Source organism: Mugil cephalus, chromosome 19 (genome assembly GCF_022458985.1).
Source record: "Mugil cephalus isolate CIBA_MC_2020 chromosome 19, CIBA_Mcephalus_1.1, whole genome shotgun sequence".
NCBI classification, from domain to species: Eukaryota; Metazoa; Chordata; class Actinopteri; order Mugiliformes; family Mugilidae; genus Mugil; species Mugil cephalus.
In genome coordinates, this window is record NC_061788.1 from 14,910,147 (window position 1) to 15,054,325 (window position 144,179).

The 144,179-nt window shown below is 42.6% G+C and overlaps 5 protein-coding genes and 1 long non-coding RNA gene across 17 annotated transcripts; 4 read left to right on the forward strand and 2 right to left on the reverse strand.

Annotated features, from left to right (window-relative positions):
• The first annotated feature begins 10,156 nt into the window (after positions 1-10,156).
• On the forward strand, positions 10,157-83,291 carry ank1b (ankyrin 1, erythrocytic b). 10 transcript variants are annotated; one of them, XM_047569334.1, is made up of 45 exons: positions 10,157-10,253; positions 10,339-11,150; positions 39,655-39,756; positions 43,907-44,005; positions 44,601-44,699; positions 44,917-45,015; positions 46,158-46,343; positions 46,991-47,089; positions 47,267-47,365; positions 47,462-47,560; positions 48,060-48,257; positions 48,700-48,798; positions 49,199-49,297; positions 49,492-49,590; positions 50,165-50,362; positions 50,594-50,695; positions 50,879-50,977; positions 51,204-51,401; positions 51,513-51,611; positions 53,404-53,502; positions 53,589-53,687; positions 55,140-55,232; positions 55,423-55,495; positions 55,673-55,693; positions 56,976-57,099; positions 58,031-58,094; positions 58,339-58,451; positions 58,752-58,976; positions 59,377-59,531; positions 59,757-59,968; positions 61,847-62,051; positions 62,127-62,223; positions 62,329-62,557; positions 63,556-63,684; positions 66,120-66,239; positions 66,769-66,853; positions 67,832-67,906; positions 68,353-68,484; positions 69,850-70,008; positions 70,612-70,683; positions 76,364-77,048; positions 77,139-77,412; positions 77,756-77,827; positions 78,234-78,328; positions 78,539-83,291. In XM_047569334.1, exons 2-44 carry the CDS (start codon positions 11,025-11,027, stop codon positions 78,300-78,302), a joined length of 5,880 nt encoding a protein of 1,959 aa, XP_047425290.1. In that variant the 5' UTR covers positions 10,157-10,253; positions 10,339-11,024; the 3' UTR covers positions 78,303-78,328; positions 78,539-83,291. The 10 variants fall into 10 exon arrangements, with proteins under 10 accessions (XP_047425290.1, XP_047425296.1, XP_047425291.1 ...); XM_047569340.1 differs by having other exon boundaries at positions 77,139-77,277; XM_047569335.1 differs by having other exon boundaries at positions 50,597-50,695.
• A 680-nt stretch (positions 83,292-83,971) lies between these two features.
• LOC124997069 (eukaryotic translation initiation factor 4E-binding protein 2-like) lies at positions 83,972-86,291 on the forward strand. The gene is made up of 3 exons (XM_047570609.1): positions 83,972-84,288; positions 85,650-85,841; positions 85,946-86,291. Exons 1-3 carry the CDS (start codon positions 84,153-84,155, stop codon positions 85,975-85,977), a joined length of 360 nt encoding a protein of 119 aa, XP_047426565.1. The 5' UTR covers positions 83,972-84,152; the 3' UTR covers positions 85,978-86,291.
• A 72-nt stretch (positions 86,292-86,363) lies between these two features.
• On the forward strand, positions 86,364-112,503 carry LOC124997067 (low-density lipoprotein receptor-related protein 2-like). Of its 3 annotated transcripts, none has more exons than XM_047570604.1 (45): positions 86,364-86,466; positions 91,780-91,902; positions 92,078-92,326; positions 92,549-92,662; positions 92,903-93,022; positions 93,169-93,294; positions 93,787-93,990; positions 94,081-94,249; positions 94,390-94,558; positions 94,659-94,881; positions 95,055-95,174; positions 95,307-95,525; positions 95,667-95,972; positions 96,513-96,731; positions 96,990-97,139; positions 97,260-97,505; positions 97,633-97,863; positions 98,226-98,474; positions 98,574-98,801; positions 98,985-99,233; positions 99,427-99,636; positions 99,721-99,987; positions 100,076-100,291; positions 100,464-100,646; positions 100,770-100,892; positions 101,138-101,305; positions 101,377-101,592; positions 101,677-101,906; positions 102,005-102,134; positions 102,367-102,560; positions 102,772-102,958; positions 103,263-103,475; positions 103,659-103,842; positions 103,927-104,128; positions 104,300-104,464; positions 104,583-104,810; positions 104,927-105,154; positions 105,333-105,467; positions 105,679-105,880; positions 105,963-106,088; positions 108,837-108,944; positions 110,261-110,497; positions 110,808-111,126; positions 111,855-111,951; positions 112,257-112,503. In XM_047570604.1, the coding sequence occupies exons 1-45, from the start codon at positions 86,364-86,366 to the stop codon at positions 112,299-112,301; spliced, it is 8,430 nt and encodes a 2,809-aa protein (XP_047426560.1). In that variant the 3' UTR covers positions 112,302-112,503. The 3 variants fall into 3 exon arrangements, with proteins under 3 accessions (XP_047426560.1, XP_047426561.1, XP_047426562.1); XM_047570605.1 differs by having other exon boundaries at positions 96,993-97,139; XM_047570606.1 differs by lacking the exon at positions 86,364-86,466 and adding an exon at positions 90,907-91,028.
• ndr1 (nodal-related 1) lies at positions 87,012-89,079 on the reverse strand. The gene is made up of 3 exons (XM_047570607.1): positions 88,728-89,079; positions 87,764-88,521; positions 87,012-87,649 (listed from the first exon to the last, which is right to left on the reverse strand). The coding sequence occupies exons 1-3, from the start codon at positions 89,044-89,046 to the stop codon at positions 87,497-87,499; spliced, it is 1,230 nt and encodes a 409-aa protein (XP_047426563.1). The 5' UTR covers positions 89,047-89,079; the 3' UTR covers positions 87,012-87,496.
• Positions 112,504-119,695: 7,192 nt separating the features above from the next.
• On the forward strand, positions 119,696-125,748 carry LOC124996260. Its single transcript, XR_007110822.1, has 4 exons — positions 119,696-119,934; positions 121,180-121,493; positions 123,870-123,938; positions 124,198-125,748. It is a non-coding gene; the product is annotated as an uncharacterized LOC124996260 (long non-coding RNA).
• Positions 125,749-128,479: 2,731 nt separating this feature from the next.
• On the reverse strand, positions 128,480-130,250 carry cldn23.1 (claudin 23.1). Its single transcript, XM_047570663.1, has one exon. The coding sequence runs from the start codon at positions 130,034-130,036 to the stop codon at positions 129,197-129,199; it is 840 nt and encodes a 279-aa protein (XP_047426619.1). The 5' UTR covers positions 130,037-130,250; the 3' UTR covers positions 128,480-129,196.
• Positions 130,251-144,179: the final 13,929 nt, after the last annotated feature.

Consider the following 144,179-nt stretch of genomic DNA (forward strand, 5'->3'; position numbering starts at 1 on the left):
AGATGGCACCAGGATGCAACGGGCGCCCTGTTGCCATGTGGGTGTGACTGGTCTAACAATGTTCAGGTGGTGGTACGTGTGAAAGTAATATCTGCAGAAATGCCAGGACTCAAGTTTCCCAGAAGAACATTAAGTCATTATGAGATCGTCAACATCAGTCACTACACAGGTTAGTGGTTTTGGCTGATCTTTGTGTATTATAAGCTCCGTTTTATACTTGATTTAAGTATAAAATGAGCAATGACGCATCGTCAGGACAGGGAAACCAAGCATTTATTAGAAGGCCTGTGAAAAAAATAAAAAAAGGTTGCCCTCAGATGGCTACTGTTTGGCATATTTTACAATGACAACCATAAACCCCTTGAAATTAGAAAGGATCTATAGTGCTTTGAAAAAAAAGAATCCACAACCCTGTAACCAGTTTCACTAGTTTGGGCTCACAACCTTTTCGTGGGAACCATCTGGAACTGAGAAATTTCCTAGATGGTTAGAAAAGTACATATGTGTGATATCTTGGGCTCTTCAGTAGCATTTTAAATGGCAGACTTATTGCATCAATCCTTGGTGTACGGTAACCCACGGTAAAGATTCTTTTAGTGGGAGCTGAAAAACCTGAGTCACTCCCAAGTTGTTTATTGGGAATTATATTAAAGAAAAAGTGTCTGCTAAATGCATTTAAAGTTTTTAAAGTGGTCCTGCTCCAAGCTGAATGGCTCTCCCACAGTCTATATAATGGATGCTGAATGTGAATTACTGTACGTATTATTTATTTATCTCCTTGCATCCAATTTTAGAGGCCAATAATAGAGTATATTCTGTGTGGAAACCTGTACGCAGATAAAGAGGAACTGGAAAGTTACTCAGCACAGATGGTCACACTTGGATGGACATTTTGTCCACAATTAAGCCACATACGTCTTCCTGCCGCTCCCGGAGACATTAGATGCACTTGTAACATACTCCCCCTGCACCTCCCATCGGCCCTCTGTCTTTTTCTGCCTCCATCAGTGAGCTCAGCCAACGCCCAGTTGCTGCAGTGCAGCTCACTCCCACTATTTCCATAAACTCTGCCCCCTCCCACTTCACATTTCTCTCCCCCTCTCCCTCTCCCTTTCCCTCTCTCTCTCCATCTTTGCCTCTGTCTCTCTGCAGTGAGACATCGAGGAGGCAAAGGGACAGAGACGGGAGTTTTCTGTTTTTTTTGCCACACACCAGCTCAAAACTGCACTGCCCCATGAACATAAAAGAAGAAAAGACATGTTCAACATGTTGGACTAGTCTATGACATACTGCTTTTTATAAAAAAAAAAAAAAGAGACACTACCACATGTAAAGAAGCCCATTGCTCTTTTCTCCATTTGCAAACTTAATGACCGTAAACGGACTCGTCCAGATCATCAGCTCACCTTGATGAGTGTCTAATTTGTCAAAAGTTGAGACTTTAATAACCTAAATGAGCCCAGAAGAAGTGGTAGAAGGCTGCGTTATAAAACAGCATTCTCTAGGTCTGTGCTGGGCCTTGGGGAGTAATTGAAAAGTGAGCAGACTGGTGGCTTTGATTGCATCTTCTGAGGAAGACGAGGCCATCAGCAAGACTGACGACGTTACTTGGATTAATGGTAGAGGGGGGACATATATTCCTTCAAAGGATGGGGGGCCTTAATCCTGGTCTCATAGAGGAGATGCACCCGACAGTTTCTTGCATGTGACTGAGAAGAGAGCAGAGGGTGGTGGTCTATGTAAGTGAAACATCAGAGCACTACTCTAACCCTGATGTTTGATTCAACAGTTTCATAAAGTTCAAAAGTAAAAATGTGTTCAATGAAAGGATGATCTATTTTTAATAGTTCATTCTGACTCAAGAGTCCCACTTGAATGAGGTACAAGGTTTAACTTTTACCACATTCGATTGATGGTGAACGTCAGACTCTGATATTGTGCCTCCAAAACAGCTGTGACTATTTGGGATCTTGTGAATTTGGAGGAAAAGTCAACTTGTGCTGTTTGGATTTTTTATTTTTTTAGTTGTTCCTAAACCGCTTTTGTGTGTGTGTGCCTGCTGGGGGTGGCTGCTGCCATCAAGGAGTGTCATTGCTGTGGGGTGGTGGTGTCTGGTGGGTGGTACACGTCTAAATAACATCCACACGCATTCCTTCTGAATGTGTCTGTATCCTAACATATAACATAGTTCTTCAACAGGGGGTCCGCCACCCCTAGGGGGTCTGAAGAGGTACTGCAGGGGGGCCGCAAAATAATGGGTTGATTAAGCATTTTTTATATATCCCACAATTTTAAATTTCTTTAAATACACATTAACATGAATCCAACATATTTTACAAATTAACGTTACCATTCAGTCAGCACTTCACTCATTTAGCTCGCTCCCATCAGCTAACTGCTGAATAAAAAGTGAATATTTGAACCTGTGTATTATTTGAATAGCTAGATATTGAATGCTAAATGCTAAAACTTAATCTCTCCATCAGTTTGGGGGTCGTGGGCCTGGAAAACGTTGAAGACCCCTGATATACAGTATAAGTATAGTGAATATACATAGGCAGTTAGGGACCTCATTATTTGTGGCTTAGTGCGTATAGCAATCACGTCATGTGACATCCCATTGAAGAATGACTTTGCCCTGCCGTATCCATCATGTCCCATGATATCACACTCCATCAAGCCCTGTCCTCTCCCACCACATAATCCCGTGTCGCATCACGCTGCAGCATGATATAAAATGAAGATCACAGCTGCGATAAAGAAAGCCACCCACCCTGTCACGCCACTGGCAGCCACAGGAAGAGAATCGGACCTCTACATCTCACCTGTGCTTCCTAATCTATGGAACAAGCTATTTGCCATTGCAGTTTGCAGAACCACTGCAAAGCAAACACATTTACTGTAATGTAACTCACAAAAAAAAAAATGCAATCGATGAGTATTGATCGGAGCAGCACGAGTCTTGTCCTCAAGTGCTCTTGAGCAGCTCTATTGGGCCCTGCCAGGTAATCCAAGCCTCAGAGGTCAGCTAAATTCCCGGCATCTTGAGCGGGGCGTGGTTGCAGCACCAGAGTGAGAACAGACAAAGACGCGTGGCAGCGGATTCCACTTTAAAGAGTTAATCAACACCTTTCAATGCATCTCCTTGCTCCCCAAACTAACAGAAGGAACCTAGGTGCTGCCGGAAAGGAGAAACTCAATAAAGCTGATAAATATGCAAGCTGCACAATCATCAGCTGCTTACTGAAAAGGCTTTGACGATGAAAAAGGAGACTGTATTATAACCAGTGCAGAATTGCCATGTGTGCAGGTCTCAGCGTTTCAGACGGAAAGAGGGAAAGTTTGCATTATTCTTCTCCTGGACAGGAAGCCGGTTTGCAGCATAGTGGTGTCTTGGCTTCCACAAAGGGTGACTCTGAGATAATTTCTGGGTGTCTGCCAGATGCCTTTCACCCGCTCGAGCACTTCGATTCTCACAGAGTGGGTCCAAGTCATGCCCAAATCTGATGATCAATGGGCCCTAATGGAAGGGAGGTCATGAACGGCGTGAAATTTAAAAACAACACCCCGATCCTGTTGTATTTTCTGAGGCCACTTAACTTAAATGAACTGAACCGACCGAATTTCAGTGATCCGTTCCATTGTGCGGGACTCCAAAAAAGGGAACATTTTGAAGGGTGAGTGCTTTGTTGCTGAGAGTCAGGAAAACTGCCAACCAGCGCTGCAACTGTTTAATATGTAACGTGTCATGTCGCATTTGTTTAATCCTTACACCAAACGGGAGAAATAATTTATATCAGCCATCTTGGTGACAACCAAGAAATATTTCTACAAGCTTGTAGAATGAAAATATGTCCTTCCCATTGTCGTGAACACAAAATCTCCGGAAGGCCTTGGGGAAATTTCTTTAAAACTGGCACAATGGTAGTCAAAGGTTGCTACTGGCTCTGGAGTAAAGAACTCATATATTAAAGAAAACCAAACTATTGATAACACTAAAAATTAAGAGATGACATGTTCTATCCAAAGTGTCGAAATTCAGCCACTGCTACTAGGAAAATTCTGTCATCTAGAAGCTTCTGAGGCTAACGACAGTTTAGCAAGTTGTAGCTCACCTGGTTGTGCAGGCTACCCACCAATAAAGCCTGCACCCTGTGCCCTTTGCTTTGTATCACCCATGTCTTTCCACAGTATTTATTCTCTTTATTCGGTAGAATAGGGCATGTAATTAAAAAAAAAAGTCTTCTGGTTCCTATATGGTCCTGTTCTTTATGATTAAGCATGAATCGAATATAAAACCCACCATCCCATTGTCCTGTGGTGCAGTAGCTGAACTGCTGAGAAAGCTAAAACATCTTTTTTGTTGCACTGTTTAGCTGCATCGGTGCCCTTATAAAATATAGTAACATGCTATTTATAGCTTGCTGAGCTTCACTTATTAAGAGTCAGCAATGCAGGTCTATAAATGGTTATACTAAGGTCTATTGCCGTGCTTATTGGCTGCTAAACAAGTTACAGAAAGATCACAATATACCATACAATAAGACTTTCACGTTATATATAGATTATCATCATAATTTGGTGACCTTTGGTAATATCTGGTAAATTCTTTAGCTGCTCTTTCCTATAAATTGTCTTTTTCCTCTCCGGTGCACCGTAGATCCTATGCTGGAGCTTTGCTGACACCTACAGTTTAGAGGGTGTAAGTGAGTTACAGAAATCTAATTACCTGCAGTAGTCGATCACTTTAACAATAATGCAACTAGCAATTTGGAAAAATAAAGCAGAAAAACACATGGACACACGGAAAGTTAGAATTTGAAGTACTAGATGTCTCTGTAACGTCTTACAGTTTACTAAGTCTGCATTGATGTTACAGTTGAAAGTGTAGTTGGAACTCTTTTCATCATGCAGCACATTTCTTCCACATCATTTCCAAATAATAAACCCCACCATTAAAATGTTATGATATAACATAATTAAACCCCTCTAGTGACAGCGCAATGAATTTCATCTGCTGAAACACATAATTGATGGTGTCTATTCCGGGAACAAGATGTGTGCAATAATTACATCAAGGTGAAACCAAAGACACGTCCTTTGTTACAGCACATGCTGCCTTTTCTTATTCCAGAGATGGCCATAGACCTTGCATTAGACGCAGCAGCAGCACTGGCTGAGTCCCAGAATGTTTTTTTTTTTTTTTTTTTTTGCTGAGGGAAGTGCAAGTCATCGTCAAGGGCAAAAAGACCAGAGGATACACAGTATGGTATGGAGTTAGGCCAGATGGCATGTGACACAACTGGAAAGACACTGCGAAAACAGTAGGGCATTTCACGGACATTAAACAAACACAGCCACACCATTTATTACAAACCAAATGATAACAGATTGTAACTGCATCACCAATAAATAAGATGAATTAATATGATAATTCCATGTTAATTATAAGCACCGCTTAACAAAAAAATACATTTAGGAAATGAACCAAAATCCACCTAAAAACTTGTAAACTGTACATTTCGTAACCATAGTTAAACCATAAGCCATGAACTCTTTTAAATATACATGCATATATTCCTTATTTCTAATATCATACCATCAACACAAGCTTAAACACAAAATCAGTGGATTGTAATGTAAGATGCATTGTGTAGGTCATATGTTGGCCTGAACACCACTTCTGAACCCAGTACCCTCATGGAGGGTATTTTAAAGCATGTGGTAGCAGTAACAATCAGTTGCCACCTGGTGGTGTAGTAACACAGTGAATGTGAGATGGCTGGATGTGTTGTATCTTGAGGCTTTCAAAACAGCATTGATGTGCTTGTCAATCGCAACACGGTAGACTCATCAATCACCATCCACAACAAACCATTTAGTCTACTCAGGAATGTTGAGCGTGGCATTCTGGCAATCAATGTTAAACTTTCACACTATAGTAATTGATAAACGTCTCTGCTGCAACTGAAAATTATCCATTGTTCACACCTGTGGGTGCAGGACTCGGTTAGTTCAGGATTCTTGTTTATTCTTTGCTGATGATGTGTTAATTTGTTTAATCGGAGTCGTCTACAGCGAGCAGAATGTTCCCTGAACACTGAAACATTGAAATGGATGTGTGCCCTTATTTTGCTCATGAAATATGAAACACGCCGTCCAAAGATATTAGGATGGCTTACGCAGAAAACGGCTTTAACAGCTAAAAATATCCCTTTGACAGCTCTTCCCGTTCATGTGTTTGTTTCATGTGTGTCTGCATTTTGTATGAAGCTTCCACTGAAATGATTTTAAGGCTGGTTGAAAGTTCAGCTTAGGTCCCATGTCTTCATAAACCCATTTAAAAAAGACCGTTTTGAGAAGTTCACTGTGACCTGGATGTCTTTGTCAGCTTTAAACATGCATACCCACAGATGACAGTCTCACCAGGTAACACAGACTATTTGCAGCTTCATAGTTTTCTATATTTAGCACACCACAGTTTAGACCGAAGAGCTAATGGACTGCACACTGGTAGCTAGTGTCATCATTTTCAGTGTCTTCTGCTCCTGGTTTCTATTGTTTATAATCTATGGGAAGGTTTTATTGCGAGCAGATTCCTAGTGTTATATCTTAACAAATACAACACAAGCTTTGAATAGTAAAAAATCTAGTACACACTCATTAAAATAGAGCATTTTATTTATTTTTCTTTCTTTCTTCACCTAGATTCAACAGAACTGAACAGACTTATTTATATTTTTAGTTTACTATTCATACTATTCATTATGGGCAAGGATCCGCCTTTTAATATTTACTGGAGGCAACAGCGCAGCCACTGGGTGAACCCGAGGTAATGTCCTTACAATATCACCTCTGTAAATTTACTGGCAGATTATGGTAAGCCTTGCAAACTTTAAATTAGCGTCAGCGTTAACCAAAGGCAAAATCTCTACTACCTAAGCCAGCCCCGGCCTATAAACGATTAGCCTAATGTTAGCCAAAACGTTCATACCAAGAAACAGCATTTATCTCAAAATAAGCAACAACGACAGCACGCAGGCTAATTAGACTCATACTGACGTCTATCAATCGTTTTTGTTGTCGTCGTTGATGAGTTGTACATATCAAGCTTAAACAAACCTAGTTCTTTTGTCTAATTTTAGCCAGGTAAGTAAAAACACATTAATATTAGGTAAGTTAGCAAACATTAGGTTGTTAGCTAGCAATTAGCTTGCACTGCTAGTTGGCTAACTAATAGACTACTGCTATTACTATTACTACTACTACTACTAATAATAATAATAATATAACAATAAGCACTGCATCATTGCGAAGAGGAGTGAATTATCAACCAATAGTAGAGAAGAGGATTTATCTCTCAATTAACAGCAACATTGTTAGCAGCGCACGCTAGCTAATTAAATATTCGCTCCTGCTAGCAACGCTAACTAGCGAAAGCTAACACGAGTTGTTTTATATTTTGGTCTCGTTTCGTCGGTAACTTATGATTACCATAAAACAAGGTTGTTCATGAAACGTTGGTAATAGTTAAGTGACAGTCAAACTGCCCCAAAAATGTTTACTGCTAACTGCTCCTCATAGTCTTGTTATGAAGCAGACGCTAAAACTTTTTTTTAATGCTAATGTTAATGTTAACAATAAAATACCATGAGCAATAATGCTTCAGTATACACTGCCTGGCCAAAGAAAAGTTGCACACACTAGTTTTGATGGGCTTATGCCAATGTCACAAGATTGATTTCCATCCAGAGTTGCATTAATCTTTCACCAAGATCTTTTATTGATGATGGGAGAGTCTGACCACTGCACAAAGTCTTCTCCAGCACATCCCAAAGATTCTTAATGGGGTTCAGGCCTGGACTCTGGGGTGACAAATCCCTGTGTGAAAATCATGTCTCACGCTCCCTGAACCCACTCTTTCACATTTTGAACCCCATGAATTCTGACATTGTCATCTTGGAATATGCCCGTGCCGTCACGGAAGAAAAAAAAAAACATTGATGGAATAATCTGGTGATTCAGTATATTCATGTCGTCAGCTGACCTCATTCTTTGGCCACATAATGTTGTTGAACCTAAACCTGAGCAATTGCAGCAACCCCAGATCGTAGCACTGCCCTACAGGCTCGTACAGGAGACACGGGGCATGATGGGTGCACCACTTCATCTGCCTTTCCAACCACGTTTCTTCCTTGAAGAAAGGGGCAAGAAGACCAGACGATACACAGTATGCTGTGCCAGATGGCATGTGACACAACTGGAAAGGCACCGCGAAAATAGTAGGTCATTTCAGGGACATTAAACAAACACAGCCACAACATTTTATTACAGTAATATACAGCATGTGTAATAGAAATCGAAACAGTAATAAAATATAGTGATGAAGTCCAGAGTAAAATAAGAAGATCTGTGGCAAAAAATGCATTTCATTAGGAAGTGAAGCCAAATCAACCAAACAACTTGTACATTTCATAACCATAATTATTTTAAATGCTCAACAAAAACCATGAACTCTTTTAAATGTTTCTAAAAATCAGTGCCTATTGCCCCCACAGGCAGGAGGCACTAGACATGGTGAGTGCATCACTTCATCTGGTTCTCCACTATCCTTCAAGTTTTTAATAATACATTGGACAATTCTTAACCCAATTTTAGGCATTTTTGCTTCATTCTCCTGAGATGTTTTCTCTGCTTGATGCATGATAATGATTTGACCCTTTTCATACAGACATAACATTTTTTCCTTGACCACGGGATTTGTTTTTCTTCATGGTTGTTTAAGAAATTGAGAAATTACTCATTGTATCAGTTGAAGTTAAATAACTTGTTGCCAGCTGAAAGATAATCGCCCATGCAGTAATTATTAAATAGGAGGCTCGTATCCATTTGCTTAGTTAAACTCAGGTGGTGACTTTTTATTTGGCCAGACAGTGTAATTCAAACCTGAAGGTGGCACAACATAAATTCTCATCGAAATAATCGCCTGTAATATAAAACACATTGCTAGTTACCATGTGATTTTTATTGCAGACAGTGTAATCAAACCTAGGTGCACATCTCTGTAAGGTAATAACTGACCATATTCATCACGCTGAATATGAAAGCCCAGGCTACATGAGCTCACCCTGCAAGAGGTGAATTAATGAAGCAACGACCCTTCACTTGACTAATGGCCCCACTGAAGTTTAGTCACTTTGGTGTCAAGATGACTGCCGATCTAAAATATTTGCGCCTGCCAAAGACCATTTGATACATCACCGAATAAACAGCTCTGAGAGCATAAATCCTGTCCCAAGCAACCATTTTCCTATTAATTCTTTACAATGTACTTATAATTCAGGAGGATTATTATTATGTGAACTTTGGAAGTATTAGTTCCATACTTGTAAAGCTGTGTGATATATTTTGTTCATGACATCTAGCTTAACAGATCCATTAACATGAGGCACGAGGGAATGCAAAGCTCTCACTCTGACAAAAGCCCAGTGAAAAATCCAGTTGCGTAGAGGTACGCAAGCACAGTTTGGGCTTACATTAGCGAGGAAGAAATGTCAAGAACTTTAACATATATGCATCCCCAGTCTTGTCACGTGGTCTCTCTGTTGAAAGCTGTGCCACACTTTACTCTGCAGAGAGACGAAGTTGCAGAGGTGGAGGAGGGAATAAATCGGAGAGAGAGTTTGGTGTCACTAAATCCTCCCTCTGGTAATGAACAGCAGACAACAAAAGCAAGTACATGATATGACTGGAATGAAAATGAATGAACATGCGCAGTAAGATGTAAATGTTAAGTAGACGACAAACTGATTGTGCAGTACTTTCAGAATCATACCATACTTCACCTGACTGCTACATTTCAAGTTACTCACACTGAAATATTTCCTGCTAAACTTTAATATATTAAATAATTGAGTAAGACTTCATTCAGTTAATAGTTTAGTTTGTCAAGGCTTTTGTGATTTCACAGCAAAGTAAGTGAAAGTTATGGCTTTTCACATAAAAACATAGAGATGTTAAAGCTGTTGTTTACTCATCCGCTCCTGAACCGCTGCCAGACTTCCGAGCGTATCCTCCTGATATGATGGAAAATTAAAAGCGGTGGAATGAAAGGGGAGGGGGAGAGGACATGCAGGTTTTATGAAGCGTTCGTGTTGTTGATGTTTCTGCCTCCGACTCTAAAACATGTGATCAGCGGGTCGGCGTGGATGTTAATACATGACCCCAGGCTTCCACTCAAACGTCGGCTTACGGTAGCCACCTGTAAAAAAACGAATCTGATCCCGTGTGTCAGAAATCCATTTTTGTTTTACATGCCTCCGTTTCTCTCACTTCCAGGAGGGAGGCGCCCTGGAAAAGCCGCGGTCGCAGAGAGGGGAGGCGACGGGAGGAGAAACGATCGGGGAGCGCTCTGCAGCTTTGGCGCCCTCGCCTTTTGCGCCTCAATTATGCGAGACGCAGCAACCGCGACCGTGAGAGAGGAGAAGCGTTCGGCGGACGAGAACCGGGGCACGGAGGCAGGGCAGCCGGGAGAGGAGGACGTCTGACAGATAGGAGGGACCTCTGCAGCAGGATCCCCACTGTGCTGAACACAGAACTGCGTGACTGGTCTGTGCGAGCAGAGGGAGAGGGAGGAGAGGAGGGAGCAAGGTAGGAAATAAAGAAGGGGGAGGGGAGGCAGTGCGGTGCAGTGCTGGCTTGACTGGATGAGTAGCAGCCGTGGCACAGGCAGCAGCAGCAGCATCAGCACCACTAGCTGTAGCATCTCTCTCCGTGGCTGCTGGAGGCTGTCGTCTCGCGGCTGCCGGGGCATCGGCATCCTCCGCACACAGGCGTGAGGACACAGACGCGCGCGCCGCCCGCCTTCCACACACATGTCGTGGCGGCCACCAGAGAGGAGGTAGTGAGTGACGGTGCTCGGGGGACAGGGGGGGGGGGGCACGGGAGGAGAAAACAGGGACGACCGGTAGGAGGACTGGAGCAGCAGCAGCAGCGGCAGCAGCAGCAGCAGTGACAGCGGCACCATGGCGCAAGCCGCTAAGCAGCTCCGCAAGACTAAGGACCTCGCTGAGGCCGCCGCCCAGGAGCAGCGGGAGAAGGAGGAGGAGAAGATCAAAAAGAGAAATCGATCCAGGGACCGCAAGCGCAGGGTAAGGCTGTCTGTCTCAAGAGACAGGGGAGGTGACTCTTACATCCATCTTTGCCCCTACCTCTCTCTCTCTCTCTCTCTCTCTCTCACTGCGCCCATCGTGCATGATCGGTTACGATGCAATTACACATGTATAATAACACTGTTGGTCTCACGGCCTCAGCTGGTGCGTGTGCCAGCGTGTGGAGGCTAATCAGTCGAGCACAGATGCTCCGGCGCAGGTTGCGTCTGCTCCGCGAGCTCCGGGCGAAGGAAAAGGAGTCTCAGGACAACTGTTAATGTCATCGGAGGTGTGACGAGTGCGTGCTGTTGGTTAAATAACAGGAGATTTTTTTTTTTTTTTTTTTTTATCCATGTCACGCGTTTTGGGGGGGGGGGATTCTGCCTTGTGTGGGTGCAGCTTATTCATATTAATGAAATGCAAGTTCAATGTACTGCACGTACATGTATCCTCCCGCACGTAATCACATCACCATTAACGTGCGTTTCCTGCTCTACTCTCTCCTGAGAACCTGCGCTCTCAGATTTGGTGTCTCCCCCCATATTACATTTTTTTTTTTTTTTTTTTTTTTCCATCGGGTAAGGTATAAAATGGAGGGGGGAAAATGGAGGTACACGCTAATAATAGATGCAGCTTTTAACGCATCTGTGTGTGCCTTCGCTGCACGCGTGCGATCCAAAGGAGCAATCTGTTGCAACGATTCGCCAGCGATATTTTCGGTTTAGAAAACGTAGCTCTCAAAAACTAGGCACGGGGGTCCGTGGGCACGGGGAGCTCTCGTTCACCTCTTCACTTCTCCCCTGCGCTCTCCCTCTCTTTTCCTGCCATTAGGTGCAGGTTTTATTGGGGTTGTGACGCCTCGTGCTCATGCTTGGCAGCGCTGAAATGATTTATGAAAAGAGGCGTTCTGTGGTTAAAGGTTTTCATTGAACATAATGATTTTTCCTCCCCTTTTTATTTATTTTTTTTTAATTCACGTTACACTGTGCTCAGAGGCTTAGCGTTCAACAGAATGCCAGCCCTCTGTCGTTTGCAACGTCTCTCCAACGTTGCAGTCAAGCGACCGTGTGTGTACAGGTCTTTATATATTCGCTCTGTGAGATGAATGTGTTTATGTGTTTATGAGAGAATGTGCATTTGTCAGAAGAACAGAAAGACAAAGGACGGCGCAGTAGGTGCAAATGGAATATGTAGGGAAAAATGGGGTCTAATCTCATTATTCTCTTAATCTCTTAACAGCTCGTGTTTGCCTTGAACACAATATTTTGGAGTTTCCTAGACCAAACTGAACCAGCGATTCTGTTTAACTCGTTCAGCTTTTCCATAACGTGTTGTCACATATTGAGAACTTAAACAAAAACTACCTTGTTTGCTCAGTAGAACAACGTTTAAAGCAACAGCCCCTTAAACAGAAACAGTGGAATCGTAGAATCTGACTTGAAGATTACGTCATGTGGATACTAATTATGCAAAGATTACACAATCTGTTATTGAATTACATTTGACACTGTAACATGAAGTGATCGCGTCAGGCTGTGTAACCGTGTTGACTGTGGCTTTGATTTTAGCAACTTAAATAACTCAAACAGGATTCTGAAAATCGTTGCCACAGGTGTGAACCCTGGATACGCTCGGCTCAGAACTGACAGATGACATTTATATGTGTCTCAGCCAGACAGTGAACGCTTTGCAACACCAAAACTAAGACATTCAAGCACATCTCCTCTTGTGCTTCATGAGAAGATGAAGTCTCTGCATATGTTAAGACATAATGTGCAAGTCATATTATTTCAATGGTCTGAGTCGGAGGGTCTGATAGTATATAGGTCAGACATTGAACAGCTACATCCCATATTGGTCCAAACATAGGATGAGCCTCATTATAAAACTGTTCAGTTGTCGTCTCTTCCTCCGTAGTAAAACACATGAGCCTCCAGAACTCCTCCAGGTTAAACTGGGCTAATGAACGCTCTCAAAGACGTGCTATAAATGGAAAATAGCTGATATCTAGTGTTCATAACTGTGCAGTCCTCGAGTATAAGACAACCTCCAGTTATTATTAATGCATAGTTTCAGTATCTTATATGCGGGTCAGTGCAGTCAAACATTGGTTTACATGCGGGATATATTCTTACAAAACAAATGCGACATCCCTCATGTTGGGTTTTTTTCATTTATGTTTACAGGAGGAACATTTGCACAATTGAAACTCACATGTCACAACCAGATACTCCACCCACAATAGTTCCTAATAAAAATCTGAACCAGTCATTTAGAACGAGCGGTGAAGCATCTTCAAGAAAACTCAGCAAGTCCTATTCCCTTCATTTTAACTTTGTTTTACTGGGCAGCGTACGACGTCGTAGGCTGCTGGATTTTACAAGCCCGTAGCCCGTTTCACGCTGCGATAAGGAAAAGTTTGCAGCAGAAACCCATCTCTGCTTCACTGCCTCTGATTGGCCTCTCTCCCCCACCTTCACCTCAATCATCTTCCGTGCCACTTCACCCTCCGTCTCTCTCTGAATCTGTCTTTCTTCCTCCGGTAGATTGTTGCTATGCGCCTGGAATGAGCGAGGGAGCCAGTCAAAGAGAAAGAGAGGGGAAGAGGAGGCACAGGCAGGTCTTAATGATCCGGGGATTGTTAATTGGCCGCGCTAGATGTAAATCAAACTCGGCATGATGGGATCTCTCTTCCCTGCTCCTCCCGTCGCACAAAGGTTATCCAGCAGTGTGCCAGCTCAGAGGCTGTCGCAGCTCTGGACAGGCTGGACGGTGATGTAGTTAGGAATTCCGCTGAGAAAGTAGTTCTGCTGGCTTAGAGTAGGTTTGGAATAGACCTCCATAGTCATCTACTTCACCTCTGTCTTCTACTTCTTAATGTGTGAATCTCAAAAACTGAAAATCTACGTAAGAACGTGCCAGAATGTGTTCATGAATACATGTGGGATTAGTAAAATGTGTAAAATGCTGTGTAAGCCCATTTAAAATTTGACAATAACCACTGAAATGCAATGTGTATCTCTTTGACCTCTACCGAACATTTCGAGTGTACATCCAAAGCCATGTTAGTATTTTAAATCCAAAACTACTTTTATTACTTTCTTCTTCTCTTTCATTTCAGCACGTTGTGGTATATCTTGGCCCGTTGCTGCCACGTGTAGATCAGTGGAACACCACCGGTATGACGTTGTATTTGTGTACAGTACTAGTCAAAAACTCCACAAAGGTCTTTAAATGAGTGACAGCTGGTGTGACCTGTCACCAGCAACACTTCTCGGTAGTGACTGTCCAAACAGGCTAAAAACGAGGAGCTGCTTCCTGTGCACGTCATGCAACTGCTCTTTGCTCATGATGATCAGTGAGTCTGCGGACGCCTTAGCGCTGACTCACTGTGCGGTGCAGCCCGCAGACCGTGCACAAGAAAAGAACATTTTCATCATTTTCTGTTGTTCATTTGCAAACGCAGATGAGTAGTCAACCTGTGGACCCTAGTAGGGTGGTGATGCAAGCATGCAGCGGTGGCAAATACACTGTGAAGTTATGAACTTCATCATGGAAAGGATTGTGTTTGTAACGACTTTTGTTTTATCTGGGAACTTCCATTTAAATATGCCCAAATAATACTGAGGCAGAACCCAGGTACAATCTGCTGGGAACAACTCCTCAAAGTATGACTATGAATAATAGTTTGAATATAACATTTACTTGAACTATTTTAGCTGGAGTGCATTACATACCACTTATTCCGTCTTCCAGCCATAGGGCTACAACAACAGCCGAATAACAGAAGCCCATGAAAGAGCATTCGTGTAGGTCATTTTCACGGTAACCAATGAGATAAACTGATCTGGGAGGTGAAAACCTTTTACGTCTCAGCATGAGGCTCCTTGGACCAGTGCATTTCCCAGTTTCCTCCAGGCTTGCACTTAATACAATGGATCCAGAGATTTTGTTAATGGACGGCGTGTCCTCTTTGTCGTGCGTTCTCGTGTCACAGGAGCTGCTTGTGTGCGTGCGCGTGCAGTTTGTGCGTATGTGTGTGTAGTACCAGGCCTTCGGGGTATCTCATTCCACTTTTATGTAACCTTATGGATACTCAACACTAATTAGCCAAAACTCTCTTCTGCCTCTCTCCTCCCTTTCTCTGCCACTTTTGTCATCATACAAAACAACACATGGGATCATGACACCAGAAGCCCTTTTTAGGCATGTTTGTAACTTTGGTAATTAAAATTTGTATCACTTCCATAAATACTTAAGTCACTGTTTTTAGCTTATTAATTGGTCGTTTAGGTAATTCATGCCGTTGCAGGGCACAGTGGAAAGACACACACTGTATCACACGTTTCTGCCTGAGCCATTACTCCTCTGACCACTGCGAACTGCTTTTGTGAATTGATTCACTTCAGGTCAGGCAGTTTAAAGCTGCAGGGAGTCGAGACGATAACACACGAAAGCATAAAGTACGCGTGTCGCTGTGCAGAGAGAAGTGTTGTTGAGTTTGCATGCGAGGTCTCCATGATGTGAGCACGGTCTATTCACTATTGACTTGTGATAAATGCTAAAGTCTGCTCACATTTCCCCCTCTTCAACAATCATGCCGGCTAACGTTGGCACCATTGACTGGATAAATATGGCCAATCTTCCTTACACTGGCCAAACTGACTGTCTGAAAGTGGACCCATTCAGAGCTGCAATATCGATGACCTGGATAAAAAGGAAATGTTGGACTATAAACTGTACTTTTTTATTTACTTTTTTTACAACTCTTATGTTGCCACCGGACCACTTGAGGAGCAGTTGGCATGAAAACTGGTTGTCGCCTTTATGTCACATCCTGTTTCTATTCCATCAGATAACTAGCTAAAATGAAATTTATCCAACACTTGAACATTAATAAACATTTTATTAACTACCAAAAATGACAGAAGCCATCCTTGAAACAAAAAAAAACTGATGTGTATTTTAGTATTGTAGTTCATCCCGAGTCACACCCACTAACATGGAGGAGGTGCAGCTGTACTACAGCCAGACACCAGGGGGAGGTCTACTTGCTTTGGCTTCACTTGTTAGGAGCAATTCCACGTCCATCTTTATATTATTTACGGTTGGCACTATAGTTGAGAGTAGCGAGTAGCTGATGGCTAGCTGGGGCTTCGTGTGGTTGGTCAAATTATTTGAATTTATGGCCCACGTATCTATGACGCCATCAAATCAGTCGTAATCACGACTGATATACACTTGTACGTGCGTAGATGGTTACATCTGATCTATGGTGAAAGCCCAGCTCAAGTCCTGAAGGCTTTTAGAGACATGCATGTTTTTTTAAGCGGGGGGTTGTAAAGGAACCGCAATATGTAGCATATGAGCTGTTGCCTTTTCATCCCCTTGGAGAAAAGGGAGGGCAGGATGAGCCAAGGTCGAGCAGAAAAAAGCAGCACTCTGCTCAGCCCGAAGCAGCCACAGGCTATATTTACCTGGCAGCCTAGGATTACACTGCATCTGAGACCGGAGCTACCCATCTATCTACACACAACTACGCCGTGCTAACCGAGCACCTGCTCAGATACTGTATCTGATGTTGCCCCGGATCTGTACCTGCTCAAAAAAACATGGATGATTCCAGAATAGAAGCATGATGGCCGATATTTATCAGACCTCTCTGAGGACTTATCTAGGACTCGACACTGCCACATATTTTGATCTACGGATCAAGGCGAGCATTGTCAGACACCTTTGATAAATATCTAGAAAGCCTTTTAGCTACATTACTTAATCTGAGTATGTTAATCTGGCTGCAATTCTGCAACCTTTCAAGGCTCTAGTGTATGTATAGAAATATAGAAGAATACATTTAAACTACGGCTCAGATGTTTAAAATCCTATTTGCGCTGAAAGACAGATTCCTTTTTTGTCCTTAATTGTGTACTTAGATTAGTTTTGATATTGATTTCCAATGCTAAGAGCTGTGTTGATGGTCCGTACGATCGGTCTGCTGTCTGGATTTGTGCGAGTTCCTCAAGCCTCACAACTCATCTGCCAGCCTGTACCTGTTAATCAGAGCATCCATCACCATTATTAGCGAGGCCAAGCGGTGTGAAGTGCCGGCATGCAGAGGGAGGGGTAACAGCTGTAAATCTTTTAGCAAACTTTACTTTGACCCTGAGGTCACACGACAGGCGGCCTGAAGTGACGGATGTTGCTGTGGTGAATGCAGCATGACACTGCATGTAGTGGGATGATGAAGAGATGAGGAGATGGATGAAGACACGTCTAGGTTGGTGATGAGACATCTGACTTCCATGGATCGACAGCAAAGGACAAAATGTTGGGATTAGAATAGCTGGAATAGCTTGTTGCTTTATTTACACTCTTAAACTACTGGGCTTGGCCCCACTGTAGATTTATGTATATACTGATTTTAATTCCAACTCACCGCACATCTAATAAGACCAAACTAAAACATTACATTTTCTTCCCCCTCGAGCAGTTTCAATTTAAGTAGTGATGCATTCGGCTCCTCACAGATCATTAGCAAAATCATGTGAGCGCTATTAATTCCTAAGAATCATCACAGGAAAAGTGAAAGTGATGCAGACTGGCACAATGCCACACACACACTCACGCACACTTATATCTGAAACTGGGCATTATGTAATGGAATTAGTGCTCCTCAAGGTCTGCCCGGATAACGTGGCCTACAGGAGCCCACTAATGCACCGAAGCAGCCGCTCTCAGGCACAGTCTGACTCCTTTGTGGGCCCCACACTCATTTTGCCGAAGATGTTCTGGCTAATGGACAGAAAGCTTAATCAAAAATCAAGGATTGCCTTGAAATTGATCTCTGTGTTTAATAAAGATTGTGTATATTAATAGGATAAGCAATATGAAAGTACACATACAACATCTTACAATTTTACATAAATGGCCTGCAATGTGCAATACCTCATACCTCACAACATTATATTGTTCTGAAACCACTTTGCAGCAACTTAGTAGGTCTTTACTCATAGAATATGGGGTTACAATATGTAACCAATGAGAGTCTGCATGTTGGCAATGGGAGTAGGTTGCGGTTTGCAAACTGATATTAAATTGAAGAAGCAGAAGGTGGATGACTAAGTACATGTTTCATTTCACTTTCTGGCTAAAGTGACTTTGAGAGTATATTATTTTCATAATAACCCTACATGAATACACAAATCCCTATGGTTGCGTTCATGGTTTTGCCTCCTGGTCTGTTTCTTTGGATCACAGAGGACTTTTCTGATCCACCCATCATATGGAGCCAGAATAGATGGTGTCTTTTCCAGAGGTGTCCACTAATGAGCTTTGGAGAGCTGATATTTGGACCCAGATATTCCCAGAACACATTTCTGCTCGATGAACGTTGGTAACATCATGCAATGATGCTAATTTTCTACACGCTGCTAGATGTTACTAGCTTCCATGCTGGCTGGATTCTTTTAGACTAGCTGAGATGGACTTGAATAACTGCCAAGCAGGTGAAGGCTAAGACCCTCAATAGCAGCCAGGTAATGAGTAGCTATTGTTGTTTTTACATTGTAGACCCATATTCCATGAGTACAAGAGCAGTAAGTTTCTCTAAAATGTTATAAAATGTTGTATTAGAGATGTTTTGTGACCCAATGCTGCTACAAGTCTTCACTTTTCCACTGGACTTTAGGTCATGGTTTGACCTTTTCATGTCAGTTGAAGTAAACATTAGGTACCTGTCAGTGCTTCCTATCTCATTGAATCTTTTAACCTAGATTATTAGTCTATTATAAAAACCCAAGTCCTATTCAAGTCAGTTTGGGACACCAGCCATGTGGCTTTAAATGACATGGGATGGAAAATTATAATATGAATAAGCAATGCTAAACCTTTATGGACTGCCCTTACTTTTTTTCCTATCCACTGTAGCATGTATTAGTGGGGGTGGTTTGATTGTGTGTGGTCAGGAGTGGTGTCATGTGTCACTGGGATTGCTGTCTGACGGCCGATGGAACGGCTCCCCCATCTTCAGGCTCATCACTCAATAACCAATCATTGCAGGATGACAGCGCTCACGTACGCACAAACGCACACATCCGGATAGAATCTAAATGTTTGGGTTGTAACGGTACGATTCTTGTAAACAGTATTGGTTTCTTAGCTAACAAGTGAAAAGGCTAAAATATAACATCAGTGGTTTCCAGAAGTTCCAGCTGCCATTTATTCACTGCTATCACTTCAGTCTGGTCTAACAGAGCTTGCATCAGCACTCACAGACGGCAGCAAGGCCGGGAGCGTGACAGTTATGGGAGGCAGCTAGAAGATACTCAACCAGAGTATTATCTCCTCCGCCGACTCCAAATCCTTGTCACCCCTCTGCTACTTTTTCGATTCTACCATAATTCTTTGTGTCATGTGTTTATCGCTGTAAATATGTCATTTAGCCCATTGCATGTATGTACGTATGAGAAGTAGAATGTTTTCCAGTCGTCTGCTCTGTTCTCCTTTGCTGTCTACTGTACAGAGGCAATGAGTTGGAAACTCCACACTGCACTTGTATAAATACTTCATTGCTAATTCAATTTTAAACTCTAGATGGAAGGAAGGAAAGTGTTGCAAGTGTTTGTTCATCCACTGTGTCCTCATTGCCTTTCTCCGTTGGTTATCTTTCTGCCTCTCCACGTATTCTCAGTCCTGGTGGTGTTATCTTTCTCTCCATCCTTCCATCTTAGCCTGCTCTCCTTCACATCTCTCCCGTGCTTTGTCTCCTTCCTCCATCTTTTTTTCTTCACCTTCATTTCACTGCGCTTGCTACCGGTTTTCACTGGTCAAAACAAACGCTTATTGTGTTTGTTTGTTTCTTGTTCTCGTTGCAGGCTTAAGAAGTGTAGAAGTCGCTGGTAGCTGCTAAAGCTGCTAAACGTGCACCTTTTTCATAAGTAGTGATTGAAAGTCGATAAGTGCATCCTACTGCAATGTTGCCTATTGTTATTGTGTTTAAGTAATGAGCTGCAGGAGCCAGTGTTCATCCTAAAGTCCTATACACTCATTAATTCTGGGTTACACTGAAAGATAGAGTCAGCCTATTAGCTATTTGTTTGCTTAGTTTTCTCAGTATTTAACAAATTACACTGATGAAGGCCATTAGGCTGCTGAAAAGAAGCCCCTTAAATTGGGGTTTGTTCATCAATCTGTTTCTCCAAAGTCACGCTGCTACATAAGCAGCAAATTGAAAAACCCGACGTTAAAGTGTCAATCTCAAAGGTCTGTCATGCTCTTTGGCGACCCCTATGGCTGTAAGCGGGAACTGCAGCTGTGTTTTCAAACCTCTCTCGTCCAAGATTAAAGCGGCGTCACCGGTGTGACATCATTGGTTAGTTCCTCTTGTCTAGTGTGTCTGGCAGAAAGATCACTGGTCACTAAATTTGCGACGCTTTTGTGATTTTGTGCTAAAAAAAAATGCTAATCTACATCATTTTCACCTTAAAGAGGAATACTGCAAAATAAAATCCAGGAAGTAAAAATGCAATTGCGTTTAACCTAATCCTCACTCCTAAAGAATATAGCTAAAAACACAGAAGTTTCTAAAGTTTCCAAAAATTAGTGCTATGCATCATTGAGCAGTCGAGCCATGCCCCGGACTTAAGTAGTTTAGAAATTTACATATGCAAATGAAAAATGTCAGGGTCTGTTTTCAAACATGAGCAGCAACAGAGCATGACAGGGCTGAAATCCTCTCATTTCAATGTTACAGTTAATTTACTGCGTGGTGTGCACGTTGGAGGATTGGTTTGCTAGAAAATCCCACCACACCAAATGCATCCCACCGCATGTCGTCCTCCATAAATCCATCCAACCCTTTATCCTCTTTTAACACCATGATGGTGTTGTCCACAGGCTATTGATCCAATATTGACACTTGTTATTTGACAAACTGAGAGTGTGGGACATAATTAGGCAAAGATTGATTTAAACACATTTCCACATTAGGCAGCACTCTAAATAAAATCTACTCTCTTAAGCTTCCTGTCCACGTTCCCCTGTGTTTCAGAGACCTATCAGCATTGCGGCATTCAAGAGCATTATAATGCGTGGTGTCTGTAAGGGCAACTCCAGCAAAAAAAAAAAACATGTGGAACAAGTCATCCATAGGACAGTCAGCCATTAGCCGGCCTAAACACAGCGTCTGAGGCCGCGTACGCTAAATAAGTGTTAACGCCGCCCTGTGCCAGAACAGCCTGTGAGTCATAAGATGTGATTTTTCCAGCGTTTAGACGATGATCGAGCTAGCAGGAACACAGGAACAGATGGAAATGTAATATTGCTTGCAGTCGAGAATGTTTTCATCATTTCAGCCCTTCGACCCTGTTTACAAAATAAAAAACCGGAGAAGGGCTCGACTGTAAAACGGCAGAAGGGACGACAGAGTTTCACCCCTTCCCTGAAGAGTCCTACGTATCTCGGCATCCTCTCGTCTGTTTTGTTTACTTCCTATTATCTTATATTATAAATGTCACAAGAGGACGGAGCAGAGTCTCTGATCAGCTGCGTGTGATGCTGGTTAGCAGAAACGCTCATTCAGACCGGCCGTGGAACAGCAGCGTTGCGACGCCCTGAGGAAGGTTGAGTATCTGACCGAACCGATGAGCGCCACACTCTGCGATACCGCAATGCCGGACCCCAGCTATCGATTTATTGCACGTGTGTCTTAAATTCTTACACTCTCTCCTCTTCCTTCGCTTCTTACACCATTGCTCTCACGTCCATGACTCACCCGAACCCCTGCAAGCTGAAATATTTGTGTATCGTGGCGAGACTCTAACGAAGCGGCGAGTCTGACTCAGCTGTTTTAAGGCCGCATGACTGACAGGGTGACGGGGTGTTTGTGTGCTGGCTCTGCACCAGTGGTCCCGCAGGGGGAAGGCCAAGGTGGGAGGAGCAACACGCCGCCTCTCAAATATGCACACAGAATGCATTAAAGCATCCCATAATCCCACAGTTTAACTGGCAGAGCCTCCTTCTCTGTCATTACTATTCAGAGAACCAAGTCTGAAGTGATTGATTCATTGAGTAGTAGTATCATTTGCATCGCCCGGTGGAAATAGAGAAAACTCTATACTTTAAGAGCTGGAACCTCTGAGGTGCTATTTTTAATTTTGGAAATAATGAAGACATTAGGGATCACAATGACCCATTAATAAAGATTTTGTGAGTTTGTTAAAATGGTTAATACATTTATTGACCTCAAGGCCACGTGTTTGTGTGATATGAAAGAAGTTTGTTTGTCTTTTCAAGGTGGAACAGTCCGTCAGAATGAATCACGACTAATATCCGGGCATTTTATTCAAACACAGCTTCGTACTAGGAAATCTTCCTTTTCTGTGCCGGCCTGACATTTATTGTTTACGTATAGGCATTTTTTCGCCGAGACACTCCACATCAACAGCATCAACAAGCGCCGAAGGATGCGGCTGAGATTGATGGTGCTCAGAATGAAGCGCAGCTTTCTGCCAATGCAGCTTGTCAGCTTGTCTAGCCCATATTTTTAGCCCTCCTCGGTGGATACGGTTTTATTATAGCCCGGGCTCACTCACTTCTCGCTGCGACATCATACGACACATCCGCGCTTCTACCCACTTAGCACAGTTGTTCAGCAGCTCGCGAGCTCGGACGGCGTTTGATAATCCGTTTTAGTGAATTTGTTTAACCTCAGACTGAGCTTTGTTAACTTGTGAGCATCGCTGTGATCGCCTCGGTGTCTGCTTTGGCCCAGAGCAGGATTCATTTAGTATTCCAGTTACTCTAATTATCTCACCCCGCGACTCTCTTCTCTGATATCGTCTATAGAAAATAGTTTTTTGGCTGGCTTCTCGGGACAAGGCACGTGGCTCGGCTCTAAATTAACAGGCCGCGCTTTAACCCCTGCCGCCGGACGATGTGATTCAGGCCCGACCCGTGGACCTGGGGTTCGCCCCCGCTGATAAATAGCTCCTCACGGGCAAAACAGCCCCAGTGAACCTGCGCAGAATGCTGAATCATGAGGAGATGACTTTATCGATTGGCCTCGGGGAACGGGTCGCAATCCCGCGAAGTCCATCACGCCGGCCGTGGCAGTTAGCGGCTGAGATATTGCCATGTTCATCTCATGGTGGCGCGTCCAGATGAATTGCCCGGTTTGGCGAAATTGATTTTAGGAGCAGCTGATAAGGTTTCCTAATATCATATTCATTGTCTTGTTTTGTCATCTTCGTGATATTTCATTCTGAGCACAGACGTTAAGGTATAAATATACCCCACTTCATTACGGAGAGGCCTGATCAGGTGTCACGGTTGTTACATTAATGACAGTAAGACAGAGATTTACGGCGTAACTGTTAATGTCGTTGCTGTGTCACTGCTATCTTTAGAAACAGCAGTGGTCCTCATCGCCATAGTGTCCCTCCTGTGATCTTTGTCTGTCTTTGTCCTGTGTGACTTTTCCTCCTCCATCTTCCATCAGCCCCCCCCCCAGGCCTCCAGCAGCGTGGTGCTTCCTGGTATGAGTCTGCACCCTCTGGGTGATTAGTGCCGACCTGCTGTCAGTAACACAGACATGCACAGGAGGGACCCTTCACTGCGCTCAGGTTACATACAGCATACGCACGACTACGAACACCTCAGTCTTCATTATCTGTAATCAGAGATGTTTGAGAGCGTTCTTCATCCCGTTTCTTATATATTTGGTTTTCTCTGTCACGTTATGTTTCCTTACGTTCTTTAAAGTAGCTACTGTGTTACCAATTCAGTGTCAGTTGATTTAGAAATATTTCAGTTTTTAAACATTTAGTCTTGGTCATTGCTGTACGAATTAAGTGGCATTTCCACAGCTCTTAATCGTATCGTTAAAGTATCATTATACTTTTAAAATTGAAAAAAAAAGGCCTGATGGTGCTCTAAGAGTTTCATCTCCTGTCATGTCCTGGATGTCCATCACGCCCGGGCTTTCTCTTTGTTGAGCTAGTTATGCTAAACCAGACCAGTCACAAGACCGCAGTGAGAGTGCTTTCAAGAGGAAGCAGAAAAAGTCAAATATTATTGACATAATTGCAATATGACAATATTCTGAATCGCTATCAAATGAAACAAGTTTCAATCCTAATATATTAAACATATATGAAATAAAAAGTCCCGTTAGGTATAAAGCATGTCGATGTTACTGCAACGAGTGCTTGTACTTGTTTTATCTACAAGTGACAGTAAATATCTAGATGATCCATTCATTTTGTTCCTATGGTGCACAGCGTATGGCTTTAATGTTGCTACTGTATCTTTCTGTCTTCTGTGAAATCTGGGAGGACGAACGGCCTCTCCTCCTTGTGTGTGTGCATTCCAGGTTGAGAAAGGAAGTGAAGAGAGGAATTGAAGGCATTTCTATCCCCGCTGGGTGCTGCTTCTGAGAGGTTAGCTTTCAGGCCTGGGTGCGGTTTACACATGAGAAATTGCTGCCTCGCGTTCGTGGTGGGAGAAATGAAAATTTTTTCAAACATAAATTACACTTTGAACATTTTGAATAAACCGTGTGGGTAGTAGCCGGCTTATAAACCGGCTACTTTTTGACAACTGTTCATGTGGAGGCCCGGTGATGTGGTTTGTGTCCTTTGTACGTACAACATATTGTGGGCTCTAAGCTGACACATGCAGGTTTGGAGTCTGCACATCCTGCAGTGAGGAGCATATGTCTGTGACTGCCTGTTACTAGCAACACTGAAGACGACCTAGCATGTTGCAATGTGCACACGCACATGAATTCACGTTTCCACGCTGGTGTGTGCTTTAGCATCGGAGTTAGTTCACATGACTTCACGTACAGATTGTGTGCGTTTACCCCGGGCCTGTCAGTGTGCTTGTGTGAGTTAGTATGTGTCAGCTCCACAGCTCTCTGCAGTCCTGATTCATGACAAGGCTGATTTGGTAGTCAGTCAGTCAACGTCACGACGGGGCCGCAACGGCCTGCCCCCCACCCACCGCGCCGACCTCCCCTACGCCTCCCAGCCCATTTATCTCTCCCTCCCAGGCCACAGACACAGATACTCTGACATCCAACGTCCAACTGTGCCTTCAACTACTGAGTCATACTGCAGTGACCTTATAGTGACTTTACTGTTAATGCACAGGCAGTGTTTTCACTTTCACTTTCAGCTGGTTTTATCTGTCGTACTGATGCGCTGTGTTTTAATGCACCTAATTGCACAAGCTAAAAGGCTTCCGTTTTTTCATGTACCACAATGTGCTCGTATGCAGATATTTAAGAATAGATCAGGTTGTGTGTTAAAGCAATATGGCACCGACAGAGATCATCACACTACTTTACTTTCAGGCCTCAAGAGTTTGAGATAAGAACATTTAAAGATGCGTATTTGAACAACTTTCTTCTGCAAGCATGTTTTTTTGTATTTTGTGTAGCATATTATGTCCATACATATGTGATAAATAATTCCACCTGGTCTACAAACATAAATAATGAACATTGAATCAAAATATAAACACTGAACTCTGTGTTCACTGAGCTTTATGGATGACACACACGAAACATGAAAAATCAGGTGTCTGTGGGATGATCCACAGAGGCCCCACCCATCAACCCACATCAACGAAGGTGGTCGTAATGTTCTGCCTGGTCGGTGTATATGCTGTATAACCGAGAAAAGATACACAATAAGATATTTTATGTTCAGTTTTGGTACGCCTATATGGAAATGTGTCAATGTGATTTTGCCAACGTACGATAATAATAATAAAAAAAAAAAAATGCTCAGACTTGTTGTACCAAAGCCCAAAGGCAACGGCATCGCCCTCAGCGTTGGCCTGAGATCACCTCGGAAGGAGCAGATGACAGATGGATGGGGGAGGACGGAGTGATAAACTGACAGTGCAGAAGCTAGAAGTGTTACAACAGTGTGTCATCTTTGGAGACAGCAGAGCTGAACAGAGAAGCTTCTGTTTCCCGTGAGCGCGACTTTAAATGGACGTGCACCGTACAGTGTGTGTGTGTGTGTGTGTGTGTGTGTGTGTTCGGGAATGTTGGAGTGCCCTCCTGGTAAAATGCTTTGCGCTGTCACCTGCGGATGATTTTATCAGGGAGGGGACTCTGGTTCTATATTTGGTGTAGATGTAGAATCTGTTTTTTCTGTGTGGTCCAGGGTGTAGCCCGTCTATCACCTCACGCCAGCTGGGGCGGGTCCAGGTCCCTGCATATGATTCTCTATTGGTAGACCTCAACTGATGGGCTATTGTTAGATAGAAGGACACATAAACCGACTGACTTTAAAGACTGAATCTTTGCATTTACTGATTGTACGTTAATCTTGACTAATGGATTTTAGACTCGTAGCGGAGAAGTGTAACGATTATGCATATCCTGCTATGGCTCTTCTTACTGGAACAAGAAATCTCTGACCTTGCTGTAGTGTCTCTGAATGCATCGTAGCCAGCCCCAGAGGTGACCGTGGCCTCTGACTTCTTCCCGTCGAGGAAGCACAAGCGAAAAGAAAATCTCTCGCTGGGGATCCATCCATCTCTCTCGTCACACACGGATTGGTTGCCTTAGCACGTGCCGTCTCTCACATCCCTCTTCTATCCGTCTTGAGCCCGACCTCTACGTCCGAGCGCGCCGTCCGCGAGACCCTGAAACCGAAGCTCTCGAAGCTGAGGATTTGTAACAGTGAAACATATTCTGCATCGTCTCACGCATAAATAAATGTATAATGTAGCGTGCACATGCCTGTCCAGGGACCTTTGTGTCTCTAATCTGCATTGTAAACTTCGACATGTGGAGGTTTTGTCGTCCCCTTTAGCTGCAGTCTTAGCCCCTCCTCCACCACCTCCACCTCCACACTCCTTATCATCTTTTTAACTTTTACTCATTCATTCTGTCATAACCCCTTTATGCCCTTTATGAGTTCCTTTATTTAGTTTTACATTATCTGACCCCTCCATCTTCTCATCCGCACCCTCCGTCCTTCCTCCTTTCCTCCTCCTTCCTATCCATCACCCCCCGCTCCTCCCTTTACTGACTGCTCCCTCCCGTCACAGTGATTGTATATTGGCCTTATGGGAGTGCAATCATCGCTCATGTGCAGCTGAGTGCTTTGCATTAGTTATGCGCACATGACTTTCAGACACAGCGGCTCCCAGCTTCTCCGCGTATTTTTTTTTCCCCTCGCCGGCTTCCTTTTGGCTACTTCCCCCCGTTTCTGTTTTGGCAGTTTTTTGTGTCTTAATGCACCATTTATGAGCCGCTGGCTTTGCTCTCCTTCCGTCTTTTCACGGAGGACTTCGGTCCATTAAAAATGCATTTTTTTGCCACGTTGGATCAAAAATTTAAAGAGGTTTTTAAGTGTACTTTTTTATCATCCAAATTTTTTAGTTTCAATCACGTTCAGCGACTTGCAGCAATGTTACACATTTGAAACACCTCGAAGGAAATAGTTTAAGGTGAATTTAAATGCAGACATTTATTTTACATTTAATTAATTAATATGCCTCTGTATTAATCTGTTTATACCTTGACATATTTTATTTAGTTATTTTTTTTTTGTAATTTTGTTGGGGAAAAATAACCCAAATGATATGCTTTTATTTATAAAAGCAATAAAAAGCATTTTATAGGCACTTTGTATGCTTATCCCTACTAGTGGAGAATGCAATGAGAGGACTGGTACCAATTACGTGTGTTTTTATTATCGAGTAACTGTTCTATAATCACATGTTATGTTTTTGTCTGTTTTCTTCAAAGAATGCAGTCAGTAACGTCCTGTCCCGAGTCTCTGATGCTTGTCTGGCAAATGCTCAGAGCTATAAATACTCTGCCTGTGGACGGAGCCAAGCTCGCTATTGCTTCTTTTTCCAGTCTCTGTGCTTTATATTTTATTTTCTAAAATGTCAAACTTTTAAGATGTTCATGCTAGATTTGAGGTTCACAATGAATGAATTACATTACTGGCAATACCAGCAAATCAAATAGAGCTTTTTTCTGATGTTCACAACAAGGATTTTAAAAGTCAGCAAGAGTGCACACTGCATCTTTGTGCCAGTGCACGTTTATGGTCAAGTTCTGGATGATCAGCTCAAATCAACTTCTAAATCGTGTTGTGCTTCTTTTTTTTTTTTCACTCCACAACCTCTTAAAGCTGATTGAGTAATCACAGACGACTCTGCGCTGAGGAAAGTTAATACTGCATCAGACAATCAGCACCAAGCCTCTTAGCTCAAAAATATCTGAAGAAGCATCTGAAAATAAATCCTCCTCTAAAATTGTTCCAGATTACACGCTGTTGTTCGTGTAAATGTGCTGGCCCAGTAACACTGCTGCGCAACAGTGACATAGTGCAGTTTTGTGGTGTTTTCTTTTTTTTAAAAAAAATATGCATTGCTACTCATAAAAAGTTTTTCAGTTAATTTGTGTATTTATTATGTATTAACTAAAATGACGAAGCTGAAACATGGCCAACTGGACTTGTTTGAGGTTCCCTGAAGATGCTTGGGCGTGATTCCCACCTGAAACTCTCATGACTAGGCTCAGTAACGAGCTCTAATTGGCGCATTTAGTTTGGATCCCTTTTTGTTGTTGTTACTCTAAATACTCTAATGACCCATTACCAGAGACTACTGACTTAAGGTGTGAACGAGGCAGGGGTGAAACTTTCTGAACTTTAAATGAATGGCACATTACCTCTCAGGCCACCACCTCTGTGCAGAGAGTGCTTTTATTTACCTTTACATATATTTCATCCACAGAAGCCGTGAGAATCTAAACTCACCACCATCATTAAAAATGAAAAAAGACACGTGGATGATTCAAGAAAACCTCAAACGAATCTGGTTGCCTTTGTTTCAGCTTTTGTACTGCGTGACTTGACATCATAGCTGATGTGAGACTTTTATACTTGTGTCCTCATCAGTCTGGTTCGCTCTGTAAAAACAGTATCCAAATGCTATGAGACACTCAGTGCGTTTACATGTACAGCTTAATCGAGCTATGCTCTTAATTCAACTTTCTGAATGCAGTCCTTGTCCCCGTTTACATGCAATAGCGTGACAGGAGAATGTCGTCCTCCTCCTCCACACTAGGTGGCGATATGTGTCTTTTTAGCGGGTTAATACAGCCCCCTTTCTGACCTATTACGTTACAAAATAAACAACTAATACGGCAGACCGGCATTTCAAACAACAAGATGCATAGTAGCTCAGCTTTTTTAATCTTGTACGTAATGTGGGCACTACTTCTGGTGCAGATAAGATGGTTCTATCCCGCAGATGGTTTTTCTATCTATCTTCTGTGACCAGCTTTCTTGGATGTTTTTGTTCCGCGCTCATGCGCCAGTGCAGCAGTTGTGGAGCACGAACACACGCACACACACACACGTTATCCTGTTAAAGTACGATAAAGGCTTATAAACGCTGGGGAAAATAGATTTCCAGTCACATTATCTGGGTGTCTCAGATGGATAAGGAGAACTCCAATATTATTCGTTTACATGCGCGTAAGTTGTCCAGTTAAAGTCAGATTAAGGCAGTAATTTTTCACATGCATGTAAACGTGCTGACTGTGTCTTTTTTACCAGTTGGGTTAATTTTTATTTTTTACTTTCTACTTCCTGCTTTGCCTTTCAACAGTGTTGTCTATGTCACTACAGCTCGTAGTTACATTTCTTGGGAGGTGCACATCAGGGGCTAGGCTAGGGTCTACATGCAGTCTCGGCTGTCGCCGTAGCTACGGTGTCAAATCGATGCAGAAGCCTAAACCGCCTATCTGTTATAAACTGAAATGATCTTGCATTGGGGATATCGACGCTTTTCATGGCAGACATTTTGATCCTGCAAGAGAAGCATATATCACATGTCTTCCACTTCCAGCTTCCTGTAGCTTCTGTTGTGTCGGCTCCACGGCAGGTTTATGACCTTTTGTTCTGATTGAGACACAGTGAAAGACGCCGGGCGCTCGTCCACCGGCCCCTCAGGTAATCACCGAATTCCTCGATGACACTATGCTGAGTGTGTGCTACTAAAATACCTTTTGACGTATCAGTTGTGCTGGCAGGGAACTTGACTTTGGTTCTGGTGCTGAATCGGGGCACGAGGCCCAGAATGTCAACACAGAGCGCTGACGTTAGCAGCGCACTCTGAGGGACAGCTTTACCCAGCATGCTTTGCCAGTAGCATTTCTGCAGTCCTCATAAATATTGGACGGTTATGAAAAGAGAGAGAGACAGAAAGGGAGAATGAGGGAAGCGTCGCGAAGCTGCGAGAGAGGTGAGAGGGTGCAGAGGGAGAGAAAGAGGGAGCTTTAAAGCACTAATGACAAGGGATGAACGGAGGGGAAGTGTAGACGGGCAAACGAAGAAGTCCTCGTGAATTCAGGAGTTCGGGGCTGCCTTGAACTGTCACTTTATTGTGCCTTGCTGTCTCTTCCTCTGTTCCGTGCTCTAGGCGGAGGCACTCTGAACGGTAATGGAGTAGTAAAGAAACTAGAAATGATGGAGAGGCAGAACCAGGTAGTAGCGCAAGTTTAAAGGCAAAATGTCCTCGTCCTTCACATGTAAAGACACAGAAATATGTACCCAGTGTGTTTGTAACACAGCTACAGTCTGGGGGATCACTCTTAAGAGATAGTAGATTATGAAGGAGTCGACAAAGGAGAGTAGAAGAGAAAATTAATTAATTATATAGCAGAGAAGATGCGGTGACACGTGTTTTTTTTCCTTAAATGGACCTAAAGAGACAAAAATGACAGTTTTTATCAGTTTGTGTTACATTTTTATACGTATCCCTGAACAACATTATGACAGCAGTCGGTTAGTCATGTAAAATGTGTGTGTACATGCACATGTAGAGTAAGTATTGCTCTCCTTTCTTTCTCCCACTGTCTGTATTTATATGTTTTATGAATGTGTACATGCTGCTAGACTGGCCCCAAAATCATCATACCTGTGTGTGTGTGTGTGTGAGATGTGCATTCAGTTAGACATCAGTACATATATTTTTTATATATATAAGCAAAAGCATGCTTTGATTGTAATGGGTTGCAGAAGCAGTGGCCTGACAGAGGCTATAAATATTTCAGAGGCTGTGTTTTAGCACAGAGGAGGAGAAGACAACAGGAAGATCCTGGTTTTGATGTGCCTCGTCGTTTCAGGAGGAGAGGAACGTTTGGTGCAAAAAAATACAGATATTCATCCGGACGGATCATTTAATAATTTATTCGGCCTTTTAACGTTTTTTATTTTTAAGATAAAGGGGCAGCTGAGCTTCCGATGAAGCCTTTTGTGTTAGACTGATCGGCTGAGTTAGGCTGGTGTTAGTTTTACTACCTCACCATGTCCGACCCATCACACCCTGCTCGCTCCCTGTTTACAACACTCCCATCAGGTCGCAGGTTCAGGTCCATCAGGACCAAAACCACTAGACACCAGGCCATCTCTCCCAAAAAAACGAAAAAAAAAAAAAAAAGAACGTTCTGTAAATAGAACATAAAAAGATACACAAAATATAAAATAACTAGATCAGTTTCTCCCTGAATCGGAACAAAATATAGGTGCAAAACATGCCTCTCATTGTTTTTTTTTTTAATAAAAACACCACGGTTGCACTAGCATGTGCGAGCCTTCACTGATGTGGTTGGGTGCCGTCTCATTCCCAGGCACTCCAGCCGTTCAGCCATCCATCAATCCTGGATCAACTCCCACTCTGTAGAGTCTGCGCGGCGTTATTGATTTTTCATTCCGGGGGCTGTGACTTCATCCTTCCAGGCATAGCGCACGCTCTCACATTGATCCCCACTTTACCGGGTGGAAATGTTTAACTGTGTCACCTTTAATGCTGAGCTGTTGCCGCTAATGAAATTTGCACGTTACATATTTTGCACTTTTTTTTTTTTTTCAAATTTCCAAAGGATTTAGTCACTTTTTGTGTAAAATCCTTCAAATTGACGCAAAGGCAGCAGCAGCTTTCAGTTTTCATGGACACACAAAAAGAACCCAGCGAAGGATTTATCTTTGCTTGTATGAGAAGAAACAACAATAATCAACAAATAGGATAATTCATTGAGTTAAGCTGTCAGACTTTCACCTGATCTTCCTTCTTGTGTTCCATCGTCAGCATTTATTGCACTTTTATAAAACCAAAACTAGTATTAAGTCTCTTATAATTGCAGAACTGTATCAGTCCGTGTACGGTCTCACTTCCAGGTTCGTTCCTCAGGTCAGGGTGTGTTGAACGTCGTGCAGCTGCGCTCCAGTTCGCTTTCACCGACTGACCGGCGATCTCCAAACCCAGAAAGAAGGAACCATTTATGGACCGTGACGCCCTCTGTGTCACCTGTGCCGCGTTGCCTGTGGTGTTTTCATCATCATTTTTTTCAGCGTGTGCCTCTGCTAAGCAATGGAGATGTCGCCGTTCATGCTGCCAGGTGTGGAGGTTCCTTCCTCTTTGTCTCAGCGGAGGAGGAAGCCACGGACGCGGTGTCTCGGCGGAACAACACCTGCTCCTGACGTGTGGATGTGTCCTCCTCCTCATGTGTTCTTGCCTTTTGTTGCGCTCAACCCCCCTTGGGACAGGTTTGACAGCGAGGGCTACTTTTTGTAGCCCGAGTACGGCGTCGAGCTCCGTGTGTGTATCCGCCTCGCGACGTGGGACTCTGCATTGTTGCGTGCGGCGTCTGGCCGTGTTTTTGTGTGTGTGTCTACGTTTGCTCAGGAATCCGTCTTCCGTGGTAGAAGTGGGTCTTTGTTTAAACCCAAGAGGTTTCATTACTGTGATCCATCTCCCCTCCCCGTCGGTGCCGGCGCTAACGCGCCGTGGCGTCTTTGCAGCTATTTTTAGTTTTTGGTTTTGCGTGCGCGTTTCAGGGCGATTTGTCTTCATATGTGTTTTCTTTTTATCATTACCCGACCGATGCCTCTCGCTGATGACAAAGAGCCGCCATTTTTACACCCGGCAACAGTGGTCGGTTAATGTTCGCCGGTATTTATCACACTTAACATGCGGCCTCAGCTCGTATGTCATTGGTTTGGATCCTGTATTGTCTAACCTGTGCTACCAGGTCTTTTAGCTGTGGAACACTGATGTGTCTGACACAGCATAAACTGTTTTATGGGGACATTAAGATATATTTACTTCTCTTTGCGTCTTTTATCTTCTTTTCTATCCTGTCGCCACACAATTATTACTTTTACACAGACGCAGTCGGCTTGATGGACGGTTCAGCCGTGCTCGGTGAAATTAAGTTGTCAGATGTTATGGAGTAAATATGCACTCGCTTGCCAGTTCATTAGGTACACATGCCTCTTCAGCCTCAGAAAGGTGGTGATTCAACTGTACGATCGTTACAGTTTGTGGTGCTGTTAAACTGGATTAAATTAAACACAATCGACACACACGCGGTTCGTCGGCACAACAAACCGCAGCCTCCGAAATGAAAACGCAGTTAAACCAAGAGCTCTCTCAGGTATTGGAAACACACGCAGCGTTCAAGACTTAGCGCAGGACCTAATGAACTGGCAAAGCGAGCGCGTGCTGTTTCCGAGCGCACAAATTAATACGACGCGATAATAAGATTCAGTAAAACGAGGATGGAGAGCGTCAGTCTTTATTTCATTTCACAGTAAGTAATAACAGTAGACTTCAACTAAATCTGGGCCTGCTGCCGCTAACGTAGTAGTAACTGGTTTTTCTGAAAGCACCTACTCTGCAAAAGGAGATGAGCTGCGCTGTGAGTAGAAGAAGAACTTGAAGTGACACAAGGAGTCCTTTCAGAATCAGAAGTGACAGGAGCTGTCACTACAATAAGTACACATATCCAACATTCTGCCAATGACTTCTGTCAGAGGTGACCCGCGGAGCAAGGCTTCGAGGAAAAGGACGAGTTTACGGACCGGATTTGCCTTTGTTCCCTCGCTCAGAAACACGATTGGACGGAGTGATCAGCGATGTCCTGCGGTGGATTCTCCTGGAGAGCTGCTCACGCTGCCATAGATCATCGAGTCACTGACACAATGAGGGAAATTCATAAGTAACATGTTACAGTGGAGAATATCTTGCTCTAATTGGCTTTACGTCCGCGTCACTCAGTGCCAAATGTTTTTTTAACTCATCTTTCAAGGAAGGAGGTTGAAGAAAAAGAAACTTTAAAGGCAATTACACTGTACGATAACAATGCAGCCAATATTTGGACATTATTTATTTATTTTTTTGCAGGACTTCAGTTGTCTTCGGTCCAGTGCAACCAGCACACGTGTCCCCATAGTTCCTTTGCTCATCAGGGTTAATATTAATTATGAGCCCGTACCTTTTTCTTTTATTATTTCTACCAGCTCAAAGCGATCTCTTCCTCCGTCACTGTGGAAACATGTGAACAAGCCTCCCACTTCCAGAATAAATTATGAAGTTGCATTTTAATTTTTCATCAACTTCACCATTATGCAAACAGCGTATGGATGCGCGGGATCAAAAGAGGCGGGTGAAATGAATTCGCCCGAGTCAAAATGCTACTTTGCTTAAACGGAAATGTGTCTCGCTAACAGTTCAGTATATTTAAAGCTTTCCACTGAGAGTGTTTGCGTACGGGTATTGAATGAATGAATACACTGAATGCGATGAATTACGATCAGTTCACAGTCATTAACCACTTCCCATATTTGCTATGTGATTCTCAAAAGTATTTCAAATTTGGCCGCGCATTTGTAACAGACCTCCAAGTTAAAACCTTTCCCGTGCGTCTGCGCAACCGTATTTTCAGGGGTTACATGTTACGCTGCTCCATTCAGACTCATGTACATGCTGATTTTTGCTGTTTGTTTGTGTCTGCCATTAACTGTCCGGTCTTGTCTTGGTATTTTCTTGGCTGGTGTGTGTTGTGTTCCAGGCTCATGTGGCTCAGCGCCGACATCACCATCAGGTCAGTATTTTGGCCTCTGCGAGGTTTAGACCTCAGCCTGAGGATTATGGCTCTTTAATAAGAGAGTAAATATGATGCTTACATTGAACGCTGTGCTGCTTATTTCCTCCACTGTTTTGTTTGTGTGTTTGCACATCGGCTGCGGTGGGGTTTCCAAAACGTCCCCTTCCTTCCTTCCTTCCTTCCTTCCTTCCTGTGTCAATATGTCTCCTGATTGTGGAAGATGTGGGCTTTTCCTGCATTTGTGTATGTAGTTTTTGAATATTCGAGGACCCGAATTACTCGCTGCAGTGTCGTAGTTGTGTGTCGTCGGTGTCGTTTGCTTGCTTTTGTGTACCTGCCCCTACTGTGCTCAAGAAAACTGTTGTGTTGTGACCTCGTTGGCAAGTTTCTAATCTGTCTGTCTGTGTTGTAGCCTACACTTGTGGACTCTGCTTTGTTCTTGAATATGACATTGTCCATTTGTTTTACTGCACATTCAAACTGGCTATATTAGCTCCGCCCCATTTTACTCATAATTGTGTCGGGGCTTGTTGAATGTTGCGTTTGAGGCAACTAAAAAAGTAGATATTTTCTGAGCTCCTGCTGCCAATAGTAGTAGTGGTGTGAGTTGACGTCGGCCTTTGTTGCTGGTAGATCTTTGAAGTCGGTTTAGTCACAGATTACAGATGGACCTTGATTTATTTTTATTTTTTTAATGGACGATACTTCATATGAAAGTGTATTACCGCTTTTAGCTGCATTTTTTTTTTTAAACTCGACTAATTTGATAGCTTTACATTAAAAATTAAAGCGTTGTACGTCATCTTCCTGCCTTCTCAAACATTAAAAAGCAGTTTTAAGCTTAGAAAAATTGATGCCGTATGAAAGTGGGCTTGGCTGTTGAAAAGTCATTTGGTAAATCCCGATATTTAAGGTTCAAACTGTTCAGAGCAGCTGCCGCTGTCATCCGGCGGTGGATAAATGAACAGTTGAAGAATTCTTTATTCTATGTTATTAATTCAAACTGTGCGCAGAAGCGGGCACCGGTTGACCAAGGCTGAAAAATGTTGCCTGGATGGGATTTTTAGGTCAAAGAAAACAGGAATAAGGAAAAAGACTATTTTCTATCTAGATTTGTACATGTTCAGCTCCAGTCTGTCTTATGATTTGCTAATACAGCACCAAGTATAGTCTGTTACAGTCCTTAAGGGGCCTATACGCAATCATCAATCATAGGGCATTTTTTGGGACACAATTTGTCCTTTTGAAATTTGTAAACCTCCACAAAAAGCAACAGATGCTGTTGTTTTGAACTTGCTGCCAGTTGTCATGCAACTCAGTTTATTATTACTGTGAAATTCTTAATTACCAGAATCTTCTGAGGCTGTGTACGAGGGTACATTTGCATATAATAAATGAATAAAACGAAGAGAAAAGTTCATTAACTCAGCAATGCACGGCACAAAATCCAAAAGCCAAACTTTTGCGTGTGAAAATAAAGTAGAAAGCGTGAGCCAGAGAAACAAGTAAGCAACAAGAGAAGGAAAATCAGATTTAGCTAGAGGCAGGCTAGAGCCAGAGAGCAGTTGTACACTATTGAGCGGTGTTAAGGCTTTCAGTAATTTAATTATTTGCTATAACTGACAGGATGATTGGAAATAAAGTAGACAAGCAGAGGGAAGAATGAAAGGAAGGACCGAGGCCGTGGACGCGCCAGTGGAGCAAGGAGGAGTGTGGATTCCAGCCGGAGCGCAACACGAACACAAACTGGTGGAAAATGAGTTTCTGGATGGCGGTGCCACATTTTTCATTTTCTTCTAGACGCGGTCAGCTCGGGGCTCATGCTGTGGTTGGCACACATGAAGAAAGAAAAGGAAAACAGAAACGCACCCAAGCTCATTAACGTAGCGGTGGTGATAAATGCACATTGAAATCTGGTTCATGAAGCAGTGGGGAAAGAGGAAGCAGGTGGAGGCCAGAAATTGCGATTAGTAACACAGTTTATGTTATGAAGCTTTTGAAAATATGTATGGTTTTATTATTAAAGTGATAACGTAGAGTCTGAACACCTCGACCAGGGCTGTCAAACATACGGCCCGCGGGCTAAAAACGACCCGCCAGAGGGTTCAGTCTGGCCCGTGGGATGAATTTGCAAAGTGAAAGCGAAAAGAAGACAATAACTGCAGTTTTTAAATAATTTGTCAACCACGGGTCATTATGTTTTAGACATAACACAGAACTAAACTTCAGATATTATCAATACATCACAATTGTTCATAAAAGGATAGTTAATTAGATATGTTTCATAATGTAATTCTTCGCACTAAAACAGAGAGAAACATTTCGGTTGTTGTAATTTATAGGTTATTATTCTGTTATGTTACTGGTCCTGCCCCCTTGAGATCAAATTGGTCTGTACCACTCTACACCAGTGTTTTTTTCCTTGGAGCACCCCCTACTTGTATCTAAGGAAAGCGGGGGCCCCCCGCCACTATTCCAGCTCCATTATTGTGTTTTTATGCACTTTCCCATCCCTTTGTCGTGTTAATTTTTATGGATAAAAAAAGTTCATATTTAACATCACATGGTTCTGTATTGGTTTGAGGTTTGCCAATGCACGGCAACATTTCTTGACCTTAACACGCAGCCCTACTGAATGTGTAATTGAATAGCTTTGTTTGTAGGGTGTCAATGTTTATTGCCTTTTTTAAATTGTTAAGATATTTTAAAGAGCCACTGCTTGGTTGTGAGCGGAGAAACGTTTACGACACAATATCACAACAAACAGGTTGAATTTTGAATTTACCTCGTCAGTAAAATGAACAGTTAGATTGTGTGTATCTGCTGTCGTTAAGTTTAAGTGATGACGATGACTTTCATGAAGTGAAATGCTCACACTTTTTATTTGCCATATGGAGACACGCGGGAAAATTAGGGTGCCAACGTTTGCTGCTTTTTAGTTGTGATTTAAGATCCCGCAGCTGCACGTGTTACTCCAGTTCCACTGCACGCTTTGTTTCAGGTGCTGCCTCAGGTCTGTCGTGCTGCTGAGGTTGGTTTTAATGAAACGATGGAGCAAACACAGCAGCTGTATCGCAGCTCGTTGAACTGAAACGTTCATTGTTTTGATTTCATCGTCTTCAGCAGCTGTGACCGACATTCCTCCAGATTGTTGTCGACTGTCTTAACTGAGCCGACTCAAAGGAAACGCCACTGTGGGCGACAGAAGAAAAGGATTGATAATCTTGATTCTTGCATTTTTTATATCATTCAAAAACAAGAAACTCAAATTCAACATATTACTTATCCCTGAGATGAAATATTCCTAATGTGACAAACATCTGCTAAGAACGATGCACCAACACACAGCAGCGTTAGATATGAAAGATATTATCTGACTGTTTGAAGTCCTGCCTCTCTGTAGTCAGACACAGTGTTGGGATGAAAGAATAACTAGGAGACAGAAAAAGAGGGCATGAGTGGATGCCAGCCATATTTGTATAATATTCACAGTATTTAAATTACTGAATTGATACTAAATTAATTTAGGAAAGACTACAGAAAAGCTATGTGTCTGTGGCTAAGTGAACCATTAACCAACCACCAACCTACCCAACTCCAAATATCCATGTCTTAAAAGTGTTTCCACATGGAGACGAGTGGAGAATAGACGTCAGAATGAAAATAATAGTATAAAGTAATAGTAAATAAAGTAATTTATTTGTTGGATAAAAATCTAAAGCACTGTATGGATCATTAACAACAGAGAACATTTGCTCCTGACTCACCGCTACAAACGCGAGAAGAAGAAAAGAAAATGTCTCATTCATTTGAAAAGGGCAGGCATGTCTTTCAGCATCGCAGTATAATTAAACCACTCGGGAGTAGCCGCTCAAACGGATGCCTAATATTATCAGTGACAGGGTTGGAGAGAGGGTCAGGAGTACAGAACGCCGCGCAGTATTTCCTCTTCGGGGCATTGGAAACATCTCATTGCGCGGGTCAGTTGTATTACACTATTGGCTGATGAATGAATTCGGAGGTGGGCGTCCAAACGCCGACGCGCAACCCAGACGCAAACCACAGGAGCTTTGCTGCCTGAGATCAGACAGGCAGACAGCGGGGCTCGTGGCGTACTATGCTCTGAATGCCTGCCAAACCCTCCGAGTGGGCGACACTCGACTGGAAGGAGTCTGACATTTTAAGCCTCTTACAGAGGGCAGGAGAATCAACGGGTGTACGGTGGTATCATATCACCTGCACTCTGCCTTTTGTCTTGCCTTAAAGAGATGTTATATTATTATAATGGATTAAGAACTGTAACCCGACTGGGGCTTTTAGTGTAACTACATCCTGATATCGAGAAGTTCTGGATAATGATGAAGGAGCAGTTAATATTTAGCAGGTGTCTGTGTATATTTATAGTATGTGTTCATGTTTCCCACCGATTTGTGTGGGAACAAATGTGCTTGTGTTTGTAACCTTGGCAGTCGATTGAATGTGTTTTCTGGCCCAAACACTTATTCATGCATCACATGCGAGTGAGAAATACAGCGTCGCTGATCCGTGTCCTCTCCTCTTGGTCCGTTGCAGGCCGACGCAGCCACCAGCTTTCTGCGCGCGGCCCGATCTGGGAACCTGGACAAGGCTCTGGATCACATCAAGAATGGCATCAACATCAACACATCTAATCAAGTAAGAGGTTTGAGTCAAAGCGCTAGGACGGCTATCCAAAAAATCTGTTGGTGTGTCGGTGGGAGGGGTGGAGAAGAAACAAAAAAAAGAAAAAAGCCACCCACAGATTTCAATTAGCCAAACACCTAATTAAATCACTGCACGTATTAGAATCGGTTACAATGTTTAATTAGAATTCACAGTACTTAACAAAGATAGCAGCAAGTTGGTTTTGATTGTTTAATTGAAAATCAGTTAGACATGGAAATAAATGAACTTGTACATACTAATGACTTATAACCTTCACATGCCTTTAGATAAACCAAGAACTGAGATGGCACTGTAGCAATAATAAAAGTATTACGGAAAAAGTGAAAGGTTACTACTGAACCCCTGCACATAATAGCTGACCCGGGTGAGAGAGCTTTATTGCTTGGGCAGTTAATGTTTCTCTGGAGAAATTTCCAGCAGCACAGGCCTAGATAATGTTTTTTATTTGACAGGGCAGAAATGAATGTCAGACCTCCAAAACTGTTCATTGCTCTACCAGGTTCAGTGTATTGGAAACAGTTTTCCTGTCTGGTTGCGCTGGCGCTGTCTTTTGTCCAATATAAACAATCAATCAGCCAGAACTTTAACACCACTGACAGTGATGTCAATGAAATTGATCATCTCGTTACCATATAATGTTCTTCTGGGAATCCTTTGGTCCTGGCATTCTCGGGAATGTTACTTAGACGCGTGCCACCTACCTAAACGTTGTTGCTGGCCAAGCACACCTAATCTATTGCATTGACACTTCCCCAGCAGGACAATGCAGCCTGCCATGCTGCAAAATCTGCGTAGAAAAAAACTTGAAAAGTAACCCAAGGTGTTGAACCTACCTCCAAACTCTCCAGCTTCCATCCTTATGCAAGGCCTGCCTCTCTTCTCAATCCACATGAGCCAAAACCACGACCAACCACTATCCTGGTGCTAAAAACCACAGGACACCCTCAAGAGACCTTTGTTCATTCTACTATGAGTCAGAACTGTTCTGGAAGCACAAGGGAGACATAGAAAACATTAGACCGGTGGTTTTGCTAATCAGTACACACTAATCGTTATAACATTATGACCACCTTCATAATATTGTGTATCCCACAGATACTTGACGAGTTTGGGATCTAGGGAATTTGGAGGCCAGGTCAACACCTTGTGCTGTTTCTCATGTTTGTTTGAGTTGTTCCTGAGCTTGTGTGTGCCTGTGTCAGGCTGCTTCCTGCTGGGGATGGCAGGTTTTCGACCCAGGTCGTATGACCTGACAATCGACCCGGGATTTTATCGGCTCGGCTTCAGTGTGAACAGGAATTCTGCGTCGACCCGCTAATTTACACGATGACGTTGATGTACCTGCTTGTCACATTCTGATTTTGTCACTGGACGGCCTGTTAGACTGTGTCATTGTAGATGCTCCAGGGCTGTGAGCAGCTCAAAAACAGGGCGAAGTTTTGGTCTACTCCCATAAGAGACCGATCTCTGAAGGGCAGAGATCAAACAAATCAAATCTGTTGTTACTCTATCGTTAATGGAAGCGCATAGGTGAATTAGCCCTACGTCATGTTTGGGAAATCACACTGGGGAATCTCGATGTGAACTGCGCAGCTGTGTTTATATACAGCTTGTACAGCACTTTTTTATCGATCATGGCAGCGCACTGGCAAGGCTGTGAGATTTGCGAGCTGCTTCGCATCCATGGAGAAGAGGAGATTTGGAGCACTTAAATATGTAATGATGATGTTGTCAACGCAATTACGCATGAGAGGGAGGACAAAACAGGCACGCAGCTCTTACAGCGGGAGGTCAGACCCTGGGTCTGAAAATCTTGTGTCAAGCCGGTGTTTTCGATGTGAAAGGAGTATAGGTAACATCCACATGACTGAATGCCATGTTATATACTACAATACAGTAATTATTATTCGAGCAGTTAGCCTCATTGTTTTGCTTAGAACACGACAAGAAAAATGTCTTATACCTTTAGACAATGGTGGTGTCAGACTACAGAAGTTTTGGACTCCCTTAAATGTTACAGATCCCTAACGTTATCTGCTCTTACGCCAAACCACCCAAAGACTCATCAAGGCTGCCCTGATTAATATCAGTGTTCATGTTTGATTTTTTTTTATATTTACAATTTAAAATCTGGACGATTGCATCAGTAGTTTTGCCAATGACAAGTGGAAGAACTTAGTCTACAAGGAAGCAAAGCAGCTGATTGTGTTTTCATGAAACAGTAAACATTTTAGCCATTGAAACCAACATTAGCTAGCGTGTAGTTGTAAAAGTTACTTGACGTGATTAAAAAAAAATGATTAATTCTATTCCATGGACAAAGAACAAACTGTACAGAGTTTGGTCTTCTTGACAAATACTTGAATGCACCACATACTGCAGTTTCACGGTATTCTCAGTAGAAAGCTGTTTTGCAGAATCAGCAAAGGATGTAAAATTTTAAAAAACGAGCAAGAGGAAAATTAAACATTCATGACTCTCAGACCCCTTGATTCTTTCTCCTTGTGTCAAGTAGTGTACATTAATAATTGAGCATATTAGATTATAGTTTGTTCAATCTCCAGCCCTGCTGTCTGCTCCGCTCTCTTGCACCTTGTTGCATCAGGAACGCATCCCAAGTAATCCAAACAACAGAATAACAGACAGGAATGTGCAGGGTTTGGACACAAATATACACTCGTCATCGGTTAGTTATTGTAGTCAGGGCCGCTGTGCAGTGGGTTCATGATTGATGAATGAGTAGACAAGTGATTCATACATAGACACAACACTGCTGTGTGAAGGTAGTCTGAACAACTGATGCAACAGGAAGTGGACATTTGCACCATTTGCTTCGTTTTCTGTGGGAGTGAAGATTAAGATCTCTGCTAATCTCATTTCATACACACGATTGTATTTGCAATAGCCCTTAACGTGGTTTTCTGATATGATTCATCTCCGTCTTCTGTTCTGTTGTTCTCAGGGTTTATTTATTTATTTACGACTGAGTTAATGGCATTTTACGCAGGACTGAGACAGAGGGCAGAGATGGTATTTTTCACTGTGATTTATGTGATTCTGTGGCTGTAACTTGTCGTAGCTAGAGCCATTGACCTGAGGGCTGTTGCTTATTCTCGCACTCTCTCCACTTTTAGGTGATCCCCTGTGTGTTAGTCCATAAAATTCCTATCTTGTATGTGTTAATGACAATCACTGCTAATTTGCATGTTATTATGATTAAAACTGCATTGTGTCTCTGCTACAGTCACGTGTGTCCAAACTACACATTCCCTGCGTGTGGAATCGCCACTGATACGCTGTGTTTCCCACCGCCGCGCGCATGCTCTCAGAGAGCCTCTGCTACCCTTTTGAATTGAGTGACATTGCAGTATGATTGGAAGCCTGAGCACGGTGCTGATCACTGAGCCTCCTGGTGGTCAGACTGGAAACAGCAGGCGGACTGCAGCTGAGACTTTACTTATTCAGTGGGTAGCCAGCCACGGAGACAGACAGACAAATAGACAGAGATAAAAGAGTCGCCTGCCAAGCCCGTCGCCCTTCTCCTCGCTCATCGGTCTCGTCTGATTGTTCATTTTGCTCCGCCTGCTGTCTCTGTGGGGTTATCGGTTATTTTTAGAGCTACAGTAACTACACAAGTGATGTTCTGCACAGTAGGAGAAAATGGGCATGTGTTGCAGTGCTCGCAAGGGCACGACACTGAAGGATGCTGGTTCTCTCCGTCCCTAATGCATCCTAAGTTTATACCAGTCAGCGGACTCACTTAAAACAGCGGGAGCTTGGTAGTTTGGTTATGTTTTGCAGACGTCCGAGACATTGTACTCTGGTTTCTCCAGCCACCGAAGGAATAGCAAATTTGCGCCGCTCTAAAAGGTCATGAAGTCCTCTCATGTCAGGTCCCCGTGGCCAAGACATTATGATAAAGGCCAAGCACAGGACAATGGAAAAGGTTGTCACAGACGACCTCGTGTGCGATAGACAGGAGATACTTAAAACCCCGTGTCTAACAATAGTTCATGATTAGAAATGACTGATGTGTTGATACACTGCGACATTTCAGGGGATGTTTTATGTTTGCTCTGTTCTGACTAATGCAGCTAAATCTCCCCTTTTCCTCCCAAAGAATGGTCTCAACGGGTTACACCTCGCCTCTAAGGAAGGTCACGTCAAAATGGTCTTGGAGCTACTACACGCTGGCATCGAACTTGAAGCCACCACCAAAGTAAGTTGTTCTTGTTTACACTGCTCGCAACTTAACTAGAATGAATGAAGCACTAAAACAGCTGCGCCTTCCAGACACCTGTTGTAGCGTTAGCTCCCTTAGCTCAGGGCTGGTTCCGTCAAACCGTGACTAAAGAGACTACTTGAGCATTCATGAGCTAATCTATCACCTGTAACCGCAAAAAGTTAACAAGATTAGAGAGGGGCCTGGGGGCCGCAGTAAGACATAAAAAATACATTTAATATTGGAAAAGGTTTAGATAACGCTAACTGCAAGGGGAGAACTGACCCAACAGAACTGGATGATCTAAATGTTTAACAGAGGTGTACAGCATGCGTTTTTTCCCCCCGTGTCAGTACTTTCAAACAAAAGGGAGTTTAATGTCATCGTAATGGTTGAAAAACCTGAAAATGTGAATAAAACCGTGCCGCTTTTCTTCTCTTTGAGCTTTTATCCTACATACAATACTCCAGATGCATTTCACCGTTGAGTTCTCAGCGTGGAGATCTAGGCCAGTAGGCCGCAATAACTGTCCTCTCATTTACTTTAATTTCCCTTCTCTCCCCTTCCGCGCGGTTTCTCGCGTGACCTCCAGAAAGGGAACACGGCTCTTCATATCGCGGCGCTGGCGGGGCAGGAGAAGGTGGTGGCTGAGCTCGTCAACTACGGTGCCAACGTTAATGCCCAGTCACATGTGAGTCTCCACGAGCTGCGACCCAAAGAAGGATGTATGAGACAGATGTCACTTCTCTGTGTTGTAAAGAAGAATGTGTTTTGATGACTGTGTGGACTCTGAAACTCTTCCACACTACACATACAGATGTGTTTTCTCACGTCTCGTCTTTGACAGCGGCTGAAGCGTGTATGTTTTCGTCCGTCTAACTGTACATAATGTGTGTGTGCCCTAACAGAAAGGATTCAGTCCTCTCTACATGGCAGCGCAGGAGAACCATTTAGAAGTGGTCAAGTTCCTGCTTGAGAACGGCGCCAATCAGAGTCTCCCGACTGAGGTTTGTGCCTCTTCAAATGACACGCTTCATCGTTCAGTTTTTTAGGATGTTGTCTGGGCTGGAACCTGCGGTGTGTTTACTTGAGCTCGACTGATATGGATTTTTAGGGTCAATACCAATACTGATTTTCTTTTAACGTGGCTGATACATGCCGCTGATTTGTCTGAGCTGATATTTGGAGCCGATACTGCCTTTTCTTCCCCCATTTACTTGATAAAAATGACACAATGATAACAAATGTTACAGGTTTCAATTTAACCATAAACATAAACAATTATTGAACTCAAAGAATATTTAATACTGTATTTAATGCATACAAATAAACAGGTAAACAGAGGAAGAGCACAAGTATTTTCCAGCTGCATGCGCACTGTTAGTTGAGGAAGGGTAATGTATGGGCTGCACAGTCCACAGTGTCTCCAGCAGCACAGGGCCACTTGTGGGTGCCAGGATATGTAGATACCAGTAAAAAGGGGCAAATATCGGCCCGATATCTAACGTTCAGTTCAGGGAACTGTTTCACCAATGAGAGAGAGTTTAGAAAAGCAATAGCAATAAACGATATACATTACATGATGGGAATAGGTACAGTGGGCGTAATACAATCATGCTGTCGAGTAGTTTCATCCGTTATCGATATTTTCATGGCACAGGTACATCAGTTGCAACACAAGGCCCTCTCCAAGCAGTTCCTGTCCTTCGTTTGTGATGTACATTTTGACATTTTTTCTATGTTAAATAAAAGAACATTTCTGATAAATATAACATTAAATGTTTCTTGTACTTAAAAAATATAATATCCATGGTTTCAGATGTATCTTCTCTGTTTACCTTCCCGCTTCTTTATTGCTTTTTTGTTTTTGTTTTTTCCTCCTCGCGACCCCTTTTCTCGCTCACCAACCTCTTAAAAATTAAAGGCCCGAGGGAAAATGTTGTCACTATATTTTGGAAAATCTTCTCCCGCTCTGAATAAAATTTGTGAAAGAGCAAAAGCCTCATGGTTGAAACTGTGTAACCCATTTAAATGTGTTAATGCTACGACTTTTTTGGGGGGTAAAAGGTGAGTGAATGTTGAGAAGTTAATCCTTGAGTCCGCTGTCCTGATCTCCCTAATTTTCTCCCTCGTTCTGCTCTCTCCTCAGGACGGCTTCACTCCCCTGGCTGTGGCCCTCCAGCAGGGCCATGAAAACGTTGTGGCGCTGCTCATCAACTACGGCACCAAAGGCAAAGTCCGACTCCCCGCGCTACACATCGCTGCACGAAACGACGACACTCGCACCGCTGCCGTCCTCCTGCAGAATGACCCCAACGCTGATGTACTCAGCAAGGTATGCATTCACTGAGACTGTGTGTACGACTCTCGTGGTGCATCAGTAGCGTTTTCACTTGAAGGGAAAAGCCCCGAACCCAAACCATAGAGCAAAAGTTCATTCAACATAAGGAGCCAGATAACACAAAAATCAAAAACACCAGAAGTGTGGCAGAGGCAGAGCAGACAGAAGAGGCCATAGGTGAAAACTATCAGCAGACCGGCAGTGAGGATGGTGATCCTCTGGAGGCCTGGCTGAGGTCAGAAGCAAAAAATCCTCCAGGGTCTTTTAGGAAAAGTATTGTGTTTCCCTGGAGCACGGGACCTGCCAGACAAGCCAAACCCTGAAGTAGTGTCCTGCCCTGAAGCAAAACACAAATCACATCATCAGCATAAAAAAAATAAATAAATAAAGCGGCAACAATGATGTGTTTTTATGAATTACACAAATACATCCTATTACTGTCTGTAACCAAACCAAGGTTTGTCATAAGAATAAACCTTTAAACCGAAAAGTCGTATGCAGAACTCTCTAATCTCTTTGTCTTGTTATCTTAATGCACTAAACTGTTTCACGGAATTAGTTTTTCATTAGATGTGTAATAACTAAATGGCAGTGGTCCTTCTTCACTTATGCTCACATGACCGTGTGCCTTTTCTCCACAGACTGGTTTCACACCTCTCCATATTGCAGCTCACTATGAGAACATGAGCGTGGCCCAGCTGCTGCTGAACAGAGGAGCCAACGTAAACTTCACCCCTAAGGTCAGTTTATCACAGATATCGAGCGAATGAAAATAATCAACGGCCACAGTTCGTCTTCCGCAGTTAAACCGGTGCAGCAGTTTCAGTTTTACACTTGTCTCGTTGATAGACTTGAGTGATGATTACAGGTTGTGATGAAAGACCCAGCTGACACATTTATTGTCCCTGCCTCTCTAGAATGGCATCACGCCCCTTCATATAGCCTCCAGGAGGGGCAATGTGATGATGGTCAGACTCCTGCTGGACAGAGGAGCTCAGATTGATGCCAAAACAAAGGTACTGTTCAGATTCATTCAGAGGTGTATTATATATCCCCAAACCATTTTGTTTTGAGTTACCGGTCCATCTCTTTCTTCACACGTCTCTCTATAGGATGAGCTGACTCCTCTCCACTGTGCAGCCAGGAATGGTCACGTCCGTATTATTGAGATCCTGCTGGAACACGGTGCTCCCATCCAGGCTAAAACAAAGGTAGACGGCGAAAAAGAAACACTGTGATCAATGTGGATTTTTGCTGCCGTCGTCAAAGATTCCTGTTACGTACAGATTTTTGGTTGTGTGAGGCTGCAGTTCGTAACTGCTGCGTGAATCAGTCAATCAGTGAAAGATAACAAATGACCAAGAAACCTTAATCCAACTTTGGCAAACTTTCCAAAAATCGACATGGCTCATCTTTCTGTTTGCTGAGCCTCCTGGAGCCTCATCAGCTCTAGATGTGCATATTTATTGCCGCAGGATTATCTGCAAGTAATTTTAGAACATTGTGTTGATTACATCCACTCCGGGCTTTGTTTCATGGACATCAGAAACTAAACCTTATTGAGTATGTGCTGCGTGCAGCGTGTTACGTGAGCCAGGCTTTCTTTTTAACATTGGGAAATCAATCTCTGTCTGTTGTCTCCGTTTTTTCCTCCCCTCCTCATCTGTGCCTGCTTTCTCTTTCCAACTTTTCTTTTTGAAACGCCTCCAGAACGGCCTGTCCCCCATCCACATGGCAGCTCAGGGTGATCACATGGACTGCGTCAGGCAGCTACTGCAGTACAACGCTGAGATCGACGACATCACCCTGGACCACTTAACCCCTCTTCATGTAGCGGCCCACTGTGGTCACCACCGCATGGCTAAAGTTCTGCTGGACAAGGGGGCCAAAGCCAACGCACGCGCCCTGGTGCGTCATTGTTTGGATTTCAAATCTTATTGAACTTATGACGACACTGCACTATGGAATAGTACAACAGTTAAATGAATGAAAGTGGACTATATGCACTGGGACCCATTTGAAGATGTTGTATGTTTTCTTTAGACCGTTTGGTGCTGTTGCTATCCCTGGTTCCACCAAAACTTAAAATAAGTTATTTAAAAATTGATTTTGTCATCTTTTTTGTGTTAGCTTGACCCTGTTAGCCCGTTTATACCAGCTGGTTTTCGACATATCCAGCGCTTAATGGAGATCCTTGTAAAATAAGTCCCCGAGCCACATTTAAAGCAGTTACAATCTTCAGCATGTAACAGGAACTGTCTCATATTTGAGAGAACCAAAAGTTCAACAAGCTTCAGGCCCGTACACGTTTGTAGTGAAGTTGTGAACCGTTTTTCTCTTGTGTCTCTAGAATGGTTTCACACCTCTCCACATCGCGTGCAAGAAGAACCACATGCGATCCATGGACCTGCTGCTCAAGCACTCAGCTTCTTTAGAAGCTGTCACAGAGGTGAGACGATGTGACCGCGAGAGAAAGAGCCTGAGAATCATCAAAAACCCATGTGATGGAAAAGATTTCACGCAGCCTTTTTCCACGTCTGTTACCGCCTCTTATGTGCCCACTGAGGGCGAAGCACTGGCAGAACATGTGTTATGTGCATGGGTTTGAAGTGACAGGGAAAGAGATATATTTAGGTTATTAGAGTGCCTGACATCCATCTTAAAACCGACTTTTACGATACGATAGTTAACAGGGAGTATGAGTCATGTTGTCCTCTGCTGTCTAAACAACTGGCTCCATTACTTATAGCCATCCACTTAATCAGATCTAGCTAATGAACCAGAATCCAACTTGTCTTCTCTGTAATGATTTTGAGTACTCACGACCTTCCCTTTGTGTCTGCATGTAGTCGGGCCTCACTCCTCTTCATGTAGCGGCGTTCATGGGCCATCTGAACATAGTGAAGAACCTTCTTCAAAGAGGGGCTTCACCTAATGCTTCCAATGTGGTGAGGATCAAAACAAGTTCCCTGTTAACGCAACTTCCTTTTGCCGCTAATTTTTTCAACATGCGATCAACACACACGTGTTCTGTTATGATGACCTTGGCCCGTTGTAATCTCAGTTAACAGTTTTGCATGTTCGTAGGTGAGGTTGTGTTATGTACTTTAAGTGACTTGTTTCCTGTGTTTATCTACATCAGAAAGTGGAGACTCCTCTCCATATGGCCTCCAGAGCAGGACACTGTGAAGTTGCTCAGTTCCTGCTGCAGAACGCAGCGCAAGTGGATGCGAAGGCTAAGGTACAACCTGTGTAGTCTTACTGTAGTCATCACCCAAAACAAATGTAGTGTTAGTAGCATTTCATAACACTCAAAACCCACCTCATGTACAGAATTCATTCATATAGCTGATTGATCTGCGGACCACCAACCACGGGGCTCCTGCTCTTTGTCAAGTCCTGTGTTACTGTAGCTCGGTTAGACAAACATCCATCCTCGTAGAAAAATAGAGTCTAAAAGTAGCATGGAAGTGCGATAACGTTAGCAACCGTGCTACCATTGGTGGATACTGGAAGAATTGCTATTCATTTCACCAGATTTCAGATTCTACGTACGGTTATTTCCTCCACTGTACTCGCAGTTTTACTCACAATTACACATTTTAATGCGAACCAAGTCTACAGATTTGTGATACATGAAGTCAGGTCTTGATGAAGGGTAGGAGCCCTGAGGTTGATGGTCAGCCAATCAATCAGAAGGCCAACAAGGGGTCAGGTGGCAGGTTTGTTTGGGTGACTGGTTTGTATTGCATCTTATTTCATATATAAATCTATATAAATCAATAACCTCTGCCCCCCCCGTGCTTTGTACTCAGGACGACCAGACACCTCTACACTGTGCGGCCCGCATGGGCCACAAGGAGCTTGTGAAGCTGCTTCTTGAGCACAAGGCCAACCCAGACTCGGCTACGACGGCAGGTCACACACCCTTACACATCGCCGCACGTGAGGGACACGTCCACACCATTCGGATATTACTGGATGCTGGAGCACAGCAAATCAAGATGACAAAGGTAGAATAGAAGCCATGACAACTATTGCAAATAATTCCAGTCTTGATTGGTCAACACCTACACATTGCAGATATTATGTTTGATAAGTTTACTGTCTTATATGAAGACAACTTTTGTAATGTCCTCATTATTTTAATTTTATCTTATTTCTATTGTTTTCCTTCTCACCCTTATTCTAATACACTGAAAAAAAAAGTGTGGTATACAGTGTATGTTGTTTTGTCTTTTGAGCAGAAAGGTTTCACCCCGCTCCACGTGGCCTCTAAATATGGAAAGGTGGATGTAGCAGAGCTCCTTCTGGAGAGAGGAGCCAACCCCAATGCAGCGGGGAAGGTGAGACAATCTGTGCATGAGAAGTGAAGCGCTCTTACAAGGCTGAGAGGGGCACATCGACCTGAAAGCTTCACAGTTAAAATTATTGATAGATTGCCATGGTATGTGCATCATATATACATGTTTCTGTGTGTGTGTGTGCGTGGTCATATATGTGTCCATGTGTATGTGTGTGGTCAACAGAACGGTCTGACACCCCTTCATGTGGCCGTCCATCACAACAACCTGGATGTTGTTAAACTCCTGGTCAGCAAGGGAGGATCTGCACACAGCACTGCCCGAGTAAGATGCTCACACAGGCAGGCCAACACAACATGCACATCCGCTATCGACAAACATACAAAACAGGTCAAATGAGTGTGATACTCAAACATACAGGAGCTTACAGACCAGTGATTGGACTGAAAAGGGCTCTCTGACATTATAATTCAAGTTTTTATGGGGAGTGTTAAGAGAAGCGATGTCCACTCTCGTTCGTGTCCGTACGTCCTTGTGTCTCTCTGCGCAGAATGGCTACACTCCCCTGCACATAGCGGCCAAGCAGAACCAGATGGAGGTGGCCAGTTGTCTGCTTCAGAACGGGGCATCACCCAATTCTGAGTCCCTGCAAGGCATCACGCCCCTACACCTGGCTTCACAGGAGGGAAGGCCAGACATTGTGGCCCTGCTCATCTCCAAACAGGCCAACGTCAATCTAGGAAACAAGGTAGAATATTAGAAGGGATCCAAACAGAGAGCGAAATGTGATTGATTGAGTGTACTACTGTGTGGACAAATCAATAAAGTTCTAATCTTTGAATCTTTTTCTGTCTTTCAGAACGGACTGACTCCTCTGCATCTTGTGGCTCAGGAGGGTCACGTGGGAATCGCCGACACGTTGGTCAAACACGGGGCCTCCGTTTACACCGCCTCACGGGTGAGTCACGCCACCTCCACCGGTACACACGGTCATCAAATATGCATGACTAGATGTGATAGGTTAAAAGATAGCGTTGACCTCCAGTTTGCTGATGCGTACAGTGTCATATTCTGTAATGCTTTGGACTCTGAAAAATGAGCTGTGGGATTTGGGTGTCACACATACAGTATGGTGCCATGGTCCTTAAGCATTTCTATTATTAACAAACTTTAACTCTTGGTCTGAAGTCCAGCTGAAGTAGTGAATGAAGAAGTGATTAGCGAGTTGTTTAATTTCTTTATTGTACATGTTTATGAATTATTAAGGGTACATATAAATGATTTGTTGTTTTTTATGAATTTAAATATTTTTTAAATTCATAAATTAACATCCCCTTTCTTGTTTAAAGGAGATGTATTATGCTTTTCCTTAATTTCAGTCACATACTGTATATCCTTCCTGAGACCCAAGCTTTAGTTTGGTCTGCATTTTTAATTTCTCCAAGGTATTTGGGATCAGTAGGACCTAAGAAGTATAAAAACTAAGCATCATCTTTCAACAGGAAGTAGTAGTTTAAAAAGAAAAAATTCCTACGTGGACGTGGACACTGGGATTATTTCATTATTTATATTATAATAAAGTCACCACTGTGTGACAAAATATAAAAGTGTTTATTCTAAACCTATGAAGTCCCGTCCTCAAACGAGTACTTCCTAATTAGCGAGGTTGTTAAATTGTTAAATTTGCATGTCATATCAAACTAGAACGTTAATAAGCATAAATAATTGAGTTTTAACCACAGAATTTGATGGGGTTATGTTCCTTATCCACTTTTGTCTTGTGCTTGTCTAAAGAATGAATCCGACGCAATTCCCGCTATCATGTTTTTACCCACTAGTGTATTGACCCTTTGCTACCACTAGATGGCAGACTACAGTGTACACTAATGAGGACAACAAGTTTAAATGAAGCAGAATAAGCCGCAATAAAAACCTAAAAATTAATGTCCCCACATGAGGACACAGGGTCTACTGCATCTGCTACTATAGTGTCAGACATTCATGTAAAATGTGTTTCAAATACAGAGGTAAACACAAGCAAAAGCAACACTCCTCTGAAGACTCCGCCTCCAACGTCCTCTTCTACTTTTGTACCGTTATGCGCCCCAAACAGAGCGCCCATAAAGTCAGACAATGGTCAATGTATGTACAGGTTCTCACAAAAGAGTCTGCTTCAGTAATATTATAGTCATTCAGTGTACTCATAAATATAACCACAGATATGTCATACAATAAGAATTCAGTGAATGCATGTTGCCAAACGGAGACATCCTGCTGTAGTCTCCACTCCACTCTCATATTCCAGATGTGTACAGACCGATTTGCCATTTCCAGTTCATAACAGTCAAATATCAGTATGTTGCTTAGTAGCAATACACTTTCCTTTTAATTCCTCCACAACAAGAGGATGAAATGGGGCTAACAAGCAAATATTTCCAATCAGTAGAGAGTGGTATTAAAAAGCCCGGAACTAATATTTCCAGTTTTCAGGCAGAGTGGCTGCATAATAGACTGCATGAGATAAATATGGATTTTCTTCAGCTGACAGTCATGCAAAGCCACTCTAGTGGAGACCCAATAAAAATAACCAGTTGGCGATAAGCATAAGAAGTCCTTTTTGACGTCTTTGTTGCCTTTTTAGTTGTGCAGTGTCATTTTTCTAAGAATTCACGCCAGATTCATGCTGGCCATTAGGAGGCATCAGTAAAGCTACTGAACAACAGCCAGCTGTGTCTCTCTCCTTGTCTCAGATGGGCTACACACCCCTTCACGTGGCCTGTCACTATGGCAACATCAAGATGGTGAAGTTCCTTCTGCAGCAGCAGGCTCAAGTCAACAGCAAGACGAGGGTAACGTTTTTTGTCTTCACTATTAATTTCCCCGTCTTTTTTGTTTCTGCTTTTGTCTGACTGTTATTCTTCCTTATTTTCTTCAGATGGGCTACACCCCTCTGCACCAGGCTGCTCAGCAGGGCCACACCGATATAGTCACCCTGTTGTTGAAACACGGAGCCCAGCCTAATGAGATAACTTCGGTGAGACACTTTTAGGAATACCTTGTTTCAACCTTCCTTAAAGTGGTCGTCTCCAACTGTTTCAGTCCTGGTTGATTTGGCGACACCTCTAGGGACTGGTGGTAACAGCCAAGTCTGTTTTATGCTGCAGGTCACAAAACGCTGACTGCAGATAAACAGACTGCTTTCATTTAAAAACAAAACCAAGCATTCATTTGCCTTCTTCCATCGGTCCATTAGCTGTGATCTGATTTCCCGCTGCACGTGGCTTGAGTCTTTGCAGGGCACGGTGAAAGTTTACCTCACTGAGAAGTTGGAGGTGCACAGCTTGTCGCTTGCAGCTCTTCATCTAACAGCTCACTGTAGCTGCTCCTTCTTGTTGCACTGACTTAGACTGTTTGGATCTCAGATAAATTACAAAAATTGCCATTGTCTTACACTGTAGATTTTAGCGGGTGCTAACCTACTTCATAAAAGAAGTGAATTCAAGTTTTGCCAGTTAAATACTTTTTTATTTCCAGACATTTATATCCAGATATCCTCTTATGGAACTCACATTACCAGTAACTTAATATAGCATTTCTTCCAGGAAAGTGACTCCCAGTTTGTAGTCAAAAAAATATATCATCAGTGGGTCATAGGCTCGGCCATCTTTTTGTTTGTGATAGATAGTGACTTATCAGTAGGGGTGGGAAAAAATATAGTTCTGGCAATATATCGCAGTGTTTTTTCTTCCAATACAACGTCGTATTTCAGTGTCTTAATATTGAAGAAAAAGTCATGTTTTTGGCCGATTGCAAATGACTTCCACACCTCCACCACCACTTTTTCTGTACAAGTGCAATAAATTGGAAATGGATCAATTGGATCACTGTCGTCTGATGTACATATATACAATGTGTATTTTAAGCTGCATTTAAATTTTCTCAGTGAACTATGTAGAATATTGAAATATATTATAATACCATAATAATCGCAATGATATATCGTATCGTGACTGAGTATCGTGATACGTATTGTATCATGAAGTCCTTGCTATTACCCACCCCTACTTAACAGACATTTATTTTAAACTTCAGACGTCCTGTTTTAATTCATATAGAAGTTATTTGGTATAATCCAATAAAACATTCCATACCAAGTGTTTCATCACATTTTGGGAGAATTTGCGCTTGGTTTTCCGTGTGGATTCATTCGATGTAGATTAAATCAAATCTGGTGGTTGTCAGTGGAAATGGAAATGAAAGTACGACATAACTGTGTGTATTTTCATTTCACTTCAGTTTTCCCACTATCCCACTTTATACCCGCGAAAACCCTCCATTCATTTCTATCTTTAGATTTAATGTTTCACACCTCCAATTAATATTCTATCAGGCAAATCCCCGTATTTTTACTATTGAATTAGAGAATGTTTCCTGCAGGAAGAATGAAAAGCTTTGTAATGTTATTGTTTATCATCTGTCTGTATAGAATGGGACATCTCCCTTGGGCATTGCTAAGCGGCTGGGTTACATCTCTGTCATTGATGTGCTGAAGCTGGTTACCGAGGAGTCTGTCTCCGCGGTGAGCAACACATCATGCATGGTTCTCATGGTTACACCAGTACGCAATGAAGTAGCCTTGACACCCCATGACTCAGATGTTCAATTAAATTACCGCCTTGTCTTGCTCGCAAATTAATTTCCCCTCATTGTCTGTTGTCTTTCCATCTCCTTTTCCTCCGCCTCTTGCTCGGGATCCTCATCCGTTGCAGATCACTACAGAGAAACATCGGATGAGTTTTCCGGAGACGGTAGATGAGATTTTGGACGTCTCAGAAGATGAAGGTAGGCCATGTGTTTTGAACACGCAGACTGTGCTGCTTTGATTATTTATTTTCAGCTCTGAATCGCTATTTTGGTAAAAGAAGACTGTATGGGAAGTACACTGACATATGGAAGTACCAGCATGACTCCAAATAAATATGTGACTGTCTGTAACGCCCTTTTCTATTTGCTTCGTAGGGGTTGCCCAGCTAACGTTAGGTAGGATTGTGTCTGTATCTCTGCCTTGTCCGGTCCAGTGACTCATGAACTTGTGCCTTCATTGCAGTCGCACTTACTCATTTTTCTCTGTTTGTCACTAATTGTATTTCTAATCAGTTCTACTCTCAACTCCAGCCCTGTTTGCTGTTCTCTGTCCTCTCTGTCTTATCTTTCTCTCTTGTTCAGAGATTTATTTAAAAAAAAAAAAAAAAAAGTGTCTGTTTTTCATCAGCATGTAGTCACAACATTTTCCTCGTAACCAGCGTTCAGTGCGCATCTGTTCGTGGGCTTGTTATTGACAAAACTTCAACATCGTTGCCTTCAAAAGACGAATGTGTCCCTTTTAATTCAGTGCTGTTGTTACTCCTGCCTTCTACAGCCTAATTGATCCATAAGCTGATTAAACACACGCTGTTCCACAGCTGTGACACTCTCCCGCACACAACACACACAGCTGCTGTTCATGCAGTCGTTTTTCTGCCACGAAGAATCTCAGAAATAAAACCGCTAGAACATTTTCAAGAAATCCAGGAAGCATTTTCATACACAGCCTTCATTTTGCAGTGTATTTTGTCCTTGTTTAATTTTTTGTCCTTCTCTAACACCTTTTTTTGTTTTCTGAGCAGCTTGTATTAATGTCTGTGAATGTCATGTCCAGTGGTTTATAGTTCACTATTGTTGTTCTGATTATTATTTCAGTATCATACCTATTTAATAATTGAGCTATTTTCTCCTACACAGAAACCATCACCACATGTGATTTCATCTTTAATGGGCATGCTCACTAAAAAAAGCTGTCACCAGGTGCCTTGCAGTTTGCCGTCCATGCAGTGTCCTGAACTGTGTTAATATTCACTGTCTTACCGATCCTCTTCTTTCACTCCTTTGGTTTCCATCGGCTCTGGTTGTTGTTGGTTTTACCGCATTGCTTGGACTAAAATGTTTCAAATTGCTTTGTGGCCATTTTTTTCTGTGGTTTGTAAAAAAGGTGAAGGGAAGGGAAGGATGGTGGTGTAACGGTTGCTGCTTTTGCCTTATGGATTCAATTATTTGAGCTGCCTCAGAAATAGATGTACTCTAAAAGTACAGAGGAAAAAGGAATTCTATTGGCAGAAATTTTTTCCTCAGTTTAGGAAACTTACGAGTAAGAACTTGGCCCGTCTTGCGCTGGTCTCATCCTTTTCTCTCTTACTTCCTTATGTGCTCTTTGTAACCTGTTACTTTCAATTTTTTTTTGTCGTGTACTCTTGTCTCCTTTCTTACCTCTTTAATTCGCCCACAGGGGACGAGCTGCTCGGTATGGACGGAGCGCGCTATTTGAAGCTCGACGACTTCAAGGACCAGGACGATGACTTTCTTTCCCCAAAGAAGACCCTCAGAGACTTTGAGGGTGGCATGGGCACCACGTAAGTCAGCGTGTAGTGGCTCTTAGTGGTGAGGTCTATTTTTACTGATTTTGTTTCATCTTTAAGAATACATGACATGATATTGTTGAAAAAAATACTGAGCTGGTGCTTTAAAGTCCTGAGACCCTGCGTCCTCATATGGGGACAGGTTTGTGGTAGCTTCTTATTCTGCTTCATTTAGACCCATTGTCCTCATAAGTGGACGCATCTATCTCCCATCTAGTGGTAGCAAAGGGTCAATAGACTAGTCAGTGTAAAAACATGATGGCGGGCATTTCAGCGATATCTTTATTTTATTATTATTATTTTTATGGTTGAAACCTGTTTATTTATGCGTATTAACATCTCTAGTTTGATATGACATGTAATTTTAACAAATTCTATCAGTAGCAAAAAGCTACAGCGTCGCTAACTAGCAAGTGTCCATTTGAGGACGCTGAGATTACATGTCCGGCTCAAAGATGATACTTAATTCATAGGTCTCCAACAGAGAGTCCCTGACCCCTAGGGGGTCCGCGGAGGTACTGCAGGAGGGTCGCAAAATCTTTGGTTGATTAGACATTTTTTATACATTCTTAAATTTTCCCCCACAAATTGAAATTTCTTTAAATAATCACGTTAACAAAAACACACAAAACACATTAACTGAATCCAGTAGGTAGGGGGTCCCTACTTAATCTCTCATATAAATTTGGGGTCCTTGGCCTGAAACATGTTGAAGACCCCTGGCTTAGTTTTTATACTTCTTAGCTCCTTGAAGAATTTAACAGCACACAGCAAATAAAAGCTCGGGCCTCAGGAGGTTAAATCCTGCCGTAGATCATTTGTCTTAAATTATGACAAGCAGCAGAATATGATGCCAAGAATTTCTTGCAGCGTAATAATCCACCCCCTGTCTCATTTTACCCAATTGTCACTTCCTCTGCTGCAGGCCATATTCTCCTGCCATTCCCAGGATCCCCTGTGTGTCACCAGAGACGGTTCTGCTGGATCAGGTAACTTATAACATTTACCGTGTGGGCTCCAGTTTGTATCATCTGCGACTTCATCATATTCGCTTTACCTTCTGATTTTCTCTGTCTTTTAGTGCGTTTTCTCACATTCTCTTTTTGCTGCTGCATTTTTAATCATCCTGTCGTCTCTTTCTCATTTTCTGCTCCCACTTTTCTCTTGTCATAATCTTCTCAGTCGTGGTTATTTTACTGCCTCTCAGTCATTTTTCTCCCTCTCTGACCGCAGCACACACCCATCCCTTTGCCAAAAGAGTATGACGAGGATTCTCTGATCCCAAGCAGCCCGGCTACGGAGACTTCAGACAACGTCAGCCCTGTGGCCAGCCCCATTCACACAGGGTGAGCCAATGAAACATTTCACGTTACTCCCCACGTACCATCCCACTCAAGACGTGTTTTTTTTGCTAAATATCACAAGAATGATAAATTGACTATTTCTGTATTTACATTGTTAGTAAAGTTGTGTCTTCTTTATGGACGATATGAAGCCTGAACAGACCAGATCTGAATTTCTCACAGGAAACACCCCCATCATTCCATCTCTATGTCTTGTTTCTTGCTAAAAGCATCTGTGATAACATGAAGTTTAAATGTTTTTAAGTGACCAGATGATTCATTAAGTATCTGTGTGATGCTCAGCTTCCTGGTGAGTTTCATGGTGGATGCTCGAGGAGGCTCCATGCGAGGCAGCAGGCACCACGGGCTGCGGGTGATCATCCCGCCGCGAACCTGCGCCGCACCCACGCGCATCACCTGCCGCCTCGTCAAACCCCAGAAACTGACCACACCCCCTCCTCTGGTGGAGGGGGAGGGCCTCGCCAGTCGGATAATTTCCCTGGGTCCGTCCAGTATGCAGTTCCTTGGGTGAGTCAAACTCAAATTGGCCACTATTAGTGTCCCTTTTTTGTTACAAATGAGAAGCCATTTTTTTGTTAAGACCATTTCTCTTATACTTTTTATCTTCTTTATTATAGTCACATTGTTTCTTTTTTCTATTGTAAGGGTTGTGCTGAGAATTTGCATGTTTTTAAATAACAAAAAATATGTACAAAGTTCCTGATTTGTGTTGAGTATCTCTAATGCTTGCAGCATCTGAAAATTCTTTACAAGCATATGATTATTGTGCCATCTAATGGACACTGATATGTCTGCACATGTGAGGGAGTCGATGTCAGTTATGGTGCAAAACAATATTATATATATTATATATATATTTTTTAATTATAAGACCAGATTGTTATCCTTGTTGTTGTGTCTTCCTCAGACCCGTCATCGTGGAGATCCCTCACTTTGCCTCTCTGGGCCGAGGGGACAGGGAGCTCGTGGTCCTCCGCAGTGAAAACGGCTCGGTCTGGAAGGAGCACCGCAATCGCTACGGCGACGAGGTGCTGGAAACTATCCTGAACGGCATGGATGAAGGTCAGTGCGATCGTAATTGAAGCCATCCATCCCTGCATACCTGCAGATAAGTCAGTGTTAATCTTGATGTATGGTCCTGGAGTTACAGAACAGGAACGCGGGGAGGGGCTGCTTTTATTATGGGAACGCTGCCTCAGCAGTATGACTCAAATGCGCGTTACTCTCATATCCGCTTGGAACCGCTTGACTTCTACTGTGTGCATTTCTATCCTTTCTTCATCATAGACTTGGAGAGTCAAGAGGAGCTGGAGAAGAAGAGAATCCGTCGAATCATCTCCACCGACTTCCCCCTCTACTTTGCCGTAGTCTCCCGCATTCAGCAGGAGAGCGACCTCATCGGTCCGGAGGGCGGCCGGCTCACCACTAAGCTGGTCCCACACGTTGAGGCCATTTTCCCTGAGACTGCCGTCACCAAGAGAGTGAGGTTGGGACTCCAGGTGAGAGGATGAGTCAGAATTATAGTAGGAACGAGTAGATGAGTACACACACTAAGTAGGATGGATGAACAGAATAGAATAGATATAATAAACGCTGTGCAGGTCCACATCCTTCATAATTACTTGGATGTTTGTCATGTTGTTAGCACAACAAACACAATCTGAGTGCTTTGCAGAAATCATTGGGAGCAGATGTTTGAATTATGAAACATCTGTGATTCAGTGGTCTGCGCCAACATGTTTACCTCAGTTTGTGTTTCTGCTGCTCTCGGCCTTTCGGAGGTTTGACAGACTACATTTCCTAAAGTTGATGTTCTGTCAGTTTGACCAATGAGCCTGAACATGCAAGAGTTGTGCTATCAGTCATGGAGGCTCGACTCAGTGTAGACAGACTGATGCATTCTTATTGAGAGTCTTCACATTTGAAGGAAGGTTTTGACTTGTCTTTTGAGTTATTGCATCTAGGGCAGAAAATCCACGTTTGAGTCAGTATATTGTTCTATTTTATTTTAGAGGGACGTAACAGGTTCTGAATGTTTTTCTCACTGCAAATCTGACTGCAAACCATGTGCATGCTACATTTTCCCTGCCTTGCATTTCCAGTTTTTTTTTTTTTTTTTCATTGCAAGATGAATTTGCTTTGGTGTATTCGTCATCAACAGCTTCACTGAGACTGAACCGACACCCGAGGTAGCACTGAATACATTAGTGGTTACATTTACATGCACAATATGTTTTCAGTCCAATGAAAATAATTAAGATCGCGGATTCCGACTTAACCATTTACATGATCTGATAATATGTGGGTGTGTTTATATCTGTCACAATGTAACCTTTGCCATGCAAAAAGTAGTTCTGCCCACTGTAGAAAAACGGTTCTGTTTGAAATATAAAACATAACCGAAGAAGAAGAAATGAAGAAGAAATTATAGACAAATGTTGCTAGTCACATTGATTCCAGACTCATTCATTTGGCCAAATTACAGACTGTAGATTAACAGCTCCTCAAAAGTGAAGCCAAAGCAAGTAGAGCTCCCCCTAGTGACTGGCTACAGTATAGGTCATAAGCTCCACCCCCTCCATGTTAGTGGACTGGGCCGAACTAAAACACTTATTTATGACTGGTAGTGTAGAAAAAAGCAAACACATTGACAGAATATGGTTAGATTTTCCTGTAAAATACTGTATGATATATTTGAATTTAAAATTATGATACACTACCCGGGATACCCGACCACAGCTATACAGCTACTGCACAACATGTGGTGTCTGTCCTGTCAAACAGGAGCATGTGGCAAATGTATGGCTGTTGCTCATCCAGACCTCCACAGACACACATATGGGAACTTGGCACGCACTCATGCTGACTTCCAGTTTTCACTCACCGCCTCCGTTTGGTTTTGTTTTCCATGACAGAAAGATTATGACGGATTATGGGGTTCTTGTCTCCCGTTGCCTCGGTCACTTCGCTGGGCATTGTTTACGCTGTCTGTCACGGCACTGATGTGATGTGAGGAAACTGCATGAGTTTTGCTTTGCCTTATGCTCGTCTGTTTATGTTCTCCTTCTGTCCAGCCATTCGTCACTCCTCAGTTCCCTGATTTAAGTTGTGAGCCACACTGGCCGAGGTGATGCACTGATCTGAGTTGGGTCAGGTGTGAAATATGAGTTTGTTGCATGTGTGAGTATGGCTGAGAGTTTGCTGTTTTTGGTCTTTTCCTATGTGCTGTTTCATAATTCCCTGCCAATGCACTGATCCTTTCTTAATATTGTTCTGTTATGCTATTCGAGCTTGAGTTTATCGTTCATAAATTTTATAATTTTTCAACTATGAGTGTTTCTTCTCAATAAGCCGTTCCCTCACCACTTTAACCTCAGGCGCAGCCAATCCCAGATGAGCTGCTGACTAGGCAGCTTGGTAACCAGGCAACCTTCAGCCCCGTGGTTACCATCGAGCCACGCCGACGTAAATTCCACCGTCCGATCGGACTGCGCATTCCTTTGCCGCCATCCTGGAGGGAGAGTGTCCGTGATGCTGGCGAGGGAGATACCACCAGCTTGCGTCTCCTCTGCAGTGTCATCGGTAGGATTCATTTTTTATGTACTGATGTGTTGACGTTTGGGACATGAATGACGCGGTGTGGTCGTCGTGTCTCAGGTGGGACGGCACCAGCTCAGTGGGAGGACATCACCGGAACCACCAAGCTGATGTACGCCAACAACTGTGCCAACTTTACCACCAACGTGTCTGCACGGTGAGCCCCTCGGCAACGACCAAGACAACTTCGTTACGAGTCACCTTTCCTCCCTTCAATGTTGCACACAACTAAATACTAATAAAGCTTTTCTCTCTTCTTCAGATTCTGGCTGGCAGACTGTCCGCGGACGGCGGAGGCCGTGACCTTCGCCAACCTGCTGTACCGTGAGCTAATGTCCGTCCCGTATATGGCCAAGTTTGTTATTTTCGCCAAGATGAACGAGGCACGTGAGGGGCGCTTGCGTTGTTACTGCATGACAGACGACAAGATGGACAAAACTCTGGAGCTGCATGAAAACTTCACAGAAGTGGCCCGCAGTCGAGATATCGAGGTCAGCACTGGCAAGGTCACCAGAGGGATTTGTTTTCCAGAGTCGTTCATATAATCAGATTTTGATTTTGGCCTAATGGAGAAAGCCAAGAATGGCCTTGTGTGGATTTGTATTTTTTAACGACAGCATCTATCTAATAGCACTATCTCATGCTAATGAGTAAATGGGTCTTATGTTCTCCGGAAAATAGTAGATTTATTGAGATAATAAGATATCGCTGCATTGATATCCAGCCTGACATTAAAATGAGTCACCATGCGTCCCCAGCCAGCACTAGAGATCTGATCTCACTTTTGTGTTTTGTTTAAATAAACACACACATCATTTGGGGTGCAGTAAACTATTATAACTGCTGCTGTCTGTAATGAATTGCAGAACCAAAAACAGTTATGTGTAGTGTGTGTGACTTGATCTCAGCCTTGTTTTAGAGACAAAGATCACATTATAACTCAAAACCTGAAAACTTTCATGCTCATGTTATTTTACCGTATGAAGCAGTGACAGAAACATTTCCAGTAGTAAAGGTAAATAAAGACTCTAGACCTAAGAAACAAGCTTTTCTCACCCTAAACTCTGAAAAATACGACTTAACACGGGACACAAACCCCCCCATCCTTAGTCTAATCCTTTCAAACAATACAACCGTCTCTCAAAAACATAATTAACAAAGGGGAAAAGTAAAAAAATAATCACAAGAAAACAAACTTTTCTTCACATCTTTTCTTCAGATAATGAGAACTCACCTTCTAAAAAAAACTCATCATCATCTTCAGATTATGGCATTAAATAAAAAGTGCAAGTATTGCACTTCTTCTGTAATAATTGTAAAAATTTCTTCTGCTTCTGCAATAATTTTATACACTAATTAACAGAGTTTCAGTGAACAGAATAACAAATGTCGCTGCTGCCAGCGCATAAAACGAGCCGCTTTCATCCTCCTCTTTCTGTGATGTAAAGAAGACTGTTTCATGTCAACCTCCCATGACGTTTCCCCTCAGCTGATGGAGGGAATGCCGCTGCACCTGGAGTGCTCTGGGAACCTGGTGCCCATCCGGAAGGCCACACAGCAGCCTCGCAGCTTCAGCTTTCAGGCCTTCAGAGATAACCGCCTGCCCGTCTCCGTCAAGGTCTGTCTCCATCCGGCTGTCTCTGTCCGTGCCTGCGTCTCTATCACTGCCGTGTGTTCATATAATGTGTATTTCTGTTCAGTTGTTGGGTTCAGTGTGTCAAGGATCCTCCTGCCAGTTAGTCAGTCTGAGCACCTGCTGATCACCCAAACAAACTGTCTCACGTGGTGGTTTTTCCTCGTCTGTTTGCTTTCCACCGTCATATCGGTCAGGCAGTTGTTATCGCAGTCGGCATGTAAACGTTGAGATAACAGTACAGTGCTCTGCTCTCATTCTGTCAGCTTTACGGCGACACTACATCAAAGAGAATAAAACAATAATAACATGGCGTCATCCTATTCGTACAGTATGAAGAAAACGCGGTCGACAGTCTAACCATCCCACTCATTATCATTTCAAACAAGTTGAGAGTCCAAATTTGGGCATTTTTGTTTGTTCTTTTGTGAAGATGACAGTAGCAAATTAAGCCACGTCCCCATTTGGATGAAAACAAACCGCTAGCAGTAAATATAGCTCCCCTTCGCCTGGAAAGCATGCGAAACGGCTACCGTTAGTCAGGCGGACACATAAATAATGTTGTTGCCGAGTGACGAATGGTGACGTTACGTAGAAAAACTTAAAAACATATGGCCCATATGTCCAAATACTCTACTGACAGAGAAATGGGTGAACGAGCCCGCTGTGAACGAGTGGCCGGAGGTGTCATACTGGACTTTCACTCTTTCTTAATTGAATCTCCGGGTAATATATGACATCATCATGTCATCATTCCATAAAGTTAAATTAATTAATCATGACATAAATACAGCACAAAGCTTAACCCTTTTGTTAAAACGCTTTACAGTAACTCTGTGCTACTGTCGTTTCAGTTCAGCGTCAACATTCACCACTTCATAACTTGAATTTGAGGGGAGCAGAGCAAAGAGATTAAGTAGGGACCTCCTACCTACTGTATGTGTTCTATATTAAACTCAGCCTAGTGCCAATTATAAATATGCATTATTATTATCATTCTGCATTCAATATTAAGTTATTCAAATAATACACAAGTTCAAATATTATTTTTTTTATTCATATTTGTTGTTCAAATGACAAAGCGATCCATTTTGAACTCCGTAGTTGGCTGATGGGAGCAAGCTGCACTGTTAGCTTCCCTTACGCTAATATTGCAGCGTGGCTCTGGCAATTGCGGGAAACAGAGTCATAGTGTAACATGCCGTCTCGTGATTGGCTCCGCAGCGATAGGGGCGGGGCCTGCTGTTCACAGGAGGCTTAGATTGACAGGTCTAGCGTAGGTCTCTGCTGTTGAGGCAGCTCCTGTATCGCTGACTGAAAGATAACATCCTCTGCGTCCATTTATACCTTCACTGAAATATGCTGGATTTGTGTTAATGTGTGTTTAAAGAAATTTTAATTTGGGGGGGGTTAAAAACAAAAAATATATAAAAATGTCTATTCAACCAAACCGGACCCACTGTTGAAGGTGTTTTAAATGGTTTGAAGAACAATACGCAACATAGCAACTTCTCCTTTGTTTTCACCCATAAGGGGGCGTGGCCTTTTCTGTGACGTACTCTCTTCTGTTTTATTCAAATTTAATTAGGATAAACTGACTCATTAGTCCTTTTTCATAGATGATTATTGCCATCAATTCATCAGTTGTTGAATTTTTTTCTGCATTTCATCATAGTCGCTCTCTTGCACATATGACTAGTGTGTCTGTTTTCATACTGTGTTGATGTATGCGCAAAGCCTTTCTCGTCTGTCCTGTGACCATATATGTGTATTATTCACCTGTTGGCTTTTGTTTTCCTAAGTTTCTGTCAGTGTGACGTTCAGTACCGTTCAGTATCATCTAGATGAATACTCGTAGCCGAGCAACAAACAACTTACCTATGTAGCCGTCGACTGTGTCGGGTAATTGTTTGCATGTTGTGTGACTCCCTCACTTTCTTTGCCTGCCTTCCTATCTTGCGGCCTTGCCTGTCTGTACGTGTCTGTCTCACTGTCTCTCTTTCTCTCTCTCACGGTCACTGACTCTCTGTAACTGTCTGGTCTGACAGACGTCCAGGTAAAATGTGCAGGTAAATCTCTCCCTCTCGCCTGCCTGTGGACTGCTTCCATCCCTGTTTCCCCCCTGCTTCTCGTCCCATGTTGCCACGTGCTCGAGACACAGTTGAGGGATCTAATACCTGTTCTGATCTGTTTTTGCTTCCTCCTCCTGCGCATCTCTCTCTCCGTTCCATCTTCTTTTCCTCATTTGTCCCTTCTCTTGCACTCCATCTTTCTTCCGCTTCCTTCCTTGCTCCATTTCTCTTTGCTTACTTCTGTCTCCATTGCCCTCTATCTGCTTCCTGTCTCCTCCTCCTTCGCCATATTCTTCCCCTCCCTTTCTCTCTCTCCGTCTTGTTCTGTCCATCCTCTCTCTGCGCCAGGTCAGAGACAGTAACAAGGATGCCAGCGGGTTTTTGTCCTTCCTGCGGAAGTGCACCAAGTACGAGGACACGCAGCACGTCCTGTGTAACCTTAACATAACCATGCCGCCCTGTGTCAAAGTAAGAGTTCCACTCTCACCTGCGCATGTACACAAACTTTTTGTGCTTGAATATCCCCAGACATCCACGTCTGTCGAGGTCCGGCTGCGTCAGCTTTTCTCAAATGATTTCTTCCACAGTTGTTCGACAAGCTATACTGTTGCTACGTCAAATATTTGAAATAATAATTGTTTTAGAAGACGAGTACCAGTACGTATATGTATATCTAATTCCTTTAATTGAAGGGGAGACACAAATTCAGTTTTTAATTGTTAGACTCATGGTGAATTTGGACATTTAGGATTCTGACAGGCTGCTTTGAAGGTATGGAGACTCCGTATTTCTAACCTTGTATAATTTATCTGGATGATTGCTGTAATAATTCAGTCATTCACTTTGCACTACAAAATAATATCCTACAGACTCGGATAGATGTCTGTTTTTATTGCACTTGCTGAAAGCACTACGCAGCGTTAATGCTGCATTAACCGAACAGTGTCTGTTTAAAAAGTTAACGCAGTAATTATATCGAAAACATGTTTTTTTTTAGGTTGTTGGAAGCGAGGAGCGCCGGCGGACTTTAACCCCTCTCGCCCTGAGGGAGCGCTACAGCGCGCTGAACGAGCCCGGCGTCGGTGAGTCCTTCCCGCCGCCCGACACTCAGACCCTCTCCCGCTATAAACGCGGTGGAGACGGGCGCTGAATGTTGCACTGTCCCTTTACCCACGACCCCGCTTCTTTCTCTGCCCTCTCTGTCTTATCTCTCGTGTGCAAGCATGGCACAAAGACCGAGCCTTGGATGCAATGCACTGCTCTACAGTACGCCCCAGAGTTATCCGCAGTGCAGTCAAATTACATTGAATGTGCAGAGAGTAGATGAGCGGCGGTCCCCCGACACGACCCCAAAATGGCTCCGTGGCACACGGCAAACGCCTCTCCTGTCCTGAGTGTCCTGGTAGCTGTGACAATTGAATGACGACTGTGATTGGTTTTGCATGGCGCTGGTGTCTCCACTGCGAATTCCAACGGCATGGCAGCAGATGCTGTTAGCATTAGCACCGTAGCTTAGCACTGAGAATGGGCAGGAGCTCACAGTGGAGCTAGACAGAGGAGTCCTTATACTGGCCTGTCGTAAATGAACAGTCAAGACGACAGTCATGGTTGGTTTAAATGCATTTGACGGCGGGTGGGGGGGGGGGTGTAAGGGAAAGGCCTTTTCTGTCTACCAAGCACACGGCGCTGCTACATTGCACCTCAGTCCCTCTGTAATGGTTACTGAATGCTACTATGATTAATGGGACTAGCACCTGAATGATCCCCCCAAATTCTAACCTCCCCTGTCCACATGGTGTCCTAACCCTGAGGTTTACACGGATAAAAACGATGTGGGTGTTGCTTATTTCCTCCAACAGTGCAATGCTTTTGTTGAGGTAAGTGTTGCTAACGACATTAACGGCAACTCACGCCAGTGTCAAAAGTTTTAGGTCGTAGGTGACGAATTGAAACCGAAAGAAGGAACGTGAAACTAAATTCTACTTTCTCATATTTAGTCTTGGCGACACTGGCTTTTCGTGCTGCGTTGCGTGTCTCTGAACCCCGTTTTGTCTCTTCAGCTACAGTGAACGCCATGGAGAGGACTGAGATCAAAATCAACATCATATCTGAGCAGCTGGGTTTGAGTTGGGCAGGTTAGTCACCTCAGACATGTGCACACCAAACTGAACTAAGACATTAGGAGCACGCCTGCTGTTGGCCCTGAATCCACTATCATAACGAGCTGTTAAAAATGGGAGCTGCCATCGATCGACCCCAAAACCTTCCCCAAATAATTATTCACCAGTTCACAGGTTGTTCATCCTCAGACCACTGACAGTAGATACACACCAGAGCTGACCCATAGCAACACATAGCAATTCTTCCCTTTGAAAGTCTTTACACTTTCCCATTTCTCCCACAGTTTGTTTCATAGCTAGGTACTGTATGTAACAACCTAATATACTATTGGCTTTCACCTGTGACATCACAAAATATCAAAAACAAAACACCACTCACCTCATATATCAGTGATCCTTTTTTTATTTACTTGTCTGCTGTATTTGTATCTGTTCATACACTTTGCCTGTTCTTCCACCAGAGCTGGCAAGAGAGCTTCAGTTTGGTGTGGACGACATCAATAGGATCCGTGTGGAGAATCCAAACTCCCTGCTGGACCAGAGCTCTGCCCTTCTCAATTTGTGGGCCAGCAGAGAGGGCAAAAGGGCCAAGAGTGAGTAACGACGTATGAGTAAAAAAAAATATATTAGTGAAGCTGTGTGTTTTACAGTTCATGCACTTCAGACCTGAGCTACTTAAAGTGTTCTGTCTGCGGCTGACGTCCATTAATCTACTTTCATTGTAGGAAAAAAGACCATTAATACCATTAATACTTCAGCTTTTGAATCACCACATTTTTTAATTTTTTAGGGTAGATTCATTGATCATCATCTGTAATTTCATGCATTAATTCAGTGAACTTTTAGTTTAGATGGCAGTTTGCTAAAAATGTGCTCCCAATGTGAACAGCACAGTCATTCATTTATTTTGTTGTTAGTCGTTTGCTGGGGAGTGGCCACAGAGACAGAGGAAGTTAAAGAGCAGGTTGAAAGTTTCAAATGCAACATGCAAATGTTCTATGAATTTACCAAATCTCACGGTCATGAGTAATGAAACTACACCTGAAACGTGTCCAAAAAAGGTTTGTGATGCTTAAAGAAGAGGCTTAAAGGCTGCAGGCATACACTCACCAGCCACTTTATTAGGTACACTTTTGCCTTCAGAACTGCCTTAATTCTTATTGGCATAGTTTCAACACACATCTATGATGCCAATCTCCTGTTCCACCACATCACAAAGGTGCTCTGTTGGATTGAGATCTGGTGACTGTGGAGGCCGTTGGAATACAGTGAACTCATTATCGTGTTCAAGAAAGCAGTTTGAGATGATATGAGCTTTGTGACATGGTGCATTATCCTGCTGGAAGTAGCCATCAGAAGATGGGTGCACTGTGGTCATAAAGGGATGGACATGGTCAGCAACAATACTCAGGTAGACTGTGGCATTTAAACCATGCTCAGTTTGTACTAAGGGGCCCAAAGTGTTCCAAGAAAATATCCCCCACACCATTACACCACCGCCACCAGCCTGAACCGTTGATACAAGGCAGGATGGATCCATGCTTTCATGTTGTTTACACCAGATTCTGACCCTGACATCTGAATGTCACCACTGAAATCGAGACTCGTCAGACCAGGTAACGTTTTTCAGATCTTCTATTGTCCAGTGTTGGTGAGCCTGTGTGAGTTGTAGTCTCAGTTTCCTGTTCTTAGCTATTGGCTATTTGTGTTAACAAGAAATTGAACAGGTGTACCTAATAAAGTGGCAGGTGAGTGTATGTCCTGGAGTCTGGACAGTGTTCGTGTAATTACTCTCACCGCCAGAAGGGCGCGACAGAACCTCTGCGATGTAGGTTTAAGTCAATCTGAGTGTTACAGTTTCTAATGATCCATCTTCACTGACTCTCTCTGTGTCCTTCTCTCACTTTTGTCCTTGTGCACCGTCCCTCCCTCGGTCTGTTTCTCTTTCCTCCTCTCAGTGGAGAGCCTCTACACTGCTCTGAGGAACATTGATCGCGCAGACATCGTAACCTCCCTGGAGGGTCAGGCTCCGCAGCCAGTGCCCGGTTCGTCAGAGGAGGGCGCCTGTCGACTCAGCGACCGCGACTCCACCTTCCTGTCGCCCAGTGTCATTAATGGTAAGACACGCAACACCACCGAGCAGGACGCGCAAGGCATGCGAGATTCAGACGAGTCGAAATCTTATGTGCACGTAGATGTATAAACCTAGCTTAAAGCGAGACAAACATTTAAATGATCGCATTTAAATCTAAGGTTTAAAACCGTTTGACTGTAATAGCTTTGAAATTGAAATATGCAGTAATTATGTTATTTGATCGTTAATGATCAGAAATGGAAAGTTTTAAGAGAAATTTCCTGTATAAAAAAACAAAAAAACAGTCTGGAAGCAACGTTAATCCGAGGCTTAATAAGTCCAGTATAGTGTCACCAGTATTTGGGGTACCTGTTACCCTTTGCAGAGAGGTTATTTAATAGGAGATGCAAACAAATGGTACAAAGGGGATTCGGTGTTAAAGAAACTGTTACAATTTGTCCCTCGTACGTATTAGTCACTACAGCTAATATAGTCATCGCTGCTCCAAATCTGAGCCCAAATTCTCCAGCACAGCGAGGTGAGCTGTTGTTCTCAGTTACTTTCCACCTCTGAAACTCCCTCTCCTTCCTTCCTTCCCCCGAGTCTGGGTAACAGCCTTCTTACCTTGTCTCTGTTGCCCCACAAGAGATCACGGACACAAGGCAACCGCGCCTAATGCACAAGCCACGCGTTATTAGACCCCCGTTTTTCAGAAGGGGTAAGTTGGAGGGAACCTGGGCTGCATGGTGGTTTGCTGCTCATGACGTGATGATGATGATGATGATGATGATGGTAAATGAGGATGAGTCTCAAATGGTGTTTTTGGGGAATCTGAGGAATGGTGTCATTCCTCCACGGTGAACCCAGCCTCTCGGCAGCATGCAGTAACACCGCCTCTGTGCATTCCTCACTGGGGCACTGGTCATTTATTTTCAGTTCCAGTTTTCCACACCTCATATTAAAAGCCCATGAACATGATGGTTCCTGTTCTTCTTAAGTGATATGAGAGATGAGGGCAGCTCCTGTAAGACTTTTTTAGAATAAAGTTGTAGGTCCAGCGTATGGGGAGTCGTTAATTCCTATTTTTTTATTTTTATTAATGATGAATATTTGGGATTGTTTAGATTATATAACGGGTGATTGTGTAGCTGTGCGTGCACACATACATACGTGTGTGTGCGTTCATGCCTGTGTGTGTGTTTGTCTGGGATGGATACATTAGCTCAGAGTGTTATAAAGATAATAGTGTGGTTTGGGCCTTCATACCTTGTTTCTACCCCTCTTCCTTTCTCTCTTTTCTTCCCCGAGAACAAGACAAAATTTCCCCTGTCCAGTTGTGCATGATCGACCGCAGACATTGTGCCATAACTGCAATGTTGTAGCTGTCTAGAAATTTAGTCTTTTCCTCGGGGCCTGCTCTCTGTCTACTTTACTCTGAACCTGTGACATGTCATATCTGCTGCCCAGCCGCCCTGCTCCTCCTCCTCCTCCTCCTCCTCCCACTCCTCCTCCTCCTCCTCCCGCTCCCGTCTCCTGCTCTTCTTCCTCACAGCTCTTCCTGTCCGACCTCTGACCTCATATGACCTCATGTTGACCTCTGGGCCTCCTCTTCTCTTGTCATCTTATTTTCCCGCGCTCCTCCCTCGTTCAGTCGAGTGGGGACCCTCTCCTCCTCTTTTAATCCAGCTCTGTGTGTGTACTACAGTTTGTGCATGTGCATGCTGCATGCTTTGCTGGGACACTGTGCGTGTGTGCGATTGTTTGTTTGTTTGCGTGTGTTTGTGTGTGTGTGTGTGTGTGTGTTTCAGACCTGGGCGTCAGCAATTAGCAGCAGAACTAGTTCGTCAGAGATTTTTCTCAGCTCAGCTTGCAGGGACTGTGTTTGTGACGTTTTTTGTCTCATTATTATAAATGTTTAATATATCTTGCAAGATAAAGTGATGCATCGATAGACACCTACACCTGAGTGTATATTACCATTGTGGTAATATACACATAAGTGTTTACCTCGTTTGGTCTGGTGTAAACAAATTACTTGACCTGATACCGATTAGAGAGGTCAATCTTAGCCCGCTTGCGATCGCTTCCTGGAGAAGTTAATTTGCAGTGATAACACACATCAACCCACGGACTGATACGTCTCAGTTTATTGTATTCCTCCAGATCGCACCCATTACTTGGGAGTTGTGCGGCAGCAGCAGTGCGCATTGTTTTCTACGTGCCGCCGAGATGCTCGATCAGACTGATGGAGCATCTGGTACTAGCGCTCACGAAGGTCCACCGCTGCTGATGCTCCACGTCGCTCCTGAAATTCAATTTACCTGCAAAGTTGGTCTCAGAACTTTGTCTAGAAAAAACAAGCGGACGTATTTAATTCTTTTTTAAGACTCTAATATCTAATTTTCTATGACCCAACCCGTCCACTGCATCACTATTGCAAGATGAAGTAGCCTTAGTATGATACAGTATTTTAAAATAAATTTTTGCCCAGGTCTACCTGATTTTTGTCTGTACAGTGGTGTGTGTGTGTGTGTGTGTGTGTGTGTGTGTGTGTGTGTGTGTGTGTGTGTGTGTGAGAGAGAGTTTCTTGAAATAAAGTTTGCTGTGTGCTGTTTCTGGATATGACATCTCTATGTGCATGGCATGCTTTCAATGTATCAAGTTTTCTTCACGATGTAAAATGTTTTCTCTGTTCAATGGGTCTATTTCAGTCTTGTTTTTAATGCTATATTAACAAACAGTTATTTATTTATTTTCTTTTCCTGTAATATTAATGGTGTGTTTTTTTTTAATGCTGCGCTGTTAACACATGATCAGCTGCGTAACACATAATGTTCAACGTGCAGTGTTGATGTGACACGTCGCTTTCACACGTGGGCAAAATTATCGATGCCAGTTTTGTGTAGTTGGGAGAAAAGATGGTCATCGTGTAATTATTTAAAAGTAAATCGAACAAGTTTTTGCCCACGTCTGATAACAGACTCACTGCTAACGCTGAACATTATCTGCCAGCAGGGATATTGCTGTGAGGTGTGCGTTTGTGTATTGTTTTGGGTGTGAGTGTGATGTTTTCTGTGCGTTCGAGTAACACCCTGTGAGTCCAAAAGTGTTTTAACCATTTTGTGCGTGAGTGCAGTGCGTTTATATGTGCGTGTGCGTGAACAGTGAATCGTGTGCTGTGCCGCGTGTCGTCTTCTCCGTGGAGTTCATTTGTGCTTCACTACATGTTGTGCCTCTGACACCGTGCGTGCGTGTTTTGTGTTCAAACGGCAGGAGTGAAGGGAAAGGCTAAGCCGCATCCATCGAACTCATTCTAACTCTCATCCTAAACTCATTTCTCCCCGTTCACCTCATTCTGACGCCACCTCTGACCACCCTGGCCCCGAATGCCATCCCAGAAACACACACACATGCTCGGTTCATTAGCGCATAAACTGACAAGCGCTTAGAGTAAAGAGCTATTTCACCCACTAATGCTTTTCAGTTAACAGTCTTCATAGACAACAGACATTTATACTCTAAGAACAGAGGATACACTTAGTTCATTTAACGTGGACCAGTTCATTTTCATCATTCGATTACTAGACGACTTACTAGAGACTTAACCTTTTAGTAACTTGATGCTGTGCTAACATTAAACTACCTGTTTGTTTTGTTTCCACAGCAGAACATCAGAGCATCATTAAATATAAGGACAAAGCAGTTTTGTGATTATATGGTTAGACTCATTTTTCTGTTACTGGTGGAGGAATCTAGCTGAGCTGAGGATAGGAAAGTATTACCACACACTGCCCCTTTGGTTTCCATTATAAATGAAGACACATCTTAACACTGAATGTGGGTGAAATACTTCTTCACTCTTTGATTCAGCCTTGTATCATTCATCTGAACTCTCGTGATTTATCTACCCACATTATTGATTAATCATGCAGTCCCCAATCCACACCTGCCACCTAAGTGCCAAAATGTGATCGTTTCAAGCGTTACTAAGGATCAAAATATGATTCATAAGCCTCACAGAGGGAACATAAATGATGAGTGGGACGATTATTGAATATTTCTCTCGTGTTGAATTACAATCATGATAACGATTTGTATAAAAATGTTAATTCTCCAAAATAATTCTATGCAATAGCTCATTTTTAAATGTCTCATTAGTGCATAATGTAGTATTGAAATATTAATAGTAGACAAATTACAAACCCGACAATCCTGATGAGGTCCAGAGAACAAATAAAGCTTTTATCATTAAATCTGAACGACAGTATTAATATATGATATGAGAATTCCATGTGTGTTTGTGTATTTGATTGTGTGTGTCTGTGTGTCCTTGTGTTTTTAATAGCAGTTCTAGATGAATAGAACAAGTATTTAATATGAAGTATCCTGATAAAGTGTACAAAGTTTATACATTATTTATTATATTCAGATATACTTAGATAAGGGTATAGCTGAGAGCGTATACAGAACAGAGGATATAATAAATAAGCCTCACAGCTGATCTTTCATTAATGGGTTAGGTTTAAATAAGACTAATGTATAGATACATATTATATTTCTTCGTGTTAAAATATATAAAATAGTCCAAACATTCAGATAACATGCAGGACTATAGCCTGTATGTAGGCGTAAATCAGGTGAAACATAGGAGCAAAATAATTAAATTATTAATGTAACATATAAAAATAAAAAATATCCTAAATACACTGATCAGGCAGAACATTATGACCACTGACAAGTGAAGTGAATAACACTGATCATCTTGTGACAATACAATGTTCTGCTGGGAAACCTTTGGACCTGGTATTTATGTGGATGTTACTTAGACATGTAGCACCCACCTAGACCAGACCAGGCACCCCCACCACCCTATAGCAGTGACACTCCTTGATAGCAGCAGACATCCCCAGCAGGATGCAGCCTGACACAGACACACACACCAAAAGAGTTTAGGAACAACTCAAAAAACATGAAGAACAGCACAAAGTGTTGACCTGGCCTTCAAATTCACCAGATCTCAGACTGATCAAGTATCTGTGGGATGATCTACAGAGGCCCCTCCCCTCAACCCATAGGATCCAAAGGCCCCCACTTACTATATCTTGTTACCAGACACCACAGGACATCCTCATAAGACCCATGTCCATTCTCTGATGAATCCCAACTGTTTCGGAGGCACAAGGGACAATATAAGGTCATAATGTTATGTCTTATCATTGTACATGTATCTGTATTTGTGTCAAATGCTCATATGGGCAGTTTATAATACACCTTAAAAGCAACACTAACACTAAACACATGACTTCGGCAACTATTCTGGCCAAATAGTATGTTAATAAGATCGTGTCGATATCGTAACGTTATATGAGCGCATGGTTACATTTATTCTGTACATAATCGATTAAGTTTTACTGAATCTGGTTAAGAAACTTAAACTATAATTGATAAAGGTTCATGCTTCAGCTCTGTGGTTGAACTACTAGAACAACAACATAGGTTGACAAATGTTTTTGAATGTAACAGTTGTGTCTGAAGTGTGTGTACATTTTTGTGTGTGTATGCGTGTGTGTGTGTGTACAGTGACTTTTATTTGGATGCTTGGGGTCCAAAAATGCATGACTCTGACACTGTGCAGGAGAACACAACAGCAACAGCAACTTGCATTTTCCTCCGGAGAATCTGCAAGATGCTGCGAACTCCCAGACAGGGGCCTCTGACTGGGGTTGGAACGATAAGAGTTTTGTTAAAGGTTTGGTGCTCGTATCACCGCTGCAGTCATCTTCTAACTAAACTGTCATAAATTATATAAATATAAATAAAACTGTCCGATCAACGTATCTGTTACTGTGATGCTCATTCATCTTTGAAAGGTTCTTAAAGAACTCCTGATGTGATCGTGATGCTGGAAGCTAATTGGAATAGATGTTACAAAGAGAGTTAAGCTTCTAGTCGATGTATGCTTCTCTGAGAAACGATTATCGCGCCAACCCCATGACACACAACTCTACACTCGCCTTTGTTTTCTCTTACCAAGAAACAACTCACTTCACTTTGACGTGGCGACAAGCCAGAGACCTGCATCATTCACTTGGCAAACAACGGATGATACACTGAACCCTCACCTCACACATAGCGCTGTGTCCCAATCACCTTAACTCCTCCGTTGCATCAAACATTATCTTTGTTATCAGACTGAAAGAAATCAAATGGAGGACATCCTGATTCCAAATTAGACATCCAAACAAAGATAGTCTCTCTGGGTGTATTGGGACACGGCTGAGCCCCACTGTTTCCCTGGATGGAGAAACAGTCGACCCATCACCTCCACATCCTCCCCCTCCCCGGGGTGCCTGCTTGGTGTTAGTCTTTCTCTTGTCTCCCCCCTGTCTTCCCTCCAGGTTATGGGCTGGTGCAGGAGGAGCTTCTGTCCCCGGCCTCCATGCAGTACAGCCTGCCCTCTCCGCTGGGCGTGGAGCCCTACTGGCAGGAAGTCTCCAGCCTCGAGTGCGCCCCCATCGCCACCACGGAGGAGGACACTCTGATGGAGATGTCGGACGTTCAGGTGTGGCCGGCCGGGGTCAGCCCCTCGCTGGTCACCGTGGAGGACTCGTCGCTGGAGGGCAGCAGCCGGGCCGACGACTCGGAGGGCGCCACGCTCTCCCTGCCCTGCAGCTTGGGCCGCCCGAGCAGCGGAGCCAGCGGGGCCAGCGGCTCCATCATGGAGCTGGAGGAGGAGGAGGAGGAGGAGGAGGAGGAGGAAGGGGAGGTGGAGGAGGAGGAGGCGCCACAGGAGTGCACGGCGAGTGCGCTGGCAGAAAGGGACAGGGTGAGGGCCAGTGGCGCCGTGCCCAAGGTCAATCTGAACGGCCAGCTGGGAGGTCAGAGGTTGGACGCGAGGAGAGGGGAGGCGGCGGCGGCGGCGGCGGCGGCGGCTGCGGGAGGAGGAGGAATAAAAGGAGGAGGTGGAGGTGTAGGGCTGGGCTCAGTGGAAGGGATTTCTGTTGTTGCAGGCCAGCAGGTGTACGCCCAGCGCTGCGAGATTTCGGGATTGAGTCGAGCCACGGAGCACAACGGAGACAACCGGTACGCCGCCCACAAGTGCAGTCTTCTTTTCCACTTCAAGGGCCGAGAATATCCATTAGCTCATTTTCCGTCTCTCTCCTTTTGCTCCAGGGTGGTTGGAGGTGGAGCATTTCAACCCTATTTACCAGACAAGGACTCCCTGCAGAGCTGGGTGGGCTCGGTGTCGCCGGGACGCGACGGCGGCGGCGTGCCAGGCTTGCACGTGGCCCAGGAGGCTCTGCTGACTCCGGTGTGTGACACGGGTTACTCACATGTGCTGCGCGGGCGCCTCCTGCAGGGCACGCAGCCCTTTGACAAGGGGCTGGGCTTCTCTCACCAGGAGGCGGGCCAGGGAGCCTGGCAACAGGAGCAGAGGCGGGGCCAGGTCAGGTTGCCGCGCCGACCACCCGCCGCTTCCTGAGCCTGGAGGGGGGAAAACATCTTTCTCCATCTTTTCCTCTTTTTTTTTTTTGTTTTTTTCAATTATCAAATTGAAAGAAAGTCATTGAATTTTATTTATTTGATCGTGATCATCGACAGTTTTAACCGCTCAGCTCAGCAATCATCAAAAGCGATGATTGATCATTTAGTTATCAGAACCAGGCCCGGGGGGGATGCGTTGTGCGGCGCGACACATCCGCGAAAAATCCCCGGATAGCTTTCGCCGCTGTTGGGCCTCTCTGACGGCCGCAGACGACTGATGAACTCACGTTTGTGTCTTTTCACAGAGGCAAGAGAGGGAGGACTACGCCGCTGAGACGCAGTTCGTTGAGGAGCGCGGAACTACGCTCGTCAGGAAGGTGGGTCGGTCGCGTTTGCACCGTTTTCCGCTGAGTCGCACCCGAACATTGCTAACCCAAGCACACAACTTTGCACTGTTAATCAGTCACATAGTCTGGCAAAAAAAAAAAAAAAAAGAAAAGGGTGGGAAATTAACAGCAGCCACCAGCCAGATGTTGGTCGTAAAGAATATAATTGGAAAAAAACGAGGCGTCTGCTCTGTTAAAATGTGCAATATCTTGAAAATTGTGACTTCATTGGCAAGACGCTGTGACCTGGCTGGTTTAGACAGGCGGTAAAGAGGCCTCAGTAGCTGGCCGGTGGACAGACTGAGTTAGTTTCCTGCTCTGCTTCCATGTAGAGGCTTCAGCGGTTTAACCGGTCCGAGTGTTGTTTCCTTCCCTCCTCCCTCCCTCCTTGCTCCAGGTAGGGGTGGATGTGAGAAAGGGCGCTCAGTCAGTACAGCGCACCAGTCTGCGGAGAATTAAACACTGAAATACACTTACTACCCAGTCCTCCAGGTACGGGACACACGGCAAGCACTTGTGCATCCCAGTGCTTGGAAAATTCCTGTATGGCAACCTACTGGACTCTGTTAGAGCCTAATAGTCTACTAGTAAAATGATGTTCAAGATTAAAAACACTAGAGTTTGTCAGTCACTACACCTTTTCTAGAAGGCCGAGTGAATCGAGTGTCGTGCGCATTAATGCCACCTGGCTCTGTTTTCCAGGACCGGAAAGCCACTGCCAAAACATCCTCCGCTAAACCACGACCGGACCGGAGAGGAAAATGAGCAGAGGAGGAGGAGGAGGAGGAGGAGGAGGAGGAGGACAAGTGTGAACTATAAAATGACAAACAGAATCATCCTCAACCTGTGACCATGGAGCACCACAAAACAAAAGAAGAGGAAGGGGAGAAAAAAAAAAAACAAAAAGAAGAAGAAACTTGTAGTTTTATAACATTTGTAAAGAAAAATATCAACCAGAGTAAGGCATGAATCTTTTTTTTTTATAAAAAAAAAACAACAAAAAACAACAACAACGGTATAAATGTTAGTAAAACGACAAAGAAAAAAAAAGCAACAAAGTGCTTCCTGTGAACTGTAATCGCATGATGACTGCTGGTGCATGCCCTTTGACCTTTTGAACTGTCATTATCTACGAACTGAAGGGGTGCGAGGTACGGGGCCGGCCCGCGCATGGGTCGCAGGCCTTTTTAAGGACCTCCCCCGCCACCACCACCACCACCACCACCCCCCCTCCCCTCCAGCTGGAGTGGTTTGTTTCAGCGAGTTGAGTCCAACAACACTTCAGCCAAAAAAAAAAAGAAAAAAAAAAACAGTCCCTCAATGGATGGTCGTGCAAACAGCTGCGCCTGCGCTGAGCCCACCGACGCTTCTGTCACCGGACCCTTTCCCCTATTACTCTCAATGTGATATATGCACTCTAAGCTACGTGGACATGTGTCGGTGTGCGTGTATGTGTGTGCGCGCGTGTACTCTCTCCTCTGCCGCATGTGTTATCTGCTTCTGGCTTGGCGCTGAGCCCTCGCCTCATGATTGGTTCGTCGTCCCCGTGGTGTTAACGGCGTGCTCAGCGCCGGAATGAGAAAGCCGCCGTGCTTCCCGCCCTCCTCCTCCCCCTCCTCCTCCTCCTCCTCTCTCTCCCCCCTACCCCCCACACCTCCCCTCCCCACTCTCTCCTTTCGCTTGTGAGTTCTTGTCCTGCGTGTGCTGACGCTCGCTTCTTGTTGTTCGTTTCTTTGGAACACGTCCACCTTCGGCTCCCTTCGACTCCAGTAGACAACTGAACCTTGTGTTTTCAGGGGGGGGGATGTTCTTCTTTGGGAAAGGCCGCCGGCCGCTCCGACGGCTCCGAGCGGATGCGAAGCTTGACTTTTTTCCTCCCCTGTGCCCTTTCTCGATGCTCTTCCATCGTTTACTCCCAGTAGCGTTAAGTCGAATCGATCCTCAATCCGTGTCAGTAGCCTCAGTCTTTATGCAGTAGAAATCCCAGGCCTCTCCCTCCCATCAGCATCTTACAGGCCCACCGTTGAGAGCTCCGTGTGCTCCCTCTCTTTATCCCGCTCGCCGCGGCTGTAGCGCATCGCTGTCCGAATGTGCGTCGCCGTTTGAGGCAAAGCGAAACGAAGGAGCACGGGGGATCTGATCGGCGTGAGGACGGACGGACGCGTGGAGTTGCTGTGGAAGGATGTGTGCAGCGAGGACAGACAGGTAGCACTGTGATCGTCTTATCAACACTGACCCCAGACTCGTGAAGCCGTCAAGACGCGTCGAAGCCCTCGCACGTGGAGCGAGCAAAAGCACACAAAACACATTTAAACAACGCGCATCACGCAGTTAAAAAAACGATCACTTCCCGGTCAGGGCGTCGTTTGCCACAGCAATAATACAAGAACAGGAAGAACCAGGGCTTGGAAAAGTCTAAAGAAAAGACTCCTCGGTGAAGACACAAACTCCATCTGGACCAACAGCACTCGAGTTTGACTTTGCTGCTGCTGCTGCTGCTGCTGCGCAGACGTCAGGTTTCGTCGCCCTTGAAGCGAATGAGTCAGAGAGGACGTCGCGATGCAGGATCAGATGACTCAGCTGTAGCAGCGCGGGGGCCGCGGAGGCCTGAGAGGGCCGTTTGCTTTTCAGCACTTAACGTAGCAAATTATAAACCAGGATGTGTTCACGGAACACCTGTAAAAGGAGTTAGCCGCTGCCAATCAGGTGACATCCACCTGTCTTTTTCTTTCCACGTCTCACCCAGTCCAGAGACACACTGTAAACCATCCGTCCGTCCACATCTCCGAAAACACTTTATGCAGAAACCTGACGGCAGCGCCGCGGAGGGGTCATATCACAGTAGCACACGTTTCCTGAAACTCGCAACACACTATTTATCCCATAAGTACTGTAAACGCTACTGTAGCCTGAATGACTGAGACACCGAGCGAATGATCGGTTACACATCACAAGGGTGCACATATACTTTACCATGCATGAGAACCTCATCCTTATACAGCACATGTTTTCTACATATCACGTTTTCCACTGTTACTCCACTCAGGTTTTCAGTTCTGCTCTGTCAGAAACGAGTTGTTTTTTTTTGTTTGTTTTTAATTTCAAGTTCAGAGTCCTCCTCTCAAAGACGGGACCAGGAATTAGGTGTTGGGGCCTTTTGGGGTGGGATGCATGCGAGGTGGAGGGGGTGTTTTGTGGATATGTGAAGCAGGGTGTGTGTTTGAGGGAATGTGTGCGTGTGTGTGTGTGTGTGGGCGAGGGTTAATTATTTGATTGAAGGAAAACCAAAAAAAAAAAAATGACAGATAAGTATTGAGAGTGTGGTCGGTGACCGCACGTCTACTCAACCTTCCTCTCCGGTGCTCAGCTCCGACTGACACCTTTTCTTGATTGTGTTTGTCCAGATTCAGATCCAAAGGTGTTTTTAGTGGAGAACAGAATTAATGTTGAGGAATGTTCTTTAATTGGACTTTCTTGTGGGTTTTTAGACAGACGCAACTCGTACAGTGTTTTTATTTTAGAGGTGTCTTATCAAATCATCAGTTAACTGAACCCAAAGTCCCGCTCCGTGTGTAGTGTACTTCACAGCTTTTAGGTAACCGAGGGCAGCGCGTCCCACCGTCTCTCGAATGACTCACTTTCATTATGTTAGTCTTTCTGTGCGCTCTCAGAACATAAAATGCATACTTTATCGCTTGTTAAAGTTATAATTCTTAAGATTATACATTATGAATATGACGGCTCATCTGGAGGGATGAAGAAGCCCTTTCCGTAGTGAAGCCTTTAAATATACTTGGCAGTCTGGATGTAAAATAATAATCATTGAAGTGCTCCTCTTCACTAAAGTAAGGTCCTGATTCAGCAGATATTAAAAAAAAAATTCAGCAACGTCCTTTATGGATGTTGAGGGTGGCACATAAAATCGAGGCAACTTGAATATTTTTATTAATTTATCGACGCTTTGTGCTTGGAAAACCAAAAAATCTAAATCACAATAAACCCCCATAGCTGAGGCAAACACACTCCCTGTTACTGGAAGTGGCCCCAAATACATGCGATCCTTAATCCAATATTCATTTTCCTTTTGTGCATGAAGGAATTGATTCAGACAAATAATTAGAACATCAGGAAAAATAATAGTGTAAAAAAAAAGTGGCAACTGTGATGTCATCCACTGGTTTGTGGGCTTCATGACTTTCAATTATGAAGCTCAAGTGGTAGTGACTTGGCAATTACAGGGCATCCTTTCTCTGAGGCATACCCTGGAATATCTTCTATATCCTATAAGCCTGAAGAGTGAGTCAATGTCATACTTTACTGAAAACTTGAACCATGACTGAAACCGTTAACTCTTTAGAAAAATGTTCACAGACTTGTATTCAATCTGGTTTTGCCCCCTGCTGGCCATTAGTCGCAGGGCAGTTTTAGACATGCAGTTTTTTTTAGCTTGGACATTTGTCTATTTCTTAATTAATAACCATAAATTTGGTAGCCTCTTAAAACCCAATTGTTTGTTGCCACTGATAGCCACCATCAGTAAAAGTTGTTCTAACCATCAGAGACTGCAGGTGGCGCCAAATCAGCCACAACTAAAATCTTAAGCATTATAACTTTCAAGTAGTCCTCTCTTTGTTTACAGTGAAAAGACAGATTGTCGGTGATGTTTGAGAAAAGAAAATACACTCAGTTAAATCAAACGATGTATTGAGTAGTAGTTTTATGTTGTGTAAATGTGTTTTTTTTTCCCACTCTGAGCTGGATTTTAACTTTTAATATCATCTGGGTATAGCATCTGAATAAATCAGTCAGTGATCCTGTGCACTCCACCATGTTTGTGCGTACAGTATGTAAGTGTGTGTGATGATGATGATGACGACGATGATGATGATGCTGGTTGGATCAGAGGGAAGAAGAGAGAGCGTTTTTACCAGGCCACGGGACTCAAGAGGACGTGTAACCTACGACAATGTATTTAAAAGAAAACAGAAAAAAAAGAGTATTGTAAAAACTTACCGAAGAATAGAGATCACCTATACTCCTTTAGAATGGATACATGACAATGTAAACGCAATATCATATTACTCTATCCTAAGGAATGCAACTGCGCACATGCACAAAAAAGAAGATGTTTTTATGAAAATATATGTATAAATATATGACAAAATATATTTAATTAGAATGCTATGCACCCTCATACAGTTGTTATGGATGTTCTTTAAGCGTTATGTAGACTAGGCCGACGCCCACACCATGGGGAATGTAGAGGCTTTGTAGCTATGACCACTTGTTTTCTTTTCTTTTGTATTGTCCCGGAGAGAGGACAAACAGACGTGAATATGTATACAAGCCTTTCAATCAGAATCGTTCTGACATGAAGATATGTATAGATCATCTTACCCTGTACACCAGCTCAAACCATTTACAAGAGTTAATAAACAAAGATGTGACAGAAAAACGCAGCGTCTTCTTGCTTTTTGTTATAGAATCCAGCTGTTTGTTGTGTCTTAAAAGTACTAAATGTGAGGCTTTTAGCTGTCAGTCAGTGCAAGTAGGTGACGTTCACTACTGGAGCTTCACCTACTGATTTTTCTCAACATCCTATGCCTATGACTTTTTTGGGAAACATAACGTTGTATGTCAGCTAGTTTTATCTGCACTTACCGTCAAAATCAAAAGTATACATACACTTAGGTTAAAATCATTACAAAATATATATTTTTTAACCAACCCAAACTATGAAATTATGAATACTTGAGTTATACATAACACAAATGCACATTTTTTTCAAATTCAGATTCTTCTATGCGTCAGGGGGAAACAAAAACATCACAATTTGTACATCTGATTTTAAGAGACCTGTGAATAAGAGCTTGTAAAATAAAGTGTTGCCCGCCTTAACCATAATCTTCTCTAGTAATATTGTTATTTTTGTGCATTTGTGTTTGGTTGTTTTTCATTTTAATTACCTACAAAATGGCCATAATTCCTGCTTTAAACCGTCTCTGTACAGTGATTACCTGTTTGACAGGTCAGAGCAGAAGAAAAAAAAACTACAACTTCCAGGGTCAGTGACGCCCCCTGGTCGCAGCCAATCGCAGCCGTCCGCTCCACGTGTTGTTTTGTAGGAAGTCCCTCCCTGGATGTTTTGGGTTCGCTGACACCACGTGGCGGCACAAGGTGGCATTAACTCATGCGGGTCGACTGCAACTTTTAACCCGAGACGTCCGAGCTGTAAGCGACACTGCGAGTCGCATCCCGTCGCCTCTGTTGCGTTAAAACGTTTTTTTTTAAGCAACGACAGACGCCGCCGTGAGAGATGTCAGCGGGAGGCCAGACCACCCGGAGCCGGGAAATCCCTGCCGTCAGGCGGGTCGCCATCCACGACGCAGCCCACATGCCCCAGGACTACTCCACGACCCCTGGGGGGACTCTGTTCAGCACCACGCCAGGAGGTAACGACGGACAGGCTCGTGTCAGGAGATTTAACGTAAACAGAAGATGAAACTTAAATTAGATCATTAAAGCGCAGGGAAATTATTTGTAAAGTAAAATAAAATAAAAGCTGATTTAATGGGAAAACTAGAAGATAGATTGATATGCAGCAGGCAGAAATGTTGTTATTATCTTGTAAATTATACAATCTTAAAATGCTGATTCACCACTTTGGTGTACCTGTGTTACCTTGAGGTGAAACAAGCAACAAAAGAGGCTAAAACATTAAGAAGCACACCTTTAAGTCCAAATCCAGGTGAAACAGTTAATTGTAAAAGAAATAAATTTGGGGCCAATCTAAAGGTCTTCTCATGCTGCTCCTGTTAATGTTTGACAGTGGTGGTGCTTCCTAAAGGCTAAAGACCACCACAAGTAAAAAAAAAAAAATGAACCAGCTCAGTGCACTTTCTCCATTACCAGACTCCTGTAGCATTTAAAGTTTTCTCACTAGATCTATACATTTAAAGAATCTGTGCGTGTGTGATGGTCTGCTTCCATCAGCTTAATGTGAATCATGTGTCAGATGAGAGCAGCAGATTCAGATTGTCATTACCCAGAGGGAGACTTTATGGAGTAGGACTCAGTCATATCCTATTTATAGTGCTGCTTGTACAGCGGCCTGTTGTTGAGAAGCAGCAGCAGCAGCAGCGTGTTTACTGGGTGTGGGCTCGGGCTGGTCACACTGGCAGCTCTAAAGAAGGCGAACTTGTTATTCCCTCGTTCGTTATAAATGCAGCAGGTTTCTTCTGTGGACATAAGTTGCTGAGCGAGGTCCCTCCCCACACATGGCTCGAGGTGGGGCCTTGGGAAACTTCCATTATGGTGATAAAGGACGAAACGGTGGGAAATCCAGCACCCACGCACATGTCCGTTGTAGCTGATACGGTGCTGGACAACATCACCAGGTGGGACGGTTTGAACAGATAAAGCCGAAGTGGGTCACTCAGGGTGCGTCATGGTCACTGAAAACTGGGTAACTGGTCATCTGCATGTGTGGACACGTTTACGGGAAACACATGAATCTCACACAGGTTATAATGTGGAATTCTTCTATTTAGGTAAAAGTGTTTAATGTGAAGTTTACCACATTCCCTTTTTTATTTTTATTTAACACCACGGTTATCATAGATATTTTATTTTATTTTAATAATCTAGATCGAATTCTGTAATGCCATTAATACCAGATTTATTTATTTTAGTTTGACAATTTTAGAGTCTTTAACATCAAGTTGATCACAGTTATTTGATTTGGTGTTAAGGAGGGTTAATGCGGCACACTTGAAATTTTATTGTTCCGTATGACAAAACCTGTCGCCTGCAGGGACCAGGATCATTTACGACAGGAAGTTCCTCCTTCAGTGTCGGACGTCTCCCCTGGCTCGCACGCCTCCCACCCTCCCCGACATCCCAGGAGTCACCAGTGACCTCAAACGCGACTCCTCCAGCGACACAAACCAGTCGGAGCAAAGAGCCACCACTAACGCCAACCACAGCATTCACGAGGAGAGCGCAGGTAAATTTGACGAGTGCCTGTGATGTGAAAAACAGAGCAAACATGTACATGCGTTTGTAACACGTGCTTACCTCTTCTGAACTGCATGAATTCTTCTCTTGTAGGGGAAGATGCCCAGTTCGATATGGACATCTGAAGAGTATCGTCTATATGGATGAAACATGCTTCGTCTCACTGGATAATATATATATATATACAGTCGAAATGAGAAGCCTACTCACTCAGTGGCTTAACTTTTTTTCAGATTTGTTCTGAAAAGATTGTATTTTTTGTAATGTGTTTTAAATGTCTGACACTATTTGATGCACAAAATTTACTTACTCGACAAGTAAGCAAGCAATCATTTTGTTAAAATTACATAATCGATATTTTATGTAATTTGACTCTTTATATAACTTTTAAGAAATGTCTTTAATTTTTTAAAACTAATTAAAAAAATACTGAACTGTGCGGCTCTCGTTTATAAACCTGCAGTAACTTACTCCAAGAGCTTGGGGGCAGCAGCGCCTAAACACTGACGCCATGACTACAGTTGCTATGGGGGCTAACCAACGGGTGCTAAGTGCACATCCAGCAAATAAAGAGACGCTATCGACCATTAGCCGCCGTTTTATTGACCACTCGGGTAATATAAGTCTTAGTTACATTCTGCTTATGACTTTGCTTTGAAATGAATCATATACTTAGAGGAATATTCGAGTTGGGTGACGCTAGATGTTCAAATATTTTCACCTACTAGCTAACGGTCTAGTTTTGTGTTGTCGCACGTAACATACGTACATAGTTTTGGCTTTAAACTGAAGATACTGAAGCATTTGGAGGCCATGAAACTACTGAAAGAAAAATATTAACACTTAAGTGTTCAGGTTCCAGTTTTAAAACTAAAAACATTGAGTTTCCTTTTTTTTAGTCCGTTTATAGAAACAAGTGCAGGTTAAACGCTTGATCATTGGCTGTGGTCCACTTAGCTGTTTGCTAACTCCGTAACGCTGAACCAGAATAAACAACCCCAGGACCTTGAGCTTGTACACATAAATGGTACGCAGCCTTGACTGGTCGTCATTTACCACCCATGTGATTTTTTCTGTTTTTAATTAATTTAAGTCTAGGTTTAAATTCTCAATCTCTAACATATTTTGGGGGATAACAAGATGCTCTTATGAACATGTGTAATGAAAACTGGAACAATTTAGTTGAAGATAAGAAATAATTTATTGTATTACTGTACAATGTAAACATACAAATGGGTCAATGTGACCCAAACATCTTAAAGTTAAAGCGCTTAAACCATTGCTGACTAAAAATGCTGCGTTCAGGCATAAAAAAAAAAACAGTTTGTACGTGTTGTGTACAGCTGTACTACAGTGCTTCAGTTAGTACTACTAATCTCCAGAAAGTACCAAATATATCTAACTATCTGTAATTCATTGAGCGGTGTCCAGTGTGTACAGTAGTTGCCTTCTTTCATGTCTTGCATCACAGCAGCAGCTTTCTGTCCCAGCATCAGACTCGACATCTCTGGAAAGTGCTTGTGGTCGATCGTCCACTTTGTGCCTCTGAGTATCTCGGTGTCTGCGGCAGTGGTCTCCTCTGGGCATACAGTCCAAAGTCTCTCTGGTCTGCAGCGTTTTTAAGGGGATCACGGGTCCTTGTCCTCAGTGGCAGCCACACTCCTCCACCACCATGTTCTCGTGGTGCCTCATCACCATCTTCCCGTTCTCGTAGTACAACATGGAAAGCGGCGCCAGGCGTGTGGGTACGCAGGACACGCAGGGCACCTTGTCTGGGTGGTGAAGCTTCAAGAGGCTCTGGAGAGAAAAAAAGACTATTACTAATTTGAACACATCTACTATCAATAGATTAATTCAGGAAGTACTGAACAGCAGAAATAAAAGATTATGCTCTACACGGTTTAGTCTTACCTGCATGAATGCGTGGTTAGTTGGAGTGAAGGTCTCATCTACTGGTGTAGGACATCTCCCCTCGCAGCGGTAAGCGTTGTATCTCTTGGGGTAGACGATCCACTCACTCCAGCCGATCTTCTCAAAGTCCACCCACATGTCCACCTTCCTGCAGAGAGGACCTCTCTCCACCTCCGCGGCCTTGCCAACGGGAGCAGCCCCGTTCACCCTCTGTTTCTGGTGCTGGGTGCGATGGTGCCTCTTTTCTCTGCTGCGACTCACCCCGGAGGTCGGAGTCGCCCCCTCCTTGTCCAGGCTGACGTACTTGGAGTGCTCTGCCGTGCGGATGAGCGTTGGCTGACTGTTGGGGCTCTGCCTCGAGAAGACGACCATCATGACCCTGTCGGATGTAGGATGCTGGATTCCCTCCTGCTTCTCCACCTCCACCACCACCTCCTCCTCCTCCTCCGTCCGCTTTGTGGAGCGCCTCTGCTGCAGCCAGCGATGGAGCATCTCTGTCATGTTGAACACTTTCCAGGAGGACGGTGAGTCCATCGAACTGGGATGAGCTCTCAGGCGGCCCAGCGGGACCCTTCTCTCTGCGCAGTGTGTGCCAGAGCACCGGTCACTGTGGGAGTGGTAGATGTCCACGGAGCTGCTGGAGGACTCCGTGAAGTCGGGAAGGCGGATGCGAAGCTGAGCCAGTTGAATGTTGTCATGTGCAGACATGGAGGACATGTCAAAGGTGACAGACCACGTCTTCCCGATCTGATGGCAGCCTAAAAGAAAAGAAAACAATTGTTAGCATTTGAGTTTCTAAAGATGTATTATTTGTAAAACATTAACAGGAAAATCAACAAAATGCTGCAGGAACTTGAAATGACATTCAACATGTACTGATATATATTTTTGTGGTGACATTTTAAGTATTCACATAAAACTGAATTAGTTAATTGTGTGGATAGGATTCTTTCTAAATACTCACTCTTGGCGACGAGGCTGATCACAGAGTCGGAGTCATGCAGCCTTGGGTTGTCCTCGGCCCTCGTTTGACTCACGCTGGAGGCCGGAGGTCTGTCCCGGTCCTCGGTCAGCATGGTCCGGTACAGCTGCATCATGTAGAGGGGCAGCCTGCCGGCCTGCTGCCGCTGCACGGTGCGTCTGGAGCCGCGGAGCCGATCGTTCATCCCACGGAGCAGAGCGTCAGGGCGCATCCCAGCGAAGGGCTGCGCCGCAACCGGGACCACGACCAAGTCCACCAGAAGAAGAAACGCGAAAGCGAAATCCACGGCTAGTCCCTTCATAATTCCTCAGGTGCGTTGTTGTCGCTTCCTCGAGCAAAATCCAAATGCTCCAGATCGATGTTGGGGCTGGGATTTATAATCACACGCCTCTTTCCCGGCGGCCTTTGAAGAGATCTGTCAAGTTGAAGGGCGTGTGTGATCCACGCTCAAAGACTTAAACGCCACAATGTGAGATGTGACGAGGTCGTAATGTATCGAAACCAAGCGGCCTTTGTTGTGGCGGAGGTGGGAAAAGCTCCAGAGCCCTCCGCTCTGATTGTTGTTGTTTTGTATATTAGAGATCCTTTTGATAAGGACCTGTGACAACAATATTAGTTAAGGAGATTAGGAGCTGTAACTGCGCTGTGATTAATGGGGAAGATACACGGGAGTTAATCAGAAATCACTTTCTGTAGTTGAGGTGGAGACCTGTTCACCAGTAGACATGGATTCATAAGGTTACAAAATGGAAATATGCGCCACGTAACTATTTAATAACAGTGTAAAAGGTTGAAACACAAACATTATATTGGTATGTGAATAAAACCATTTTATCGCGCATGCTCATGCTTCAATTTTGAGTTTAATTTCCGAACAATTAAATAAAACCTTAAAATAGTAAGAAATATTAAGACTGCTGTATTGAGACAGTCCATCATTTTAAAATACAATAATATAATCTTATTTAAAACACGAACTTAACAGAACATTTTCAAAAGATATTGTTTACAATCACATACTTGTAAAGGAAATTCAGTGTACGTTTATCCAATCATTGGCAACTATTACATTACTGCATTTATTTACCTTACTAATATATATCTTTTAGCATTATTGGGCACTATTTCATAGAACAACATCAAAAGATGAAAAAAAAGAGAAGAGAAGAAACGACCTAATGATACAATGATAATTGACACGTTGATCGTTGCCCATTCATAAGACAAACTGCACACTTGACCTCAAAGGAGACAATGGGGAGTCGTTGGAAAACCGCAAAGCTTTTATTCCTTTGATGAGAAAACGTGTAGTTGCTACTAAATTTCTCCTGTTCTTTGAAAGCTTTTTAAAGTCACAACATCAAACAAACTTAGAACAGAGCAATGGATTGATCGTTTACCTTTTAAGAAAGTAGTCCCTTCATGGTGGAGGAATAAAGAGAAGTATTACTTTGAGGATATTGTGTCATGCATACATGGTATAGTTTCAGTCACTTGAATATAGTGTTGCAGAGACAAATATGCAAGTGTAAGATTATTTGAGAATGAAAACAGGCCAACACGTTTATAGAAAGAGAACTGCATCACTTAAACAACGCGTCTTCTTTAACGTGTAAGGTATGAACATGCTCCGGACTTGTTTCGGCAATGGACTAATGGAGCAGTGGGGTGGAACACATTATTATCTGTGCATATTCACACATGGAGATAGTTGATCACAAGTGTGTTTAGTTTTGTTGTGTTAATAATAATAATAATAATAATAATAATAATAAGGAATCGTAACTTTCGTTCCATGCGTAAAAGTATCAAACGCATCCAAATACGCACGACCTAATCTGATACGAGAGCACATTAAATAAGGATGAGCTACACCTCAATGAAAGCCTCTATTTCCTACAATAGAGTCACGTTATGATAATCATTTTTTTTTAAGTGGATATTTCGCGAGTCAACTCATAGTTTGCTGCAGCACAACTCGCTCTGTCTGAGAAATGTGTTCTCAGCAAGCCTCAGATATGATTTCGATACTTTATTAAGTCGGTAAATAAAAACGGTAAGGCCGGATGGTCAGTGTTGCAGGTTTGATTGTGTTTCATACTTTACTAAATCGATGATCGCTTCTATCGGTGTGTGTAGTGTCAGCCACACCTGCAGTAGAGGAAGCTGATAAAGCGTTTCCTCTCAGCTGACGCGGTTTGTCCTGATGAACCGCGCCGGCTGACATGGACCTGCGCGTCTTCATTTGTTTGATTTTTCTGCCAAGTCTGAGACTTTCCCAAGGTAACATATCTTTAAATATGTAAGTTTAACTTTTACTCCACTCAAATGACACGAGGAGTGGATTGATCGTTTCTGACTGGACAAATTTACGGCGTGAATTGAAAATCCCCGTGGTTGGGGCTCGTCGAATGCACTTTAAATCCCGTTTTTGAATTCATAACTACGATGTCGTTTCCTTGATAAGAATACCTCGACGCAAGATCTTTTTACACAGTTAGCGTTAGTCTGTGAATAATAAAGTGGATGAGAGACTGCATCAAACTTCCTTTAATAATGTTTGATCATGTGGAAATGCAACCAGTGCTTCTGTTTGGTCACTTTTTTTTTTTAATGTATCTGAGCTTCTTTATCATGTTTGTTTGGAATGAAACTAACGTTAAATCCTTTTATAAATTGTTAAATTGTAGTTTTGGACTCATGATTGTTGGACAGTGAATGTTTTTCAGCTCACTGTGGAGGAAATAAAATATTCTAATCTTTGGCAGATTTACTAGGTTACATGTCCGTTTATCCCTTGCCCCAGCATCCAGTTGAAACTGATGAAAATAAAAGAACAAAGCAAACAAAACATGTAACATGTTTGCATCGTTTTTTATTCATAACTCTAATCTAGCTCCATTAAAACAGACTGGCATTAAAAGGGATGTCTAAATTTGGTCACACATTACATTTCCTTCAGTGTGCAAATCTGTCTGGACTATTGTATTAGGCCACATCGTATAACTTGAACTTGTGTTTGGTTTGCTGTTAGGACAAATCACAGTGTGCCTTCAAGGCCAGTGGAAGTGTGATGATGGAAGCTGCATTCCTGATGAGTGGCAATGTGATGGACACGGAGACTGTCTGGATGGATCTGATGAAGTGGACTGCGCTGGTATTTATCTACTCATAAGCTGCCGCAGTTATATGCACAAAACCTAAACTATCACAAATAATTAATAATTATCTTCCATCTTGTCAGTTTAGGCGTATTAATCATTGAAAATTAATCGTAAATGTTCCTGTTCAATAAAATTAGGCCATTATTTGTTGTGTTCTCTCTCCCTCAGCCCCCATGGGATCATCCAATTGTCCAACCGGTCTCTTTCCTTGTGTGGGCTCTCTTGGCTGTGTCGATGCGTCTGCCCGCTGTGATGGACAAAACCAGTGTCCCACTGGCTCAGATGAGGAGAACTGTCCACCCCTAGAAGGATGTCTCGACTCCGACTGGATGTGTCGCAACAGCATCTGTGTTCCCAAAGAGCTGCGCTGCGATGGACGCAATGACTGTGTGGACAACTCTGATGAAGAAGACTGTGGTGAGGAAGACCCTGGCAATCTGTGGGTTTGAATAACTTGTTGTACTTAAGTGCCCCTTATGTCCCTCATGTTAATTTTTTAACTTCATCTGAAGTTAATTTTGTAACTTGAACAAATCGGTTTCATATCTCCGTTTTTTTTTTTTAAATGGTTTACTGGAAGCTGGATATGAGAATCAGTTGGTCACGGGGTAAAGTACAGATTGTCTCTCCTTTTTCTAGCTCTGTGTACTGACGATGGCATGCGGTGTCCTGAGGGGAAGTGTGTGTCTGCTGTAGAAAGGTGTGATGGAAAGTTTCATTGCATCGATGGCAGCGATGAGCCAATAACCTGCGGTAAGTTCAGTGGAAAATGTTTTTTATCCAGCTTCTGGTGTTTCCTCACCTACAGTAACGTTTCCACAGGTCGTGCTCCTCTTCTAATGAATATTGTTTCATTTTGTATGTGTGTCGGAGGAGGGGGGTGGTAGGGGGTTGAGGGGGGTACATGTGGGATTATTGTACACATCACTTTGTGCTACTTTTGTATGAAAAGTGCTTTACAAAGAAAGTCTGATATTATTGCATCTCCTGCAGGTCGGATCTGCTCTGAGAACAATGGTGGATGTAGCCATGTGTGTACAGATGAAGCCTGGGGAGCTCTGTGTTCCTGTCCTGATGGATACAAGCTCTCTCCTAACGGAGCAGTCTGTGAAGGTTCTTCTTGACATTCAATACTGATTTTGTACCAGTGGTCAACCGCCTCACCATCCAGTTTTGTAGATGAGCATTGGAGTGTTTGATTTTTGTTGTTTTTGATACACGTTCCATGTTTATGAGGCCAACACCCACTGTTTTCTCAGATTTGGATGAATGTGCATCACCCTTTCCTTCCTGTGTGCATCACTGCATTAACACCATTGGATCTTACTACTGCCACTGCAGGGAAGGTTTCAAACTGAACAAAAGCTCCACTTGTCTGGCTTCAGGTAACAAGCGTTTGTGTAGTTTACACAAAATCAAAAAAAAAATCGTTTGGTATAAAGTAGCCAGGGGGAGAAGAGCACTACAGGAAAAAAGGTTATTTTAACATTAGGAAACGTTCTAGACTAGATCTAGTCAAAATTTTAATTGTATAATGTGTGAACTGTCTCTGGATTTAGTTTTATGCTCTGAAAAGATCAAGAAATGATGTGGACAAAAGATAACTAACATGTTGATATGTAACTTTGAAGTGGAAAATGCAACTGACAAAAGCAACAAAGCCTAATTGATGAAGATCATAGAACATAATTGAGCAATTTACATCTCAATGGGTGTTTGTTACACTATTAACTGGGATACAGAAATGACTGCACAGTCATCCCGGTACGTTTGTGTCTAAATACACTGACTTAATTTTGTTAAACGTTACTCAGCGTTGATTGTTAAATTAAGTCTAATTTGCTCACTAACTGCATCCGTTTTGAATTTGTATCCAGGGAATGTTACGCAGCTGCTGATGGTGCGGCGCAACACTGTGGGATTGTGGAATGTGCAGTCCCAACAGTTTCAAGTGATTCAGACTTCAGTGTTGGACCCAGTGGCCTTAGCATTTGACGTTGCCCGAGGGTGGTACTACTGGGCAGACAGCCATGGCAGAATATATAAAAGTGATGGACAGAAGAGCTGGATGGTCTATATGGGTTGGTTTACCAGAAAACTCTGGTGGATACTTTGTGAATTGATATTTGTATAAAAAAAAAACTACAAAACATTCCCCTCATTCTAAACAGGAGAGCCAGGAATCAAAGCTCTAGCTTGTGACTGGCTCAATGGATACCTCTTCTGGACCAATCAGAAGACGGAGTCGATCTACATGCAGGCTGCTGATGGGAAAAGTTTCACTACTCTGCTAAGAAAACGCATCAACCCGTCAGAGCTGGTTCTTCTACCTCTGGAGAGGCAGGTTAACTTTTATTTAATCTGCTGCATAGTATCAGATTTTAAAGTCTCATGACTCATGAAAATCATCATGTCATTGTGACTGCTTCCAGAAAGCTTAACAAAGTATTTACTCATATTGACTGTTCTCTGCCTCCCAGCAAGATGTTCTGGATCAATGCAGGTCCAGGTGACAGGATGACACTAGAGAAGTCATGGATGGACGGGTCAGAAAGAAGCTCCCTGGTCGTGATCACAGCTCAGTCTGCACACAGCCTCACTGCTGACGTAGCTGCCAGGAGGTTGTACTGGATCAGCGACTTCAAGAGGGTGACTTCATCAGCTTCACACACACTCATGCTGTCAGACAGATTGGAAGGGCTCACATTTGTTTTGTTTCACACAATGACCACAAGTTACTTTTTGTCAGTCCATAGAGACAGTGAAGGTGGATGGGACCGGCCGTTACTCCATGACAGGACTGTTCAACAGGAGGCCAGTTCTAGGCCTTGCTGTGTTTGAAAGTTTGTTCTACTGGGTGGATGACAGAGGACTGTGGCAACTTGCACAGAACCGACCCAGCCAGAAGAAATTCATCTTGAAAGCTGATCTGCCTCTATTAGCTGTTTACCATGAGCTACAGCAACCTAAAGGTACTTTGCAAGTTTAGTATTAGCCTGGCCATGGTGCTCTTCATATGCAACATACCCAGTTCATTTTAAATACAGTTTCCTGTACTCAGAGTAGGAATATCTCTTTCTAACTTAATGCTGTTTCCTTCACACCTCATCATATTTGTACATACAGTACCTTGTATTGTCTTCAGGTTCTTCTGCTTGTGTCAAGACTCCATGCCAGCTCTGTCAGCTGACTAAAGGCAGCCCTGTTGGATTCACTTGTGCCTGTCCAGAGTCAAAAGTACTGTTGCCTGATGGAACATGTGAATGTACGTTCACTAAAACTTTCATTTGTTTGTTTTTTTGTCTAAAAATTGTCTTAGTATCTTGCGAGAACGTTGATCACTAGCAACTGGGGACATTTAAAATGTGCTATTAATTTATTTTTTTTTGTTCCACAGACCCACGGTTCATATATTCCACCATGACAGCCATCAACATGTTGGAGTTCAGAGGCAAAGACACGTTTGAAACCCAGCTGTTCACCACCGACGACGGCATCCTGTCTTTTGATCTGGACTGGTACAGAGAGTGGTTGTACTGGGCCAATCAAACTGGACATGTCCAACGCTCCAGTCTAACCCAGGTCAAGACTGAGGTGGTCCCAACACCTTTCCCAGGTTAACATGTTTAGTTTTCTTTGATGTACTATGTGCTGCTATATTAGAGAAAGTCATATTTGAAGTTTTGGATTCAAGATTTGGGGAAACCTTGACACTGTTCCATCATTTTCTTTGACATATTGCTTCATTTCATTTTAGTTTGTCTAATAAATGTAGACCAGAGGAGTGGAAGGCTTTTTTGGGTGTCATGTGACCAAAAAACCATTGGCACCGTCGCAACAGATCGCTTCCCACAGCAGCTGTATCGTACCAGCAAGGAGATTCGAGAGCTGTATCTGGACTGGTTGAGGGGTGGCGTCTTCTGGCTGGAGGACAGTCAGATATTCAGCATGAGCACGCTAGGAGGCAAAGCTAATGAGGTGCTGCACATAGCAGGAGGGGTCAGAGGGAACATCGCCTTCGACATCAGGGCCAGTAGCTTTCTCTGGAACTCAAAGAGCGCAGGTGAGTTACTAGATTAGTTATTAGAAAATGCAGTACAGGGTGGATCAATTAATACTGGCTCAACTTGACATCGTAACAATGCATTGTACAATTGGTTTTTGACATTCAATTCAGGTAGCAGGTAGATGAGAGCATAACACACGGTTCATTGGGCTAAAAATTATATGGTATTACCCAGACTGTAGAAAACAAACAGTTGCCTTTCATCTTTTCAGCAGCTTTGGCAACAACAAAGGCAACAACTTCACTATTACTGAAAGATAAAGTGACTCCTCACAATCTGATTCAGTTCCTCACAGTTAATTTCAGGTTCAGTAAAAATTTAAAGGCTCCTGTTACTTTCTCTAGAAAGAATATAAAAGCCTTGGATAAATGATTTTGAGCTACTCATGGATCTTTGACTTTTTTGTTCAGTAATACATCCTTGTAATATTGTTCAGTAATATAATCCTTAGTAAATACTAGCCAGCTCTTGAATATAAATCGTCATTTTATTGGCAATCTTTCAATGGTAGGCGCCTGTTGTGACTCCTTCCACAGGCCTAACGACTGTGAGTCTATTACAAGAGAGAAGCCACCAAGCTGGAACAAGATGGAACATCTCGGGCTCAGTCGCAGCTGCTTTTGAGCCCTTCCTGTTGTCCATTTCTGGTGACGTAATGACTCTGTGGGATCGACGTGATGGGAGCCTCATCCGAGAAGTGACGGTGACGGGTCAAGTGTTCAGTGTCATTGCTGCACTCGGGGACATTCAAACAGGTCAGACAAAGTTCTGATTTGAGTGTTATTAATAGATATTAATTAGCTTTTTCGTGAACTTGCTTTGGTTCAATGTAAAGAAAATAAAAATGTACGTATATGCTGCAATGCTCATATTAATTGTCCAGTTCCTTCTTTTTTCTTAGTTTAAAATAAATGTTTATCAGCACATGAAGACACTTTTCAGAAGACATTTGTATTAAAAATGACCCGTGACTTGCTTTTTAATGTCCTCATTATTCCGTTATTTTGTTTCAGTAGTGCCTAGTGCTCCTGTCTGCAATGAACCGTCTGTGTTGTGCCGGCACTCATCAGTCTGCCTCACACAAGCCCAGCTGTGTGATGGGAAAATGGATTGTCCCGACGGAGATGATGAGGAGTCTTGTGTTGTGACCTGTCCATCAAAAGGTAAACTTTCAATCAGACATAAGGTTCCTGTGAGTAACCCTAACCCTAACGCTTTCACCTGTAGCTGACCGATTTGTGAGAACCTTTTTTCTTTTCTTGCCCAACTGTCAATCTTGGAAGATTTCAAGTGCAAAGATAACAGAAGTTGTATCGCCAGAGATCTTGTATGCGACGGTCGCTCTCATTGTCACGATGCCTCGGATGAGGTCGACTGTCCGACCGTAGCGTCTCCTACAACTCGGGCAAAAGTCTTGAAATGTCGCAAGGGCTCCAGACCGTGCAAAGATGGCACAGTGTGCGTTTTATACAGTCACGTATGTGATGGAGAGAAGGACTGCAAGGATGGGTCAGATGAAGTGGGATGTGGTGAGTTAAAACATAATCTCACTTTAAGAAAAAAAATGGTTCTGTTTTTATTTTAAAAGTCAGAAAATATGATGGCATTTCCCTGGCAGGTTTGTGGGTTTCTAATGTAATGTCTGTACCTGTTAAGATGTCCCACAACAGACCAAGACCACAATAAAACCAACCACTGACCCATCAAGTGTGACGCCACCAGCCACAACAGCTCCTGCTCGGACTCTGCTGACCTGCAGCAGCCCTTCTGTCCTCTGTCTTTCTTCTATTCCTCTCTGCATTTCTCCGAGCCAGTTTTGCGACGGCGTTAAAGACTGTCCTGATGGCTTTGACGAAAAGAACTGTGTGAAAAGGTGTCCCTCGAAAAGTAAGCCCCAAATCAGGGATGTGTCCAGATGTTTAGCATCTCATCCAGACATAATGTGCAATAATGCTGACTCACTTTAGGTCCTGTTCATAGATAAATACATAGTTTACTAGAAAATCTTATGACTGCAGTAATGTCACTGTTGAATACAGCTGTGAGACTGAAGTAGAAAAATCACTAGTAAAAACTTGTCTTGAAAGAAAAATAAATCACTAAATAGATTAGATTTCTAGGAAAAGTAGCCTTAAAGCTAAAATATTCAACAGCTGTTTCTCAAACGTGTCCTCTTTTCTACAGTAAACGCAAACTGCGAACAGAGATTTTCACCCATTTCATTACTATGCCCTTTATTTTTCTTCTAGCGGATTTTCTCTGCAAAAACCGTCGGAGCTGCATCTCCAAGAGCCTAGTTTGCGATGGTCGATCTCACTGTCACGATGGCTCGGATGAGGTTGATTGTCCGACTGTAGCTCCGCCTACTCTGCAAACAAATACCCTGAAATGCCGCTTCGGGTCTAGACTGTGTCGAGACAGGACAGAATGTGTCCTCTTGAGTCACGTCTGTGATGGAGAGCGAGATTGTCGGGACGGATCAGATGAAGCGGGATGCAGTGAGTATTCATCCAAAGGTTTTTAACCTGTCAGAAATATAATTTTAGACATAAGTATTGTGGCAAATAATTTGACATTGTTCTTTGTCATATATACAGATGTTTCAGCCACTCCTGGTTCTACGGTCGTTCTCACAGAAAACTTGGATGAATCTGCTGTTCCCATCAAGCCATTAACTCAGTCCACCACCAAGCCGCCTTGCACCAGCCCTTCAGTTCTGTGCCCGAAATCCTCTTTATGCATCAACTCAACACAGCTGTGTGATGGAAAGAAAGACTGTCCTGATGGATCTGATGAAAAGTGTGTGAAAAGATGCCCCCATCCAAGTACGTAGAGGATTCAGTCTTTTTTTTTTTTTTTAGTAAATTGTCATATTGTATTAAATGTTTTCCAACAGTGGTAGGGGTGTGAACTAATCTGATAATCTAAATATATTTAGGATAAATTGGACATGGAGAGATAATTGGACACATCTCTGCTCTAGCCTCATTGCGTTCTTCCCTCTACAGTGGACTTCCGCTGCAAAGACCGCCGGAGCTGCGTCTCGAAGATCTTGGTGTGCGACGGCCGCTCTCATTGCCACGATGGCTCAGACGAGGTCGACTGTCCGAGCGTGAGTCTCCCCGCGGCTCGGACGAACGCCTTGAAGTGTCGCATGGGTTCAAGCATCTGCCGAGATGGGACGCAGTGTGTCCTGTTCAGTCACGTCTGTGATGGAGAGAGAGACTGCAAAGACGGATCAGATGAAGAGGACTGCAGTGAGTTTATGTGGAAAAGGAATCATAGGTTTATAATAAAGTAGTCTATTGTTGGCATAGCTATCTTTTTAAATTTCTATCTTTTTCAAGCTTTTGAAGCTTGTTCTTAAGGCATATAGTAGCTAGAATATTAAGTTATATTAGTGTGTTTAACTGTAAAGTAAATCCAACACTTACATTTGTCAATTTTTAGATGCTACAGAGATTAACACTGCTACACAAACACCCTACTCAACTGAACTGCCGTCACCTGCCGAGGCTTTCACTGAGCCGTCCTGTGTCAGCCCTTCAGCTCCGTGTCCAGGCACATCTTTATGCATTAATGCGACACAGCTGTGTGACGGGAAACAAGACTGTCCTGATGGCTCTGATGAGAACTGCGTGAAAAACTGTCCATACAAGAGTAAGTAGTAATGGAATTATTCACTTTTCGGCTGATTTCTTGACTTTGTATCACGTTTATTAAACAAAATACCTCCGTTCTTAGCCGACTTCCTCTGCAAAGACCATAGGAGCTGCATCTCCAAGAGCCTGGTTTGTGACGGACGCTCTCATTGCCGCGATGGTTCAGACGAGTTCAACTGCCCGAGCGTAACTACCCCTGCATCTCGGGGCAATGTGTTGAAGTGCCGTGTGGGCACAAGGCCGTGTAACGACGGCACAGAGTGTGTTTTGTACAGCCACGTGTGTGACGGAGAGAACGACTGCAGGGATGGTTCTGATGAACTGGGATGCCAACAAACCTGTCAACAAGGTTGTTTTTACTTGAAACCTCTGAAATGCTTGTTAAATGTTGTAGATGCTGAACTGCTAAGCCACTCTTTAACTTTACTGCGTTCCAGGTGAGTTTCAGTGCTCCCATGGAAAAATGTGCATCCCGGAGGCTCAGGTGTGCGATGGGAGGTCACAGTGCAGGGACCAGTCGGATGAACTGGACTGCCAGGAACGGCCCAAGAGCTGTGAGCATCAGTGTGCTGACGGAAAGCGCTGCATCCCAAACAAATTTCTGTGTGACGGGGAGAGAGACTGCCTGGATGGCACTGATGAAATGGGCTGCGGTACATAATCTATCCCTCTTTGATTGATAGATAAATCAGCCGTATTAGTTGTTGAGGATTGAAAGCTGGATGTCAAACTGCAGTACTGGAGCTTAATGACACGGATGTTGTGGACCGACGTTCTCTGGTTGTCTAAAAGCCTCAGCTTAACACTTAGTTTCTCCCTTTCTAGAACCCGTCACTGACGCAACAACGCAGACTCCTGTTCTCACTTCCATGTCAGCTTGCATCACTCCTTCAGTCCTCTGCCCAGGTTCATCACTGTGCATCTCTCAAAGTCAGCTTTGCGATGGGCAAAGAGACTGCCCTGATGGATTTGATGAAAACAGCTGTGTGGTGCAATGTGAAAACCCGAGTAAGTCCGGAAAGAAAAAAGTGCTTCAGTTTGAATGTTCACTCATATTGATGATATTACCAGTGTTAAAAGCTTGTGGACCCCAGTGCTTCTCAAATTGGCCCCTTTTCTCTCCGCACTCAGATGACTTTTTGTGCGGAGACCGGAGGAAGTGCATCCCCAAGATGCAGGTGTGTGACGGTCGCACCCATTGTCCCGATGGCTCAGACGAGAACCAGTGTCAATCAGCAGATTCTACTACTGTCTGTAAGCCAAGGATAATGCACAACAGCAACTTATAAGAAATCCAGACATAATACTATTGAACTTTATAATTCATGTGTTTTTCTACCCATCTATACTTTGCCAGTAGCAACAAGCTAGTTACATGCTAGCTCACACAAACACAGGTTTTAGTAACAACTAGAAGAATGCTAACAACCCTACATTTTGGCCAGCTCTCAAAATGTAACTAGTGACCTTATTTGATGCATAATTTTCTCTCTGCCAAGCTTCCACAAATGTGCCGAACGCCAGATCAACCCCTTTAAAGTGCCGCAAAGGTTTTAAGCCATGTAAAGATGGCCTGGAGTGTGTCATGTACAGCCATGTGTGCGACGGAGAAAAGGACTGCCCGGATGGTTCGGACGAAGACGAATGTGCCGCTGAATGCAAAGCAGGTGTGTTTCGTCTGTTGAACTGGGGTAAGTGTATTAACATATGTCTTAGAGGTCTCTTTTCTTCTCTACAGATGAGTTTCGGTGTTCTCACGGGAATAGATGCATCGCACAGCAGGATGTGTGCAACGGGCAGTACGACTGTCAGGATCGTTCTGATGAAATGGGCTGTTCGAGTCTGAGCGAGGGCTGCCATCACCGCTGCGACAACAACAGTCGCTGCATACCAGGAACTTTCCTGTGCGATGGAGAGAGAGACTGCGCTGATGGGTCAGACGAAGAGAAGTGCGGTGGGTGGCTTCTTGAAACTTGGATCAACGAAGACAAAAAAAAACATTAGACAATGTCCAGATTTTTGGTTTCCCTTCTTCCAGGTTTAGTGGCCTGTTCGATTAACCAGTATCGCTGCGCCAGTGGCCAGTGCGTCTATGAGGCTTTGAGGTGTGATGGATATGCTGACTGCGGCGACCGGTCCGACGAGGTGGACTGCTCGAGACCCCCACGCTGCCCGACGCATCTGCAGTGCCCACACAGCCACGAATGTCTGCAGAAAAAGTGGCTCTGTGACGGCGAGGTCGACTGCAAAGACGGCTCGGATGAGAAGGTGGGGAAGGACAAAAGTGTGCGGTGAAGTGCGTATTTTATTTATGAGAAATGGCAATAATTAAGGGAATTTGGTTGCCGTCTTAACCTTCTATCCAGAACTGTAATACTCCACCAGCAAAGTGCAGAGTATATCAGTGGCAGTGTGGAGACAGCAATCAGTGCATTCCTCTGTCCTGGAAGTGTGACGGCAAGAAGGACTGTTACAATGGTGTGGACGAGGACAAGTGTGAGTTTATTCTTGAATATTTGACATTACTCCGCTCTGAACGTATGCATTTTGTTGTCAAAGATCATTATCTGCATCTGTGGATAGGATTAGTTATAGAAGGTTAGAGTGACTGATTTTACTTTCTACTACCTGATTTTTATGAGCGTTTTCAGAGTGTTCAAAACTTAGATGAGAGGAGATATAGATTTTATTGCTGAAGGTGAAAATACATCTGCTTGTGATTTCACAGGCAGCCAGAGAAAATGTCCCTCCCACCTCTATCAGTGCGGCAGTGGAGAGTGTCTGGACCCCAGTCTGGTGTGTAACGGCTTCACCAACTGTGTTGATAGCTCAGATGAAGGGGTGGGATGTGCTCAACGCAACTGCTCCAGTCAGTCAGCGCCTCGATGCGACCACCAGTGTGTCAGCACGCCTAATGGACCGGTCAGTGCACAACTAATGTTTGTCCAAAACTTCTGTGACTTCTTTTCACAAACTTTCTCCTATATTGTCCTCCTTTTTTAAAGTGGTAGGCAAAGCAAATGATAGATGCTTAGGCTGTTTTCTTCAGACATGTTGATTTATTACCAAGTCATGTAAACCCAGTTCAGTTCAGTTCCCTGTTTGGCTTCAAAGTTTTCCCTCACTTTTCCAGAGGTGCTTCTGCGATGCAGGTTTTAGGCGACAATCCAGGACTGTGTCCTGTGTGGACATTGATGAGTGCAATACTTCGCCGCATCCTGTCTGCAAACACGCTTGCCTGAACACCCGCGGATCCTACAGTTGTTACTGCCACCCTGGCTTCTACTTGGAGCCGGACGGCAAAAGTTGCAAGACAAAAGGTGCAGTCTTGACACAGTCTGGCAACAGGACTTTTTCTAACTTTGCTGTGTTTGAAGTGGCTTTAACAGTTCTATGCTATTTTATAGTAGATGTACAGTCAATTACCCTAAACTTACACTGGTTTACACATTTAGCACCGATTCATTACCCCAAGTTTGATGGAACTTGTTCCCGTATGTTTCGTTGTGATTAACATGAGTCTGTTCATGTTTTCTCAAGTAAAAACATTTTATTTTAATAATGGTGCAAGTTGTCACTGTCTTCTAATTTCTTTCAGTTTACTGATCATGTTTTCTTCTCTAGATGAGCCTTTGCTTCTGGCCTCGGTACAGTCAGAGCTGTTACTCTTGGGGGTTCGTAGTGGCACCCTGCGTCTCCTCTCCTCTGCCAGTCGGCCAGTCTTCTCATTGGATTATCACTGGGCTCAACAGAGAGTTTACTGGCTGAGCCCTGACTACCAAAGCATCCGCTGGGCCGACATGAAAGGTTCAGACAACAAAGGGACACTGATCAAAGGTATGAATATCACAGGAATGTTATGGTAGTGCCCTCAGGTTTAGATCGTTGAATCATCTTCCTTGATGTTATAGTTTATTAACATTAGTCAAGACTTGAGGAACATGATAAACTGACTCGAAGGTCGACGATCTCGCAAAACTCGTGATAAATTTGTGATATTCAAATAAAACCTCTTTACAGGCGTGAAGTCGGATTTCATCGCAGTGGACTGGCTTGGTAAGAATTTGTACTGGGTGGATGGGTTGGTCGGCCAGATTCTGGCAGTGAAGCTCAGCAATGCCACAGTGAGATCTCAGGACTACACCGTGGTCCTGGGTGAAGATCTGGAGCAGCCAAGTTCATTGGTTTTACTGCCACAGAAAGGGTAAGCCTGGTTACAACAATTAAAGAAATTACCCCCGACTTTATCGCCGAACCCGTCGTCATTACACGTGTTGAATGTTCTCAGGCTGATGCTGTGGTCCGAGATCGGCAGCACCCCTCAGATCGAGCGGTCGGGGATGGACGGTTCAAAGAGGAAGGTGGTGGTGAGCCGTGACTTGAGCTGGCCGGTCAGTTTGGCCTATGACCTGCTGGATAACAGGGTGTACTGGGCCGATGAGAAGTTACGCTGCATTGGCTCATCTTCTCTGAATGGAGACAACATTAAGGTGAAAGGATATCTGAATTACAGTCTAATACGCTGTATAATCTGCCTCCTTTTGTTGCATGTGCAGCCACTTTGAATGGTCCGAAACTTGGTCATCAATAAACGTGTGGTAATATTTCAGCTCGTCTCCCAGCATTAAAATGGGGTAATGGGGATGTCCTTCTTCCACTAGATCCTCCAGCTAGCCGAGTCTCCAAGTCCTTTCTCAGTGGCAGTTTTCAATGATCGTGTTTTCTGGTCCGACACCAAAAGAAGAACCGTCCGTTCAGCCGACAAGAACACTGGGAAAGATCAAAAGGTTCTCCTGAAGAGGCCAGGGCAGCCATTTGGCCTGAAAGTGAGTCCTTAATGTCTAATTATGTGATTATCACCATGGTAAGGCTTGAGTTATTGTAAAAAAACAAAAAAAACATCAGTAGTATCAGTCTTGATGTTCACGTTCCCACTCTCCCTAGGTTATGCATGCCCTGTCCCAGCCATCCATATCCAGCCCCTGTGATAATCTACGTTGCTCCCATATCTGTTTGCTGGCCCCAGCAGTCAGAGGAAAATCAGGAGTAGCAGGGACTCCAGCAGTTTGTCGCTGTCCTAAGGGGCTGCTATTGTCCCAGGACAAGATGACCTGCTCTCTGCCTCGGGAATCATCTTACATGCTTCTCTTGTCTCGGAATACAGTCTATCAAGTGAGTGCTGCTACTGTAATGATAAACACTTTGAAGCAACACATTTTCTCTCTCTTTTGCCTGCTTGCTTTTCTTCTTTAGCTGATTTCCTGTTCCCCCATTCCTTTTACTTGCAGATTTACTTGCGCTCTATGCATCGTGATGGCGTTGCCCTAAAAAAGATGCCAGACAGTCGTGTTTTGGCCCTTCCTGGAGTAAACGAGGCCTCTGTGTTTGACGTTTGCCTCAAGGATCATTCTCTGTATGTGGCTTATTCAGGGCTGGGGTCTGTGGATGTGCTGAGACTGGGCGGCTCTAGGTCCAGACAGGGACTCACACCTGCTGGACAAATCCTAAAGCTGAAGGTAATCATTAAATCCTGGAGAACATAAATGTACTTAAGATGCATCTTAAGCGTCTCTTGGACAACATACATTTTAGGTGGTTTGTAAGAGCTGGTGTCTCTTAATCATCGTCACTTGCAACACAGCAGTTCACCATTACAAACTTCACTCCCCGGTGAAACTTTCTTTGTCCCTCAAGGATGGCACAGTCACGGCTCTGGCGGTTGACTGGGTGACCTCCAACCTCTACTGGAGCAGCAGTGAGAAGCCCGAAATCCACGTGACCTCCCGCTACGATGGCTACACCACCTCACTGCTGCAAGGATCAATAACGGTAAAAGCAGCAAAGCGCACAGTTGTTCTCTTCTGCTCATCCATCGTCTTTTAATTTTGGCGCTTGCATGGACCTTCCTGACATTGCTCAGTACCGTATGCAGTGGAATGGCCAGGTGCAGGAGATCTTAATTTTTAGCATTCACAGAGAGTCCTAAGTCAGTGTTTACTTTTCTTTGTGGCTTCAAGACATTAGTTGTTTGTCGTTTTAGGGCATCACATCCATCGCACTGCACCCATCCTCGGGTCGACTTTGCTATGCAGCAATAGTCGTGGTGGGTCGGGAGAGTCAGGCGGAGGTGGATTGTGCCTGGATGGACGGCCGTAACAAAGCCGTGCTGTGGAGGAAGGCGAGCATCCCCTCCTCCCTGGTCTTCTACCATAAGGGAACCACGATCTACTGGGCTGACACTGGTGGGGTATTACAAGTCTCACACACTAGATTTAGCCAGATAATATTTTAGCCAGCTTACAGTCCTAATATTTCTTTGATCAGGTGAAGGAGTAATCGGCTCCATCAGAGTGGATGGATCAGGATATAAAGAGTACAAAACGGGTCCAGGTCTGCTTATCTCCTTCACACATACTGCAAACATCCTCTTCTGGGTCACCTTGGACAAAGGTAAGGACGGACAGACTTTTAGTTTTGGTGCGTCTTCATTGTACTTAAATGTGTAGCTGCAACAAATCAGTTAACTTTGTTAGTTCAGAGGTGACCGGTTCCTCTGTTAAAACTAAAGCAAACTCAGTGATACAAAAGCGGAAACTTCCTAAGTGCTTTTTTACAGTAATCTGTTCAAAGGCCTTCATCTTCGTTTCATCTGTCTTTGTCCCTTTCAGGCAGTAGATGGCATCACAGACTAATCTAACAGTGAATTATTCATCGCTTATTATAAGCAGTCTTCACTGTTGTTTAAACATCCATCTAAAATCACATTTTTCTCTTCTCTTCCACACCGCTTTCCTTCCTCTCAGATCTTGATGAGCCTTTTATATATATCTATATCTCTATATATATCTATATATATATCTATATCTATATCTATATATATATATGTGTGTGTATATATCTATATATCTATATATATATCTATATATATATCTATATATCTATATATCTATCTATATATCTATATATCTATATATCTATATATATATCTATATATCTATCTATATCTATCTATATATCTATCTATATATCTATCTATCTATATATATCTATATCTATATATATCTATATATATCTATATCTATATATGTGTATATCTATATATGTGTATATATATATATGTGTATCTATATCTATATCTATATACATATATACATATATATATCTATATACATATATATATATATCTATATACATATATATATATATATCTATATACATATATATATATATCTATATACATATATATATATATCTATATCTCTATATCTATATCTCTATATCTATATCTCTATATCTATATCTCTATATCTATATCTCTATATCTATATCTCTATATCTCTATATATCTCTATATCTATATCTCTATATATCTCTATCTATATCTCTATATATCTCTATCTATATCTCTATATATCTATATCTATATGTATATATATCTATATGTATATGTATATATATCTATATGTATATGTATATATATCTATATGTATATGTATATATATCTATATATATATACAGTGGGGGAAATAAGTATTTGATCCCCTGCTGAATTTGTAAGTTTGCCCACTTCCATAGAAATGATCAGACTCTGGTTTTTATGGTTGTTTACTGGTTATGGGTATAGACAGAATATTATTCGAAAATGCATAAAAAACACACAATCTAAAAGTTATAAATTGTTATGTATTTTATTAAGGGAAATAAGTATTTGATCCCCAACAATTCACTTAGAATTCAGGCTCCTACAGATTGGCTGGTGCGCATGTGGCACACAGCTGTGCTCAGTCAACTAATTACTAATACTCCTGATCTTAACTCGTCATGTATATAAAGCACACCTGCTCTAAGAATCAGTTTCTTACATTCCAACTTCTACAGCACCATGGGCAAGACCAAAGAGCTGTCAAAAGATGTCAGGGACAAGATTGTAGACCTGCACAAGGCTGGTATAGGTTACAAAACCATCAGCAAAAGGCTTGGTGAGAAGGTGACAACTATTGGTGCCATTATTCGCAAGTAGAAGACCCATAAAAGGACCATCAACTGTCCTCGGTCTGGAGCTCCCCGCAAAATCTCGCCTCATGGAGTGAGGATGATGATGAGAAAGGTGAGGGAGCAGCCTAAAACAACACGGCAGGAGCTTGTTAATGATCTGGAAGCAGTTGGGACCTCCGTCACCAAGAAAACAGTTGGCAACACACTGCGCCGTTATGGATTGAACTCTTGCAGTGCCCGCAAGGTCCCCCTGCTCAAGAAGGCACATGTACAGGCCCGCCTTAAGTTTGCCAGTGAACATCTAAATGACTCAGAGAAGGCTTGGGAGAAAGTGCTGTGGTCTGACGAAACCAAAGTTGAGCTATTTGGCATTAACTCGACCCGCCGTGTTTGGAGGATGAAAAAACGTGAGTATGACCCAAATAACACCCACGGTTAAGCATGGAGGTGGAAACATCATGTTTTGGGGCTGTTTTTCAGCAAAGGGTACAGGGCAACTTCACCGCATTATGGGGCCAATGAATGCAGCCATGTACTGTAACATCTTGGACAAAAACCTTCTTTCCTCAGCAAGAACACTGAAGATGCCTCGTGGGTGGGTTTTCCAACATGACAATGACCCAAAACATACTGCCAGGACAACAAAGGAGTGGCTCAAGAAGAAGCATATTAAGGTCATGGAGTGGCCTAGTCAGTCTCCAGACCTTAACCCGATCGAAAACCTGTGGAGGGAGCTGAAGCTCCGAGTTTCCAAGAGGCAGCCAAGAAACTTGAAGGATTTAGAGACTGTCTGTAAAGATGAATGGGCCAAAATCCCTCCTGCGCTGTGTGCAAACCTGGTGACCAACTACAAGAAACGTCTCATCGCTGTGCTTGCCAACAAAGGTTTCTCTACAAAGTACTGACTTGTGTTGTGCTTGGGGATCAAATACTTATTTCCCTTAATAAAATACATAACAATTTATAACTTTTAGATTGTGTGTTTTTTATGCATTTTCGACTGATATTCTGTCTATACCCATAACCAGTAAACAACCATAAAAACCAGAGTCTGATCATTTCTATGGAAGTGGGCAAACTTACAAATTCAGCAGGGGATCAAATACTTATTTCCCCCACTGTATATATATCTATATATGTATATGTATATGTGTGTATATATTTTTATTATTGGGGAAAAAAAATGTTTTTCTCTTTCTGTAGACGTCACCAAGCTGTGGTTCAGTGATGGCCTCCAGCCTAAACAGCTGTGGTTCGAGACGAAGACCGACGTGGGAGAAATCAGAGCCTACAGCAACGACAGCCAGTCTGGTGTGTTTTGTTTTGTTTTGTTCTTCTTCCCTCTTTAAAGTGACAGGGTAAGGCCGCGTCCTGCTAGGTGAATGTAGGAAATGAGAGAGGGGGACTATCACTGATGTCCTCTAGAGAGAGAAGGAACCATGGCAACATGTAGAAAAATCCAAATTAGGAGCAGTGTTGCCAGATATATGATAATTATCATATTTATTGATATAAACAAATATATGTCGGTTTATTTGACTGACAATGAATAAAGTGGTCATTTAATTCCTCCGTGTTTATTCCTTATTGCATGCACATAGGATATCATTGAATGCATTGAGCTGGTGTGTGATTTACATACAATAGTTGGGGTCAAAATGCTATGATTTTAAAATGACTGTACAATATTTCTTCATTAACCATCTGGCAACGCTGATTAGAAATAAGGAGAATCTGAACAGAGAGGGAGCAATAGAGCAACATATTGGAGGAGTGGAAGCTTGTCTCTTTGTACAGTAAAATTCTAGTTGCAACATGGAATGAACACCTGTGGTGAGTCACAGATACAGTGCACACACTGGTGCATGCATGAGTCGTTTTGCTCTGTTGCAATCAACCTGTCTATCACAGCGCCAATTTTCAAGCAGTGTATTTGGAAACTTCCCAACCAATAATCATGACCTACGCTTGTCAACGCTCTTTGCAATGCTAACCAACTTGCTTTCCTGCACTCACTGTAAAAACGTGAGTCAAACCAGTCTGTTAATCACAAAAGAGGGAGTGCACCATCTGCACGCTTATATTTTCACCTCAACTCTTCTTTACGTTTCTGAAGAGAGGGAACTGATAAAGTGCGTTATCGGACACTGCAGAAAGAATAAAAAGACTGGCTTAGGCTCAGGTTGGTTTGAATAGCTGAATGGATGGCAGAGTGATGTGATCCCGGAGATGGGGCTTGGCAAGCTGTGAGAGTTCCCAGTCTGTTGCTGTGTGCTGCAGTGGGGAAAAAGGAATGATGAATGGAGCTCTAACAACACACCGGGCTCTCAGAGGGCCCCGTCTCTTTACATGTCACACTTTAGCTGTTTAATGAAGGTAAAAGTAAATGGATCTAATGAAGAGATTGTATACAGGGTTTATTTTTTCCAAATTAATAGGACACTGTCCAACGGCTGCTATAGTTCAATATAACAAAGCATACTCATAGGAAAAGATGCTTAATAACCAATAAAACCACTACTATCTGAACCCAAACTTCACTTGAACTTCTTCAAGAACAGTCAGTCAAAATTATTGCATTTCTGAGACATTGAAACTGCCGTTTCCCGTTCACCCGTTTCCTCCAGGTACCAACAGCTGCTCCAAGAACAACGGCGGATGTGCCCATCTGTGCCTGCCCTATCCCGAGGGTCGGACGTGCACGTGTGGACGGGGTTTCTACGGCACCGACGCCACTTCCTGCGCCCCGCTCCCGTCCTGTCCCGCCGGAGAAGAGTCCTGCTTTGACGGCAGCGAGTGCATCGGCAGCGGCAAGTTCTGTGACGGACACGTGGACTGTCCGGACCAGTCGGATGAACAGTACTGTGAGTCTGCAGACGGTCTCATCGCCATGGCGATCCAAATACAGATTCCCGAGTTATAATTCTAGTGATGACTTCATCTGAGTCTTATTGACTTCCATTTATCACCTCAAACCTTTTACACTTAATTCTCTTCTTAAAGGACTACTAGATTGATGGCATTCTCATGTCTATTATGTAAATATGCAGCTACCAACAGTTGCCTGGCTGCAATTAGCATAAAGGATGGAAATGTCACGAAGAGACTCAAGGAAGTAACCGTCATCAGTGTGTTTTAATGATTTCTAACCGCTAACTGTAACTTTCTCTTTAGGTCCAGTCTCAAACTTTATTAGTATCAAGGGCAGCGATGACGGTACACCCCAGTCTCCCCCATCCTCCTCCTCCTCCTCCTCTCCCTCCAACAGCCAGAAGAACTCTGTTCTTCCAGTTAAAGACTCTTCATCCTGTGATGTCCAACACTGCAACGGTCACGGCCACTGTGTCACAGAGGGAAAAGTGACCCGCTGCCAGTGTCTGCCTGGTTACCAGGGAGAGTTCTGTGAGGGAGGACATAGCCACGTGGGTGTGATCTTGGGTGTCTTCTTCCTCGTTGCTGGACTGACGGCCGCTGCCTTTATTTTCACTAAGAGGTAGATCCAGACTGTTTTCTTTCGCTCTCTGGAATCTCTTTGACAGTGAATGGCATCCGGCTCGATTTCCTCTGTGCTGCAGCAGGAGAGCTCGTTTCACAGGTTGACAGTTTGAGACAAAGTAAACATTAAATCAGCTTCTGTAGTTCAAAAAGAAAAAAGATCCAAGACCCTCTTCTGGCATTTAACAAAGTTTTAAAAAGAAAGATTAAAAATAACAGACACTACCTGAGGAAGGCTGTTTGTACAAGAACCTCATTATTAAATGGAGGCCGTCGACCTTTGAGAAGTGAGTTGGATCTTTTTTTTTTTTTTTTTCCTGTGTTGATTTTGGTTCTCCTACCAATTAGCACCTTCTGTATACTTCACATAATTGAACTTTTCAGCCTTTGATATATTTCTTTCCTAATTTAAAGACCAATTTGACCTGTGCACAGGGATCATCACTTAATGAGCCATGTCCAGAAATGAAAAACGAGTTGCTGTAATGTCTGTGAAGTGAAGGCTCTCAGGCGTCCATGTTAAACCCAAAAACACTAAACAGACACTAGTGAAGTCAGTTTCTGATGGGTTTTACACAGATGTTCATATTTAAACTATATTAAAACCCCAACTCCGCACCAGTCCCTTAGAACTGAAGAAGCTACTTGGATGAGTGGCAGAACATCTTCAAGAAACTCCAGCTGCTTTTCTTTAACGTTGTTAAATGGTTTCTCTTGTTTCAACAGGAGCGAGTGGGCATCCTTCAGAGGCAGATCTGGGGAGAAGGAAACGCTGATGGCCAACATGGGCCTGCCTTTTGAAAGCTATGATGCAGACTCTGAGGTAAAACAGTCCTGTCGGTGAAGGGGAAGTCATTTGCAGAAATAAGTGGAGACATTTGCATTAGTTTATTCCTGAAATAGAACATCAATAATGAACTTACTTTTTTCTTTTTAAACACTTTTATCATTTAAAGACAGAGGAAACAGACACTTTCTTTTAAAATACTTTTAACAGAACACATACTGGTGTGTAGTTGCACAAACGAGGAATTTTACATGTTACTAAAATATGTTGCATCGTCATTAGTTGATGCGATTTCTGCTCGATGCGTCTCTTCATGAAAATGGTCTTTTCTTGTCCCTCAGGAGTTGGAGTCCCCAGTAGATGTGAAGAACCCCACGCTCACGTAAAGTCACTGCAGAATCAAACACACTAATCTGTATTTACTCACAGGCACATCGCCTTCCATAAGCACCTGGTGGCTGATGTTGTACATTGTTACACTAGATTTGTGGCGCTGGCTTTAGCGTGAGGATGCATTTCACTGGCCATAAATTTCAACATGCTGATGTGGACTTTCTGTAAAGTAATAAAAATGATATACAATGAACCAAAGACCAAACAACTCTTGCGGGTTTTCTGTACCAAAGGAATACTTTATTAGTGAGGTGGTTCCTTCCTAAACGTTCAGAATATTGACTCAGGAGGAAAAAAAGCTCACTGAAGTAAATCAAAGTTGCTTTAGAGTTTACTCTAAAATGCAACAACAAAAAATGGCCTTTTTAATCCAAACCTAGAGCAGAAAGACATTTTTCACGTCTGTCCTTGTCTGGGTCTTCTGATGTGACTACATGTTTTTCTACTGCCTATGTTTGCCTATGTTACGTGCTGTATATTTTACTAATGCTACAGTGGTGACACACCAGTTTGTATTTGCTAATGATCATGTCTGTTTTCATGTGGTGACTGCGTGACCACGTTTTTTTCCTGTCATGCATTTCTTTGAGATCATATCGGTTAATTCCTCAGAAGAGCTCTGCTTTCAGTTGACACGTCTCGCCGTCACGGACAAGTACTGTAAACCGACACCAGTGTCAACCAGATGCTTCCTTGTCATTTTTTGTTCCCCCCATTCTTTGTTCCTTAATGTCATTTATCATGAATAATCAGCATCCACTTCCACCTGTTATCAGGAACGACCCACGGATTTAAAAGAAACGTGTTCTTGTTGCTGCTTGACGGTATCCAAATTTACCGGTCTAGTGTGAGCAAGTCCAATCAAATCTCACCCGTTTATTAAGGGAATCGGCCACATATTTGAACAAGTTTAATATATTTCACTGAGCCTTCGGTAATTGACGTCGTCTGCTGTGAGCAGGGCATGTGTAATTAGCTTATCAGGTAATGTGCGATTCTCTTGACTCCACCTCATACCACAGCCTGAGAAAGCAAACATTCTTCCTGCTGTTTTATATTCAGCGTTGACAACTTATCAGGAGTTCAAATAAACCTTAAGCTGCTCTTTAAAGTAGCGTAACCCGTTGAACCTCTGCACCACAACGGCAAGCAGTCATGCTACCAGCAGCCTTTAAATTTGAATATTGTCAAGGCGATTCTACATAGGAAGTAGGTAAACAATTGTAGTAAAATTAACTGTTTAGATGTGGTGAAAGAGTATGATGAGAGGGCATGTTTGAGAGGATATTGAAAGAGAGAAACATTTTTTTAACATCTTTCTTTTTTCCTTTTTTTTTTTTTTTTTGTTTAAACAATCTTGGAACTATTCTGCAATACTCAGAGCTGGATTTGTCCTTTTAAGTCGTTGCCTTAGCCAGCACCTGGTTAGTGTATCTTAGCATAAAGACATGGGAAATGGCTTCAAATCTTCAAATGACATCGTGCTCACAAATAAAACTGGCTGAAGTGGGTGGTAATATAATGGCAGACAGTGTGTAATAACACTATACACTCCCTGACCAAAAAACAAAACGAAAAAACAACAATAATTGCCTCCTGTATTTAACTAAACAAATAGCTATGAGCCTCCTCTTGGATCATTGCTACATGGGGGGATTACAATGCAATGACTAATTTCTCAGTCACACCTCGTGGTCATGGAAAAGATGGTGCTAGGTTTGAGAAGGGTCAAATCACTGGCACTGAGAAAACATAGTCTACGAGAAACACAAATTTTCACACGTACAACGTAAAGGTAACGCATAGGTTTGGGACTGAACAGCTGTGTAGCCTTAAGAAGACCACTAATCAGTGAGGCTAACTGTTCCAGAGTGATGGGGCATCAGGGTAAGAAGGGAGGAGATGAAGTGATGCCCTCATCATGCCTAATGTCTACTGTACGGGCCTGTGGGGGCAGTGCTATGATCTGGGGTTGCTGCAGTTGCTCAGGTCTAGGTTTAGCTACATTATGCCGAAAGAATGAGGTCAGCTGACTACCTGATACTGAATGACCATCAATCCATTCCATCAATGGATTTTTTTTTCTTCCTTGATTGCACATCCCTTAACCCCATTGTGAATCTTTGGGATGTGCTGGAGAAGACTTCGGGCAGTGGTCAGACTCTCCCATCATCAATAGAAGACCTCGGTGAAAAATTAATGCAACACTGGATGGAAATAAATCTCGCAGAAGCTTCTTATTGAAACAAAGCCGCAGCAAATGTGTGCAGTAATCAAAGCTAAAGGCAGTCCAACCAAATATGTTTTTTGGTAGCAACTTTTTTTTTTTTTTGCTCAGTGTAGTTTAGTCATATAGTTTAAAGTTTTTTGACTACCTGAAATGACTATCTAACGTTTTCTCTGGAACTCCCACTAACTATCCTTGAAAAAAATATATATATTTGACCTGAATTTTAGTGTTTTAGTTTGTCCCAAGTCCCTTCCACTAACATGGAGGAGGAGCTTATGACCTATACTACAGCCGGTCACCAGGGGGAGCTCTACTTGCTTTGACTTCAGATCCAATACTAGAGAGAGTCTGGCCAACTAGGGAATGGACCGTCTGAGCTAACGCGCTATGCTGATTGGTTCTGAGCTGGTCACGTGTTTCATGGGCGCCATGTTAGATACATCTAACAATACTCATACATAGAGAAATGGCAGATAATAAAATTGGATTAAAAGGCTCCAGCACATGATCGGGGAAACTCCACCGTGAACAAAAACGGAGAAAGTTTTGGGAGCAGAAGATTAAAGGGAAGAACTGGATGTCAACTAATTTCTACCTATCCTATTATGTGAGGTAACTTAAGTGTCAATGTCTCTCTTTGACGTTTTATATAGGGAAAATAAATTCACACCGTCATTAACGTGTAACTTGATCCCAAAAACGTCCAACACAAATGAAGTTTTAAGTTGACCAAGCCTTATGCAAGCCTAATGCTAGCTAGTTATCGATACTAAAGGCTAAAGAAAAATAGCAGCTACGGTTCCATACTGTGAAACCCATGTGTGCATGTAATTTATGTCGATGTGTCACATTTAATTGACAGTAACTTTGCCTCGGTTGCTATTAAGTTATTATGGCTAGCGTGCTAATATTATAGTGATAATACCAAATAACAGTAAGACGAGTTTAATTTTAAATATTTCTACGCATTTATAATTTTTTCAAGTAATCAAACTTTTCAAACTTTTAACGGCGATGGATAAACACAGGAGAATGTAAACAAGCGTGACTGATTAGACGATTAGACTAAAAAGCATTTTACAGGCTATTTAAAATATTTAAAGTAAGTAGACGCTCGGATACTTATGTGAGGGCCTTTTATTTACTTATTGACAGACGTTGGCAGTAACATTTATAGACCGGTTAATGGTGAGAATAAGCGATTTATTTTAACATAGCAGATCCGCCCCGTAGGGTTACACTGTAGAACAGGCATGTCAAACATACGGCCCGCGGGCCGGACCCGGCCCGTTGTTTCATTTAATCCGGCCCGGCATAAATTTCTGAGTATGTCAAAAAAAGAAGCGAGTCTCTAGCTAATTTCTATTAAAAGTTGTGATTTTTCAAAATAAATACAAACCAAATGCTCCCTCCGGCCGCTAGAGGGCAGTGAATGTGTAAAAGCGCTCACGTCAAGCATGCGGCACTGACACGAGTTAGTCACAGGAAATAAACATTCGCAACGTGATGTGTCCAAGTAAAAATAAACCGGCAATCTTGCTTCACCATTCACCACTACTAAACAAGTTATCGGTCAACACACCCTTCCCAAAATGGTACTGTCAAAAAAAAGAAGAGTGGATACGGAGTGCAAAGTTTTCCAGGAGAAATGGACCGAGAAGTATTTATTCACAGAAGTGAATGCAAAACCAGTGTGCTTGGTATGTAATCAGCAAGTTGCAGTGTTCAAAGAGTTTAATATTCGGCGCCACTCATCATAAAGACAAGTATGTCATATTAAAGACAATTAATATTGTGCAGTATATTCTCAGCTTCAGTAAGCCCAGCCTAGTAGTTTGATCTGATGTAGTCTAATCCTATTGCCCATGCACTGCTATAACTTTTTTATTTATTTATTTTATTTTATTTTTTATTTCTTTTTTCATTTATTTCAAAGCAGTATGACAATTAAGGCGAATATATTTTTTTTTATAGCTCCCACTTGAGTTTGTTTAGTGTGGTGAGTTGGTTCAGGTGTAAAACTGCATTCACTCAACTGTTAAAATAAACCAGTTGTTAACACATTCACGGCCAAACATGAAAAATCATTTTTTTCCCATTGGTTTTGAATAAATGTGTTGTGCTTAGAAAAGATCCCTTGTCATCCGTGATTATAATATGTAGGGTAGGCTACAAATGTAGGCTGAATGATAAAGCATAGTACTAAAAAACAAAGCTAAATATTTGGAGTTGACATTCTTTTGCTGATCCGGCCCACCTGAGAACAGAAAGTCTGGATCCGGCCCCAGAGCAATACTGAGTTTGACATGCCTGCTGTAGAATCTTCTCTCCGAGGTATCCAACATGGCGCCCGTGATTTGAGTTGGCCAGACTCTCTAAAATATATACAAAGCAGCACTTATGGCTGATGTTACTACGTGATAAACTTACGTTAAAAGGGAAATGAAGCACTCAGTCAAGTAAACCGCATTTTATAGACCGAGTTCCTCTGTTATCAACAGTATATAAGACTACTGACAAATGTTGACACATCAGGAGAAAATCTGGCTTGTGTTTTTTCAGCATGGGCGCCGCCATCTTGCTGTACTGTGGCCTGTGACATCATGGAGTTTGGCGATTCCCATAGCAGTAGACAGTGAAAGAGAGAACTTGAGAAAGACGGCGGTGATAGAGGAAAATATATTGTTCAGACTGTTTATAATCATTGCTGTATCTATCACACACTACTTAAGTGTGTTCTGTATCACATTTTACTGTTTGATTAGTGCTAGCTTAGCTTACCTGCTACAAACTGGGCATTCGGACATCTTGTAGTGAAAGCATCGCCACTTCCATGTGGAAAGTGTGCTCTGTGGTGATACAGGACACACTGTGGATTACATGTTCCAGCAGACGGACTCTGAACATGTGGGCATGGTGTACAGTAGCCGCACTGACACTAGGTAGTACTGCCAACAAGCTCTTCCACTCTTAGCCATGTACCACTGCTCAGTTACCGCGACTTATCAGTTCAAAACCAATCCAACAGTTATTATAATGGACTCAAGACCTGTTTCCATTTCATTACCGTCCGCTTCTAACTGTGTTCAGAAGGATCCAACCAACCCTTTGACATAGTCGGTTATTTCATCTCAAAACGCAACTTCCTAGCAGGCAGTTCCTGTGGAAATGAGGAAAAATAAACTAATGAAAAATTTGATTTTAGCAACGTTTTACATTTCATTTCCTCTTTGATGCCACAGGACAAAACAGCAGTTGATTCCTGACATGTTTCTTGCCAGGGTACAAAAAAGAAAAAAGCTCTAAACCATGTGAGATGGTAAAAAACAAACAAAAAATAATAATTTTTACTTGGTTCTTGTCAAACTTAATCTATGACAAAGTGAACTGTTAACGTAAGCTTACTATGACGAACTGTAAGTGAGACTAAATTCTTATCATCTAGTTTACAGTGACAAAACAAGAAGGGTTACTTCTTTACTAGTCAAAGTAGGACAGTTACAAGAAGTGCAACACACAAGGCATTGAATACTTGGATTGGGAGAGTCTGAGCTGCTACTACAGCTCTGCTGTGTCTAGTGACAATGATATAATTCTACTTCTGGTTTGTCTAATTACACCAATAGAGTTCCATTGAAGACTTGCCCTGTGGTTCCCAGGTGACAAATCTCTTTGTTGTCATGCGTGAGCAGACTTGCATTTCATGGCTTTCTCTGGGACTCTGACATCATCTGATCTTTGCCATCGCCATGCGTAAAGAGTTAAATACCAAAGAGCGCTCGGAGATCGTTCCAGTATGTTCTTCTCTGCCTGCTCGTTACATACACTATACAGAGCTGTACAGGGAGAGGCGTCATGATTCAGTGAAGTGATTCACAACATTTTTACCAGACGTATCCACACGCTGGTCAGTCAGATCATAATGGAGTCGCTTCGAAATCCGTTCATCTGATTTGATTGTAAATGTAATTTATGTATGTATATATCTGTATAACATCTACATGGTAAACTTTGTTGTCTTTGTAGCTTCAGCCATGTATGAATTGATTTAGCTGAACATCTTTGCTGTTGCTATTTTCCCCCTAATTTCTTATCGTTTCCACCTGCTTGATCTTCATTAAAACCTTTTCCGTTACTTTAAGCTGACGATTTCTTACTTTCAGCTGCAACTGTAACTTTTATTTGCAGTTAACTGGTTACACTTAATTTCATTTAAATGCGGAGCCAGATTCTAGTTCTAGTTGTCACATTTTTGTTCAGTCCCCATTTTCCCCTTTTCCTCGTCCCCAAACTGCTTGTTTCTTTTTAACAGTTCCTTCGCGTCCAAAGTGCCGGAAGCGTTATTCTCCAAAACATTTCCGAAACTTGACGACAGTGCACGAGTGAGCAAGTTTCTCCGTTGGGTGGCTTAAAATACAGTGTGAATCTGACTCACATAGCAAAACAATGGGCCGACTGAGCAGACTTGTGCAATAACCGCAAGATAAGCACTGTCTGATTTGAGTTCCCAGTCAGCGAGCTGGTGATGTAACACATGACGACATGAACATGCGATGTAAAAGGCTTAGTGAGGCTCCACGTTTAAAAAAACAACATGAATCGTCAACTGCGTACCAATAGCCGTAATGTTTTTTAAAACCGCTCGACCGTGTTCTGAGGCGTTTACACCCGTTTTGTGTTTCTCGCTCAGTCTGCCCACTTGCACAACGCGTGCATGACCGCTGCATGTTACACAGACATGACGGTCTTGTCAGGTCTTGCCAGGTAAGTCCTGTTCCAGCTTGCCTCCTCCCCCTTCCCTCCCCCGCTGCTCTCCCAAACACACCTACTGTAGTTTAGTACAGTAAGCTTCACATAAAAGTGCGTCAACCCTTAACTTTCATTCATCTTCTTTACTTGCATTTATTATTCTTTATAGTATTGCAGCGTCCTCCTTTTTATTATAAGGGGTCATTGTGTCAAAAGAGCCGCCCGAATGAAATGTCCTTTCCCGCAAACGCCACACTTTTAAGCTTCATGAATGGGCACTTAAGTGGAGCACACCTTTATTTTGCACCCTCCTTATGAAATGTAACCTTGCTTCATTGCTGCTGGGGGTATTTGAGCGGGACTTTGTATGTTATATGACTCAGTCCATTTAAAGATAAGGCAGCGAGAGGAGGAGAAGGAGGAGAAGGGGGAGGAGGAGGAGGAGGTGTTTGTGATTTGTGTGTGTTTGTGGGAGAGGGAGAAAAGAAAAGCAGACAGGTTTTCACAGGTCTCATCTTTCTTCCTCTTCTCCCCCTTTAGTTTCAGATTCCCACACAGAAACAAGGAACTCCTCAACTCACTACCGGAGACCGAGGACGGCCCTGCAACACAGATTTATACTCTACTTTAGGTCACCATTTGCGCCGGTGAGTAGGATTTTTAAAAAAAATTTTAAACGTTGCTGCAGTATTTTTAACCTGCCCTGAAGCCGACGGGAAACATAATCATTTTGTATTTCTGGGGAACCTGAATCACGACATCTAGCGCTGGAATAACTTACCCATCACCACAGAAACTTATTTAAACTTATTTAACAGAAACCCTTTTATTCTGTAGTTGTCTCTTACTTCTCTTTTATTTATTTAATGTCAGACTGTAAATAGCAGCTAAGTTAGTTTCTTAAGTTTAATTCTGGTATCACACAAACTTTATTTAACTGCTTCTTTCCAGATTTTTTAAGCCTTCAGTATATGAGCGTGTATTTCCCGGTTCAGGGCTTTGTTTTGTTGGTAGTCTTGAGCTGGCTTTGTGGTTGCTCGCTTGGCTTATCCTCGTCGTTTGTATGTGATGATTTAAAAGTAAAATATGTTTGACACAGGTGTCGTCTGACGAGCAGCTCATATCCCTGCCTGCCACTTTTCCTCTTTTGCTGATCCAGTGATCCATTCTCATTTATTAATCCCCTTGTAATCCACTTAATGCTTCCATCCTCTTGCGGGGATCATAATTTATCCTGTCTCTGTCACGTTTAGTTCCCAACATCTCTATTCCATTGCAGAATTTTGTGAAAGTTATAATAAATCAAAGCTGCAAATGTCAGAAGGATGGTGATGAAATACGAAGATAAAGCACATATGAGCAAAAACACACTGGCCTCTGGTGAAAGATCTGTTCACCTGTTAATGTCAGTGTTTCCTTCCTTTCTTTTTTTTTTTTTTGCTCCAACGTGAACATTGTTATTGTAAGATCCGTCCAGGTTAGTCTTAAAAACAGAGTGACAGCTCATGATATGTCTGGTCTAACATGTTTTGTCACGCGTTGTTAAGCACATGCTTTCCTTTATGTTGGAGAAGTGCGCCGCTTATCGTGTACGACCCAACACAGAAATAGCACTTTGAAGCAATTTAAAGCAAACTCTTATTTTGTCCAGTCATGAATCGAGTTACTGGTGTGTGTGACTGCAGAAGTGAAATCAATAACAACGTACGTGCTACTTCTGAGTTTTAGACCAAAAAGTGACCAAAAGGAGGACTGCTCTGTTTGTCTTAAACGAGCCTGAAGACATTCAATTCAGCTCCATGTTTTCTCTGTGTTGTGTGTTTAAGGGTGTGTCTTGTCCACTTATTCACGTCTCTGGTCTCCTGTTCTCCTTTTGTTTCTCCCCTTCATAGCGCAGTCTTTCCTTCCCTCCGCTCCCGATGGCCGGCTCCGTCCCACCACCCCAAGCGAGAGGCATCAACCTGGACTTGCCGACCTGCGGAGAGACTATGTGTAATGGCCGTGGTGTCTGTGTGCCCCCTGCGGGCGGAGGCGTGGACCTTGTGTGCGACTGTCTTCTGGGCTACCGGGGAGTAGCATGCGAGGATACGGTCAACGGGGCGTTGAGCTTACCGCTCACGCTGAGCGTCCTAGGTGTCATCATCGGCCTGTTGATCCTGGCCTTCGTCGCCGCCAAGGTGCGGCAGAAACAAAAGAAGAGGCAGAGGTACGGTTCGAAACTTTTCTGTCTGTTTTGCTGTTAATCTGTGTATTTGTGTGAATGGAGTGATATGAAAGGATGATATTAAAGCTGGGCGTTCACATGTAGATTCTCAAAAGCAGATGAAGCAAATCAGTGCCAGCTGAATCGCTCGGTAGTCCCCAAGAGTTTTAAAGAGAGTTTTAAATCTGGTGGTGGTAGCAGCGTGTTTTACAACAAGCAAAACTGAAGAGGGGGAACAACCACTGCGACAAAAACAGAGCAGGCAACAGCGACAACATGGAAGTTACCATTGTTACTTCCATGTTGCTCCATTCACAGTCCCTGGCAGTCAAGAAGACCAAACTAGAGCATAGGAGGTGTCTGAGAAACGTTTCTCATGCTCCAGATACTGTGGGCAACGTGCAGCACAACATGTGTTACCGTCTATGTGCCTTGCCCTGAAAGAAGAAAAGATGTGGGTAAGTAGGTAGGTAGGTAGGTAGGTAGGTCCAGTTGATTCCTCACAGGGAGCAATCCGTACTGTGGGTGTAGATCATACAAATGCATCAGTAGTGTTTGTAGTGTAGTTCAGTTCCTCCTACTGCCACAAGAGGGAGACAGAATTGCTGTCCAGTAGCTTTAAAACTTGTTTAATCTTCTTTGCTAGTGTGGAGTTGTGTTCAGTTTAAGATTCTGAAACATAGGTCTTCAACAGGGGGTCCGTGACCCCTAGGGGTCTGTGGAGGTACTGCAGGGGGGTTGCAAAATCTTTGGTTGATTATACTTTTTATATATATTCTTTTTTTTTTGTTTTGTTTTAATTTCCCCCCACAAGTTTAAAGAGAGCCTACCTAGTCCTCAGGTGAAATCCCATGTATGTATGTGTGTTTATGTCAGGTATATTCATTTTTTTTTTTAAAACATGTTAATAATAATAAATAAATATTATTTATTTTCATTGATTTAAACATTGACATTTAAACAAGTACATTATACCCCAATCTGGCAATAATAAAAAATAAATAAATAGATTAATATAGAATAAAACGAACAAAATGATATGAATGTAGATAAATAATAATAATTAAACAAAATAAAAATAAATTCCAATAGGATTGGAACAGCAGTGCACCACTCACAATTCAAGGTCGTGAATTTCCAGGAAGTCCTTATAAGGTCTCCACAAGTGAGCAATAATTCTTTTTCTGTTTTACAATATATGTTAGTCTCTCCAAAGCGAGAAAAGACATCAGGTCTTTTGTCCACATTCCAATCGAAGGTGTGTCCTTTTCAACAATAGTGCAATTATCCTCCTGGCTTGTAAGAGTCCAAAGTCAATGAGCACTGACTGCTGCAGAGACACAGGGTATAATCCCCGTAAACATATTTTGGTGCAAGGTGTAAGATAAGTGCGCATTAAACATTTATATTTTAGTAACTTATATTTGATACTAACAGACTGGGGCTGAGCCTTAAAACAAGCCCCTTCCCAGTCCAACTTCCTAGATATTTTCACACCAGGGCTGATTTTAACCCCCAAATATGTAAAGCCTTCTTTAGTGGCTGTAAATGGTGCATCTATAATAGGCTGCAGTCTTTCATTTTCATTCAAAAACATTAGAATTATTAATTTCATACCCTGATATGTTTCCAAATGTTTCTATCAAATTCATTTATTGGGGAACACTATCTTTTAAATTTGTTAAAAAAAAATATTATGTCATCTGCGTATAAGGTTACGTGATGCTCATATCCTCCACCAGTTATACCCCTGATGTCTTTACTGTCTCTTATGGCCGTGGCCAAGGGCTCAATAGGCAACACAAATGGCAAAGGCGATGATGGACAGCCTCGTCTCATTGATTAGGGAGAGTAAATGGCTTAGAGACATTATTATTGGTCAATATTTCAGCAGTTGGGTTTGTACACAAGAGCTTTATCCATCGTAGAAAATTTGCACCAATTCCAGACCATGGGAGCACGTTACAAAGGAAACACCACTCAGTCCTATCAAAGACTTGACTTGTGTCTAAGGATGGTACAGCTGTATCTCTACAGTTGTGGTTTTCATACAATATGTTCAGAACACATGGGATAGTAGGTAGAGGGTCTCTACTTAATCTCTCAAACTGTTTGGGGGTCCTTGGCCTGAAAAACATTGAAGAGCCCTTCTCTAAGAGCTTTCAGGTTTGTAGTTCCAAATTTTCTGCTAAGAATCTTGTGCACTGCACTGGCCGCTTCATTTGACATAAATATGTTTTTGAATATTTTTTCTGCACTCGGTACGTGTTTTTGTTTCCAACCGACAGCTTGTTAATTTGATTAGGTGAATATCCGTGCGGGTTTGCAGTGGATAGCACGGACACAAATTAATCATGTGTTTTTGTGTGTTGCCATCAGGAAACATCTGGCAGCAAAGGACGGCTACAACATCGCTATATGACGTGGATCCATGTCAGCCCTGGTGAGGTATGCACGTCTCTGGAGGTGTAGTGCTGTCACATTTTTATATTTTTGGGAAGAAGTTGCCCGTATGTCAGATTATGCAGTATATAGTGTGTATACTAAGTGTGTGTATGTGTATATATATATGTGGAATATAATTTAATTCAGTTTATCCTGTTTTCTTTTTTTTTTTGGAGTAAATAATGATGAAAAATACTCCTGTACACATTTTTATATTTGTGAAATATTCAAACTAAATATAATTCCTCTCATTCTGGTCCAGGTCAGCTGTGACACTGTGGAAGCTCCTGAGCTTCTGTCAGCGTTCCTCTGCAGGGCTTACAGCACGTTATTTTGTTAAGTATTTATCTACTTTTCTACCGTGTTGACTGACTTCCCAATACCACTGAACGACATGTGCTGCATTGTCCCAGATGCTCACTCTGTAAAAAGTGAAACCTGAACTTTGGGTATGTTTGTTCCGTCTAAATCGGGGCACATCCATGATCACCATCCTGTCTACGCTGTTCCACTCCCCATGTTTGTTCACATTTTTGACTGGACCGACTACATTATCACATCCTTCGCAGTTTGAATCCACACCAACACACGTCAGTAGCTGCCCGCTCTAAAATCAGATTCTTCCCTGATCACATGCAGATGTTTCCATGGACAGACTGTCCTCCTGCACCGGTTCCATTCAGCGAATGTAAAATTGGATCGACTTTAAATGTTAACGCGGTGAGCCACATCTGAGTCTGCCCCAATCTTTCCGCTACAAATGTCTTTAGAGAATAAGCACTTTAGCCTAAATGCTGTAGTTTACTGTCTTTAATGTCAAAGCGATAAAAGCATGTATGTCCTTGTTACATATCAATGTCTCTTACGTTTACCTGCATTTATTGGGCATTTATTTTTCTCTAGAGTTCTACATGATCTCTCTGTTGCAGAACAGAAACACATGTGAACGTCACTGGCAATCGAGATAATTTAATTTTAGGAAATTGTCATCTTGTTTTCGATTTGGATCTCAGTGAGTAGTCAAGTTACTCTAGGTAACATAGCCAGTGTTAAGCACTTTTTGTGCTGTATTGTCTGTTTCTTTTGTAAACGTCTGACTGAACTATTTTTACAGACCTTCAACTCCTTCATATATATATATATATATATATATATATGTTTATTTTATTATCCTTTTCTATGATTTCACGCAGTCAATAAGCTTCATGTAACTCCTGAACATAGCTTTGCTGGTATAATATTATTGCACAATGCGGTAAACAGGGAGAGTCTGGAGTGTATATTCATTTCTTTGTGTAAATAGATAGTGAAAGTTGATGAGTCAGGGTGACACAACACTTGGAGAAGACACTCATGTGATGGGTTTAGTAAATATCTGAATCTCGGAGCTCTCAGAAAATTATATTTCAGCTCTGCTGCGCGCACCGTTCACTCATGTGTCTGCCTGTTACTTAAAATCTACGGAGGCCTGAAGTTTCCAAGAAAACCAAACCAACACACGTACTGCTGTTTCTGTGTTGTTTTAAAATTGTCTTCTTTGTTTTCTCGTTTACTGTTGTTAGACTTCTGTTAAAATGCCCAGTAGCTGAACATTTTCAGGGAGATTTTAAGCCGCCTTCTGTCTCTGTGCTGTAACAGCTTTTTAGGATGTCTGCTCTTTTACTCAGTTTACCTGACATGCACACTTTTAATTATATGTATATGCAGAAGACGACAACGTCTCACTGTGCTGTTTATGTTCAAACTATATTTAATATGCTGTAAACTTTGTATGTTTTTTTTAGCTTTCCAATAAAATGTCCTAAAACTTTAACAAGCTAGTGATTTATTTGTACCTGGATTCTTTATAAATGCCCACAGATCGCTGGCGAGTTTTGATGCTGCCTATAATTTTAAACCCGTTGCTCTCTCAGTTTTCATTACAGGCCGCAACTGGTTCTTAAGCCAGAGAACAGGCTGTCAGGACCTTTTTCCTGGGATCCGGTGACGCGTTAAGTATCGGCTTCGCTGTTTACTTCGCCGATGCGCCACCATTGTTTGTCATGTGAGAAAATATGTATCTTATCCAACGAGGAACAGGAAGGATCTGCCGAGAGGATGGCGCTGTGTCAACGCCTGCTCTCCTATTCATGAGCTCGCTTTGCATGACACAGCTAAATGAACTTCAGCGGAATTTGCAAAGCTGAAGTGCAACGCCGACATTTGTTAAATTGTTTCGAGGAAAAGGCATCTTTTGGGTTTGTTTTGCAAATGTTTAGTAGAAAGCCTGCCTCAAACCGTGGCTGTAGACTTACTTATGGCAGTGGTTGCATTGTGGGAATTGTAGGAGCTGGAATTGAGGTGAAAACATTTTTGACCTGATTTGTTACATCTAATCTTCTCACAGGTTACAGGTCACCGGTAATATCTTGTTCCGAAGTGCTTTGTGTAAGTGGAACGGTATGAAGTGGAGATTCTGGATTTCACAGCCACCCTGCATGATATATAAATGAGCAATAGTCTTTAGCCACACCTTAAATACCAGGTCTATTGTCACCCCACCTATAATCTACTGTCATCTTATGACTCAGAGCATTCTTTAAGGCCTGCTTTTTCTTTTATATTGCTCACGAGAGATGATCACATGACAGGTGATTTGACACAAACCAATCAGCCACTACATTATGGCCACTGATCTGAGGAGTAAATGACTGTCTTGTGACGATTTGACGTTCTGCTGGGAAACTTTTGGACCTGGTGTTCGCGTGGATGTTACTTGGACATGTAGCGCCCACCTAGACCAGACCAGGCACCTCCACCCCATAGCAATGACTTTACTAGATCCCAAAATGTAGGCCCATGTCCACTCTCTGATGAGTCAGAACTGTTTTGCGTAATATTAGGAAGGTGGTTATAATGTTATGCCTGATCCGTGTATCGCTCCCTCCTATAGTCTGTAGGAGGGACCGATGTTCTTTGTGCGTGTCCATTTCTCGTCCTTCGTGGACTTCTTTGCCAGACGTCTCGTCCTGCTCATCTGTCAGGGTGCGTCCGAAAAAATACGGAGAATTCAAAAAATGCTGAATAGACGATAACCATATAGAGTAGATAGGTTAGAGTGTGTAGCATACTTCTTTTTTTCTTATCTCCCTATGCCATCCACACACAAACGCAGAGATAATACTGACACAAGTCAGAATAAATACACAACAACAAATACGAAAATGAAACTAAAAACATTAGTAGAATTTAGCTATAGTACAACTGCTAATAAAAGCAATTAGACCAGACTTGATTCGTCTCTTCCACCCTGCAGCTCTCTGTACCAGTTCCAGGCCTCATCTGGCACCGAGTTTACTGAGCTTCACTCATTCACTCAGTCAGATGCCACCTGCTGACGTCCTTCTGTGCCCTCACCTTGCCGGCCTCGCAGTCGCAGCGCAAGTGTCTCCGGCTGTTGCTTAATTAAGGTGCAGAAGTGATTCTCTTGTCTGGCCTTTGGCAGGAAATTCCAATTAGCAAACGTTACAGAGAAAAAGCGTAGCTCAAATTAACTCGTCTTCCACGCTTGTGTCCCATATATATGACCGGTGAAACTGAAATGGCACGCGCCACGTGTTACTCAGTGACAGGGCCTAAGTCGGCTTAGCCTATTCATTCAGGCCTTCTTTTGTTTTTACTCGATCGACGCACTACCCCGCTACGCTACAATAGCTAACAAATATTACGACAAACATATGATGAGGAAGAGGTTCTGTTCATTGTCTCTCCCTGATAGTTGGGTCTAGACTAGCATTATTTTAGCATTTAGTTTAGCATTTTTTAGTCATCATCATTTCTTGCTTCACCTTTTCCCTAATTTCTAATCACATTTAGTGTAGTTGCAAGTAGAACATTTAGAACAACCTACAATTTTTCATAAACGTTTTTATAGGTCACGCTCTAATTTGCAGGTTTTATTTTTCAGACGTGGCTCTGGCCACATCATACATTTAAGGACACTTATTGTATTTGAACACGACTGTCCTGCCATCAATGGAGGCGGGTAAATATTTGAACTCAGACAATCTTATATCACTTTCCAGACATTCTTCGAAGCCAAAGGGTGTTTCCTTACATTCTTCAATATTTATTTTCATGCGCAGGAGCTGATGCACTCATTTGCAGCAGCGTCTAAACCGAAATCTTCTTCTTACATCTGACTCTGTGGTCACGTTGCGTCGTGAAAAGACGACCCACAGCGTTGTGGTTTCCAGCGAGTCGATTTAATCACTAAAGTGTAGTGTAGAGAGACGACAGTCCCACACAGTGTCGCCCTGTCTCATATGTAACGCTGGGTTGAACAGAAAGGATAATGTGGTTGGACCAGATGTGTAAAGAAAGCAACCTCTCAGACCGGTCCAACTACATTGTCTGTATACTTATGAGGTTAAGACAGCAAACTGGGTGAAAGAGAGATAGAAGATTATTACCTGCCCTTGTGTGTTTTGACTAAAGACTTCCCTATACATTTCATGGATAAAAGGTTTTGCTCTTTAGTTAAATCAAGAAAATGGACTCAAGTCTTTTTAGGAAACAGTGCACATTTAATAAACAGCACGTGTAGCACAGCAGTGAGTACAGCGTTGACCACGTCCCCATGTTCCAACAGGTTGGTTGTCTGTCAACCTACAAGACTGACGATCATTTTAAAGTGCATAAGAATTAACTATTTACAGCAAATTTGATTTTTTTTTTTTTAAAAAAAGAACAAGATAGCGTTGACAAAAAGACCCATAAAAGCTTCCTGAGAGATGAGCAGTATTTACAGCTTGAGTTCAGCATCATGTGAAGGTTCTCAAAGATAACTTAACATTTACACTTGTCCTCAGGCTTATGGCTGAATGCTGTGTTCTTCCCTCCGCGATTCAGTGTTAATGTAAAAGACTTCATTCCCTAGAGTCCTTCATATCGACCTCCTTCCATTTTCCCCACATCACGATGTATATCATCTATACTTGTGTGACAGTAACTGCTGCTCCGGGCTTACAACTAATAGATACGTTACAATGACAATGAATCAAACTGTTGGCTGGACTTTTTCCTACTTAGCTAATAATATTCAAGGTATTTGATCTCTTACCGCTGACACAATCCTTTAAGGCCTCAAAATACTCGTGTATGACTAATTTTTTTTCCTACAATACTCTTCTTGGTCTCTCGGTCCCTTTTGCAATTTCTTTCAAGTTGTCTTCCTTCCCTTTCTTTTCTGTGGGCTCGTGTATCTTCGGGTGATTCTTCTCTCATAGGTCTGCATCGTACGGCCTGCCGTTAAAGGACGTGTTTCCTGAGCGGGCCGCCGGGCTCTTGGCCCGGGGGAAGGAGACGTCGTCATCCACGGAGTCTTTGGAAGAGGGGGCCCTGCTGCTGACGTCGCTCCTGGCCCGGTCCAGGCTGGGCACGTCGACGCGCCTCGGCGCCGGCTTGGGTTGCTGGAAGCGGCTCCTGATCTCCTCCACCCGCCTCTCGCCCCGGTTCTTGCCTCCGCAGCAGCGGCAGATCCCGATGAACATGACGAAGCCGCCCAGGATTTCGAATATCCCGCCGATGTAGCCCAGGATGATGCAGTAGCCGACCTGCACGGTTGCGTTGGCGTCGTTCTGCAGGGTCACCGACGGGACTTGGTTGAGGATGTGTGTGTACCACGCGATGGGTATGATGACCATGACGCCCGAGAGGAAGATGAGCAGCCCGCCCAAACCGGCGACGATCCAGTTCGGATTGCTCTTCCAGCAGCGGACCCCCGGGATGGCCACGGCCAGCCCGATCAGGGTCACGATGAGCGAGGCCACCATCAAGCCCTGGGCCACCCTAATGATCTCTTGATCAAAGTATGTGGGGTCTTCCAGGCCGCACGTCGCTCTGTCTGCGGACGTGGTCCTGCTGCAGATGTCCCAGATGCCTTGCTCGATGAAAAAGCTTTGTGGCTGGTTGTTGATGTTTTGCAGGGTCCTCCAATTGGGGGCCACGGTGGCGGTCAGGTTCAGCACCCAGCCGCAGGGAGCCATGACCAAGCCGAAGATGAAGATGCCCGGAGTGCGCAGCGATAGCCGGACCCACTCCTCCGCTGATCGGTTCGGCATGATTTCAGTTGTTGTTGTTGTTGTTGTGGTTGCTGCTGCTGCTACTGCTACTGATGATGTGTGTATCACCGCTGACAAACTGGGAGTAGTAATTTCGGAAGGAGCGCTGGAGTTTTGACAGCCTCAACAGCTGGTCTGAAAAAAAAAAAGAAAAGAAAGAAACGAGTCCGACTGAAACTTGGCAGTGGGCGGTGCTCCAGCTCCAGCTCTTACCCGTCTGCCAGTCTCCAAATAGAACAGGTGTGGCGCGCAGTGCTCTGGCCTTTTTTTTCATCCCTGCAAGAGCAATAAAAAAAAGGGGGAGGGGAGAGCGGGCAGTTTCGACGATGAGTTCTGTTACGCAAATTTTTGATGAGATAAGGACGGGAAGAGGCTTCCAGGTCGCCTGCATCTTCAGCTCAGTTTCAAAAGAGCAAAACGACTTCTCTAACCTCGTTATTTGACCTGCCCAGACTAAAGTCTCGTGCATGTCAGACATCTGATTGCTGTAGCCGAAGCGGAGAAAGCATTGTTTAGTAACTGGTTATCTACAATATAAAACATCCGAAACACCCAGACAATACACACAACCCCAAAACCTGTGTGTCTAAGAGTATTGTTTTAAATACCAGACGTTACTGACTGAAATAATAAAAGTATATAATATATAATAATGACATTAAAATTAGGTGACTGAAATAATACAATGTTTGACTGTTATCAGTGACATCAAAGTTCTTCATATATATGTATATATAATATGGAAATAATTGAGGTGGTTACTCTTGGCACTCGAAGGAATATTCAGGAATATTTACTGGTGCAAATTAAAAAAAAATTCCTAACAGATAACGAGGAAACTACAACGTGACAAGGCTCTCAGGTGGCCTGTTTGTATTTTAAAAAATGCCTCTGTGGCTGTGTGGGAACAATTTTTTATAAGAATGCAGTTCTGCAAGAATCCATCGAGAACCACCCTGATGCCTCTCCTGCTTTTCTGTCTTCCAGTGTTTGGCCTCACCCCTCGCCAACGTCTCTCTGTGTTCATTTTCTCCTGCTTTCTTTCCGACTGTGTTCTCCTTCAGACTCCCTCTCAGGTGGAGCTGGTGCTCATTAATGACACTCGAACCCTGAACGACTCTCGCCGAGGCGAGTGGGATGAGAGTGCGACTCTCACGCAGCCACCAGTTTCTATCGATCCCACCGATTCAGTTTCTAAAGAACTGAGAGCAGCTGATGTTAATCCCCGAGATAAAGTTTTAAACAGGCCTCTCATTGGATTTAACCGCATCGGGTCTTGTTAACTGCATTTCAGGAGTTGATGGTGTTTTTAGGTGACTGACAAAAATAAGGTTGAACTATCAGTGAAGTGAGAAGAAAAAGACTTTATGTCTTGTGTATTTTTTACTTCCAGCGTGTTCATGAGAATGCAGACATTCTTGCCTATAAAATTTTAACCCATTTATTATATGCTCTTAAAGCAAGTGGGATTGTTTTTGCTCTGAGAATTGTTTGTGTGCTTTGACACACAAAGGAAGCAGAAAGAGGTATGACAGGTATGTCGACCAACCAACCAGACACACTTTGCATACTCATCCACTGACACGGCAGATCTGCTCCATCCGTCTCACAAACTCGCTCACGCTTGAGGCAGACCTGAACGTAAAAATCTCAGAGGTTCGACTGGGAAATATTATATATTTGTGTAATTGTCCAGATTGACACCGCCATCACTCCTCCTATGGACTCTGGATGTTCGGGTTGTGCAATAAAATGATAATATTTAAATGTATATGAGCTCGTAATGTAAAAATCGTTAAGGGCCTCTTGGCTTCAGGCAGAGATTTAGGATTTCAAAACAAACCTTCCAGCCTGTAGTCCGTAGGCCCACTCTTCTAGTTGAAACTACCTTTGTAGAAACATCTCAGACATCTGCTTCAAAACACACTGAAAGTTGAAGTGACAACTTTGGCGATAATAGTTTCTCTTTCCACTATTAAGTTAGAATAATGAATATAAATATTAGCAGTGTGAAAGAGGCTACTATGCGTCATGCTTTTGAGGTGATCTTTATTGGCCGACTGCTCAAGAGATTCGAGATCACTCCTGTGGGCGGTCGATATAAATCATTCATTAGAGATGAGTTTTTTGACCTCTTCCAGCCTCATAACTCTTTTTCTGAGCTTCTCAGAAAGCTTCTTTGTCCCAAACATGTGTTCATGAAGCTCAGACTGTGACAAATCCATGATCATTTTAAAGAGAACAATGCGCTGAGTGACACTGAGCAACCGACTCTCACAACACTGATCGAAAACAACACAGAAGAATTTACAGACGTGTCACATTGGCTCAGTTTCCTGAATAAACAAATACCATGGTATAGTTTTTCTGTTTCGTTTCTTCGATTGGGTTCTCTTTGCCAATTTCGTGTGAAAATCTACTAAGGTTTTGAGTCATTTTTATACAGAAATGTATGAAATATAGAGAAAAGTATAAAAATGAATTTGTAACGCAAATATTGTTTTGTACTGAATGATGGCCATGTCAGTGAGGGTAAGGAAATGCTCATCTTGTGTGTTTGACTGTCTTGATCCAAGATTTTTATGTGGCCTACATAAAACTGTAACTGATAACTACTAAACCACCAGTACATTGTACCAACCGTGACTTGCGCGGCTTAACCTTTGAGACAAGAATTTTCACCTGGCATGGAATTTCTTTCGTGCAGATCATGTCACAATCGTTGCAAAGCATCTTCACGGGGTAAAAATAGAAGCCACGTATGCAGAGGTTATTTTTCTTCAGGTATCGGACAGCCGGAATCAGCCATGTGGACAACCATTTGTTCAACGTGCACTTTCGAAAAAAGCAATGCGTTTCTATTTTCCTTGAAATCGCTTTAGTTTAGTCCACGCAAAGCTTAATTAATGCAACAAATGCATCAAAAGGACACAAATTTGGATTATATAAACACATAATCCATACATCGGTCTGTATCTAGTGCGCAATTCATAATTTCACATTAAAAACACTCCACATGTGAAATACCACAGCAAAACATTCAACAAGGTTTCGTTGCAGAATGTGTGCTGCCGCCTGGTGGTCAATTAATCAAACTGCATCATATCATGTCGTATCGTATCATAGTAGGCAGACCCGGTGGTTTTCACCTCCCTGTGTACACGCAGGTGATGGTTCTACAAGAACAAGGCCCCGAGGAATGGTTTTCTCTTAAGCTTTTAGCTATACGCTCAAGCCCTTCTAGTTGAGGACTTTCTGAAGTCACTTTGGTAGAATGTGAGATTATGTGTCAGTACAAACACGTGAATCATTGCTCTCTCGTTGAGGTGCACCGGCTGTAATCACTCATAGTAGGAAGAGACGGCTGTAATATTCCAGTCCCCCCATTTCAGATAAATGGATGCTAATGGGTTTGTCGAGCGTCAGCCCTGCACAGGATGAGCTGTACCTTCAGAGGCTGTTTCATAGAGGTGGGCAGTGAGGTAGCTGTCACGTCTATCTCCCAGTGGAGGCTGAGGAGCTGTCTTAATTCCCAAAGACTTGTGGTCAACCGGGAATTGTTCCCGTCTGTTACAACCGGGAACTTGGGAAACAGCAGAAATTGGAGACAAGGCATCAAAGTTTGTTAAAAATCAAGGTTTCTCCTGACAAATGAAACAAAAATGCATGACTGGCACGTATTAGAGCGGGTGTGAGCTTCACCTTCGCCTCACCAGCCGGCCCTTTCTTCCACACCTTTCTATATGTGAGAGATTAATGAAAAGACACGTGATTTGGAGTGAACAGATGACTGTCTGAGTGATTGTACATTTCAACTTCTTGGCCTATTTTTTTTAGCTAACTACACTATAAAGTTTGAGTTGTGTTGTAAACTAATCAACATATTCATCCTCCTGCATATTTGCTGGAATGTTGTATTTAATGTTTAAATAAACATGTTTTACTGAACTAGTATTATTTGTATTTGTATCACATATGGTAGGCAAAATAGAAAAGTTTTAGTTGCCATAACTTCTCATGTTTGACAGCATTCATAAATACAACTCAAAATGTTGAGTTTTGATGCATTTGAAAGGTAACTTACCTGAAACAAAAATAATTAGTTGAGATTGCTGAATTGTAAGTGTTGAAAAAATATATTAATTTTAAGTTATCTCAACAAAAGATAATTTGTTGACTTAAGTTTATGTAGTTTTCTTCAAGTTTTGTACCCAAAGGGATTGAGAGCAGCTTTGTTCTCAAAGGCAATGCGGGTTTCTCTGTGGCTGTTCATCATATCTTTTAGTCTACCTCTTCCCTGCCCCTGAGAACCTCCCTGCCTCGTATACATACGCACAGCGCTATTCGTTCTCTTAAAATATTCCAAACAATCAATTTAAATTTGGATTAGTGATAAAATGAACAACAACTAGTACAGTATTGAGTTTTGAAGCATAAGTGAACAGATATGAGCTTTTGCAAGTGAGCTATGGTGTTGTGCTGAACTGTAAGACTGTTTTTCCAAGTGATCTTAGACTTTTGAAAATGTAATTGTTACATTGTTTGAGGAAATGAGCTAAACCAATGGAGAAAAATTGTATTACATCTTCTATATAATATCTATATACTGTGTTAAGTGTCTTTCACTATATGAGGTGGTTCTGTCTATCGTTGTGCTGCTAAACCCTTCAAGGCTAAGTAATTAGCTAATTACTGACATGAACATATTCATTGCAGTTCATTTTATCACTAATTCCAAATTTCAAATTGATTGTTTACAATATTTTATGGGAATGAATAATGCTGTGCCCCAACGCAACTGAGGCGCAGTAGTTTTCTCAGTTGTTCATAACTGTACAATATTCATTTCTGTATGGGTTTTGTACCACTAGGTGCTGTAGCTACTGTAATCAATTTATCAAATGTTTCAAGAGATTCATATGTGGTATTCATGATATATGTTGTAATTTTGACAACTGAACAACAGACTATTGTACATGTAATGACTTATGCAATGAAATGACGCTGACATTTATACTTAGACATTGTGATAACTGTAGGCTACCTGTACTTATTCATTTACAAAGATGCACTAAGACATTTGCAATTTGATGAAATGAATGAGAAATTTAATTCTGTTGTGAACAATTGCCAAGTACTTTGGAAGTTTGTCCATGTAATTTCTGTTTCAAGAAATGAGCCAAAACAATGGAGATTTTTTTTTTAAAATGTATTTATTTATTTTTTTGTGTGTTTTAGAGATGAGGGAAAAACCGGAGTACCCGGGGTAAACCCCCACAAACTAAACACACGTTGACTAACACAGAGAGAAGAGAGGTAGTTCTAAAACTGCTACCTCATAACAACACACAAAGAAAAGAGAAGAAGAGAGGTAGTTCTAAAACTTACCTCATAACAACACAAAGAAGAGAAGAAGAGAGGTAGTTCTAAAACTGCTACCTCATAACAACACACAAAGAAAAGAGAAAAAGAGAGGTAGTTCTAAAACTGTTACCTCATAACACACGAAGAAGAGAGAAGAAGAGAGGTAGTTCTAAAACTTACCTCATAACAACACACAAAGAAGAGAGGTAGTTCTAAAACTAAAAGTTCAAAACAAAATAAATACATAAAACATAAACACTGCAAAACTGAAACCTCAAAACAAAAAATATACATAAAACTTAACAACTGTAAAACTGAAACCTCATAACAAAATATATATACATACAAATGAACAACTATCTACCTAACAATTATCTAACACCAACCCGGTTGTTAACAGACCTTCTTCTGAAGGGCTGGGAGATGGCTCTGCCTAAAGTGGAGAAGAACCTGCAGATGACGTTAGGCCTCTTTTCGGGACCTACCAGACGGCCTTTCAAGCACGAGGCAATATTCTCTACAATGAACATCTCCCGCGACTCCATTGATGCCAAAAGGTGCTCCACGCAACCACAGATTTTGCAGAGATCCTTGAAAATGACCTTGTGAAGGTCTTTAAGAGTTCCTGCATTGATTCTCAGATCTGCTCCTTCCATTTTGGCACACACATTTTCCAGTAGCCACCTGAGAATCACCTGTGGGCTTCCACATGTGGGGAGCAGGTTCGCTTTCTTGAACGTCCGCAATACAATCTTATCAAGTATTATCCTAATGTATGCCTTTGTTTCTTCTGTCAGTGTCGCTGGTTCTGGCTCTGTTTCTACTGATAGGGGCTCATTGTCTGAAACAATGGCCACTGCTACACTGACAGTATCAGGCACCCCTGTCTGACACTCATCAAGGGTGCCGTCTTGCAACATGAGTGCTTGCGGCTGGGTTCGTATTATAGCGTGAATTAACCTGCTGCTGTGTGTTTCAGCCTGAGTGCTAATCCACCAACCCATCAGGGCCAAGAAACGTGTAACTTTGTTGTGTATGTCAACTTGAGCATGACTCTGCACAACAGGTTGAAGTGTTCGAGTTGTCGCCTTTCTGAGAGTTTCTGGGATTATTTCAGGAGGGGTCCCTTCCAATAAACTTTGGTGCAGAAACTCCCTGAGTTGAACCTTGAAAATTGGAATTTTGCCCACTGAAATGTTTTTCAGCTTTTGCAACTCACAGACTTCATTTGCGCTTTTTTGGGTCACGTTAACCTTAAGCAACTCGTCAACACATTCAATGGCTACCTGCACTGGCTGACTGCTCTCCACTTTGGAAGCACTACAGAATTTAGCTCTGAGTTGTGCAACAATACGATGGATCGATGCTTTTGCGAACTGTTTTGCGAAAAACACCTTGATTTTGTTGCTAGTGTGTTGCAATTGCGGACTCTGCCCAGAGTCTGCATTTATGTCACTGCCGTCTTCTAAACTGCTTATTGCCTCAACGAATGTACAAGCAACGTCATCTGCTGCTGTGGCAGTCTCCTCCAAAATGACTGATTTCATCTGCTGATAGTCCGAGTCTGTCATGTCGTCCAGTAGAGGAGCAGTGAGATCAGTAACCTCTTTCTTAAAGACGTCCTGAACTGCTATAATTGCTGTCGCCATTGCATCCTCTGCCTGTTGTGTTTCCACTGCAGGCTGTTCGCACTCAATATCTGACACGACCAAGTCTGCGGTTGAGCCTGGCCTGTCAGACTCTACTTGAGTGAGTGTCCCTGGACTTTTTGTGTTTGTATTTTGTCTTTTTGTGCCTTTAAAATGAATCTTGCATAAAAAATCTCTGATCATTTTGGTGGCATGACAAACCATCCTATTTAACCTTTTAGGAGGAGTTACACGCTGACTTATTACTGTCTCATCAGGTAGCCCGCTACTGACAGCTGAGTTAACACTTACTGCTATCTCTTTTACAATTAACTGAGTGAGACGCTCTGAGCTGACACTGCAAACCTTTTCTGAAATGTCCAAAACTTCTGTGAAAGCTATAGGAAGTGTGTCACCCAGAGTGGACGAAACCTGTTCTTCGGCCACAGTGGTTTCCTCCTTTAACAATAATGCAAAGGCTTTTGTCAGAACTGTAATGAGATCTAATATGAGCTCTGCCAAAATCGTTTTTGTTGCGAAATCGGGAGTACCTGATTTTAACAAAGCCCACTGTTCAGATGTCATCTTGCTAAAAAAAGATTCGATCATTGGGCGCAGGGATTCCACAGTAACCCCCGCCATTCCTGCAGTACGAACCACCAACTCCTCCGATAATGGGCTTTCTGGCCTTTGCATTGTAACTCTTATTATTGTATTAGTAAATATTGTATTGCTAAATACTGTACTACCGTATTATTGGATATATTCCAAACTAACCAAAGCAACTAACCAAGTACCAACTGTCTGTGATAAGCTAAGTGCCGTATATAAGCTACAGGTCGTGGGACATCAAAGCCAAAAAAAAAGATCAAAGGCAGCGAGTAAGTGACATCATCGAGGGCAGCACACGTCGCTTAGCAACCGTTCCGGAACCACTCTGGTTACCATAGAAATGTTCCTGTTGATGAACACAAAAAGCTCACTCTTTTTAAGAATAAGTAGTGATAATGTACAGACCCATGACATGTGTTCAATTAAGACAGATTAACTGCTTAAATGACAGCAGTTAGTTCAGTCACCTGAGGTAACCCTGTATGATAAATTTGACCACACCGTGGGAAAAGACAGCAGCATCAACAATTTTCACAAAGTAATAACAGCGTGGATGAATGTTAATGTCAATACTTACATAAGATTTCTTTGAATCTGGGTCCTTCAAGTTTGGGAACAAAGTCGTAATGCCAAGTGCACATGTAATGCATATATTAACTGGAGGGATCCGCCTGAAACAAGACAGATACATAATTTAAATGTCACTTCATCTAAAAAAAGAATAGTTTTTATAAAATTGAAATATGAGATAATTAACAACTGAAATTATGATTATTAGAAAACTTGTGCATATAACTTACCCATAAGACTCTACCATATTTGCCGCAAGTATGTGCCATCTTTCTTCTTGTACCATCCGAAAGGCAGTTTGTTTTCTCATATTATAAATAATATAAATATTTTTTCACCACCTGGCTTCGAATGCAGAGCCACTTTGACAATTAGAAAACAGTGTGATTTTCACACATTACAACTTCAGCATATAACAGAATTATTAAAGCTGGCAATACCTCTGTATCTGCACTTTTAATCAACTAAATTGTTTAAATGTAGTTATAACAAGCAACTTTCAAATTCAAAGATAATATAAATTAGTACAAAATCGACTACTGGCAACATCAGTTAAAGTACATCGAACTTCTCTCTTGCAATGTTGCTGTCGGATGATGGTGACCACTCTGAAAAACCCTGTGAAAAAGACTCTTCAACGCTGTTGTCTATAAACTCACAATATTGTGTTGCATAGGTCAGTTTACAGAACTAATAGCAGAGCTAAATTAGGTATATATTATATTAAACTATTCATGTCCAGAGATTTTTTCTTTACCATTGCCTTCTTCAGTGAAGGCCTTGAAAGACCCCCCCCCCCCAAAAAAAAAGAAAAGAAAGAAATGGCAAGAATGGTGTACAGCACATATCAAAACATATGCAAGATGGAGGGCCTGGTTGTTTCAGATTTCAATTTTTTTAGAAAACTATAGACAAATCGTACACGAATGGAATACACATACATTTACCTACTATAATTTTCACAAAGTGAATGGCCATAAAATGCTATCTTTAATATACATTTATTTTTATTTATGGTATTATGTGGATGTTTCTGCCGCATTTCATTGTTTACAATGATAGTGTTGCTTTTACATTTGATTTCTACTTTAGGTACATTAAACAGTTCTTCGAGTGAGACTAGATCTAGTCTTGAGCACGGAAGCAATTTTTTGAGGGCACAAAGACCATAAAAGAAAACAATGATTTTAAGTTCACGTCTATAATGAATTTAATTTAAGGACTAATGACACATCTATCTATCAAGCAGGCAAAGAAACATCTCCTACACTATTATGTCTGAAGATAAGAAAATATTGAACATAACCTTATCAAAAACTGTAAAACTTATTAAACCCATATCCTCCCATAATTTTTGTTCAATTGACGCCGAATGCGCAAGAGCATCTTCAGACTGTACTACTTCACAGATTTTTGATTCATCAAAATTGAGCCTGGAGTGCATCAACATGTTTGATTGTAAATGGAACATATTCTAGCATGTAGGCTACTGAAAAACCCGCAAGAACCCAGACCGATTTCTCAATTAAGGAAAATTATTGAGGAAATAAAATGAACTAAATAGATGACAAAGAAAACCTTTTCAGACCTTTTATTTTTATCTTTATTTATTGAGTACATGTTATTATATTTTTTCGTTTGTTTTCATGTTTATTTTCATGTTCTCCCGCTGTATTTATGGAATCAGCTCTGGCTAAGATTAACCGCTAGGCTAATATTATTTTTGCACCACAGCCGTACCATAACAAATTATCATATTGAAATCTTGCTATCACACAGGACATGTATTGCAGGGGTCAAATTATCGTATATAATAGAATTCTTGGAATTACTGATCGTACATCGTATGGAGGGTGAAATAATTGTAAAAATATATCCTCAGCTTCACTTTGCGCCACATGCCGTAACACTGTTGTCGAGCTGTCCCATGGTTGTCATGTGCCTATGTTTTTGTCATGTGAAGCCTGCAAAGCCGTAGTTACAGTATGTCTGCCGTGTGGAATTACTTTACATAGGGCTGGATGATTACGGAAAAAAATAATAATCACTATTACTTTGATTGATATTGAAATCATGATTAATAAACACGATTATTGATTGATTTAAAAAATATATATTTATTGAAGTGCAACCTTTCGCAAAAAGAGTGTCTCAAGGTGTTGTTCTGTTTGTTTTGGTACAGCAAATCAGGAATATAGCCTAGAGTTTCTTTGTTTTGATTGTGTGTCTTAAGAAGCCATGTGAATCTTCTACCTATATTATTCTAGTGGAAAAGCTATTATTTTATGTTAATTCATAAAATTATTTATTGCAGCTTTGCAATGTCATTGAGGTATAATGTGACTTTTCTGTTTATACACTGAAATTATTTAATTTAATTTAGATATTTGCACCAAGTTACACTTTTATTTGATTTCAAATATTAGAATGGTGCAGTATGTGGAGTGTTTACAAACGCTGTTAAAAGCTATGTGAGCTTTAAGTAAGTTTTAATAAACTCATAGCATAACTTCAGCTGTGGTCACATATTTTCTTTCTTCCTTTTTGGGGACCAGAATAGCTGTTGTACTGTGATGTTCTTAGATGTCAGTATCAAGCAAATTACATCCACGTATTATTAACAACTTTTAGAGTGACAAAAACAAATGGATCGGTATCGGCCAATCCTCAAGGCTGCAGTATCGGTATTGGATGAGAAATAGTGGTATGAAGCCATCCCTAATAAAAATACGATTATCATATTATAGATATACTGTAGAAACCTTTATTATGTAATAACCAGATCCTAAAATGTAGATGTGACATTAGTTTTCTGAATAAAGGGCACTAACGTTTACATTTAACTGATTTTGATTAATCGTTTTTATATTCACATTGATAAACATACTGTATTTACAGTATATACTGTATATACATATATCTCAATGTATACATGTCTCTCGTATATATGTCTATGCTCCGATCGCTCCACTTTGCCACATTCAAAATGGCGGCGACGTTGACGTAGGATTCAGCGCTCAATGCGGCGTCTACGTATATATGTCTATGGGCACGAGGGCCATGGCCTTTGAGGTCCTCGTGAAATTCCTGCCCTGCGGCACAGTATGTGTGCAGTGCTCCGCTGCACACACTGGTGGTGTATTAGGGTGTGGAGGAAAAAAACGACGGCTTCATCGCCATGCGTTCTCCGTCAAGGGGATCTAAATGCTGTAAGTGTAGCGACATAAAAGTTATCCGAAAGCTACCACATATAGCGCTGTATAAAATTAGGTTAACAGTTACGGTAATTGTCTATTTCACTTCTCCTTTTTATATGACAGTGAAAGCTGTTGAAATTTAACTTGCATGTCTCTTCTTTTTCTCGGTTCAACTTCTGGTCTGCCCACAAAAGTTAACTTTGGCAGCTGCAAGCAAAATGAAAGAAAAAGGATGAACGGGGGTATAAATTAGCTGTGCTATATTAGCCGACTTCGTGCGAGCTATCGGCCACATAGACAAAAAATGTTTGAAAATAGGTCGTAATTCTTGTTTTCACTAATATACAATACATTTGACACTTACCGATAGTATATGTGCAAATATCAACCTTAAATCTTTAAATTTGGCTGACGAAAACGTAATAGCTTACCTTCTAGGACTAGAAAAAAATGGAGTCTGGAAAGTTCTTTCTGACGACAGGAGTGAGCTGTGGTCATGGTAACGGTCGAGAGTATGGGAATTTTTTAAAACCCCAAATTGTCATTGGCACTTTTATATTTTTGTTTTGATCAAATAAATGTTAAAATGACACCAAATACATTCATTTTTAACTAACTCTGAAAGCTGTTAAAATTTAACTCACATGTGTCCTCTTTTACCCGCCGTGATTGAGTTCGACTCAGTGTCGGTTCGGCTCCGATGTGCTCTCCAGTTCAACTTCGGCCCTACAAGATCTACCGACAGAAGTTATAAACTTTAGCAGTTGCAGGCAAAATGAAAGAAAACGCTTTTAGGACGACTGCGGTTATACAGTATATCGGCTATGCTATATCAGTTTACTTCATGCGACCTGGCCAGTTCATTTATATACACTTCATTTAGCACTCAGTAATGTGAGAATATCAACCGTAAATCTTTAAACTTGACCAACAAAAACGTACCACGTAGTAGTAAGGAAAATAAGTAAGGCATTTGTCTATCTAAATCTAAATGTACTCTACAACCACTGTCAACACTATAAAAAAAAGAGCCAAATTATGTATAAGGCAATAAAGAACCTACTCCCTGTCTCAGAGCACTATTCGTTCTCTTAAAATATTCTTAAAACGATCAATTTGAATTTGGATTAGTGATAAAATGAACAGCAACTAGTACAGTATTCAGTTTTGAAGCATAAGTGAACAGATATGAGCTTTTGCAAGTGAGCTATGGTGTTGTGCTGAACTGTAAAGACTGTTTTTCCAAGTGATCTTAGACATATGAAAATGTAATTAGACTTTAATGATCCACGAGGGAAATTACGTTGTCACTGTAGTTTTGTTGCACATAAAAGTAAACACAAGAAAGATAAAATAAAATGAGATTAGATTAAAGTAAAATAAGAAGTGTAATCAAAAATTACAAAATTACATAATTAGCATTATGAAAACGGCACCACCGACCCGAACCTCCTTCTCCCCACTTCCACCTCCAACTCCAGTCTGGCATCCCCAGCACTTCTCCTGAAGCTCCGCGGGACTCTCAGGCCTCACTCCGGGCAGCTCAGGGGACACAGCCAACGCTAACAGGAACACACCAACGGAATTCCACAACCAATGACACAGCCAAAAACTAAAAGTAAAAAAAAATAAACGTCCAAAAACCAGTTGACTGGTTCAAGGCACAGAAAAACAACAAGTCACACAAACAACAACCATTAACACACTCAGAATAACCTAAACAGGTTATTCTTTGCGGAGCTACTGGCGACACTCTTTCAGGCGTGTTTTTCAAGAAAAAAGAAGATTCAAACCAATGAAGAAAAATTGTACTACATCTTTTATATAATATCTATATACTGTGTTAAGTGCCTTTCACTATATGAGATGGTTCTGTCTATCGTTGTGCTGCTAAACCCTTCAAGGCTAAGTAATTAGCTAATTACTGACATGAACATATTCATTGCAGTTTATTTTTATCACTAATTCCAAATTTCAAATTGATTGTTTACAATATTTTACGGGAATGAATAATGCTGTGCCCCAACGCAACTGAGGCGCAGTAGTGTTCTCAGTTGTTCATAACTGTACAATATTAATTTCTGTATGGGTTTTGTACCACTAGGTGCTGTAGCTACTGTAATCAATGTATCAAATGTTTCAAGAGATTCATATGTGGTATTCATGATATATGTTGTAATTTTGACAACTGAACAACAGACTATTGTACATGTAATGACTTATGCAATGAAATGACGCTGACATTTATACTTAGACATTGTGATAACTGTAGGCCACCTGTACTTATTCATTTACAAAGATGCACTAAGACATTTGCAATTTGATGAAATGAATGAGAAATTGAATTCTGTTGTGAACAATTGCCAAGTACTTTGGAAGTTTGTCCATGTAATTTCTGTTTCAAGAAATGAGCCAAAACAATGGAGATTTTTTTATTTTTTTTTTTAATTTTTTAATTTTTTTGTGTGTGTTTTAGAGATGAGGGAAAAACCGGAGTACCCGGGGTAAACCCCCACAAACTAAACACACGTTGACTAACACAGAGAGAAGAGAGGTAGTTCTAAAACTGCTACCTCATAACAACACACAAAGAAGAAAGAAGAAGAGAGGTAGTTCTAAAACTGCTACCTCATAACAACACACAAAGAAGAGAGAGGAAGAGAGGTAGTTCTAAAACTGCTACCTCATAACAACACACAAAGAAAAGAGAAGAAGAGAGGTAGTTCTAAAACTGCTACCTCATAATAACACACGAAGAAAAGAGAAAAAGAG

Coding starts and splice junctions, on each gene's coding strand:
- ank1b (XM_047569334.1), top strand. CDS start 11,025: ATGGCGCAAGCCGCTAAGCAGCTCCGCAAGACTAAGGACCTCGCTGAG. Junction 49,591..50,164: donor AAGTGGATGCGAAGGCTAAG/GTACAACCTGTG, acceptor CTTTGTACTCAG/GACGACCAGACACCTCTACA. Junction 70,684..76,363: donor ACCCCCGTTTTTCAGAAGGG/GTAAGTTGGAGG, acceptor TCTTCCCTCCAG/GTTATGGGCTGGTGCAGGAG.
- cldn23.1 (XM_047570663.1), bottom strand. CDS start 130,036: ATGCCGAACCGATCAGCGGAGGAGTGGGTCCGGCTATCGCTGCGCACT.
- ndr1 (XM_047570607.1), bottom strand. CDS start 89,046: ATGAAGGGACTAGCCGTGGATTTCGCTTTCGCGTTTCTTCTTCTGGTG. Junction 88,522..88,727: donor GATCAGCCTCGTCGCCAAGA/GTGAGTATTTAG, acceptor CTTTTCTTTTAG/GCTGCCATCAGATCGGGAAG. Junction 87,650..87,763: donor CTAACCACGCATTCATGCAG/GTAAGACTAAAC, acceptor TTTTCTCTCCAG/AGCCTCTTGAAGCTTCACCA.
- LOC124997067 (XM_047570604.1), top strand. CDS start 86,364: ATGACTACAGTTGCTATGGGGGCTAACCAACGGGTGCTAAGTGCACAT. Junction 101,306..101,376: donor TGCCGCTGAATGCAAAGCAG/GTGTGTTTCGTC, acceptor TCTTCTCTACAG/ATGAGTTTCGGTGTTCTCAC. Junction 104,811..104,926: donor CTCGGAATACAGTCTATCAA/GTGAGTGCTGCT, acceptor TTTTACTTGCAG/ATTTACTTGCGCTCTATGCA.
- LOC124997069 (XM_047570609.1), top strand. CDS start 84,153: ATGTCAGCGGGAGGCCAGACCACCCGGAGCCGGGAAATCCCTGCCGTC. Junction 84,289..85,649: donor GTTCAGCACCACGCCAGGAG/GTAACGACGGAC, acceptor TGTCGCCTGCAG/GGACCAGGATCATTTACGAC. Junction 85,842..85,945: donor CATTCACGAGGAGAGCGCAG/GTAAATTTGACG, acceptor CTTCTCTTGTAG/GGGAAGATGCCCAGTTCGAT.